The sequence below is a fragment of the Oryx dammah genome, unplaced genomic scaffold (assembly GCF_014754425.2).
Source record: "Oryx dammah isolate SB20612 unplaced genomic scaffold, SCBI_Odam_1.1 HiC_scaffold_24, whole genome shotgun sequence".
In the NCBI taxonomy this organism is placed as follows: Eukaryota; Metazoa; Chordata; class Mammalia; order Artiodactyla; family Bovidae; genus Oryx; species Oryx dammah.
The window spans coordinates 16,926,424-17,070,602 of record NW_024070208.1 but is presented as its reverse complement, the minus strand read 5'-3'; the positions used below and the strand labels follow the sequence as shown (position 1 = coordinate 17,070,602).

General features: G+C 40.6%; 1 protein-coding gene across 1 annotated transcript; it reads left to right on the top strand.

The window, feature by feature from the left end:
* Nucleotides 1–68,895: 68,895 nt before the first annotated feature.
* Nucleotides 68,896–135,135, top strand: HTR2A (5-hydroxytryptamine receptor 2A). Its single transcript, XM_040266910.1, has 4 exons — nucleotides 68,896–69,281; nucleotides 69,737–70,480; nucleotides 73,558–73,758; nucleotides 131,805–135,135. The coding sequence occupies exons 2-4, from the start codon at nucleotides 70,069–70,071 to the stop codon at nucleotides 132,602–132,604; spliced, it is 1,413 nt and encodes a 470-aa protein (XP_040122844.1). The 5' UTR covers nucleotides 68,896–69,281; nucleotides 69,737–70,068; the 3' UTR covers nucleotides 132,605–135,135.
* Nucleotides 135,136–144,179: the final 9,044 nt, after the last annotated feature.

Below are 144,179 nucleotides of genomic sequence, written 5' to 3'. Positions count from 1 at the left end.
AGGTTTTTGGTTACTGATTCAATCTCCTTACTAGTTACATGTATGGTGAGATTTTTCATTTCTTTACAATTCAGTCCTAGTAGGTTGTTTCCAGGAATGTATCCATTTCTTTTAGGTTATCTCATTTGTTGTGGTATAATTGTTTTATAGCAGTCTCACAATCCATTTTATTTCTGTGACATCCTTATATCTCCTCTTTCATTTCTGATTTGGAGTCTTTTTTTCTTGGTTAGTCTAGCTAGTGGTTTGTCAATTTATCTTTTTAATAAACCAACTCATTACTCTTTTTGTTTGTTTGTTTTTCTACTCTTTATTTCTGCTCCAATCTTTATCGTTTCTATCCTCCTGCTAAATTTGGGCTTAGCCTGTTCTTTTTCTAGTTCCCTGAGGTGTAAAGTTAGGATGCTTGCGATTTTTTCAAGTGTCCTTCATCTATATATATATATTTTTAATAAGGAACATTTTTAAAGTCTTTATTGAACTTGTTACAATATTACTTCTGCTTTACACTTTGGTTTTCTGGCCACAAGGCCTGTGGGATCTTAGCTCTCTGACCAAGGGTTGAACATGTACCCTCTGCATTGGAAGGTGAAGTCAACCACTGGACTGCCACAAAGTCTTGTCTTTTTTAATATAGGCATTTATCATTATAAAAGGAACCCAGCTTCTACTGTTTTTGCCACTTTCATATGCTTTGCTACATTGTATTTTTGTTTTCCTTTGTCTGAAGATATTTCCTAATTCGCCTGTCCATTTTTTATTTGACCCACTGGTTGTCCAAGAACTTGCTTAATTTTCACTTATCTGTGAATTTTCTCTTTTTTCTTCTCTTATTGATTGGTAGTTACATCTCAGTGTGGTAGGAAAATATACTTGGTATGATTTTAATCTTAAATTTCTTAAGACTGGTTTTTGACCTAACCTACGATCTATCCTAGAGAATATTCTGTGTGTTCTTAAGAATGTGTCATCTGTTGCTTTTGGGTGAATATTATACAGAGGTCAAAACCAGTCTTAAGAAATTTAAGATTAAAATCATACCAAGTATGTCTGTCTGGTCCATTTGGTTTATAACATTGCTCAAGTCCTCTGTTTTCTCATCTTCTGTCTGGATGTTCTTTCTTGAAAGTGAGATTTTGAATATTTTTTACTATTATGTCACTGTCTCTTTCTCCCTTTAGTCTTGCTAATATTTGCTTCTTGTATTTGGGTGCTCTAAGGTTGAGTGCTTCGGAGAAGGCAACGGCACCCCACTCCAGTACTCTTGCCTGGAAAATCCCATGGATGGAGGAGCCTGGTGGGCTGCAGTCCATGGGATCTCAAAGAGTCGGACACGACTGAGTGACTTCACTTTCACTTTTCACTTTCATACATTGGAGAAGGAAATGGCAACCCACTCCAGTGTTCATGCCTGGAGAATCCCAGGGATGAGGGAGCCTGGTGGGCTGCCGTCTATGGGGTCACACAGAGTCAGACACGACCAAAGCGATTTAGCAAGGTTGAGTGCTTACATATTTATTATACATGTTATAGCTTCCTGGTAGATTGACTATTACTATGCAAAGTACTTATTTGTCTCTTGTTACAGTTTTGACTTAAAATCTATTTCATCTGATATAATTACAACTACTTCTGCTTGCTTTTCGTTACCATTTGCATGGAAGTATGTTCCCATCATTTTACTTCCTGTTTATGTGTGTCCTTAAATCTAAAGTGATTTAGCCATGTACCCCAATATTCATAGTAGTATGATTTACAATATCCAAAATATGGAAACAACCCAAACACCCATCAAAGATTACTGGCTTAAGAAGATGTGGTGTATATGTACACAATGGAATAATAAAAAGTCATAAAAAAGAATAAAATATTGCCATTTGCAACAACATGAATGGACCTAGAGAATATCTCAGTGAAGAGAGTCAAAGACAAATACTATCACTTATATGTGGAATCTAAAATATACTACTAGTGAATCTATATACAAGACAAAAACAGACAGACATAGAAAACAAAATTATGATTATCAAAGGGGAAGGCAGGGAAAAATTAGGAGTATGGGATTAACAGATATAAATACTATATATAAAATAGATAACCAACAGGGATATACTATACAGCACAGACAGAGGAGCCTGGCAGGGCACAGTCCACGGGGTCACAAAAGACTTGGACCCAACTGAACATGCATGCAGGTACAGGGAATTATATCTTGTAAAACCTATAATGGAATGTAGTCTAAAAAAATAACTGAATCATTTTGTTGTACATCTAAAACCAGCACAATATTGTAAATCAATTATACCTCAATTAAAATAAATTACAAATTAAAAAAACAAAGTGATTTAGCATGTAGGTATTTTCTTAATTCATTCAGTCACTCTATATTTTGATTAGGGAGTTTAATTCATTTACATTTAAAGTAATTACTGATAGAGAGGTATATTATTGTCATTTTAATAATTGTTTTCTGTTTTGTATTTCTTGTGTTCCTCTTTGTCTCTCTTGCTGTATTTCCTGGTTCTTCATGGCTATTTTGTAGTGTCATGCTTTGATCCATTCTTATTTTCTTTTTTGAATCTTCCATAAATATTTTCTGTGGTTACAATAGGACTTACATAAAACATAGCTATCACAATCCATTTTGTTGATAATAAATTATCATCAGTCACATGCAAAATCATTTTTATTCTTCCCACACACTTTGTGATATTGATGTCACAATATCCAATAAGTCTCTACTCATCAGAATTAAATTTGCCTCCCATTTTAAACTTAATTATGATGAATAGAGACTTAAATCTGCCTCCCATTTTAAAGGGCTTCCCTGGTGGATTAGTGGTAAAGAATCCATCTGCAGTGAGGTAGTGCCAGAGACACAGGTTCAATCCCTGGGTCAGTAAGATCCCCTGGATGAGAATCTGCGAACCCACTCCAGTATTCTTGCCTGGAGAATCCCATGAGGACAGAGGAGCCTGATGGGCTACAGTCCATAAGGTCACAAAGAGTTGGACATGACTGAAGCAATTTAGCATGCACGCACACTCATTTTAAAGGTTATTTTCAACTTTTACAAACAAATTTAAATGTCTATTTTGTACTTCAAAACATTAAGGAAAAATGAGTTTTCATAAAACAAAATTATTCTCATCTGAAATTTAGTATGATTAGCTAAAACAAAGTAACAACTGCAATGCTGATTAGCATGATCAAAACAACAATGATACACATATTTAAACTGAAAATATACAATCACAGATGCAAATTTATAAATGTATCCACTATCTTTGATCCAATTTCTACCATGCTCACCATTCTAGCAGCTTCTCAGACAGGAGAGCATGCATCTCAAGCTTTCTCTGCTGGAAGCTTAGCAATAAGAAACTTCAGGCAGCCACATACATTTCGTTCCTCTTTTGTCTCTACTATTATACACACAGTTTGACCCCTTATTAAATGGCTTAAATAAAGTCCTGCAGTAAACAAATGCTTAATGACAAATGCAACCGTAATACTCAAAGAACAATTTGCCTACCTTCCAACTGTTCTTAAAATGAGAAGCCACAGAAGAAATGTATCAGAAAATATGTATATATATACACACAGATCAAGCCAATGAGGAGCAAGTTTTCATGCTATCTCCAATCTCTTCCCGTTAAAAGGAGATATTTCATAACATTTGCACGTGTAAAGAGTCCTGCATATTAAATACCTACATGATGCATGCATGCTAAGTTGCTTCAGCCGTGTCCAACTCTTTGCAACCCCACCAGGCTCCTCTGTTCATGGGATTCTCCAGGCAAGAATACTGGTGTGGGTTGCCGTACTCTCCTCCAGGGAATCTTCCCCAACCCAAGGTCAAATCTGCATCTCCTGCATTGGCAGGCGGGTTCTTTACCACCAGCACCACCTGGGAAGCCCTTACATACCTACAAGGTTTTTTTTTGTTTGTTTGTTTGTTTTTACTTTATAATACTGTATTGGTTTTGCCATGCATCAACATGAATCCGCCACGGGTGTACATAAGTTCCCACTCCTGAACCCCCCTCCCACCTCCCACCCCATACCATCCCTCTGGGTTATCCCAGTGCACCAGCCCCAAATATCCTGTATCCTGCATCGAACACATGCAAAAATACCAGCTAACTTGTCTAAGACCTGAATGATAAGGAGGAGTCAGGGCTGAAGTTTCTGGAGGCAAGGTTTTCAGACAGAAAGAATAATCTGGGCACATGCTTAGAGGTCGGATGAGTTTGATGTGCTTTAGGGAAGAAACCAGAGAGAGAGGCTGAAGGAATTTCACATGTGATGGGAGAACCGGAAAAGATGAGCTTAGAAATGCAGACAAGGGCCAAGTCAGGTAGGAGACATAGACCTTGGCAAGAATCTGAATTTTATTCTAAGAGATGCAGAGAGCCATTTGACAGTTTTAAGCCGGAGCATAAGAGATCTGGTAGATGTGCCAGAAGGCTCACCCCAGCTGGTGTGTGGGGAACAGCTTGTGGGCTCTCTAGATGGGGTGGGAATGGAAGCTGGTAGACTATCATAAGCATCAAGACAGGAGGTGGGGGCAGTTTAGAATAGAATGGTATAGTGGAAGCTGGGCGAGAGGGCAGATTCAAGATAGATTTTGAAGATGCTGCTGGTAAAGACATAATCAGGAGATAAAGGCAAGAGAGGTAACAAGAGTGAATCCTGGGCTTTGGGCTCTGGTGGCAGAATACCTACGTTAATAGAATATGGACAGTCTGAACAGTGAGCTTAAAAATGCAAGACAAACGTTCATAAAGATCAACTTAAAATTCTGTCCCTAAATTATTACTTTTTAACCCACTGCAAAAGTTTGAAAAGATTTGGTTTAACACAAGTGTATGTGAAAAAGGTTTTGGAGTTTCCATTGAGTCCATACTTAATAGAACCCCAGACAGCAAGCAACAGCAAGAAGAGAGAAGAAAGCCTTCTTCAGCGATCAATGCAAAGAAATAAAGGAAAACAACAGAATGAGAAAGACTAGAGATCTCTTCAAGAAAATTAGAGATACAAAGGGAACATTTCATGCAAAGATGGGCTCGATAAAGGACAGAAATGGTATGGACCTAACAGAAGCAGAAGATATTAAGAAGAGGTGGCAAGAATACACTGAAGAACTGTACAAAAAAGATCTTCACAACCCAGATAATCATGAGGGTGTGATCACTAATCTAGAGCCAGACATCTTGGAATGTGAAGTCAAGTGGGCCTTAGAAAGCATCACTACGAACAAAGCTAGTGGAGGTGATGGAATTCCAGTGGAGCTGTTTCAAATCCTGAAAGATGATGCTATGAAAGTGCTGCACTCAATATGCCAGCAAATTTGGAAAACTCAGCAGTGGCCACAGGACTGGAAAAGGTCAGTTTTCATTCCAATCCCAAAGAAAGGCAATGCCAAAGAATGCTCTAACTACCACACAATTGCACTCATCTCACATGCTAGTAAAGTAATGCTCCAAATTCTCCAAGCCAGGCTTCAGCAATACGTGAACCGTGAACTCCCTGATGTTCAAGCTGGATTTAGAAAAGGCAGAGGAACCAGAGATCAAATTGCCAACATCAGCTGGATCATGGAAAAAGCAAGAGAGTTCCAGAAACACATCTATTTCTGCTTTATTGACTATGCCAAAGCCTTTGACTGTGGAAAATATTGAAAGAGATGGGAATACCAGACCACCTGACCTGCCTCTTGAGAAATCTGTATGCAGGTCAGGAAGCAACAGTTAGAACTGGACATGGAACAACTGACTGGTTCCAAATAGGAAAAGGAGGATGGCAAGGCTGTATATTGTCACCCTGCTTATTTAACTTCTATGCAGAGTACATCATGAGAAATGCTGGACTGGAAGAAACACAAGCTGGAATCAAGATTGCCGGGAGAAATCTCAATAACCTCAGATATGCAGATGACACCACCCTTATGGCAGAAAGTAAAGAGGAGCTAAAAAGTCTCTTGATGAAAGTGAAAGAGGAAAGTGAAAAAGTTGGCTTAAAGCTCAACATTCAGAAAATGAAGATCATGGCATCTGGTCCCATCACTTCATGGCAAATAGATGGGAAACAGTAGAAACAGTGTCAGACTTTATTTTGGGGGCTCCAGAATCACTGCAGATGGTGACTGCAGCCATGAAATTAAAAGACGCTTACTCCTTGGAAGAAAAGTTATGACCAACCTAGATAGTATATTCAAGAGCAGAGACATTACTTTGCTGACTAAGGTCCCTCTAGTCAAGGCTATGGTTTTTCCTTTGGTTATGTATGGACGTGAGAGTTGGACTGTGAAGAAGGCTGAGCACCGAAGAATCGATGCTTTTGAACTGTGGTGTTGGAGAAGACTCTTGAGAGTCCCTTGGACTGCAAGGAGATCCAATCAGTCCATTGTGAAGGAGATCAACCCTGGGATTTCTTTGGAAGGAATAATGCTAAAGCTGAAACTCCAGTACTTTGGCCACCTCATGTGAAGAGTTGACTCATTGGAATGACTCTGATGCTGGGAGGGATTGGGGGCAGGAGGAGAAGGGGATGACAAAGGATGAGATGGCTGGATGGCATCACGGACTCGATGGACATGAGTCTGAGTAAACTCTGGGAGATGGTGATGAACAGGGAGGCCTGGCGTGCTGCGATTCATGGGATTGCAAAGAGTCGGACATGACTGAGCGACTGAACTGAACTGAACTGATTGAGGCCATACTTAATAGAACCCCAGACAGCAAGCAACAGAAAATATGGTTGCTACTGTACCCATATGCATGTTTTAAATACATATATGCAACACATAAACCCAGTGTTATAACTCAACATTGTATTACAGAGTTGTTTGCTATTATAAATCTTTCATAATGATCATTTTATAAACTGCATAATATTCTGTTGATTAAGCACATCAAAACTTAAATAGCCCTCTATGGAATATACAGGTTATTCCCAGTTGTTTTACGATCTATGAGTTCTCACTATCATGATGCACATAGTATTTTCAATATGGGGGCTCCTTTCCTCTGAGAAAAATCCTAGAGATAGAAGTTTTGAGTTGGGACCTGTTAATATCCAACCAGTACATATTAGTACAGCCATACTGATTGATGTTCATATTTAGTCATTCTGAAATATGTCCATGTAAGTTAGGATATAACCACTGCCCAGCACCTCCTGAGTACCCACTTTTCCCATCATTAACCCCTCCTTTGGAAGTATTTGGACATCTCCAGGATCCCAGAAGGAAAGTGTCAACACCTGGTTACACAAAGTGGCTCCAGTATTGTGCCCAGGGTCCTGACTGGTCACTGGCTATGCATCATTAGTTGTTCAATATCACGATACTCCAGGGTCACAGGTATTTAAGTTCATCATCGTCGTGGTGGAGCGTTCAGTCGTGTTCGACTCTTTGTGACCCCATGGACTGTAGCCCGCCAGGCTCCTCTGTCCTTTGGATTTCTCAGGCAAGGATACTGGAGTGGGTTGCCATTTCCTCCTCCAGGGGATCTTCCCAACTCAGGGATTGAATCCACATCTCCTCTGTGTCCTGAATTGCAGGCGGATTTTTATCACTGAGCCACCTGAGGAGCATTTAAGTTATAACATTTATATAAATTAGTCCAGCTTTAATAAGTGAACTGTAACTTTTATTGATAAATTGGTGCTATAACATTCAAGGAGGAATGAGTATTTTATCCAATTCATTCTGATTCTTCTAGACTCTTCTGGGGCTAAGACTACCTCATTAAGTTGCCCTGGGTATTCCCTAGCTCCCACCCAGTTCTCCATGTACCACATAGAGGCCTTTCTTCCTCCCTGAGACATTACAAAATAGTAGAGCCTATTTCTTTTTCTGCTATTCCTCTCCTCACCTCCACTTCAGTACATTTTGGTCTCCACAGACAGGTTTTCTTTCCTCTCTCCTGTGCAGGAAGAAGTCTATAAATATTTTTATTTGTTGATGGTACACAGTCTATATTTTTACATTTTTGATTTGTTGGTGGTACACAGTCTATATTTTTTTGTGTTTTCCTAAAGATATTAGAGCTTTAAAAGATCACAAACGCAGTATTTTCAGGGGACCAGACAGCTCTGAATTCAATAAGTTATTTTTCTCTTTCTGAAATAAGTATTTGAGGATACCTGATCTTGACAAAATAATCATTGTCTTTATTTAGTAAAAAAAAAAAAAGAAAGAAAGAAAGAAAGAAAGGAAGAAAATGCATATAAGTGACTTATGCTGAACATGCTTTTCTAAAAATGTTGAGCCAAAGCAATCAATCAGACATGGATTATTGCATGGTATGATAGTCACTACTCAGGTGGCTATTGCAATATACACCTTAAATTTAGTATACTCTAAGTCACTTTTGGAATATTTTCCACAGCTCATTTCCTTTCCTCTTAGCAGTTAGCTTTGAGAGTCACTCCTAAAGCAACATGGTGAGTATTGATATAATATCATTTAATTAGAATAATAATAGAACAGGTGGACCCAGTTCTGAATGAGTGGTGATTTAGTCCAGGGGTCCCCATCCTTTTCGGCACCAGGGACAGGTTTCGTGGAAGACAATTTTTTTCCCACGGATCAGGGTAGGAGAATGGTTTGAGGATGATTCAAGTGTATTACAACTAATGTGTACTTTATTTCTATTATCATTACATCAGCTCCACCTCAGATCGTTAGACATTAGGTCCTAGAAGTTGGGGACCCCTGATTTAATCCACAGAGAAAATACATGATGGAAATCTGAGATGCTATGAGGCGATCTTAGGAAGAATCATTTTGAAGTCTGCTAAGGAAAAGCATCCTCACAAAAGCGAGGGTAGGAAAGATATGATGCTCTTAGAAGAAAGATGGCTGCACTGGGCCAGCTCACACTCAACCCTATGTTTCCAGTTATGCATTCAGTTTAGTTGAGACAGAATTATGGTCCAGAATAAGGCTTCCTACTTTGGATTTCTTTTTTAATGACTATACCATGGCCTGCCCAGGAAGACTTCTCCTTGACAAGTTGAAATAGAAAACAAATAAAGGAAAGAAACATAATCCCAGTCCCTAAAATGAGGTATATACACGTACATACCTGAAGCAGAAAAAGAATGGCAATAGCAATCCAAGTTGACTAATAAATTTTAGAAAAGGTGATAAAAATCCATAAGAGTCATCATAACAAAAATAGTGATAAAATTGGTGGTTAAATAGAAAATAGAGTTCTTGGTGAATGTTCTGAGTTTAATCTCATAAAACATCAGCTTACTATGAAGATACCATGTGGGTTAATGCAATTTAAGTACCAGAATGATTTTTTAACTATTGGATCAAATATCATTCAATTTACAAGAAAGCAAAATAGACAGGAAAACAATAGATCCACGTCTTCTGTATATTAAAAAATCCAAGAGTTAGCAACAGCAGTGATGCTATATATTTAACAACCAGTTTTACAGAAAAGAAACTGATCTGTAGTGCTTGCCTATTTCCATGGTGTAAATATCATTGCCATGGCAGATTTCGGCCTGCTGACACAAGTCACTGATTAGATCTGGAAAAAGATGGGCACAATTGGTTCCTGCAAACTGGTACAAGCTATCTCTGGCACACCACTGACATAGAGGGCAATGGGCAATATATCATGTGAGTTCCAGTCATAAAAATAGCTTCCTTAAGTATTTATAGTCTGTGGAAACAGTACAGCTTAGTCTCTGCTGTTTATATATTTGGGTGATAAACCCTCCCCATTTACTATTGCGTGGTCATATGCACACAACAAAGTTACAGTGGTCCCCCGAGCCACAGCTTCATTTTCCAGTTTCCCAGTTACCCAGGGTCAACCACAATGGGAAAATAGTAAATGGAAAATTGCAGAAATAAATAATTCATAAGACTTCAATTGTGCACCACTCCGAGTAGCAAGATGAAACCCTGCACTGTCCTGTTCTGTCCCACCGGGGATGAGAATCATCCATTCGTCCTGCTTATCCCACCCATTAGTCACTCAGTAGCCATCTGGCTCTCAGACGGACTCTAGGTACAGCAGCTCTCGTGTTCAAGTAACAATTATTTTACTTAATCATGACCCCAGAGTCCAAGAATAGTGATGCCGGGACTCCAAGCATGCCATAGAAAAGCTATAAAAGTGCTTTCTATCAGTGAAGAGGTGAAAGTTCTAGACTTAAAAAGAATCCTGTACTGAGATTGCTAAGATCTATGGTAAGAATGAAGCTTCTGTGAAACTGTGAAAAAGGAAAAAAAAATTCAAGCTGGTTTTGCTGACACACCTCAAACTGCTAAGTTACACCTGTGATGTGTGACAAGTGCCTAGTTAAGATGGAAAATGCGTTAAATTTGTGCAAGAAGATACTTTGACAGAGATAAACACTAGATTCACATAACTTTACTATACCATATTGTTGTAATTGTTCTATTTGTAATTACTGTTATTAATCTCTTACGGTGCCTAATTTAGAAGTTAAACTTTATCACAAGTATGTACACATAGGAATAAACAGGTATATATACATATATGTCCATGGAATCCTCCAGGCAAGAATACTGGAGTGGGTTGCCATGCCCTTCTCCAGAGCATCTGCTCGACCCAGGGACTGAACCCAGGTCTCCCGCATTGCAGGCGGATTCTGGACCAGCTGAGCCATCAGGGAAGCTCTAAAACTACTTAAACGAATTTTTATAATTGTTCTATTTTATAACTAGTTACTGTTGTTAATCTCTCAATGTGCCTAATTTAGAAATTAAACTTTATCACAGGTGTGTACATATAGGAAAAAAACAAGTGTGTGTATATATATATATATATGTGTGTATACATATATACACACATGTGTGTATACACACACACACACGTGTGTGCTGTCACTTCAGTCGTGTCCAACTCTTTGTGACCCTATGGACTACAGCCTGCCAGGCTCCTATGTCCATAGGAGTCTCCGGGCAAGAACACTCGAATGGGTTGCCATGCCCTCCTCCATAAATACTCTCACTATCTGTGGTTTCAGGCATCCCCTGCGGGCATTCTTGGAATGTATCCCCTGTGGATGGGGGGAACAGTTGCATTTCAACGTACCTAGATTTACTTTTCTATACACACAATGTGCATAAGATTAGTATTCGCTCTATATTACATAAGAATACAGCAATGCATGTAACCACTTGGCACAGGGCCTAGTACATGGGTGCTGTGTGTGCTTAGTCGCTCAGTGGTATGACCCCATGGACTGTTCTGTGACCCCATGGACTGTTACCCCCCAGGCTCCTCTGTCCATGGGGATTCTCCAGGCAAGAATACTGCAGTGGGCTGCCATGCCCTCCTCCAGGGGATCTTCCCGACCCAGGGATCAAACCCAGGTCTCCCACACTGCAGGCAGATTCTCTACTGTCTGCGTCACCAGGAAAGCCCCAGGTACATAGTATAAAGGAAAAACTTACATGTTCAGCTATGGATAGAACACACCAAAACTCCTTAATATAACCAACATGTTCCTTCCCTAGCTACCTGGAAAACCACAGCCCTCAGCTTTCTTCTCTTACACTCGGTTATAGCCAATGACCAACTTTAGTTCCCTGAACAGGCTCAGCAAGTCCAGACCTTGGTTTGTGTTATCCCCTCTTCCACTTTCCTCCTGAGTAAATACTTATTCATCCTTTTGCTGCTAAGTCGTTTCAGTCGTGTCCAACTCTGTGCGACCCCATAGATGGCAGCCCACCAGGCTCTGCCATCCCTGGGATTCTCCAGCCAAGAACACTGGAGTGGGTTGCCATTTCCTTCTCCAATGCATGAAAGTGAAAAATGAAAGTGAAGTCGTTCAGTCATGTCCGACTCTTTGCGACCCCATGGACTGCAACCTACCAGGCTCCTCCGCCCATGGGATTTTCCAGGCAAGAGTACTGGAGTGGGGTGCCATTGCCTTCATCCTTTAAGTTCCTGCAAAAATCTCTGACTCCTCTGGCAATCTTTCCTTGACCACTTAGTTCCTCGATCTTTATTTTTATAATTGGAATATAACTGTTTTACAAAATGTGTTAGTTTCTGCTGTACAATGAAATAAATCAACTATGTGCATACATATACCCTCCCTCTGAAGCCTCCCTCCCACTCCCCACCCCAGCCCTCTAGGCCATCACAGAGCACTGAGCTAAACTCCCTGTGCTATACAGCCACTTCCCACTAGCTGTTTATTTTACACATGGTAACGTATACATGTCAATACTACTTGCCCAATTTGTCCCACCACTCCCTCCCCATCTAGTTTCCACATGTCCATTCCTCCTGTAAAATTGATCACTCCTTTCTCCATGCTTCTTCATCCCTTGTTCATATCTTCAACACTTATCATTTTGTATCTTAATCATTTGTTTACGTATGTGTCCACCCAATACCATAATTATTTTGTAAATGATAGTCTAGTGTCTTGACAGTAGGTTAGCATACTCCTCTTTATACCCCAAGCCCCTGATAGAGTGCTTGGCCTAGTGCCTCACATATTTTTTGATGATTTATTGAATAGAGTCCAAACAATAACTGAAGAACAAGAGAAGAAACGCAAATTGAGTTCCCTTAAGCAAAATCGCTTCTTGGCCTTTTGGCTAAGATCAAGTGGTGGCTCAGACAGAAAGCATCTGACTACAATGTGGGAGACCTGGGTTCGATCCCTGGGTCGAGAAGTTCCCTGGAGAAGGAAACGGCAACCCACTCCAGTATTGCCTAGAAAATCCCATGGACGGAGGAGCCTGGTGTCCATGGGGTCGCAAAGAGTTGGACACAACTGAGCGACTTCACTTTTTTTTTTTAACCAAAACTAGTATTTATTAGAAAATAATAAATTCAGACAGCTTGCTATATTCATTGGGGTCTAATTAGAAGACAAAAAAAAAATACCAGTAATTTGAACAAGGACAATATTAATATCAAGAATTGTTACTCATGTAATAGGTAGTTAATTACTGAAAGAAGTAAAAGAAAATGTTAAGGTATACAAGGGTAGCCACTTCAGAAAGCTGTTGCCACTATTAAGCTCAAAGAAGTGAATAGGGAACCTAGAAACTTAAAGGAGGGGTCTTCTCCCTGCAAGAGAGCGATTCTGACATTTGAGAAGGAACTGGCCGCTGTAGAAACACATAGGCACTAACCAAGGTGAAGAAACAGGCTCCAGGCTACTTGCCAGAACCATAGGCAAGCAACCCACTGAGCTCTGATCTGCTTGATGTCACAGGAGAAAAAGAGGAAACAGAAGGAAAAAGGTCCGTCTCACATTATCTTGCTGTCCTTTCCACAGCACCATCTATTGGCGGAGCTTAACATCAAGAAACTTGGTAAAGGATAAATGCAGCCATATAGCCAAAGCTATAGTTTTTCCAGTCTGCATGTATCGATGTGAGAGTTGGATCACAAAGAAGGCTGAGTGCTGAAGAATTGGTGCCTTTTAATTGTGGTGCTGGAGAAGACTCTTGAGAGTTCTTTGGACCGCAAAGTGATCAAACCAGTCCATCCTAAAGGAAATCAACCCTGAATATTCATTGGAAGGATTGGTGCTGGAGCTCCAATACTTTGGCTACTTGATGCAATGAAGCAACTCACTGGAAAAGACCCTGATGCTGGGAAACACTGAAGGCAAAAGGAGAAGAGGGAAGCAGAGGATGAGATGATCAGATAGTATCACTGACTCAAAGGACATGAATCTGAGCAAACTCTGGAAGAGAGAGAAGGACAGGGAAGACTGGTGTGCTGCAGTCCATAGGATCACAAAGAGTTGGACATGACTAAGTGACTGAACAACAAATGCCATTGACAAAGCCTATATCCACTAACAAACATTAGGACAAACAAAGAGTAGGTTTAGAGCTGAGAAGTAACTGATAGCCAGCACATTCCTGCAACTGTAATAAGTGCAACAAAAACCAAGGACCGCTGCTCAGGTGCTAGGAGCAGAGACTCAAACCATAGCATCATGCCTCTCCAGTCCCATCTTGCTCTTCTCTTAGCAAAACCCTCATTCTACCTTTCAACCACAGATGGGCTCTTTCGTGAGTCAGAGATCATGAACACCATCACCAGCCAGAACCATCCTTCCCACATCAAGACCAAAGTGGAGGCTGAGGATTAGAAAGGATCCTGAAGAATCTCTGCCACATTATAAATAAACTCTGAAGGAATTTTGAATCATGGTCCCAGACCCCTGCTGCCTTCTTTAATGAGTTTCTGTGCCCAAGAGTGTGTACAACGCCAGTGTCTTAAATAACACATGCTCATTTCTATAGGGAGGAGATAATGGGCTATAACTGTAGAAGCACACAAGGATGATAGAGAAAAAGGAAGAGTTCCCCCAAAAGAAGGTGCGGAAGACAAAATAACAAACACCTGCTTCAAATACTTCAACAGTATCATCCTATGCCTCATTTATCTCTCCTTCAGGCCATTATTTAAGATCCTGCTACAAAGCTCAGTCTGCAGATCTACTACTCAGCAAGTCAATTCTGCTTCTATACAACCTACTTGTTCACTGTGTTTGATCTCTTCTGCTTCCATTTCAGCAATGACAGAAATAGATGGCCAAGGGCTGGTGGTGGACACCATGATCAATCACCGTGGAGTGAGTCATAATGCTGCTCTCGTTTCATTGCTGCAGCTTCTTAATTCAGGGTGAAAAGAATTTGAAAGGCAAGTTAAAGTTTCATAGACAAGAGATGATATGTTTAAAATTAAAAACCTCCTTTATAGAGAACCAATCATGATTATGACCAAAGGGGTTTTTATTTAAGGAGAGGAATACTTACTTAGATAGTACCTCATTTAGTGTGTCCAATTTATTCATCTCATATATGATTTTAAAAACTTTCAAAATTGTTTTACTGAGCACTTGGACATCAGTTAGAAATGTGATTAATTAAATTCCCTTAAACAGTAATTATAGATTTAATGTGGTTGATTCCTTTGAAGATATTAAAGTATCTAAAATAGCAAATAACTGAAGTTCAGTGATTCCAAAATTTATAATACCTTAACATTAAATTTAAGCTGGTTATCAAAATGCTGAAAAAAATTATTTAACTTCGTTTCTTCTTGCTCCGTACTCTGACACATTGCTAGTGCTATTTTCAGATGCTCTTAAGAGTTTTGTTAATCTAACCAGACAAAAAGAAAAAGATCATAGCCACACAAATCAAGGTTGCAGATTCTAGTGGTTGGTTAGGAAACTCTGCCTTAGGACCTTGATCTGACTGTAATGACCACAGTGATTCAAAGAAGTGACACTGAGCATCATAAGTTGAGTCTTTTTATATAGTAAATGTTTTAAGTTTCATTTATTTTAAGTCGGTGCCTTTTCTGAAAATGATGTATTCTTCAACTTTTGGATTTCTTGGTCCCTAATCCCTTGGCCTGTCTCTATGGTATATGAATCTAGTCTATTTGCATTATTATTAAAATATATTTTTTTCTAGAATCTTTAAAATTTTAATTACTACAGCTATCTAGGGTTTAATCTCTATGAATATTTCACCTCTTGAGCTGTTAGACTCAAGAGATTAGGCTATTAGAAATTAGGCTACTTTACTAGAAATGAATTTTTGAAATTTCCATCTTCATGATCAACAAGTCTGATTAACTTTTATATTTAATTTGCTGGTTATTTCATATGATCACGGTGCTGATCACTATTTCCTTTTCTTGGTATAGCTCCTACTTTACACTGGATTCCTTTCCTCCTTACACAGAAACAAGTGTGTGTGTGTGTGTGTGTGCACACATATTAAAAATACCACACATAGTAATATTTCCACTGTGAAAAATAAAAACTTTAAAACTATCCAAATATATCTGTGCTCCTTTTATATGATAACTATTCTTTGCACACTTAACATCAACCTTTTTTACTCCGGGTGTTAGAAATTAGCATCTGTAAAAAGCCATGAATTTATAACTATTATTATTATTTGACGCAAATTTCTAAGGGTTACTGTTGCTGAGTTCTCTTAAGTAGATCTCCTCACTCTTTTACTGCCCCTTATATCTCCGAAAGCATTTTTGCTTTCTGACAAGAGAATATTCCACACATAGATTGATTTTTTTTTCCTGGCTTGAGGAGGAAATCAAACACCTCCACAGAGGACAAAATTGGATATCAAACAAAATCTGGACACTAGGGGTACAGTATAGAAATGATGATGGGCAAAAGACAAACACTATTGGACTTTTTTTTTTAATGTCTGAGCAGGAATATGTATTTATCTTAAAAGTATGACTTCAAGTTAATTTTTGCAATTTAATGTATTGTATTTTCATTCCCACCTTTCCTTATAATATGCTATTTCATCAACCACTAGGATTTGTTTCTACATTGACTTAAGATCTCAATAGTTCAAACAAACAAAAATACAAACCTCAGAAAGGATAAAAGTTTAAGATTCTGCATTGCTTATACATCCAGAGGATATTTGCATATTACAAACTAAAAGTAAAGTCATATGAGTAATTTTTTAAGCAAAGTATAACTCAGAAGTAAAGAGAATTAGGAAATAGAGTATGGTTCATGATTTTGGAAAGCAGGATTACAATATAATAGTGGGAAATCCATGTCTGTGGTTCTAGACAAAGAATTATCATTTTTCATCTTTCTACTTTGAAAAAATGTAGAGCAGTAGAGGTTGGAGGACTAACTGAAGAGAAAAACATGAAACATGTTCACAGAATAATTCAGTCAATTTCATGAGTCCATGGATAATGATGGTAGATAAATCATTCCTACTCAGATGGTAGATAAATCATTCCTACTCAAAGGAAAATTTTATGTATTTTTGTCACAAAAATATTTATTTCAAAATTGTCTATTTGTTGAAAGTAATGCCATGGATGATGATGTACTACTTCATTTTGTATTCATGAATGTAATAAAATTTCATTCAGGGAAGATGGTGGCAGTAGCAATTTAGTTTTTCTTAAATTCTTCTTAAGAAGAATAATCCTACCATTCAGAAGACTGAGATCATAGCATACAGTCCCATAACTTCACGGTGGATAGATGGGGAAACAATGGAAACAGTGAGAGACTTTATTTTGGGCGGGGGGGTCCAAAATCACTGCAGATGGTGACTGTAGCCATGAACTTAAAAGATGCTTAATCCTTGGAAGAAAGGCTATGACCAATATAGACAGCATATTAAAGAGCAGAGACATTGCTTTGCCAACAAGGGTCTGTCCAGTCAAGGCTGTGGTTTTTCCAGTGGTCATGTACAGATGTGAGAGTTGGACTATGGAGAGGGCTGAGTGCCAAAGAGTTGATGCTTTTGAACTGTGGCATTGGAGAGGACTCTTGAAGGTTCCTTGGACTACAAGGAGATCAAACCTAAAGGAGAGTCAATCCAAAAGGAAATCAGTCCTGAATATTCACTGGAGGGACTGATGCTGAAGCTGAAACTCCAATGCTTTGGCCACCTGATGCAAAGAATTGACTAATTGGAAAAGACCCTGATGCTGGGGAAGATTGAGGGCAGGAGAAGGGGATGACAGAGGATGAAATGGTTGGATGGCATCACCAACTCGATGGACATGAGTTTGAGTGAACTCTGGGAGTTGGTGGTGGACAGGGAAGCCTAGTGTGCTGCAGTCCACGGGGTTGCAAAGAGTCGGACACAACTGAGCAACTGAACTAACTAACTAAATTCTACTATATAAAGTAGGCAAGTAGACAGGAAACAAAGAGATGATCAACATCTCCAACAAACTTAGGTGGCAAAGTATTTTCATACACCCCATAGTAAGGGCTGGTATAAACAAACTTTTAGTAACTGTAAGATACACAGAGCATCTGCATCATAGGAAGCATAAGAAAGAACTGGGTATCCTCCACAGTCTAAGACTACAGTTCTAAAATAGCCAACAGAAACTCACTGGAAATTCCAGAAGGCCAATGTGAGAACAGCAGCCGGCACTGGGTGAATGTTGCATAGTCCAGGGGTGGGTGAAGGTCTGGGCCCTTGTGGTGAGTTTTGAAGAGACTGGAGCAGTCTGTGTCCCATGCACTCAAAGTCAACTGCCTAAACTCCCATACAGGACAAAGTCCAGCACTGAGCATGAAGTGCTAGGAAAAAAATCCAACTGAAAGAGGCAAGGTCAATGGAGAAGAACGAAGGAAGTGCTCATGCAGAAGCTGGACATGAGAACAGGACCAGGAGATCGCAAAGACCCACGATACTTCGTGTGGGTGCAGTCAGTTGTGTCCAACTTTTTGTAACCCCATGGACTGTAGCCCACCATGCTCCTTTGTCCATGGTGTTCTCCAGGAAAGACTACTGGAGTGGGTTGCCATTTCATTCTCCAGAGGATGTTTCTGACCCAGGGATCGAACCCACATCTCTTCATTGGCAGGTGGATTCTCTACCACTAGTGCCACCCGGGGACTTTGTAACCCTACGTAATAGAGTTACAAGGGTTAACTGTGGAGCATAAAGTTAGAGACGTTATCTTGAATGAGTCAGTTTAACAAAACTGATGTTATATAAAAATAAGCAACAGAAAAGGAGAGATCAATCTCATAGCAAGTTAATTAATGCACATATTAAGTTATTATAAGGAAAGAAAAGTAAAATGTGCCCCTGTTACAGTAAGAGATACAGATGTTGGAAAGCAAACAGGATATCTATGGAAAGATAAATATATCAAACCAACTTTGATTTTACACAGATCTAAAGGGTTTGTGGTGTTTTCCTCCAGAGAATTGGAAAAGTCCACAGGACAGACATCAGAAGCAGAGCAGCCATTCCAAGCAATGCCGATACAATCAGCCCAAGAATGAACAATATCCCTCAGTCAGCCCAAGAATGAACAGAATCTTTCAAAGCAGCTGCACATGGTGTAATTTTTATTTCTGAAATGAAGATAGCTTTATGCTTGGCACAGAGATCAGATTAACTTTGATTACAAGGAAGCTAACCTCTATAGATGGGCTTCCCAGGTGGCTCCGTGGTAAAGAATCCACCTGCCAATGCAGGAGACGCAGGTCTGATGCCTGGGTCAGAAAGATCTCCTGGAGAAGGAAATGGCAACCCATTCCAGTATTCTTGCCTGGGAAATCCAACGGAAAGAGGAGCCTGGCGGGCCACAGTCCACGGGGTCGCAAAGAGCTGGACACAACTGAGCGACCTCTATAGAGATTCCCTCAGAGAAATCGCTCACAGATTTCTTTCCAAGGAGACAGGTACCTATGAGAGTTGAACTTGAGCAAGTTTACAGTTATTTTAAGAGATCTGTGTATCTTACATGGTAGTAAGCAAATGCTTATAGGCTGAAAGAAGATGTCATCCACATAAAATGTTCTGACTGTTCAAATATAAGTAGTTGATTTTATATTTAATAAAATTCTGAGTATTTCAAAAATTACTGATCTCAGCTTTCTCTAACATTTAAGAGATGTTCATGTATGTTCAAATAAATAAGTAGATTTTCCCCTACTTTTTATGTTGAACAGTTTCAAAGCTGCAGAGCAACTGGAAGCACAGCACATAAACAGCCATCTGTCCTTCATGTAGATTCACCCATTTGTAACATTATTGGCAATATAGTTCCATTCTATCTCTCTCGCGTGTTCATCTATGACTTTTTTTTCCATTTTCCTGATATATTTGTAAGTGAATTTTAGACTTCACCTCTTCACCTCTAAATACTTTAATGTCTCCTAAGATTAAAATTAAGGAGATATCAATTCTACCCAACCACAATATGACTCTCATACTCACTGAAGAGGAGAAAGAGATGGGGAAGGAAGGGGAAGAGAGACATTGAATTTAAATTTTACCAATTCCTAAAAATATTTTAAAAGTTGGGGTTTTTCCTCTGACCCAGGATCTAAATAAGATTCAGAAAATGAATTTGGTTGTTTTTCTTTCAGTCTCTTTTAATACAGAAGTGTACTCTTTTCTTATGGCATTGAGTTTTTGCCAGAGGCCAGGCCAATGGTCTTGTAATAAAATATGTCATGTAATTAACTTGTCTGATTGATGAATCCATTGACTAGAAGATTCAGCTAATTTTTTTTTCTTTGCAAAAAATGTTACAGGGGTGCTATTGTATACTTATTTCACTAAATCAGGACACATAATAATCATTGTCTCACAATAAGGAATATTAATTTGATCACTTGGTTAAGTGAATCACAGCTTGTATTCTCCAATGCAAAGAAATATTCACTTCTGCCTCTGTAAATCGTGTTATCTAATTCCCAACAAAATATTAGCAAACTGAATGCAACAGCACATTAAAAAGAATCATTCATTATTATCAAGCATGATTTATCTCAAGATAGCTCAACATATACAAATCAATACATGTAATACACACCAACATTGACAGAACAAAGGTAAGAATCATATGATCATCTCAACTGATACAGAAAAAACATTTGGCAAAATTGAACATCCTTTCATGAAAAAAAACAATAAGCTAGGTAAGAAGGAAGTTCAGTATAGAAGGAACATTACTTAGCATCAGTTCAGTTCAGTTCAGTCACTCAGTCATATCCAACTCTTTGCGACCTCATGAATCGCAGCACGCCAGGCCTCCCTGTCCATCACCAACTCCCGGAGTTCACTCAGACTCACATCCATCGAGTCAGTGATGCCATCCAGCCGTCTCATCCTCTGTCATCCCCTTCTCCTCCTGCCCCCAATCCCTCCCAGCATCAGAGTCTTTTCCACTGAGTCAATTCTTCGCATGAGGTGGCCAAAGTACTGGAGCATAATCAAGGCCATATACAACAATGCCACAGTTCAAACAGTGTGATCAGTGGTGAAAAGTTAAAATTCTTTCCCCTAAGATCAGGTACAAGACATAGAATCCCACTTTTTGCCATTTCTATTCAATAGAGTATTGGAAATCCTACCCAGAGTAATTAGACAAGAGAAATAAAAGGCATTCACATCAGAAAGGAAAACGTAAAATTGCCTGTTTGTAGCTGATATGACTTAATATAGAGAAAACTCTAAAGACTTCATTAAAAAAAAAAAACTATTAGAATAAATCAATTCAGTAAAGTTGCAGGGTACAAAATCAACATACAAAAATCAGTTGTATTTCTATACAGTAAGAGTGAACTACCTGAATGAGAAATTAAGGAAGCAATCCCAGTTATAACAGCATTAAAAATCAATAAAACACTTGGAAATATGTTTAACCAAGGAGGTGAAATATGCGTACAACAAAAACTGTAAGACATTAATGAAAAGATTGAATAAGATACAAATAAATAGAAATAGATCCCATGTTCTTAGATTGGAAGAATTGATATTGCAAACATGTATACTACCCAAAGTGAACTACATATTTAATGTAATCCTAATCAAAATCCCAACAGCAGTCTTTACAGAAATAGAAAAAGATTACTCTAAAATTTGAAATCACAGAAGACCTTGTATTAATAAACTCAGAGCAATCCTGAGAAAGCACAAAGCTGAATCCATCACATTGCCAGATTTTAAGCCTTACTACAAAGTGATCAAAACAGTATGGTACTGGTATATAAGCAGGCACACAAGGCAGGGGAATAGAATAGAGAGCCTAGACATAAACAATACATATAAGGCAAGCAATCTTGACTCCAGCTTGTGCTTCCTCCAGCCCAGCGTTTCTCATGATGTACTCTGCATATAAGTTAAATAAGCAGGGTGACTATATAGAGGCTTGACATACTCCTTTTCCTATTTGGAACCAGTCTGTTGTTCCATGTCCAGTTCTAACTGTAGCTTCACACAGACTTCTCAGGAAGCAGTCAGGTGGTCTGGTATTCCCATCTCTTTAAGAATTTTCCACAGTTTGTTGTGATCCAATCAAAGGCTTTGGTGTAGTCAATAAAGCAGAAATACATGATTTTCTGGAACTCTCTTGCTTTTTCTATGATCCAGTGGATTTTGGCAATTTGATCTCTGTTCCTCTGCCTTTTCTAAAACCAGCTTGAACATCACATACTGTTGAGGCCTGGCTTGGAGAATTTTGAGCATTATTTTACTAGAGTGTGAGATGAGTGCAATTATATGGTAGTCTGAGCATTCTTTGGCATTGCCTTTCTTTGGGATTGGAATGAAAACTGACCTTTTCCAGTCCTGTGGCCACTGCTGAGTTTTCCAAATTTGCTGGCATATTGAGTGCAGCACTTTCACAGCATCATCTTTTAGGATTTGAAATAGCTCAACTGGAATTCCATCACCTCCACTAGCTTTGTTAGTAGTGATGTATCCTAAGGACCACTTGACTTGGCATTCCAGGATGCAAGGAGATCTAACCAGTGCATCCTAAAGGAAATCAGTCCTGAATATTCATTGGAAGGACTGATGCTGAAGCTCCAATATTTTGGCCACCTGATGCAAGAACTGACTCATTTGAAAAGACTCTGATGCTGGGAAAGAAGGCAGGGGGAGAAGGGGACGACAGAAGATGAGATGGCTGGATGGCATCACTGACTCGATGGACGTGAGTTTGAATGAACTGCGGGAGTTGGTGATGGACAGGGAGGCCTGGCGTGCTGCGATTCATGGGGTCGCAAAGAGTCGGACACAACTGAGCAACTGAACTGAACTGAATAACTAATTTTTAACAAGGGTTCCAAGACCACGCAATGAAGGAAAAGGACAGTCTCTTCAATAAATAGTCCTGGGAAAACTGGATATCCACATACAAAAGGATACAACTGGACCTTTATCTTATACCACTAACAAAAATTCAAAACAGATCATCTAAACATAAAACATAAAATTGTATAACTGCTAGAAAACATAGGGAAAAAGATTCTTGACACTGGCTTTAGCAAGGATTTCTTGGATAAGACACCAAAATCACAAGCAACAAAGACTGCAATAAGCGGAACTAAATTGAAGAGCTTCTGTGTAGCAAAGAAAACAATGAATTGAAAAGGCAACCTACAGAACGGGAGAAAATATTTACAAACCATATAGGTGATAAGGGCTTAAAATTAAAATAAATATTAATAGCTCATAACTCAATAACACATAAAGTGAATAATCCGATTAAAAAAAGGCAAAAAACCTGAAGACATTTTCCCAAAGATTACATATAAATGTCCAAGAGGTATATGCAAAGATGCTCAGCATCACTAGTCATCAGGGGAATGCACATCAAAACCAATGAGATATCTCCTCATACCTGGTAAGATGGCTTTTATCAAGAAGAGGTAAAAATTCCTGGTAAGAATGTGGAAAAAAGAGAGCCCTTGTATACTGTTGATGAGAATGGAAATTGGTTAAGCCACAGTGGAAGACAGTATCAGGTTTCCTCAAAAAGTTAAAAATTCAGCTATCATATGATCTGGTGATCCCATGCCTGAAATATACATTCAAAAGAATCGAAACCAGTAGCTGAAAGCGATACCAGCCCTCCCATATTCATTGCAGTGTTCTTCTCAATAGCCAAGGTACAAAACAATAGCCTAAGCGTCCATCCACAGATGAATAGATCAAGATGTAGTGTACATTTACATATATAATGGAATATTATCCAGCCCTGAGAAAGAAGGAAACCCTGACAGTGTGACCATGAGAATGGACTCTGAAGGCATTATGCTAAGTGACAAAAGTCAGGCAAGGAAAGACAAGTACTGTATGATCTCACTTATATAAGGAATCTAGAAAAGGTGAACTCATACACAGTAGAATTGTGGTTATCAGGGTCTGGAGGTCTGGGGGAACGTAGGAAATGTTTAAAGGTACAAACTTGAAACCAGGAAGTAAGTTCTGAAGATCTAATACACGGTATCACAACACAGGTAGTAACAATCCGGTATTACAGACTTTAGAGCTGTAATACAAACCTTAGATCCAGGAATACAAACTTTATATTTATAAATATATACATATCTTGTGGGTGCTTGTGCTCAGGTGCTTCAGTTGTGTCCAGCTCTTTGAGACTGCATGGACTGTAGCCTGCCAGGCTCCTCTGTCCATGGGATTTCCCCGACAAGAATCCTGGAGTGGGTTGCCGTGCCCTCCCGACCCAGGGATCGACCTGCATCTCAGGCAGATTCTATACCGTTGAGCCACTAGGCAAGCCCCCATAAATATATCAAACAGACACATTATATACCTTAAAATTACACAATGCTGTATGTCAGTTACATCTCAATATTTTTAAAGGTCAAAAAAAAAGTTATCTAAGGGATGATATTCCAAGACCATATGAATTTCCTGTTCCCAACAACCTTTGACCATTAGCTTAAACAACTATTGATATAATTCTGCTGGAAGTACCAAGCCAGGGGTTTTCTAACTTTATGCATTTATTTGGGCTTCCCTGATGGCTCAGTGGTAAAGAGCCTGCCTGCCAACGCAGGAGGTGTGGGTTTAATCCCAGGGTTGGGGAAGATCCCCTAGCGAAGGAAATGGCCACCCACTCTGCTATTCTTGCCTGGAAAATCTCATAGACAGAGGAGTCTGGTGGGCTACAGATCAGAGGGTCGCAACTAAACCACCACAACAACAATGCATTCACTTACTAATGATCAATAGAAATAAAAAAACTACTGTGATTTGAGAGTACAGGTCTTCAGAGAGGTTAGAAGCCACTTTGTCTAGGCAGACATGAGACATTAGGCTCAAGATTATGTAAATGTCCCACTTCCCTCACAAGCTTACCACACCACTGCACAGGACAAGTATTTTTCCTATTAGAAGCTCTGATGATTGACAGCCCTGCTGTCTGAATTATTTTCAAAGATCTCATTATTAGATTTCATAGGGATAAACATAATTTTCTTTAAAAAACTAGAACCTCTTTATTCCCAACACTTAATATTAGGATTTTTAAAAGCTGTATGAAGTAACTGAAAAAGCCGGCTTAATCTAGACTGTGAAAACACTAAGCAAATGACTCTACAACCTCTATCTCCATACATGCTGAGAGCAATGAAATTTTAATATCTGCTGCCTAATTTATCTTTATTTTAATTTCTGATATATTTAATACAAAGACTACATGAGGTCAAGTTGTTAAACTCTTGTACAAGACTGGTTACCTTATAATTTGTGATTCCCTGGATCTTTCTTGAAAATCAGCCAGAAATTGCTACAGGTATCGAAGTTAGCAGTTTGAAAACTGCATTCAAGGAGAAGAGGGACCATTTTCACTATGGAGATCCTTCAATAGGTTCTCACATAAGAGCCTGACCTACTCATATTCAATGCCAAACCAAGGTCAGCATCAGTCCTGACCCTGTGAGGTTCACAAAAGCATACGTTCAAACAGGGGTTTCATTCTTTAGAAATGTCTCCACAATGTGTATAACAAGGTTTTTGTTGTTACTGTAAAAATTTCAAGATTTACTATCAAATCTGCCTGCATGATTAGTGAGCCACTCTTTTCTAATCATGAGTCATCTCCAAGGGAGACAGATGGTAGATATTTAAAATACAGCAAGTCCAAGGTCATTATAGTCAACAGTCCATATCTACCTTCTGGATTCTGCTGTGTGATTTTTTTTTATTTTCATTGTTAATCAAATTTGAAGGATAATAATGGAGTAAATACTTGCTTGTTGAAAACATTAATTTGTAGGAATTATGAAATAAAGTAAGTAAAAGTAAATAATCCTTGAATGAAATTTAGAAATGGTTGAAATCTGGGGGTGGATCTTGAAGAAGGGCCAGCTTCTTGAGAGAGTCAACTCCTAGGCAGGTTGGTAAGAAGTCCGGGGTCCCCAAGGAGGAGAAAGGGGTCTGGGGCTCTTGAAGCAGAGATAGGGGTCTAGAATTCTCAAGGAGGAGGAAAAGACATTTTTTTTTCTCTCTACATTCCTTAGTCTTAATCACATAGAATGTTTTTTCTTTAAGCCCAGAACTGATGATTAACCAACAAACAACTCAGTTTAAACTCTGTACTAAGGATTATATAACAACAATATATCCTGCCTGAGGACAGTTTCTCCTTCCTAAAAACCTGGCTAATCCTGTTATTTTAAAATGTATATTATGGGAGTGGGTCCAGTAAAATTTCTACAACCTTGAGACATTCTTTTGATTTATTGTAATAACTAACTTAAAAAGTCTATAACTCTCTTGCTAAAGACTAGCAGGGGGGCACTCTCTGGCCCCCTCCTGATGTCTATGTCAGAAACTTTCTCTGTCCTTTTTTATACTTCAGTAAAACTCTGCTATACAAAAGCTCTTGAGTGTTCAAGCCTGGTCCCTGGTCCCGAAGCTAAATCTTCTTCTTCGGAGATCACAAATCTAACACCGTTCACCATAAGCTATCATTCTCAAACAGACAATGCTTTTTCAGAAAAGCCCTTTTTTCAGATCAAAACAAACACTCTATCCTAACAGGATCCTAATAAATTTTTAAGTAGATTTCCAAGTATGTTTCAAACAGAATTCTTCTATATAAATATCCAACTGTAACTAGCAAGTTTACAAAATACATAGAAGTTGGCTTGTTAAAAGCAAAATGCATTTGTTCTTGAAATCTATCCTTTGAGTAACTATAAATAAGTCATTCATTTAAGACTCTCCACCTAACATTCAGCTTGGATTAGCATAGTTCTTACCAGAGTTCTTACTCAGAATCATCTGGTAAGATTTCATTTAAAAAAAAAAAAATGTGATGTACCCTGACGTTCGTTGCAGCTTCACATAGCCAGGACATGGAAACAAAGAAGATGTCAACTGACAGATGAATGGATAAAGAAGCTGCAGTACATAAACAATGGAATATAACCCAACCATAAAAAGGAATGAAGTTGAGTTAGTTGTAGTGAGGTGGATGAACCTATAGACTGTTATACAGAGTGAAATAAGTCAAAAAGAGAAAAAAATATATATTGTATATTATCGCATATATATGGAATCTAGAAAAATGGCACTGATGAACCTATTTGCAGGACAGGAATAGAGATGCAGACGTAGAGAACAGACTTCTGCACATGGATGGACGGGGAGGGTGAGACAAACTGAGAAAGTAGAATTGACATAAAGACACTACCATGTGTGAAATAGCTAGCTAGTGAGAAGCTACCATATAACATAGAGAGACCAGCTTGTTGCTCTGTGACGACATAGAGGGGTGGGATGAAGGGGTGGGAGTGAGGCTCAAGAGGGAGGAGATATATATATATACACTTATGGCTGATTCACATTGTTGTACAGCAGAAACCAACACGACATTGTAAAGCAATTATCCTGCAATGAAAAATAAATTTTAAAAAGTACATGTGCTGAAACACACACCCAGGCACTCAGATTTACTGGTGATTTACTAGAGTCAGGAATATACATATTTTAAAAACTCACCCAAATGATTCTGAGATGTACTGCCATTTGGGATGAGTCAGTGGAGAGAGTAAACGTAGATAGGTTCAAGCAAATATTGCCTAACTAGTTAGACAATCTTGAGAAAGAGATTGAATATCTCTGAACATCCTTTCATCTGTATGTAACTGAGCCACACAGCCATGAAATGTCATCAAATATCATATTTCACTTTTTAAAACCATTTTTGTAACTTTTTTAATTCTAAAAATCTTTCCATATATTTAATGTTTCATTTTTATTTTTAAAAGCTATTACTAAAGTCAAAATGAGTCTTACAGTAGTAGTATCCTAGGATGAGGAAGTAAGAATTAGACCCAATGAAAATGCCCCAAAGTTGATGTTGCCACTAGCTACTGTTTCTCTCTGCTGTGCCTCAGTACCAGTCAAGAAGGGCCTTAGAACCTTAAGAAAATTCAGTCTTAAAAGTCAAGGCAGGCCATTTGAGTCCCTGAAAATATGAATCTTTGTAGGAATGACACCTAAATTAGGGTACTTAAAGTCCTTTTTTGGGCGGGGGGGGACCATCTCGGAATGTGATCTTAAAAATATGACCTTAAAAATAAAAGTACCCAGAATTCATCCTAACCAAAACTTCAAGTCTCAAATTTAAGTTCTTATACAAGTTCTGCCTCTTTATACCATCTTCAAAAGAGCCATATGTTCTTGCTTCTTTGTCTTAATTATGTCTCCTAAGATACTTTTCAGGTGGGTAGCTAACCTTCATGTGCTTGGGACCATCACATATTAATACTGTTCATCACATTCTATTGAGGAGGAAGAGCTTTCTAACAGTAACACTGGAACACCTGCAGTAGGAGCTTCTCTTCCACAATGTACCGCTAGGGGTTGTTGGATTATGACCTCTCTCAGTGTATTAGGTATCTCAAAGGAAAGTTATGACCAACCTAGATAGCATATTAAAAAGCAGAGACATTACTTTGCCAACAAATGTCCATCTAGTCAAGGCTATGGTTTTTCCAGTAGTCATGTATGGATGTGAGAGTTGGACTGTGAAGAAAGCTGAGTGCCAAAGAATTGATGCTTTTGAACTGTGGTGTTGGAGAAGACTCTTGAGAGTCCCTTGGACTGCAAGGAGATCCAACCAGTCCATTCTAAAGGAGATCAATCCTGGGTGTTCTTTGGAAGGAATGATGCTAAAGCTGAAACTCCAATACTTTGGCCACCTCATGAGAAGAGTTGACTCATTGGAAAAGACTCTGATGCTGGGAGGGATTGGGGGCAGGAGGAGAAGGGGACGACAGAAGATGAGATGGCTGGATGGCATCACGGACTCGATGGACATGAGTCTGAGTGAACTCCGGGAGATGGTGATGAACAGGGAGGCCTGGCGTGCTGCGATTCATGGGGTCGCAAAGAGTGGGATACGACTGAGTGACTGAACTGAACTGAAGTATTTTAAATCCTACCTCTCTTCCATCTCCTTTGTATGAGTACTAGTGAAGGATGTTAAGTTTTCATGAAGGACAGAATATTACAAAGTACAGGGTAAGAAGATGATTCCACAGCAGAAATTTCTTTTATTATAGAATTGAATCTCCCTCTTATATATCTATGAGAGCTTCTGCTGCTGCTGCTAAGTCGCTTCAGTCGTGTCTGACTCTGTGCATCCCCATAGAGGGCAGCCCACCAGGCTCCCCATCCCTGGGATTCTCCAGGCAAGAACACTGGAGTGGGTTACCATTTCCTTCTCCAATGCATGAAAGTGAAAAGTGAAAGTGAAGTCACTCAGTCATGTCCCACTCTTTGTGACCCCATGGACTGCAGCCCACCAGGCTCCTCCATCCATGAGATTTTCCAGGCAAGAGTACTGGAGTGGGGTTCCATTGCCTTGTCCGATGAGAGCTTCTAGTATAACAAATTTAAAAAGAGGGCAGGGCAAGATGGCATCATAGGAAGACCTTGAGCTCACCTCCTCCCATAGGGAGATTGAAACTATACCCACATATAGAACAACTTGTCCTAAAGAAGACCTGACGGCTGAACAGCTACTGAGCATCGAAGGACCATGTGTAGAGAAGACAGACATGGTATCCATGGGAAACCTAAGAGAGGGATATAGCTGAGGGGCCTGAGCAGCTGGGACATAGCAAAACAAACAGAAAAACCCACAGCAGTTTAAAGGGCACCTAGACTATGGGAAAAGAAAACTCCATTTACTAACCCTACAGCTTCTGCCAGAAGATCAAGGAACTGCTGGAGCCCTCTCCAGGGTCAAGGGCTCTGAGGAGCATCACCAAGTCCCTTCATGAGTCATCTCAGCCCACACCTTCTACCGAGTGGTTGTGGAGATTAAATGATATGCTTTCATATGAAAGTATTAAGCTATTCTTTTTACAAGAAATGCTGGTTTCTCTTATTCTTCTTTCCTTCCTTCATTTCTTCTTTCTATCCTTTCTGTTCTTATTATCAGCTCCTCACAGAGGAGAGAGTATGGAAAATTTCCTCAAATAAGAGCTGCTGAAAGTAGGGTTAGCAGAGAGGTCTATTGGACAAATCAATGAGAACCCCAGACCACAGCCTCCTATCAGCTTCCACTAGATGTGAGATTCTTAGTGGAATTTCAAGTGGAAGTCTCAGAATCTCTACAGATGCCTGCCTTGCACAAGACTGACCAGACTTTAGTCTGAAATATAAAATTGAAAACTGCATTTATCCTGGCAGATCTCCTCTTGAAATCAAGACAATACATCTCTGCCAATTCTCCTTGGTTCTTGGGATCTCAGAAAACTGTTTCTGTTCTCTTGGTGACAATAAGTGGGATAATATTCAGACCTGAGAGGCAACCCAAGTAGACCCTCATACACATTTGCTTCCACACTTGAGCATTAGTTGAGTTTCTCTGGTCCAAATGTAATTCTAATTGAGTTTGTGTTGGCCTGGGGACAATTGTGAAAGAGAATGTTTTTGATTAACCAGGACTAAGATCAACAAGCTTTGCTATGGTAAACAGCAAAAATACTGTGCTGCTATGTCTACATGAGTTAGTAGAAATGTCAGTCTTGTACTATGAAATCGACATTGAACAAAGACACAGACATTGTTAAGAAGAATGTAAGACTGCAACTTAGCCTATAACTCAAGTAGTAATTCTTTAGCACTTAAATGCCTAGTGGAGTATGATACAATAGATAGGAACATCACAGTTTTTAAGTGAATCAAAATAAAATAGCTCGTAACTCTTGAGACTTTTCAGCCATGCTAGATTTCAACATCGAAATGATAAAAGAAAACATTTTATATTTCCTATGGCTGTTCCACATTCCTACCAGTAAACATCCTCCACTCAGTAAGCCTTGAATTCATCATCTAAAACAGAGATTGGCAAGCCATGGTCCGCAGGCCAGACACCTATTTTAAAATAGAATCTTACTGGAACACAGTTGTACCATTCATTTGTGTATTGTTTACGGTTGCTTTTGTAACAGAAGAGTTGATAGGGCAACAGAAATTGTGTGACCAACAAGCCTAAAATATTTACTATGTGGCCCTGTAGGGAAAAAAAATAGTCAATCTAAATTCTAAGCAAAAGTTTCTGGCTCTGGATAAGATGAGTGAACAAACTCCTCGCTGTCTCTTCCACTGAATTCAGTTTTAAAACCTGGACAGAATATATAAGGAAACGATCAGGTGACTGCAAAGTAGTGGCAAGTGGGTTGGTGAAAAAGACTACAATTCAGAGTAGTACCAAACCAGTGGTGGGTTTGCCATTGTTTCCCCTGTATCTGGAAACCCCATCATTTGTTCCCCTATGTGGATACAGCAGTGGACATCCATTCCAACCAGGATAACTAAAGCCCCAGATTTCTGGCCAAAAGTCTGAAAAGGAGATCCCCAGAAAGCTAAAAAGTACTGAAGAGATTATAGCGGTGAACAAGCATAAAGTGACTTCACAAAGTTTATTAATCCTAGGAACACCCCTGACCTGTGTACATATGGACAAGATCTTAATCAGAAAATAAAATATTTTGAGAACTGGTCCCAGGCTCGTCACTGGCTGATGCACACATGGCGTACATTCAAATAACACTGCAAAGGCTTTGAAAGCTGAGTTGACATTAGAACTACAGTGCAATGAAGGCAATTTTAAACTTCCAAATTAAACCTGATTAGACATCCAAAAAATTTTTTTTTCAATATTCACTGTAGGATTTAACAAGATCCATAATCTCACAACTTAATAATCAAAATGTGTCAGAATTAATCCAGAATTACTGAGCATATGAAAGAACAAAAAAACCCGTCTCCACTTCACATGGGAAAGAAAACCTACAGACATCAACACCGAGATGAGATGGATATTAGATCTATCTGACAGACTTTGAGGCAGCTGTTATACAAATGCTCCAGCAAGCAAGTCTAAATACTCCTGAAACAAATGAAAAAAATAGGAAGGCTGCAAATAAACAGATAAAGAAAATCTGAAATTCCAGAACTTAAAAATACAATAAAAGAAATTTAATGGAAAGGACTAAGAGTTAAAATTCTCCTACCAGAGTCACTAGGATACATTTTTTTTTTTTCTTACAACCCATACAGACATCCCTTCACCAAAACAGTATAATTAAAAGCTCTGGGTCTCAAATTCTATAAAATTTTTCTAAAGATCCACTGTTGCCCTTCTGAACTACATTTAAAATAAGCTTCAGTTCAGTTCAGTCACTCAGTCTTATCCAACTCTTTGAGACCTCATGGACTGCAGTATGCCAACCTTCCCTGTCCATCACCAACTCCTGGACCTTAAACTCATGTCCATCAAGTTGGTGATGCCATCCAGCCATCTCATCCTCTGTCGTCCCCTTCTTCTCCTGCCTTCAATCCTTCCCAGCATCAGGGTCTTTTCAAATGAGTCAGTTCTTTGCATCATATAGCCAAAGTATTGGAGTCTCAGCTTCAACATCAGTTGAAGGACTGATTTCCTTTAGGATGGACTGGTTGGATCTCTTTGCAGTTCAAGGGACTCTCAAGAGTCTTCTCCAAACACTGCAGTTCAAAAGCATCAATCCCAAGGGCGTTCAGCTTTCTTTATAGTCCAACTCTCACATCCATACACGACCACTAGAAAAACCATAGCCTTGACTAGACGGACCTTTGTTGGAAAAGTAATGTCTCTGCTTTTTAATATGCTGTCTAGGTTGGTCATAACTTTGCTTCCAAGGAGTAAGCAGCTTTTAATTTCATGGCTGCAGTCACCATCTGCAGTGATTTTGGAGCCCAAAAAAATAAAGTCTGACACTGTTTCCCCATCTGTTTGCCATGAAGTGAGGGGACCAGATGCCATGATCTTCATTTTCTGAATGTTGAGCTTTAAGCCAATTTTTTCACTCTCCTCTTTCACTTTCATCAAGAGGCTCTTTAGTTCCTCTTCACTTTCTGCCATAAGGTTGGTATCATCTGCCTACCTGAGGTTATTGATATTTCTCCCGGAAATTTTGATTCCAGCTTGTGCTTCTTCCAGCCCAACGTTTCTCATGATGTACTCTGCATATAAGTTAAATAAGCAGGGTGACAATATACAGCCTTGATGTACTCCTTTTCCTATTTGGAACCAGTCTGTTGTTCCATGTCCAGTTCTAACTGCTGCTTCCTGACCTGCATACAGGTTTCTCAACAGGCAGGTCAGGTGGTCTGGGATTCCCATCTCTTTCAGAATTTTAAACAGTTTATTGTTATCCATACAGTCAAAAGCTTTGGCATAGTCAATAAAGCAGAAATAGATGTTTTTCTGGAACTCTCTTGCTTTTTCCATGATCCAGCAGATGTTAGCAATTTGATCTCTGGTTCCTGTGCCTTTTTTAATCCAACTTGAACATCTGGAAGTTCCTGGTTCCCGTACTGTTGAACCTTGGCTTGGAGAATTTTGAGCATTACCCTACTAGCATGTGAGATGAGTGCAATTGTGCTATAGTTTGAACATTTTCTTGGCATTGCCTTTCTCTGGGATTGGAATGAAAACTGACCTTTTCCAGTCCTGTGGCCACTGCTGAGTTTTCCAAATTTGCTGGCATATTAAGTGCAGCATTTTCACAGCATCTTTGAGGATCTGAAATAGCTCAACTGGAATTCCATCACCTCTACTAGCTTTGTTCATAGTGATGCTTCCTAAGGTCCATTTGACTTCACATTACAGGATGTCTGGCTCTATGTGAGTCATCACACCATCATGATTATCTGGGTCATGAAGATCTTTTTTGTACAGTTCTTTTGTGTATTCTTGCCACCTCTTCTTAATATCTTCTGCTTCTGTTAGGTCCATACATTTTTGTCCTTTATTGAGCCCCTCTTTGCATGAAATGTTCCCTTGGTATCTCTAATTTTCTTGAAGAGATCTCTGGTGCTGCTAAGTCACTTCAGTCATGCCCACCAGGCTCCCCTGTCCCTGGGATTCTCCAGGCAAGAACACTGGAGTGGGTTGCCATTTCCTTCTCCAATGCATGAAAAGTGAAAAGTGAAAGTGAAGTCACTCAGTCATGTCCGACACTTAGCGACCCCATGGACTGCAGCCTACCAGGCTCCTCCATCCATGGGATTTTCCAGGCAAGAGTACTGGAGATCTCTAGTCTTTCCCATTCTACTGTTTTCTATTTCTTTGCACTGATCACTGAGGAAGGCTTTCTTATCTCTCCTTGCTATTCCTTGGAACTTTGCATTGAAATGGGTATATCTTTCCTTTTCTCCTTTGTTTTTCACTTCTCTTCTTTTCACAGCTATTTGTGAGGGCTCCTCAGACAGCCATTTTGCTTTTTTGCATTTCTTTTTCTTGTGGGATGGTCTTGCTCCGTGTCTCCTATACAATGTCATGAACCTCCATCCATAGTTCATCAGGCACTCTATCAGATCTAGTCCCTTTTTTTTGTGCCAGTTAGAATGTATCAAAGACACCTGGGTTATATCAAGAAGGTAAGGAGCTAATTGGAAAGAGTTTCTATCAAAAAGAATGAATGCAATTGATTGGAAAACAGTGGACTTTTAAAAATCCATGAATTGATAATATTAATGTTAAAATAGGTAAAGGGAAAGACCAAAAAAACCTCATTTAACAACTTTGGAAGTAACTGGGTCATTAATTCTTTATTTTGAAAGTTAACACTTAGAAATTAAGAGGAAAGAATTAGTCATTCTACCTTAACTTAAATGAACTGTATTTCAGGATAACTAAGTAGTCTTGACTGATGATGGAAAGCTGTTTCTTTAATGAAAATACTCTAGGCTAAATCATGTAGGGAGGAAAAACAGATTTAGAAAATTACAATTTTATAATCCTTAAGTAAAATAATTGAGCCAAGCAACACAATCAATGGAAATAAACCATTAAATGGAGAGTTGATCAGGAGCTTAACAATGGAGGCATCAGGATTTCAGGATTAAAACAACTGGACATCACTATCTTATGTGATGCAACAGGAGCATGTAACATCCTTCCTATAAAGTATTCTTGCCAAAAATGTGGAGCCAGAACCAAATCAAGTGTCAAAAGCTAATGCTAATTTATCCAAGCAAAACAAAACAAACCAAAAAAAAACAAAACAATGAATTCAGAGAGTAGCATAAAATACACATATTACCATGCATAAAAAAGATAGCAAGTAGGAAGCTGCTACGTAGCACAGGGAGCTCAGCTCAGTGCTCTGTGATGACCTAGAGGGACAGGATAGAGGTGTAGTAGGGAGGGAGTCTCAAGAGGGAAGATAAGTGCATACTTATGGCTGATTCATGTTGTTGTATGGCAGAACACAGCCACACACAACACAATTTTATGTATGTACACAACATTGTAAAGCAATTATTTTCTAATTAAAAATAGAAAATTTAAAAAGCAAACACAAAAAACAGGAGCTAGACAAACAAATTACATGACACCACAATGAAGCAAACAAAACTATTCTAAAATTGGGAAATTCTAGAGGTTTCTGTTGACAAGTCATTGACCAGGTGTTACAACTAATCAAAATGTCATGAAAGTGAAAAATAAGGATGGGGTCAGTATAAATGAAAAGAGTCTTAGGATACATAACATCCAATGAATAGATCTTTCTTGGATTCTGACTTGAAGGAAAATTGCAAAGAGGTTTCTTTGCACCTTTGAAATGATGGTACTGCATAATATCAAGGAATTAACATTTTATTAAGACAATGGCACTGTAGTTATATTTAAATATGTCCTTTTTAGAGATGTACACTGAAGCATGAAGGTATAAAATGACTGATGTCTTATATTTGACTTCTAACACTTCAGAAATAGAAAAAAAGAAAAAGCTTTAGATAAAGCAATATGGAAAAAATTCTGATAACATACCTTGATGTTGAATATATGGAAACTCATACTAGTCACTCTACTTTTCTGCATGTTTAAATTTTTTTCTTAAAAATATTTTCACTAAAAATTGCTACTGATTAAATCTTAAAGATACTCCAAAATCTGTCAGCTAAGTTCTAAAAGCATCTCTGAAATAACAAAAGATTTGGGTGCATTTGCACCCTCATTCAAATATGTGGTTGTTCTCCCAAGGTGCATATTTTGAAGGAGCAAAAGGAGCAAAACTCTGAGCTCTAAGTTCTAATGTATTTTCTTTAAACTGCAGGCACTTTTATCTGTAACCTTAACATGTCTTATTATTCACCATAGGTAAAATCATCACACCTTTTTCAAAACATCAAAGCCCAGATCCCCCATTGATAATGGGAAAGAATATGAAGTGGAAGAGAGAACACTGACTATCTGAACCGTATGACCATCCCAAGAGATTTACCTTCTTATTACTTACAGCTGCTCCAAGGGGGCCTGCACTCCTGTTTAATATTCTGGCCTAGGTCACAACATGGGCTTTCCTGGTGGTTCAGTGGTAAAGAACACACCCCCCAATGCAGGAGAGGTAGGTTCGATTCCTCAGGAAGATCCCCTGGAGGAGGAAATGGCAACCCACCCCAGGATTCTTGCCTGAAAAACCCCACAGAAAGACAAGCCTGGTGGGCTACAGTCCACGGGATGGCAAAAGAGTCGGACACAACTTAGTGATTACAGGGAAACAACTATGTCCTAACATAGGACCCTTTTCTTACACCCTCAAGTAAAATTGAGTCGATGCTGAAACATTTACACAAGATGTTAGTTAAAAATTGGGAATAAAATGACACCAGGAGTAGCATAAAACTAGATCAGGGCTGCTCATAGAGTGGCCGTTGAACCAGCAGCATCAGTATCGCTTGGGAGTCTGTTATGAATGCAAATTCATGGCCTCCCACCCCAGACATACTGAGTCAGAATATCTGGGGATAGGGCCCAGGAATCCTTGCTTTGAGAAGTATTGATATAATTCTTTTATAAGTACAAGTTCAAGAATCACTGAACTTGATAACCTCTAGAGATTCTGATTCGGTTGGTTTATGATAATCATCCTTAAACTTGGCAGCATATTAGAATTACCTGGGGAGCTTTTAGAATTCCTTACACCCAGGACTTACAACAAACCAATTAAATCAGAACCCTGGGGTATATTCCAGACATCGGTAGCTTTTAAAACTCCCCAAAGAATTCCAATGCACAGCCCACTTGAGGACCATTGGTCTAGAATATGGCATGATCCAGACATCAGTATCTTTATAGAGCTCCAAGATGATGCTAAGTGCAGTCTGAGTTGAGAACCAATGAGTGATATAGTTTAAATTCAAGGTACATCAGTTTCAACAAGGGGTATTCTAAGTCATCTCACTATCTGCTTTCACACATCATGGGTCATTTTTTCCCCTCCATGCCAGGAATCTCCACAAGCACACCTTGATGCTGAAAAGTCCAAGGAAATAACAGTGAAGATGGTCATTCTCTCCTCCCTTTTTGTATGTGCCTTTCAAGTTCTGATGATTTGCCTTCCACAGATGTATGATGTCAGGAGTATCAACCTGATTTTGAGAGGCCCCACTTCTTACTCACTTATCCAAAAGACTTCAATAGAAATTGTATCAGAATCTGCCTCAACACAGTAACTTCAACATTTGAACATGAGACACTAACTTAAAATAGTAGCTAAAACAGTTCATGTTACCTATATATACCAAAAATAATGCAAATAAATACTTCAGTGTCCAGAAAGAGAGAAGTAATTAAAGATACACGTATACTATACATATGTGTAAGCTACTCTGTGGTTTATACTTTAACTGATAATAGAGCCTATGGGAATTAAATGCTTTAAATTTTCAAGTTTTCTGAGAGCTTTAGATTCTAAAGAATAAATCTGTCTCTTACTGATGCCATTCTGAACTACCACCAGGGCGATACCACCATATAATGAACTATACTTGAGATTTACACAGACCTTCATTTGAACCCAAATCCACCACTTACTAGATATATTGAATTAGTGATCCTGAATGAGGTATGTCCTCTGTTTGAACTTTGATTTTATGTATAAAAAGGGAATAATAATAATACCTATCTTGAAGGGCTTTTAGGAGAATCCATATATGTGATACACTAACAATTTGCTTACCATATAATTTGTGATCAACGATGAATATTTATTATTGTTTCCAGAATACCCATGTCATTTCATGCCTCCAGGATTTTGCCACACTATTTCCTCTGCCTGGAATGCCTTTCCCTTTTGTTAACCTGGTTCATTCAACTAATACATATTTTTTAATATTTACTATGTGCTGGATCTTACTAGGCACTGAGGATAATTTAATTCTTCATGTAAAGACAACCCAAATTGACAAATGCTATGAAGAAAATATATAGGATAAAATTCAAGTGGACCAAGGGGGCCTTCTAGTCTGAGGTGTCATCAAAGAGTGACAAGGTTAAAAGCATGGACTGTGGAGTCACTTCCGCCTCTGCACTTCACTAGTTGTGTGACCTTGGGCACATTACTTTAACCTCTGTGTTCTGTTTCCATAGTACTTAACATATAATGTTGGGACAATTAAATGCTGGTCAAACAGCATAATATCTGGCATATAGCAAGTACTTAAGTCTTAATCTGGTGAAAATCATCTTGCCTTTAAGTGTTATTTTTTCCTATGAAAATTTTCCTACCATTAGTGTAGCACATATAGTAGAAAGACTGTAAGTGTTGACAGAATAAATTCTACATGTACTGCAAATAAGTCAGAAGTTTACATCAAGTTATATATAATATTTCAGTTAAGTATGGAAGCATTCATTTGGCCATGTAGCTCAAGGTCTTCCTTTTAACTTCCATATAATAACTACTCATATATTCCACTGGCTTCCTCTCTATAAGAGTTTCAAAGGGAAGCTAAGTTTTAGCATAGAAAACAGATTCTTTGTTTGAGGATAGCCTTTCTAAGTTTATTTCTGAATTAATTTTGTACCTGTCCATAATATTATCTTTTAACTTATAAAGTTATATTTATCAATGCTTAATTAATTTGATTTTCTGTATATGGCTATTATTAAAATTTCTATTTTATAAAGAAATAAAATTACAGCTCAGAGGCTAAGTAACATGCCCATGTGCGTAACTGGTAAATGGCACAAACTCCCTCAAACATGTTTCCAAATTTCATGACCTTTCACCTTCTTTCATTGCAGCTATAGACCAAAAGACCCTTTCCATACTTAAACCCATCAGTTTTAGTAAATGATTACCAACGTCTGCTAAACACTCCAAAGCCTGAATCTGTCTTTATGTTCAGATGCCAATGCTCCACTACAACTAAGCGCCCATATAATTAAATTATATCTAGCAAATCAGCTTTGATATAATTATAACAAGAATAAATCTTAACATTTATATTTATTATATGCCAAGCACCAATCAAAACACTTTACAGGCATCATCTTTTAATTCTCTCAACACCTCTGTAAGGTAGCCAATGCCATTACTCTATTTCACAGATGAGTAATTTGAAGCTTAGAAAGGTTAATCTAAGCCACAGAGTTCAATTTCCACCTCACATTTATATTCAAAGCACTAATTTTTAGCTGCTTTTTTTTTTTCAGTCTTCTCAGCCTATCTGTGTTCTTGGTTATGGATATAATAGCATTTTAACATTTCCTATTCCCAGTCTTCCCTGTTGCTGGAATTGTAGTTTCCTGCTTCAAAGTTATTGTTCTTCTTTACCATAAATTGCCTGTAAGATTTTTCCACTGAAAGGGTACCAGACTGGCTTTGAGAATCTCGCTGTTGAGTTGTCAGGCCCCATTCCTAAAAATTGTGTATATCAGGGATCTGGGGGTAGGTGGCTAAGATATAATTCCTAAGCTATGCCTCTTTCTTAGCTGGTTTGGACTTAGAAGTCCATGAACTTAGCTGGACTTGGAAGTCCATGAACCAAAAATACATCCCCACTATGACTCTCAAGCAGATAAATGAAGAATACCCAGAAATTAGCTTGAATCAAGTCATGATGACCCCTGGGCACCACTTACAAGTCGAATAGAAATTGCTTAGCTATTGCAGCACCGTCATCACAACAGTTGGGGAAATGTGCTATTAGTTATTGAGTGTTCCAGAAGGTCAGTCAGACTCATGCATCACAATACAAGTTACCGTACCAGCTAAGTCTTGGATCAATTTACAGGTGGGAAATTGGGTGTAACCCAACCTCTACAAGAGCACAGATCCCTAAGAAATGGAGAATTTAAAGAAGGAGAGAGGGGAGACAAGGCAGATATGTCTTGGCAAATTCAAGATCCCCACCCTCTTCCACCTGCTGAGACAGGATTGCTTGAAGACAACTATTGCTGGGGCTAATTAGCAAGCAGACAAAGGAACCATTGGCAAGACCACACACCATTAGATAACTTTCTCAGGAAGAACATAGGCAGGAATAAATAAGACCTGAGTTATGTGTGTGCCACTGAATAGTTACTGGAGTATTCAATCTTGAAGGTAGCACAAGTTTTTGGAAATCACATAATGTTTTGTAGAACAGGGCATTAGAAGGGGCTTCCTGGTGGCTCAGTGGCAAAGAATTTGCTTGCAATACAGGCGACACAGGAGACATGGATTTGATCCCTGGGTCAGGAAGATCCCCTGGAGGAGGGCATGGCAACCCACTCCAGTATTCTTGCCTAGAAAACCCCATAGACAGAGGAGTCTGGCGGGCTATAGTCCATGGGGTTGCAAACAGTCAGACACGACTGAAGCAACTGAGCACGCAGCACACACAGGACATTAGAAGCTACACGTGGTTCTCAAATCCACAAAAGCCTCCATTTCTCTGGCAAGATAGCAAATGGCATTTAAAGGATTAGGTGGTAAAAATGTCAAACGTATTATTTAAAATAACATGAGACAAGTATCATGCAGATAAACAAACTTGGATCCCTATCTTACATCACCCACAAAAATTAACTGGGTAGATTAAAAATTTAAAGACTTGAAACTATAAAATTCCTACAAGAAAACACAGGAAAAAAATCTCCTTGATATTGGTCTTGGCAATGATGTTTTTGGATATAGTGCTAAAAAACAAACAAAAAAGACAAAGATCAACAAGAAACTTTGAAACAGAGTGAAATAAGTCAGTGAGAGAAAAACAAGTATTGAATAATATTGCTTATATGTGGAATTTAGAAATATGGTACAAATTAACTTATTTGCAAAGCAGAAACAGACACACAGATGTAGAGGAAAAATGTATGAATACCAAGGAAGGGAGTGGGGAGAGGTGGGACAAATTGGGAGATTGGGATTGACATATATACACTATTGATACTAGGCATAAACCAGATAAATAATAAGGACTTACTGTATAGCACATGGAACTGAGTGCCCTGAGGTTAACTAAATGGGAAGGAAAATCAAAAAGAGGGGATATATGATTCAGTTTGCTGTCCAGTAAAAACTAACACAACATTGTAAAGCAACTATAATAAAAATTTTAAAATACCAAAATAAGAAAGAAGCCATTCTGCTTTTCTATCTAGCACTGCCTAACACTATAACCCAAACTTGGGGGCTTAAACAAACTCTTTGTATCGACCTCATAGTTTTGTGGGTCAGGAATTTGGAGAAAGCCTGTCTGGGCAACTCTTCCGCACTGTGATAGTATCACTGTGGATCATTCTTTGGTAGTCGGCTAGCAGTGGGTAGGGATAAAAGGTCCAATATGTCTGTGTTCACATGCCTGGCACCTTAAGGTGAGGTCTCCTCACCGTCTTCAGGCATCCTCAGAGCCTCTCTGAGGGCCCTTCGGCAGGGCAGTCTGACTATGTGTTGGATTGGCCAAAAAGTTCTTTTGGGTTTTTCCATATGATTGAATAAGCTTGAATGAACGTTTGGCCAATCCAATACATGTGGCCCAGGGGCCTAAAAACGAGCATTTTAAGAGACAAATAGAAAAAATGGCCAGGCCCAGAGCTGGTATGGGGTCACTTCCCCAAACTCTATTGGTTGAGACATCACAGGCCAGCCCAGATTCAAGGAAAGTAGGCCCACCTCTCAACGGAGCCATCTTTCATCTGCTACCAAAGAAAATAAGTTTGGTCCAAGGACAAGTAGATGTTTTCCAAGGAGAAGATACTCGGCACATTTATAGAGTGCGCTACGCAGACTGCCCAATCACCCAGCTGTACACACTGATTTTTATGGAGGGGAGCTGCAGAACAGAATGATCATGAAAGAAAGTCCTCAGGGTGTTTGTAGAAAATTGAGGAGACTAACAGCTCTACTTCAAGAGAAAACATAGCCCGGGTTGAGGTAGAGTGTCTTGTCAATGTCAGACATGGAAGAGACCAGGAGCCACTTGGACCCTAAGCCTCCCTTCTGCACCACAGCCTAAGGTAGGCAGGGTACGCTCACCCCCCACGGCCACCCCGTTACCTCACACAGGTAAGGTGTCCACAACCCCAGACCTCAGGGAGAAGGGGCTGATTTTGTAGGTGTAGAATGAGTCAGAGAATGCACTTTTGTTTATACTCTTATGATCTCCCTTTTCTGTTAAGAAAACATGGGGCCATTGCTTAACAGCCAGTTACCTTGAACTTCTACTGAGAACACAGAAGCAAAGTTTGCCCCCCAAGTGGGCTTGTACACATTGTGAAAGCAAATGATAGTCATTCAGTCGTGTCTGACTATATACCCATAGACTATAGCCCACAAGGTTTCTCTGTCCGTGGACTTCTCCAGGCAAGAAGATGGAGTGGGTGGCCATGCCCTCTCCTCCAGGGGATCTTCCTGACCCAGGAATCAAACTTGGGTCTCCTGAATTGCAGGCAGACTCTTTAACATCTGAGCCACCAGGGAAACAATGAAGTACACACTGTATGAATGGAAATAAGCAGTTCCCAGTGAACAATGGAGAAAAGGAGACAAGGGTGGCAGAGGATGAGATGGTTAAAAAGCATCACCAGCTCAACGGACATGAATTTGAGAAAAACTCCTGGAGATGGTGAAGGACAGGGAAGCCCAGTGTGCTGTAGTTCATGGGGTCAAAGCGTCAAGCATGACTTAGCGACTGATCAATAATATTTAGTGACTGATCAACAAACAATGGATTTCTTCCTCATTTCGACATTATTGCCAGTCTGTCTATTCAAATACTACAGTAAAATGTTCTTGCGGATGTAGAGTTTCTTGTTCCAACTGGGAGATTTTCCTTTATATTCATGAGAATGTAACGCAGTGGGTTCCCAGGATGAAAGTGGGTTCATTCACTAAGCAGACACAGTCTGCTCTCATAGTCCTACAGACTCAATTACTTTACAGGCATCTCAGCACTACACCAAAATCCATGCACACGGCAGCCAGCATTGACAGTATCGTTTCTTTTAGAGGTGAGTGAAAATAATAATCTGAGGGAAGAAACTAAAGGAAAAAGTATATAACAGACATATTTCTCAGCTAGTTTCCTCTCTTAGTATATCCACCCCTATTCCAAGCAGAAATGGAAATCCTATATGACAACCAGAACATTGTTTTTGATTACCATTCTGATCATCTGATACCCTTGGCATTTTTTAAAATATGTTATTTGTTAACTGTATGATATAATATGAAGCAATGTTAGAACTCTGAGAGATGCAACTGACAGAAACTCAAAAGCAAATGACCTTAAGCCTAAAGAGGGAATTATTGGCTCAGGAAACCACCAACTTTAAGGGAGGATGCTTTCAAACCCAGATAGATCTGGAGGCTTGAGTGATGTTCACACTCTTTTTCTTCACCTCTGGGCTCTGCTTGTCTCCACTTCTTTTCATATATTTATCTCATTCTTTCCTACTGGAGGCTTACAGGTTATTCCTCAAAAGCAAGAGACATTCTGTTTCCTAAGATCAATATTTAAAACCTCACAAGATTAATTTCACTTTAGTCCTCTTCTATCCTATATCCTCTCATCCAGTAGTGAGAGACATAGGGGTCCCATGATCAGCCTGCCTGGGTCCTGTGACCACCCCAAGGTCAGCAGGCAGTATACAAGGTCCATCAGAATTCTGGGCTTAAGAGAGAACAGTTTCCTCACTGAAAGATGGGCACTGGGCAGTCAAAAACACATGTCCCCACCACATGATCAAGCCTGTGTTTGGTTAAACTAGAAAGCATGTGTTAAGAGATGGGGCGGGGGTGGGGGAGGAGGGAAAGAAGTAAAAAAAAAAAAAAAACTAACAGTTTACAATGCAAATAAAGGTTTTATTCATTTATTCTTTTCTATGCCACTCTAATCTGCTTTTATTTTGTTGTACTTCCATTCTATTCTATCTTATCTTAATCCCCATGTTATTCTACTTTACATAGAATGGGTTTAATGTAGCTACAACTATCTCTTCTCTCATAACACTTTCAGTGCCCTTGCTATGGAATCATTCCTTATCCTACAAGCACACTGCCAAGTTTCCATCAGAAGTGGGCCCACCTACAATTTAAGTACCCTGAAATTACCTGGATCCACCCAGATCATCCAGATAACCTCCCTATCTCAAGGTCACCAGGTTAAAGACCTTAGTTTCATCTGCAGTTTACTTCCCCTTCATCATTTAATGTATTTCCAGGTTCTAGGGTTTGGGACATGGACATGTCTAGGGGTTGTTCTTCTGCCGACCACAGACCCCAGGGCTGGCTGACCCTGGATGACTTGCCGAGATACTCTTGTGATGAGGACTTTTGCTTCTTCTTCCTTCAGTCATCTTGATTTACTTTTTAAATAAAAAAAAAATTCTTAACAACCTCAAAAAAAAAAAAAAAAGTGAGAGAGAGAAACAGCCTCCCCCTCAGCCCCTGCCAATCCCCTCCCGCTCTGCCAACTACTGCAATTTCTCAACTCCTCTTTATAGTCCCAAGCTCCTCACCCCCTGCAGAGCCCCATGCGATCTGACTGCTGCCTGTTTCTCCAACCTCACATTTCTTCCCCTCACCTCTTACTCTCTTCTCAATCTTTGTAATCAGACTTTCTTCCCACTCACATCCCAAACAGACCTCTTATCAACAAGGTCATAAAACAGTATTAATTTTGTGATTCTCAATTCCCAGTCCTCTCTGTGGTCATGCCTTACCAACATTTGGTGCTCCCTGGTCATCTTGGAAGACCTTCCTCTCTTGGACTTCACAACACTTTTCTGTCCTGGGTTTCCTTCCATCTCAGTGGCTGCTCCTCCCCACTTTCCTTTGCCAGCTAGCCCCCTGCCCCCTAGTTCTCTTACTGACTTCTCTCTGGAGCACCTTGGAGCTCAGGCATTTTCTTCTCTTCATCTCGATTTACTCCTTAGGCAATTTTCTCCCAATCCTATGACTTCAAAGATCACGTAAATGGTGAGGAATCTCAAATTTATACTCCAGTCCTAATCCCAATTCCAGGCTCATATGTGCAACTACTTAATATCTCTATTTGAGTGTCTAAGAAGAACCTTGATTTAATAAGTATTTGCTCTCCATCTCAATATATGCTTCTCCCATAATTTTTCACATATCAGCAGATGGCAACTCCATCTTAGTTACATGGGTCAAAAGCTTCAGCGTTATCCTTGACTCCTATTTTCTCTCATACCTCACTTTTACACCATCAGCAAGTCCTGGGTCTACCTTCATAATATATCCCAGTGACACCTTATCACATTCACCAACACCAGCTGGCTCAAGCCTAGACTATTGCAGCAATCTCCACCTAGACTTTCTGCTTCTACTCTTGCTTCCTTCAGTCAATTTTCTATCCAGCTCAAAGCATTCCTGTGTTCTTAGGCTTCACACTTCCTACCAGGACCTGCAGAGCCCTACATAATCTGATAGTTGCCTGTTTCTTCAACTTCATATCCCACCAATTTTCCCCTCACTCCCTTCACTCTAGCTCCACTGGACTGTCTATTGCTCCCCAAGTATCCCAAGTCAATCATACATCTAGGATATTCACATTTGCTTGGAGCCTGGTGGGCTGCCGTCTCTGGGGTCACACAGAGTCGGACACGACTGAAGTGACTTAGCAGCTCCCCTGTTAGCTCAGATGGTAAAGACTGCTTGCAATGCAGGAGACCCAGTTTCAATCCCTAGATTGAGAAGATCCCCTGGAGAAGAAAGTGGCTACCCACTCCAGAATTCTTGCCTAGAGAATTCCATGGACAGAGAAGCCTGGAGGGATGCAGTCCATGGGGGTCACAAAGAGTCGGACACCACTGAGCCATTAATACTTCCTCCCTGGAAAGCTCTTTTCCCAGTTTCCCAGAATTCTCCTGGTTATTCAACTCTTAGCTCTAATATAACCTCCTCAGAAAGATCTTTCCAAAGAATACCATCTAAAATACTCCCCACTGCTCTCTATCCTCTAACACTATTCCATTGTTTTCCTGGTCAGTCATCATTACCTGGCCCAACCTTTACATACTAGTGTGTCTATGGTGATCTACCTTCCCAGATAGAATGGAAGCTCTATAAGGGAGAACCATAAGTCCATCCTGTTCACATAAGTATAGCTCAGCATCCACCTGCAGTGCAGGAGAAACAGGCTCCATCTCTGAGTCAGGAAGATCCCCTGGAGAAGGAAATGGCAACCCACTCCAGTATTCTTGCCTGGGAAATCCCACGGACAGAGGAGCCTTGGCAGGCTACAGTCTAGAGGGTCACAAAAGAGGTGGACATGAATTGGTGACTAAACAACAATTCACATAAGTATACCCAGCACCGAGAGCACTGTCTGGATAGTGGGAGGCCATTAATAAATAGTTAACAAATGAAAATGCCAGAGGCTGTTTAAGAGAAACTGGATGGTGGGAGGGGAGGAGAGAATGAAGAGCTGTCAGGGTAACTGGAACTGGAAAGAGGTTACAGAAAACATCCTTCTTTTCAATTAGAGCATTTTTATCAGACAGATAAAATCTAATTACATTTGCAGGAATCTAACTGATTTTTAAATACTGTTCAAAAGGCACAGCAAACACTGTAGAGAATGTCAAACTCCTGACAGGAAAATGACAGTTGAAATTTGTCAGGAATATGTAATGAACATCTTCTGCCGGAGGAGGCGATGATTAATAGATTGTATTTTAGAACTAATAGGTTGCAGTGATGCATATGGAATTTGACGGTTTCTAAGATGTACAAAGATGGTTATATGGTATTTCTTCCTCATTTATTATTAAAGATTATTGATATTCATGATTTATTTATAATTTAAAGTATCTCTCTTATAATCAAAAAGAACTATTCAATACCTCATGCCTCTCCATATTGAATTTGTTCATTTATACACAGTTCTCAGACTTCCCAAGTATTGCAGAACTAAATAATTGGTATCTCTTCTCAAGCAGGGAACACATAAGGAATAAGGTAATAGTTCTTAAAAACTTTAAGAGTATATATATATATATATACACACACACACACACATATATAGATAGAGAGAAATCATCTCCCAGAATAGCAGCCTGCTTTCACTATCCCAACTGAGTAGGTAACGAGCCACAGGACTGCTGACCTCCCTAAAGATAAGCAGAACAGATGTGGACAACTGATCCCAAACGGACCATTCAGATGGTCTCTGCCTATAATCCTGAGATGGTCTTCAAAAATTCCAGCAAGAGAATTTTCACTTCCAAGAATAAAGAGTAGACATATTTTTTTTTTCCTATTCCTTCCACTAAGCATAGGTAAAACCCCTAGATGTCATATATAAAATGAACATAATGCTCTGAAAGGTAGAAAATGGGTGTCAGAATGCCAAGGGCCCATAAGACCTAACAATGCAACACACAGGTGGTGAGTTTCTGGGTTTTCTTTTGGTCTCATGTAACCCAAACCAGTGCTGGAGAGAACAGCAAGCAACCTGGAAACACCAACAGCAATAAACAAACAAGCAAAAAAAAATGCCTCAACCAGAGCCTGTCTCGAGCCAAAGGATCAGAAAAGCAATAGCCTAGGAAGACAGAAAAGCTTTAGATAATAACCACTCTACTTTGCACACCAAAAAAGTAAACTGTGGTCCCCATTTTGTAAACATAGCTGTCGTCTTTAGAAATAGGTGTTGCAGTGGTAAACGCAGGAGATGTAGGCGATAGATTCAGGTTCGAGCCATGGGTCAGATATATCCCTTGAAGTAGGAACTGGCAACCTACTCCAGTATTCTTGCCTGGAGAATCCCACAGACAGAGGAGCCTGGCGGTCTACAGAGTCACAAAGAGTCAAACACAACTTGAGCATGTACACATCACCAAAGGAACTTGATCTAGAAGGACATGGGAAATACTCTTATTACACTTAAATCCCCTACACACAAACAAGTTCTGCTCCTAGAACATTTTCCTAAGTCCAAACAAGTTAGCCTTGGTACCCAACTAACACAATCAGCTACTTAGCATGATTGATTATAATTGTAAACATGTACTTGCCCAGAGTAATTAACCTATGATATAGGTTGAGATGGTTGGATGGCATCACCAACTCAATGGACATGACTCTGAGTAAATTCTGGGAGATGGTGAAGGACTGGGAAGTCTGGTGTGCAGAAGTCCATGGGGTCACAAAGAGTTGGAGACAACTTAGCAACTAAACAATTAATCTATGATATAAGTATATAATGGCACTGAGATGTTCAATTTCAATGGGAAAATCTATTGTTTTTCCAGTAGTTGAATCAAGTTGTTTTGATTCTACCTCACTATTTATCATTAGCTCATCTTCAATAATTATAAAAATGAGAGGAGAATATTTAAGGAAAACATAATTGTTTATAGGACATATTTTTTCAAGCTGGATAGCATGAAGTGTAAGTCGCTCAGTTGTGTCCGACTCTTTGCGACCCTGTGGACTGTAGCCTGCCAGGCTCCTCTGTCCATGGGATTCTCCAGGCAAGAGTACTGGAGTGGGTTGCCATGCCCTTCTCCAGGCTGAATAGCATGAGTGGTCAACAATTTATATTACTGGGTTATGTGGAATTGTCCAATTAGCCTAAGCCTCATTGTTATGCACTTAGGCCTATGATCATTCTTATGTTCTCAATCTGCCCACAAATAAATGCAAAAGGTGATTCTAATCCTGTCTTAAAAATAAAAGAGAGAGAAATGATTTAATCTAAGACATAATCCTCTCAGAAGCATTTTTCCCAGGTTTATTTGGCAAAACCAATACAGAATTGTAAAGTAAAATTTAAAATAAAATAAAATAGCAATTACCCCTCTCTCTCATGAAATCCAGATTGACAAAACCTAGTCGCCATAACTGTTTCAGAACATGTTTGCTATACACAGCAAGGGGCACTCACACTGTTATACATTAAGCTTGATCTACTAAATATAACCAGTTTTTAACACTCTCACAGACAATAAGGGGACCACATCCGCAGTGGGTCAGTGAACTGATTGTCCATGAGTAAGGATTCTGGGATGTGCAAAGGTAAGCAGCAAAAATTACTCCATTCAAAGTGAGACTGGTGAGGTTGTATTGATGACTTTGTGTGTAAATCTAATCACATTGACCTATCTCATAGCTTGTTTTATGACAGTGAAAGGTAAGCTGGAGCCTGGAGCCTGTCATGAACTAGTCCTATTGAGAATAAAAAATTCAAACCAAAAAGCAATACAATATTTTAGAAATTAGAGACCTTGTGTTATGACACTAAAAGAAAGCAAAAGTGAAGCTGCTCAGTCGTGTCCAACTCTGCTATCCCGTGGACTGTAGCCCACCAGGCTCCTCTGTCCATGGGATTTTCCAGGCAAGAGTACTGGAGTGGGGTGCCATCTCCTTCTCCAGGGGATCTTCCCAACACACGGATTTAACCCAGGTCTTCTGCGCTGCAGGCAGACTCTTGATCGCCTGAGCCACCAGGGAAGCCCCATGTCACTAAAAGTGCTTTTTAAATGGGGAGATATGAACCAAAATTGCATTATGGTCGCACACGCTGTGAATACCAGGATGGAACTTCATCATATACTCTAATCTTAAGAGAAGTCTGGACCCCAGAAATGTTACCTTCAGGCCGTTTGACATTTTAACTCAGCAAATTATAAAACCATTATGCCTGACATTTTCTGTGAGTGGGACAAGTTTCCAACTTGCTTCTGCTCCTGTGCAAGTAAGGATTCAAATGAACAGACATTTTAATAAGATGAGCAATGCTATCTGAGTGTATCATACACAGCCTCTTCCTTTCTTACCTCATAAAAGTGCTTTGTTATGGAAGCAGATTAACAGCATAATTCTAATCCTCTCGGTCTCGTTAATTGAAGGCCCACCACCCACCAGTTACTCTACTTGGTACTCTGTGGCTGTCATCATATATAATCCTCACAAAAATCCTATGAGGTAGAAGAGGAAATGGATCCTCAGAATGATAAACCAGCCTAAGGTCACAAACCAGAATACAATACTGCTGCCAAGAAAAGTCAAACACCTCCTGAATGCTTAGGAAAAGGGAGGAGAAAGATGGTGGTGGAGGTGGTGGGTGAGCAGGAGAGGAGGTGGGTGAACAAGTGGGACTTTTATTCTTATTTTCTATATCTACTTTTTTTTTTTTTAACTGGGAAAATAGGGTTACTTTTATAATTAAACAGAAACTACTGAATTCCTTGATCTGATAAGACACTTGTACGTGTCACGCGAGTGTATGTTCCTCGATTCTTTGTCTCGTCACAACAAAGATTTGGAGTGACGGACATTAAAGCCCCCTCGGTGTGTCGCAGCTCTCAGGTCTTGGATAGACTGTGTTATAGCTCTCAGGTCTTGAATGGACCATGTTATACCTCTTAGACAAATCAGTGTTACAGCTCTATTTTATTTAGAAGATAGCAGGAAAATCCATCTTCGAGGCGTGAGGGCACGTCGATCCAAAGACACGAGGAGAAGAGTGCCCCAGCGCGTGGGAGAGAGAGAGAGAGAGAGCTGGCTTTGGCTCTTCTATTTATATGTTTATCTCTCCCTGGGCCGGTCCTATGTAAATTGGGCCAGCCAGGAGTGTTGTTTGTTTTACCTGAGGTCCTCACTCCGGTCCTCGGACCTTCTTTTGTTTCATTTTCGTGGGCTTTTCCCTTCCTTGTCTTGTAGCCACCCTCATTTTGGACTCCTTTTCCCTATTTTACCTACTAACATATGGAAACTGCAAATCCCTTAAAAGCAAACACACAGCCCACTCGAGGTAAATACTAGATAGAACTGAATAGGGTTAAAGTAATTTATTCTTCTTTCAAAACAGTGAAAGCTAAAACCAGAGAACAATTAGCAAAGTATAAGTAATGTGATTGTATAATATGTATAAAGTACCATTAGAATACAATGAATGCACAGATACCCTTGTATAAAATATAGAAAAGGTATCTAGGGAGTATTTACTATTGTTCTAACATTAGAAAATGTCAATAAGTCTCAGCTTCTGCTGCACAAGTATTTCCATGGAGTTTTTGTTTCTGCTTTAATGAAGAAAATTTGGCCCCATTCCAGATGCCCTGAATCGAAATTCCTAGGGTAGAATGCAGGTAGAAGCATTTTGAAAAATCTCCATAGATATTTGTTGAACAGACCAGTGACTGAGAATCCCTACTAAAATTGTTCCTTTAAAAAAATAACTCAGGGTCCTCCCCACCTACACCCTATAGTACTGCTGATTTTATTGGTATTTGAACTGCAAAGAAACGAACTGAAAATTAGAACTCAAATCTTTTTTTGCTCTGTGTATTTTGATGAAAATTTTTGTTTTGATGACTTTTGCTTAAGAAAATAATGTGTTTGTTGTTCATTTAAAGTGAAGGCAAGATCATGTGAATTTTTTTTCATGTATGGGTATGAAAATCTTTTTTATACTAAATATCTCAGTTGATAGACTATTAATTTTTTGTACATTTTTCCAAAACAGTTTAGTGAGCATTTATATAAATTCTCAGCAATTCTGCTCCTAAACATATGTTCAACAGAAAACACTTATTTACCAAAAAGGCATTGACTAGCCGAATAATAACAATTCATAGTACCCCAAACTAGGTACTAACCAAAACACTAGTAACAACAGAATGAGTAAGTTGTACTAGTAACAATAGGATGAGTAAGTCACACAATGACTGGCATAAATCAATCAACAGCTACAGGCAACAAGGATGAATCTCACAAAAAAGATATTGAATAAAAGTTGCCAGCAAAATAGTACATACTGTAATAATTCTACTAACATAAAATTTAATAATTGATAAAACTCATTTTGCTGTTAGAAGTGGACAGCGTGACTGAAAGGGAAAATAAAGGGGATTTCTTATATGCTGGAACTTTTCTGTTTCTCAGCCTGAGTGCTGGACACCTGGGTATGTTCATTTAAGGAAAAATGCATCCAGCTGCACACTTACAATATGTAAACTTTGATGTAATATATTATATAGCAATATAATAAAGGCAAAAGAAAACTAAAATGTCCATGGCAAAAGAAACAGCAGCCATTAGGCAGTTTAAAATTTAAAAGCCAAGATATAATAAAATCCAAAGTATATATTCAAAGAAAATATGATGCAATAGATTAAGAAAAATGGAGACATGGGTTAAGATTCCAACACCAGCACAGGCATGTGAGATTAAACCTGGACATACCTCTTGACTTCTGAGAGGCATCTGTGTCATAGACTCTTACTTCACCTCTCTTGCAGAGTTGCTCCCAGGACTATATAACATATACGTAAAGCATAGTACTTGTCACATGGTTCTATAAGCATTTATTTCTCTTCCTTGGTTTTAGAATGAGATATGACTGTAAGTTTCAAATACATCTGCTGGATGAATGGACAAAGAAGCTGTGGTACATATATATACAATGGAATATACTACTCAGCCATAAAAAGGAACGCACTTGAGTCAGTTCTGATGAGGTGGATGAACCTAGAGCCTATTATACAGAGTGAAGTAAGTCAGAAAGAGAAAAACAAGGACCATGTATTAACACATACATATGGAATCTAGAAAGATCGTACTGATAAACCTATTTGCAGGGTCGCAATGGAGACGCAGACATAGAGAAAGACTTTCGTACAAGGGCCAGTGGGAGGAAGGAGAGGGTGAAATGAATGAAGAGAGCAGCATGGAAGCGTATACACTACCATACATAAAACAGATAGCCAATGGGAATTTGCTGTGTGACTCGGAGAACCCAAACTGGGGCTCTGTAACAACCTAGAGGGGTGGGAAAGAGTGGGAGGTTGAAAGGTTCAAGAGGGAGGGAACATATGTATGCCTATGGCTGATTCATGTTGATGTACAGCAGAAATCAAACCAATATTATAAAGCAATTATCCTTCAATTAAAAATAAATTTTAAAAAGACATCTGCTGTTATTCTTAAATGCAGGAAGAGTACATAACCAGTAGTCTAACTCAACATCAGTGTGGACAAGTGTACTACAAAGATTGTCCATGCCAAGATAGAATTAGACAATTCCAGGGGATTTTTTTTAACATTCCAACATTACATGCTTTTCTAGGGTGGGAAAACAAATGGTAGGTGGTGACTAAGCTACCAGACAGACAGATATGTGTATATATTGTGCTGCCTGAAAGAATATCGGCTGTGACAGAGTTGTTAACAACCAGGAGCTGTGATGCTGATTCAGTTGAGTGTCACTGTAATAAGTGTCATTGAACATTGAAGGAAGAAGTGATGATCAAACTCCAGGAGCCAAATTCCAATGCAGCAAGGGTTAAAAGATTTTGAACTGCATGGCAATTGGCACTAGCATGTTTCCATTTAAATAAGGCAAGTCAATATCAAATTTGACAAGAGCTAGTGTATTGTTAGGCTTGATACATTGACTGGCCTCAGGAAGCATTACTATGAACAAAGCTAGTGGGGATGATGGAATTCCAGGTGAGCTATTTGAAATCCTAAAAGATGATGTCATTAAAGTGCTGCACTCAATATGCCAGCAAATTGGGAAAACTCAGCAGTGGCCAGAGCACTGGAAAAGGTCAGTTTTCATTCCAATCCCAACAGAAGGGCAAAGCCAAAGAATGTTCAAACTGGACAACTGCATTCATTTTACACACTGCTGCTGCTGCTGCTAAGTCGCTTCAGTCGTGTCCGACTCTGTGTGACCCCATAGACGGCAGCCCACCAGGCTCCCCCGTCCCTAGGATTCTCCAGCCAAGAACACTGGAGTGGGTTGCCATTTCCTTCTCCAATGCATGAAAGTGAAAAGTCAAAGTGAAGTCGCTCAGTCGTGTCCGACTCTTCGAGACCCCATGGACTGCAACCTACCAGATTCCTCCATCCATGGGATTTTCCAGGCAAGAGTACCGGAGTGGGGTGCCATTGCCTTCTCCGCATTTTACATGCTAGCAAGGTGAAAAGATCAAGCCCCAAAGCATAAGACAGAAAGAGGAAACAGCCTCATTAACCTCATATTTCTACACAGTCATACTCAACCCCAGAAGACAGGAAGCAAGTATGTACAATGCCCTCCTACAGTAGGCGAAAACATGGAAGCAACGGAAATAAATATTCACTGATGAATGAATAAAGAAAGTGTGACGTTCACATACAATGGAATATTCTTCAACTTCTAAAAAGGAGGAAATACTGCCATTTGGGACAGCATGAATGACCACTGAGGCTTCCCCAGCGGCTCAGTGGTGAAGAATCCGCCTGCAGTGTAGAAGGCGCAAGAGGCCTCTTGTTCATTCCCCGGGTCAGGAAGATCCCCTGGGGGAGGGCATGGCAACCCACTCCAGTATTCCTGCCTGAGGAATCCCATGGACAGAGGAGCCTGGCGGGCTGTAGTCCCCGGGGTCACAAGGAGTCGGATGTGACTGAAGCGACTGAGGATGCACACATGCAATGGACCAGAGGACATTGTGTTAAATGAAATGAGCCAGATCTAGAAGGACAAATGCTAGATGATACCACTTACATAAGGAATCTGAAACAGCCAAACACAGAAGAAAGTAGAATGGCATTTGGCAGGAACTCAGGAGGAGATGGTGATGGGGAGCTATTAGTTGAGGGGTAAAAAATTCAGTTATACAACGTGAATAGGTCCTAGAGTAGATCCTATTGTACTTCACAGTGCCTAGAGTTAACAACTCTGTGTTGCATACTTAAAAATTTATAAAGAGGGTAGATCTTAAGCATCCTTATCACCAGAAAAAAAAAGATAAGAGGGCAGGGGGAAATTTTGAATGTGGTAGATATGCTCATGTATATGTTTATCACTATATCTATGTCATAAACATAGATATGGCTGATGGTTTCACAGATGGGTACTGATCACCAAACTTATCAAGTTGTATATATTAAATATGTACAGCTTTTTACATGTCAATCATACCTGAAAAAGGTTATGTATCTCACTGATACAAATTCATACATACACTCACACACATGGGCTTCCATGTGTGGTACTAAGTGGTCAAGAACCTGCCTGCTAATGCAGGACACTTAAGAGACATGGGTTCGATCCCTAGGTCAGGAAGATCCCCTGGAGGAGGGCATGGAAATCCACTCCAGCATTCTTGCCTGGAGAATCCCGTGGACAGAGGAGTCTGGCGGGCTACAGTCCATGGGTCAGACATGACTGAAGCGACTTAACACACGCATATAAATACACAGATAATGTTCTCAAGGAAAGAAAATGTGACAAGAATTTTAGACTAAAGTGTAAAGATAGAGTAATGTTTTTGAACTATCAAACACTCAGGGAATACAGTTCCATGACTTGTTTTTTAAGAACCCACTAGAGAACAATCTTCAATCAACCAACAGATAACTAGACAGCAATGGCAAAAATAGATGTTGGTAAGCATTCACCCCAGCAAACTGTAGGACTAAGCCTGGAGCAGGTGTGAGGACTATGATCACAAAATGGACTTTGTTATTGGGCCCCAGAATCATTTAGAAATGATATAATTAACACAATTGGAAAAGTCAGAAAGAAGGTAAGAATGTGAAAGAAGGTAAGAAAGAAGAATAAGCATGCTGATTTTCTCTTCCCTCATAGATATTATGTAAAGCTGATAAGTAAAGGCACGTGTGTGTGCATGCTAAGTCACTGCAGTCGTGTCTGACTCTTTGCAACCCCATGGACTGTAGCCCACCAGGCTCCTCTGCCCATGGGATTCTCCAGGCAAGAATACTGGCGGGGGTTGCCATGCCCTCCCTTCAGGGGGTCTTCCCAACACAAGGATTGAGCCTGCATCTCTTACAACTCCCAGGTACACGTACACTTAGAGTAAGAAGAGCTATAAAGACCTTGTTCACAGGCACAGCTCTGCACAAGTCCTGTGTGTTACATTTTCACGGTGCATTTGTACGTGAAGTTATTTTCTCCAAATACACTACAGCCTTTGACTTTTCTTTATGGCAAATTATCTAGAGGAAAGCACTTGATCTTTGTAGAGAAATTATGTGGAATCAAGTTTCTAAAATGCAGTTAAAATGAACATTGATGGAAATGGTAAAAGCAGAGAACCTCCAACTGAGGGATAAAGATACTCCAAGGAGAAGTCAGGGTTTTAAGTGGATACGATTGTGGCTTCCAAAAACTGTTATATTTCTTAGGCCTTGAAAGTTAACACACAAATGAAAAGAAATTTTTCATAAGTAGCAATACTTCACAGACATTATATTCACAGCTACCTTCATTAGAATAATTCTGTTTTATAGTGAGTCATTTTATTAGAGCCCAATAGTGGTTCATAAAATGTGAAAATGTTCGAGCCGCCCATTTAAAGAACCCTGTGTTAGATGTGGGGAAAATATTAATAAATTGTTTGTAGAAACATAAGTTAGTATATTATTTTAGATAGGTATTTGGTGGTATCTTTGAAATTTAACATTTTCAACACTAAGACATGATTTAGCCTGTTTAACAAGATGAGAGCAGTCAAATGAATCATAGTGTATCCTTCACTAGAATTCTATTGCCTAAATTTTTTAAAGTTATACATATAATTAAAGCTTTAATATATATACATATATATCATCTAGGCTTCCCAAGGGCTCAGTGGAAGAGAATCCATCTGCCAGTGCAGGAGACACAGGAGATGGGGGTTTGGTCCCTGGATGAGGAAGATTTCCTGGAGGAGGAGATGACAACCCACTCCAGTATTCTTGCCTGGGAAATTCTATGGTAGGGGAACCTGGTGGGCTATAGTCCATAGGGTCACAAAGAGTCAGAAATGACTGAAGTGACTTATAGCATGCCTTATCCTGGAAAACACAGTCCAGAGTAACTTGGGACAGAAAATAGAGTAATTGTATCTCAGTGGAGAGCGTGGCCTTAGGAGAAGCTACGTTGCGGTAACGTTCTTTTCCATTTCAGTAGTTATGGGGCCCTTTCAGATACTTTAAAAAAGGCCCTGAGGAGTTTAACTGCCTGAATTATCAATATCAGGCGAAGAGAGGGAACAATAATTTGGCTTTAAAAAGTGACCTCATGAAGGTGAAAACTTGCCTTTTCTGCTATACTGTTATACTTCTGAGGAAGTCAATACTTTATGTTGACTCATCTAGGGCTATTGAACCCACTGGAACTGATGAACCCAGAGTACAATTCACTCATTTAATCCCATCAAAATTCAAGACTCCCTTTCTACCACATGGACACTCACCACAAAGGGGGAGCTCCAATCTGGGTCAAGACCAAGGTCACAATTAGGCCATAAGTGCTATTTAATAAAAGATACAGCCTTCATTGAAAGGAACAAAGAGGTTAAACAATCTATTCCAAGCAGTGAGCTCTGATTATTTGCTTTTTAGATCAGTGTATTTTCTCTCACAGGCTGTTTTTCTCATAGCACTAGTTTGGGAAAATTGACCCAAAGGGTTTCTGTTTCTTGGAAAGTACCTCAACCGTCCATCTCCCCACCCCCACTGCCCTATCTAGAACTTGAGTGGAACACAGAAGAACTATCCAAGAGGCTATTAGACATGGCTCTGACCCAACAATTTAACCCTCACAACCCACGTGGTTTAGTCTGGCTCACTGCGTTCCCTAGTTATGAATAAGAAGTAAATTTGCCTGGAATATTCCTTTAGCACATACCACAGACATCTAACTGGGTGGCTATGCCCACAGTTAAGACAAAATTTGGAATCCTGCTCAAATATCTTTGAGATTCAACCAACAGACATATGTGAACTTTTATGAGGGCAATTCTTTGGGACTAACAAAAGAACTGCCTCACAATACTGTCTTGTTTGTTTTTGAATTAAATGTGGTTTTTTTTGTTTTTGTTTATGTTTTTAATATAAATTTATTTATTTTAATTGGAGGCTAATTACTTTACAATATTGTATTGGTTTTGCCATACATCAACATGAATCCTCCACGGGTATACACATGTTCCCCATCCTGAACCCCGCTCCCACCTCCCTCCCCATACCATCCCTCTGGGTCATCCCAGTGCACCAGCCCCGAGCATCCTGTCTCATGCATCAAACCTGGACTGGTGATTCATTTCACATATGATATTATACATGTTTCAATGCTGTTCTCCCAAATCATCCCACCCTCGCCCTCTTCCACAGAGTCTGTAGGACTGTTCTATACATCTGTGTCTCTTTTGCTGTCTCACATACAGGGTTATCCTTACCATCTTTCTAAATTCCATATATATGCATTAGTATACTGTATTGGTGTTTTTCTTTCTGGCTTCCTTCACTCTGTATAATAGGCTCCAGTTTCATCCACCTCATTAGAACTGATTCAAATGTATTCTTTTTAATGTCTGAGTAATACTCCATTGTGTATATGTACCACAGATTTCTTATCCATTCATCTGCTGATGGACATCTAGGTTGCTTCCATGTCCTGGTTATCATAAACAGTGCTGTGATGAACATTGGGGTGCACGTGTCTCTTTCAATTCTGGTTTCCTTGGTGTGTATGCCCAGCAGTGGGATTGCTGGGTGATATGGCAGTTCTATTTCCAGTTTTTCAAGGAAATCTCCACACTGTTCTCCATAGTGGCTGTACTAGTTTGCATTCCCACCAACAGTGTAAGAGGGTTCCCTTTTCTCCACACCCTCTCCAGCATTTATTGCTTGTAGACTTTTGGATCACAGCCATTCTGACTGGCGTGAAATGGTACCTCATTGTGGTTTTGATTTGCATTTCTCTGATAATGAGTGATGTTGAGCATCTTTTCATGTGTTTGTTAGCCATCTGTATGTCGTCTTTGGAAAAATGTCTGTTTAGTTCTTTGGCCCATTTTTTGATTGGGTCGTTTATTTTTCTGGAATTGAGCTGCCGGAGTTTCTTGTATATTTTTGAGATAATTCTTTGTCAGTTGCTTCATTTGCTATTATTTTCTCCCATTCTGAAGGCTGTCTTTTCACCTTGCTTAGAGTTTCCTTTGTTGTGCAGAAGCTTTTAATTTTAATTAGGTCCCATTTGTTTATTTTTGCTTTTATTTCCAATATTCTGGGAGGTGGGTCATAGAGGATCCTGCTGTGATGTATGTCGGAGAGTGTTTTGCCTATGTCTTCCTCTAGGAGTTTTATAGTTTCTAGTCTTACATTTAGATCTTTAACCCATTTTGAGTTTATTTTTGTGTATGGTGTTAGCAAGTGTTCTAGTTTCATTCTTTTACAAGTGGTTGACCAGTTTTCCCAGCACCACTTGTTAAAGAGATTGTCTTTTCTCTATTGTATATTCTTGTCTCCTTTGTCAAAGATAAGGTGACCATAGGTGTGTGGATTTATCTCTGGGCTTTCTATTTTGTTCCTCTTGTCATTTTTTTTTTTAAAGAAAGAGGTTATCCTTTTGCTCTATAGTAAGCACCTAAGTAATAATATATTCATTTTCCCCAACTCTAGGATATGCCTGGTAGTAAAGTAGATATATCAGGAAACAAACTTACACTTTTCAGACACTGACCAACTGGAGTACTATTTCCCTCTCCAGTGAGAATGTACCAAGTGGCCGCCTTGTGACCTGAAATGTGTGCAATGTCTCTTAAAGTACCTAAGTATGACTTGGGCACTAGAGCCAATCTGATGGAATAAAAACACATAGGAAAAAAAAAGGATAAGCCAAGTATTACCTTCCACTAACAGTTGATAGTCACTGTTTTACTAGTCTGGGCAAGAAATCTTTGACAAAGGGGTCCATTCCATACAGTCCCCATGAAACAATCACTTTGCACTTATCTCTCCTGACAGGTATGGGCAGGTACAGGTCCCAGAGTGGCCACCAACTCAAGGGCTCCATTCCCCCAACCAAAAGAATCTGCCTGCAATGCAGAAGACCTGGGTTCGATCCCTTAGTTGGGAAGAGCCCCTAGAGAAGGGAACAGCTACCCACTCCAGTATTCTGGCCTGGAGAATTCCATGGACTGTGTAGTCCACAGGGTCGCAAAGAGTTGGACATGACTGAGTGACTTTCACTTTTCATTCCCCTAGCCACCATGACTGGTTCCGAGATGGGCATGTAACCCATGGAGGTCCAATCAGGGTCTGTCCTGCAGGTAATATAGGAATGTCACAAAGTTAAATCACAAATTATGTAAATTCAGAACTGCCAACAACCATCTTTCCCAGTTGCAGGAAGGAAGTCAGGTGTAGCCGAAGAGAATCAGGTCAACTGAGAGGAAAACAGATTTCAGAGACAGAAATAGTCTGCATCTTTTGGCCCCTGGATCCAGCCATGCCTGAAGTATCAGTTCCATTCCTGGACTTTTCAATTACATAAGAATCTCCTTTGATGCTTCTTTGTATTGGATTTCTTCCATTTACCAATAATAATCTTGACTAATACAACTGCCATGCTTAAAAGAGGAGCTACTTTTTTTTAACATCTCACCTTGAAGCCAGTGTATCTCAGTCATCTTCAGAATATAAGATCATTCCGGGCTCTCTTCTTATGACCTTTAATTCGTTTAAATATTTTCAAATAATTTTGTTTATAAACCTAACACATGCTTCAGAGAATTTATAAAATCCAAAGTAAACCTAAACAAGAAAAAATGACTCTAACTCTTGACCTAGATGATTACTGTGAATGCTTTCGTGCATTTCCTTTCAGTCTAGGATCATGCATACGTGTTTTTTAAAGCTGAGATCACACTCTATGGAATTTTTATCCCGCTCTTATTTGACACATGAATAACTTCCCACGTAATGAAATGCTGTTCAACTATATGACTCTTAAAGCTAAATGCTCTTTCCTTTGTCTTCTCTCCTCCCTGAAATATCTCCTTCCTTTGGCTTCTAAGACTAAGGGAAGAGAATATTTCTGTTTTTCCTCCTTCCTCACCACGCCTACACCCTAGCCTCCCTGAATGGCTCTCAGTTCAGTTCAGTCGCTCAGTCATGTCCGACTCTTTGCAACCCCATGAATCGCAGCATGCCAGACCACCCTGTCCATCACCAACTCCTGGAGTTCACTCAGATTCACATCCATAGAGTCAGTGATGCCATCCAGCCATCTCATCTTCTGTCGTCCCCTTCTCCTCCTGCCCCCAATCCCTCCCAGCATCAGAGTCTTTTCCAATGAGTCAACTCTTCACATCAGGTGGCCAAAGTACTGGAGTTTCAGCTTTAGCATCATTCCTTCCAAAGAAATCCCAGGGCTGATCTCCTTCAGAATGGATTGGTTGGATCTCCTTGCAGTCCAAGGGACTCTCAAGAGTCTTCTCCAACACCACAGTTCAAAAGCATCAATTCTTTGGTGCTCAGCCTTCTTCACAGTCCAACTCTCACATCCATACATGACCACAGGAAAAACCATAGCCTTGACTAGATAGACCTTAGTCGGCAAAGTAATGTCTCTGCTTTTGAATATGCTATCTAGGTCGGTCATAACTTTTCTTCCAAGGAGTAAGCGTCTTTTAATTTCATGGCTGCAGTCACCATCTGCAGTGATCTCACCTCTAAACATTGAGGTATCCCTGGATTCAGCTGTCCAACTGCTTCTTTGTCTGTGCATATGTTTGGAAAATCTCACCCTATCTCATGTCTTTCAACATCATCCATACACTGACAATTTCCTAATTTACACTGTATCCTTGTCTATCTGGACCCTTGTATACAGCATAGTCACTTGTTGGTCACAAGACATCTTAAGTTTAACATGTCCAAAACTGATCTGATATTCACCCAAAACTTGCTCGCCCTTGAAGCACTTCAATGAAGGGCAATTCCATCCTTCCAGCTGTCCAGATCTAAAAACCTAGTCACCTCTCTTTCTCATATGCCACATCCTGTCTATCCATCAGCAAGTACTCTTGACACTGTCATCAAAATATACACAGGATCTGACCATTTCGCACAAACCCATTACCACTACCCTAGTCCAAGCCACCATCCTCTCACGTGAAACAGACATCCTGCTTCCCTCCTACCCACTACCTAGCCCTCATCTCGTTCTGTTCCCAAAGCAGCCAGAGTGATCAATTTAAATGTATCTCAGAGCATGGCATACTCCCACCCACATCAAATGGCTTCCCATGTCACTAAAGGATGAGCCAAATCCTTTCTCCGGCCTCTGTAAGGTTCTCCCCAGAACTCCCAGCCCACTCATGCTATTCTAGCCACACTGGCCTCCTTGTTTTTTCTCACCCATCCCAGGCTTGCCCCACCACCTCAAGGTCTAAGCTTGGAGAAAAACTTGCTAAACAATCTTCACCCACTCCCCATATATCTGCCCGAATCATTCTATTTCAAGTCATTGATCAAATACAAGCTTCCCATAAAGCCTTCTCTGACCACCTGCTATTGCAAATCTACTCCAGTCCCTATCCCAGGCTTTATTTTCTTCTAACACCTATCCCTTGTAGACATTATATAACTTACTATTTATATCCTTCCACCTCACACTCTCAGGACAAAATCCACTCACCACATCGCTCTTGTATACTTTAACATTTTCAGTGAAACTGTTCTTATTTCTTATTAAGGTCAACAACTAACCTGTGTTGCCAAATTCAATGGATTCTTCAATGCTTTCATCTAAACAGCCATCTCAAAACGGTACACTTCTCAGTTGGCCTCTTTTGGGTTTTTTTGCATTTTTATTTTATATCAGAGTATAGTGAAGAGTTGGCCTTTTTCTTTTTCTTGAGACACTTTCCTCTGTTGGATTCTATGGTGTGGGACTCTCCTGCTTGTCTTACCACTTCTCAAACGGATTTTTTTATTTGCTGAATCCTTCAAACCCTTAAGGTTTAGAGTATAAAGGTTGGCATGCTTGGTCCAAGGCTTCTGTTCTTCTCTGTCATAACCTTTGCTCTTTAAAGTACTGTGATGTGGACTGAGTAATGACCCTCAAAGATGCCCATGTCTCAGTCCTCCAAACCTGTAACTACGGTACCTTAAAATGGTAAGTACAACTTCACAGGTGTGTTTAAGGCTAAGGGCCTTGAGATGGGGAGAGTAGTCCGCATTTTTCTAAGTGAGCCCAATCTAATCATACAAATCCTTAAAAGTGGAGACTCTTTCTCAGCTTCAGAGAACCAGGGAGGTATCAGCATGAGAAGAAATCCCCTTCTAGCCTCTAGCTTTAAAGATGGAAGAAGGGGCTACAGAAGCCAGGAAGCACAGATGTCCTCTAGAAACTGGAAAACAAGATTAGATCTAAGCTCCCCTAGACTCTCCAACAAAAACGCAGCCCTCTTGACTGTCCCTCTACACCTCCCTGACTGGAGTAATCCAGGGCTCATTCCTCAAACCTCTCTGCCTTCATAATCCCATTCACTCTCTGGCCGATCTCACTGAGCTTCAGACTTCAAGTACCATCAACATACCATGGACAGCCAAGCTTATACCTCAACTCTATACTTATGCTTGCCACCACCAAGAACTCCTTAAGTGAATGAATTAAGGCAGAAATACTGTCCATTTTCACAGTATTAGCTCCTCAAACTGTCTGACACAGCACTTAGTTTTTATCTGTGAAATTAATGAGTATTATTAAAACTAGACACCCATGTTGGCAAACCGAAAAGACAGACGTCAGGGTCATTAGTTCATTTCAAGCAGTGGTTTCTTTTCACACATGTCAATGGCATTCACAGAAGGCAATGCAGGACACTGCTTTCCAAGCGTGCAGTGGTCAGGGGGCCTGGCTTGTTCCAAACCTCAAAACTGGAACATCCAAAGGAAATGATGGATTGATTACACACCACTTGGGAAATCTGTGAATTTTTTTTCTCTTCTCATTCTTAGACCATGAGTAAGATTTGAGTAATAGAAATCTCAGGGGCATATTGTGAAGAAAGAACATGGAATAAATAAATTCTATGCTGCCAATTCAGAACAAAATCAGATACAACTAAGTGGAGGTTAAAGTGGCCATTGTCTTTAAAAATAAAGCATAAAAGGACAGACAAAAGAAGGAGCTAGTTAGTCTATGCTTCTTTGAATAAAATCAAGTGACTACCCCAGACATCCAGGCCATTTAAGTTTCCCAGATTGCAATCTACTAAAAAAAAAAAATCAGTATACTTGCACAGCAATATGAATGACTCTTACGGTCATACTATTAAGCAAAGTAAGACAGACACCAAATGAGCACGTACTACATGCTTCCATTTAAATGAAGGTCCAAAAAGGGTCTAAGGGAACTTACACCATGGTGGAAATGGTAGAGATCTTGATTTGAGTAACACTTACATGAATGTATATATTTATCAAAATGCATTAAACCATTTAAGATCTTAACAATTTAATGAATGCAAAATATAATGTGATTTAAACACATAGAAGTTTCCTGCAATGAGTACTCTGGGGGCTGGAAGGGGAGTGGGAAAAAATAGAAAACAAATGCCTTCACAACAGGATCTCTCAGAGCCCTTAACACACTTCTGTGCACTGCTCAGTGATAAAGAATCTGCCTGCAACGTGGGAGACCCAGGTTCGATCCCTGGGTCAGGAAGATTCCCCAGAGGAGAAAATGGCAACCCACTCCAGTATTCCTGCCTGGAGAATCCCATGGACAGAGGAGCCTTGTAGGCTACAGTCCATGGACTTGCAAAGAGTCAGACCCAACTGAAGTGACTTAGCACGTGCACTGTAAATTCCTAAGAAGAGGCTACAGGATACTGTATGTTCCAGACTCAATTGCTCAAAGAACTTCATTTTGTCTTATATATATTAACATTTATAAGGCATTAATATTTCAGAACCCAGTAACTTTAGCCTGGAAAAATTCAAACAAGGGCTATGTATACAATGTCAGTCACTGAAAACATAAAAATCAACAATTTTTAGTGAATCCCCCAGAATAAACTAGTTGCAAAATGCACACTTAGAGAAAGTCCAATTAAGTACTGGAGTACCTCTACCCAAAATAATAAATTTTATTTTTATATTAGTGACCTCCAATTCCTTCTGGCAATAATTAGAGAGTAAACCCTATCTTTACTACCTAAAGATAGTATCTATTGAAGAACTCCAAGTGAGTAGCAAGAAAGCACTCATTGATATAGACAATAATTATCTTTCTGTCTCTGTAAACCATGCAAGTCTTCCTTAAGTGGCATAAAGGTGCTGAAACGCAAGTTTAAAATTGGAAGTCTTAGGCTGGGCCCCTCAGGAACCCTTGTGTGTAGATTCACTAGGGAAAGCTCCAGACCAACAGCTGTAGGGAAGCAGGGCCAGACAGGGGGAGGACTTTAACTGTGATGCAGCCACCACAAAGGTGGAGCACTCTGGAACAGGGGAGGGATCAGCTGAGAGCTGACAGCTGCCAACACTTCCAGCAGCAGATAGAGGGAGAGCCTTAGCCCTGAAGGGGGAAATGAGTCACACACCACAGTGTCCACTACAGCAGCCGGAGCACACCCTTTTCACCAGGCCCAAAGGAGTGTCTGATCTGCAAGCAACCATCCTGACCAAGTCTAATTCTCACACTGTTAATAAACAAGCTCTGTTTAAGTACCAGGAGCCAAGGGTTGAGATTTTGCCCATATTGTTTTGTTCTTAAAAGAATTCATGAAACTGCAATAGAAACTACACATTATCTCAGATGGTTACTAATAGAATTCCCTCATAATATAAACTATACATCAAGAAACTCACTCAATTACCTTTACCATGACTGGAAGCCTTTTTCAGGTAGAATAGTGGTCTGAGAACATGAGCTTTCTTTAAGACTGATAACACATCATTCAGTAACAAGATTTAGCATCAAAAAGCTTTAGAGTCACTTTCCAACACTAAAGTGTTTCTTTTTTTAATATATCATATTCTCCTTTGCCTTTCTTTTCATTTGTGATTTTCAAAGTGATTCAATTTTATACTTTAATTTTTTTAATTGATATATAATTGATTTACAATGTTGTGTTAGTTTCTGGTATACAGCAAAGTGATTCAGTTATATATATATACACATATGCAGACATATACATATGCTGCTGCTAAGTCTCTTCAGTTCTATCCGACTCTGTGCGACCCCATAGATGGCAGCCCACCAGGCTCCCCCGTCCCTGGGATTCTCCAGGCAATAACACTGGAGTGGGTTGCCATTTCCTTCTCCAATACATGAAAGTGAAAAATAAAATTGAAGTCGCTCAGTCGTGTCCAACCCTCAGCAACCCCATGGACTGCAGCCTTCCAGGCTCCTCCATCCATGGGATCTTTGAGACAAGAGTAACATATACATATATACATATAATATATACGTATATATGTATGTAAATATACATTCTTTTTCATATTATTTTCCATCGTGGTTTATTAGGATATTAAATATAGTTCCTTATGCTACACAGTAGGACCTTGTTGCTTCCTTTGCCTTTTATAAATAAAATTAATTTAGTATCCCGTTGGATAAAACAATGAAAAAGGAGTTAGAATTTTCTCCCTGAATCAGTTCATTTATTCCTTAATAATAATGCATCTACCAAGGACATCCCATTAGGGGACGTTATGTTTGGTACTGAAGGTACAGAGATGAATAAGAAGTTCACTGTCTAATAAAGACAGACATACATGTAAACAAGTGACTATAAATCATTCATTCGTTCCACAAACACATCTAAGCACCAACTATATATACCATGAATAATAAAAACATAGTCTTTGCCCTTCTAGCACTTGCATGCAATGTGAGACGCGTTCAAATAGAAGGTGCTATAGTCTGCCTCCATGCAGAAAGAATGCCATAGAAAGCTTTGTAACAGGAAGCCAAACAACAGTAGTAACAACAGCAACTAACCTTTACTGAGGGTGTAAAATGTTCCAGGCAAATACATGAATCTTAACTCTCAAATCAATCCTCGGAGGTAGATATTATTATTACATCCTATTTACAGATTGAGGAAGTCACAGCACAGAGAGGTTAGTAGTTTCACCCACATCACACAGGTGGTAACAGTTGGCCTGGGATTCAGAGGACATAACATTGGAACTGAGCCTTGAAAGCTGAGTAGCAGTCTGCGAAATGGACACAAAAGTGGTGGGGGAAGTATTCCAGACACAGTGAACTAGAGTAAAAATGCTTTAAAATCATCAGAAATTGACAAATTCATCTGCATGTAGGCCGCTGGTGGGAGGTGAACAAAAGTCCCAGCCTGAAAAGTGGGAGCAGTGGGGGATGGGCACAGACAGGAGCCACGTGCCCCAGGAAGACTGAAGGAATGTTGGCACAAAGTGCCACATTTAGTAATATCAGTAAGAATATTAATAAGAATTAAAGTGGCTAACATTCTTCCAGAGCAGCCAGACGTAGGCTAAATATTTCTACTCCTTACCACATTTTAGTTTTACTACAATCAAATGAAGCAACTTGACTGTCTGGGGTTCCACTCCTTGTGAGTAACAGAGCTGTGGCTCAAACCTGGGGAACTCTGATTCAAAAGCCCGTGCTCTCTCCGCAGCTGGCTCTATAATACGTGGCAATCACCCCCCACCCCACCCCATCCCTACAAGGAAAGCAGAGGAGTCAGGGGAAGACGGGGAGGGCAGAGAGGGGTGGATTCCTGCTCCAGCCCAGGAGACAAAGAAAGTGAAAGTGTTCATCGCTCAGTCCTGTCTGACTGGGTCTGAGACCCCATGGACTGTGGCCTGCCAGGCTCCGCTGTCCATGGGATTCTCCAGGCAAGAATACTGGAGTGGGTTGCCATTTCCTTCTCCAGGGACTCTTCCCCACCCAAGTATCGAACCCCAGTCTCCCGCATTGCAGGCCGACTCTTTACTGTCTGAGCCACCAGGGAAGCCCAGGAGAAGATAATACATCCTTTAATCAAACAAGTGAGGGTTGTAGGCTGGAGATGAGATCTGAGAAATGTGTACACAGAGGTGGCCCTGGAGACTTCTTAATATCAGGCAGTGAAAAGGAGGGAAGAGATGTGGAAAATAGCCAGCTGTCTGAGAGAGGGTGATTCTTTAACCCAGTGGAAGGATGGGAATAAGCAGGAAGAGGTGGGGGCAGAAAGGGATGGGGGAAATAAAGATGCTCAGGCCACCATCTCCCAGGCTAGAGATGAAAGGGCCTGCTGGGCAAGGAAATATCTGAGGCAAACCCACCGTGAAGGCGCAGATTGGCCAAAAACATGTTGAAGGAATGAGAGAGGCAGTGTATTTGGCTAGGGAAAACGTAAAGAATAAAAAGATGAACAGAAACCTAGAAAACCTCAACGATTCAGGAAAGAATCCATTTTCCCATATACCTACACAGAGATTCCTGACATATCTGCCTTATTTAAAAATCTGAGAAGGGGCTTTCTTACAAGTAAAGGTGACTGTTCTTAGTGTTATCTCTGGAAAAACTTATTCTCTTCCCCGTGTGAGGTATTGGATTACTTCTAGGGGGTATATTTCTGCTGAAGACAATAAGCTAGTTGAATGGTGTGTTTAAAAATTTGAAGGAAAAAAAAAATAGTACTAATAGCTTCTCAGCGTCGTTACCAAAAATCTGCTAGCCATTCTGAGCCCAAATCGCGGACGAATCCCACTTCAGGAATAAGCTCTCTGCCTGGAAGCACCAGCGCTCCGAGGAAATACCATTCTTTGCCTTTATTTACATTCCCTCTTCACCCTTCACCCTAAACAATATCACAGTGGGGCTTACCTGCCTTAGGAATCTGTACCAAAGGCGATTTCTCCCGTTACTCTCTTTAAAAATTAAAAAAAAAAAAAGGAAAACTTCCCACTGTTAATATGTAGCAAATGAAAAAAAAAAAAACAAAACAGCCCTCTGGTCCGCCCTCCCTGACTGTTGCTACCTTGCAGTTTATGACATAAACAGAGGGAGGGCTGCCGGAGTGAACCAGGCGGCGGTGGGGAGCAAGTCCCTCGCCGGGGACGCGGGAGTCCCTGGCGTGGGCGGCTCTGCCCACTGGAAGCCCGCGACGTGGTCCGCGCGGCTGGGGACCATGTCTCCTCGCGCCCGGGCCCGGCGAGCCCCGCGGGAGGGAGGGAGCACCCAGCCGGGCGGGGGCAGAGGGAACCGCCGCGGATCTGGCAACGCTGGCCCTGGCTCGACTCTCCCAGACAGTTTTGAAGTCAGCAAAACAGAAATCGAATTACTACGATGCTGGCAGTGGCCGCTCGGGGAGAAGGGGCTCTCTCTGCCGGCTTGATCGCCAGGAGAGATGCAGCGAGTCACTGATGAGCCGAGCGCGTCTCCCGGGCGGACCCTGAGGACCCGTGTAAGTTGCCGCGCTCTCCGGCTTGCTGTGTTTTACGCTTGTGTCATTTTCTTTCTGGCTTGAAAGGCTGCTTGGCCGCCATGGAATTGTTTCGATGAGAATTCCCAGTGTGGAAAGTTGTCTGCTGATCCTTAAGACTTTTTTTTTTTTTTTCCTTTGATTAACTAAACCACAGAATACAAACTGAAATTCCTGAAGGCAGCCGGGGCAATGCAGCCCAAGACTGACAACTATAACCCAAAGTACCACTATACTTACTATGGGATTAACCCTGGATGTGTTTTTAATAGCCTGCCATACTGTAGGCTGCCTGCAGCCCCACTGTTTGGGATCGAATGCTATTTTAATGCTGCTGTGGCTAAACTAGTATGATCAGTGTAACTAATGGAATGAGATAGAGCTAAATGACAGTCCTGGTAGTTAACAAAACTTTTCTTTTTTTTTTTTTTGGCCAGGATCATATTTTTCTCCCTGACTCCTCAAAACTCAGCAACCTCTCTCTTAAAAGTTTATGCTGCTTTTTTGATCTTGCTTTGGAGAGAAAAAAAAGAAAAGAAACTAGACAGAGGATTCTACTGAAATTGTGAAGGAAAGCACTACAAAGAAGCCACCACAGTTCTTTATCTTCTATTGTAATAATGGAAGTAGAAAAGCCAACCGATGGAGCCCAGCACATACGCCAGCCTCATTGTGACAGAGCTTGGGGACATAAAGCTGAATGGTGACCAGAGCCTGTAACCGGTAAGGTTTTTCTTACACTTCATCTGCTACAAGTTCCAGCTTAGAAATGGATATTCTCTGTGAAGAAAACACTTCTTTGAGCTCAACTACGAACTCCTTCATGCAATTACATGCTGACACAAGGCTCTACAATACTGACTTTAACTCCGGAGAAGGTAACACTTCGGATGCATTTAACTGGACCGTGGACTCAGAAAATCGAACCAACCTTTCCTGTGAGGGCTGTCTCTCACCACCCTGCTTCTCCTTACTTCATCTCCAGGAAAAGAACTGGTCTGCTCTGTTGACAGCGGTAGTGATTATACTAACCATTGCCGGAAACATACTCGTCATCATGGCAGTGTCCCTAGAGAAAAAGCTGCAGAATGCCACCAACTATTTCCTGATGTCACTCGCCATAGCTGATATGCTGCTGGGTTTCCTGGTCATGCCCGTGTCCATGTTAACCATCCTCTATGGTGAGTGGCATTAGCTTCCTAGCTGTACCCACATGGGTAACAAAACGCGTGCATGTCATTAGCAGATGAGTCTGGGCTCAGGGGACCAACTAAGCGTAAGGCTTTGTTTATGGAGGAGGGGCTACCACGTTATACTACTTAAATTTTAAAATGAGATCCCATTTTAAAAGATCAGACAAACTGTATGCTGTGATCATTGGCGAGTTTTGTGCTTTGAAACATATACAGTTTACACAGGGAGAGAAAGCATTGTGCTTAAAAGCACGTACATTTTATGTAGAATTATAAAGGTCCCAAGACAGTCCTAAAGCAATAGCATCTGTCATATCTGAATCCACTTGGTTTTCAAGCCTTTATATTCCCAACCAAATATCCCAGCCTTCAAGACAGGCCAGTTTGATCTGGGTCACACTGCTTTCAGCACTTCTAATGGAGTGGTAAAACCTTCCCAGTTCCCTTGGAATATTTACAGAGAGAACATTAGTGGTGCAGTGGGTTTAATGTTAAAATATGCAGCGTCTCCATTGGAATAAATGACTTACACCAGTTTTAATTGTTCCCTGCCTGAAGCAGCATTAATTTGGAGGTGTGCCTTTGAATTCTACCCCTCAGCTCTTTAAAAATGCATATGCATAAACTCCTCCCGAATTGTTTGGAGGAGGGTGGGAAACACATGGGGAGAGATTTATCTTGCTTCTTCTCAGTGGAGTTTGAAAGAGTCAAACCTCTCAGCAAATCAGCAAACACTGGGACGACTTCAGCGGGAAGCACAATGTGATATTCTTTCCAAATTAGGAGTAATATAGCCAGCTTTCTCCGTTTAAAAGTGGAAGAGGAGAGGAGAATATTGAGACTGCTGACACAGGCACACCAGCCGGTCACCCAGAGCTAGAAACAGGTTATGGGCATTTTTAGAAGGGATTTTTCTGGCTATGTCTTAAGAGCTAAAATATGTGTATCAATCCATCCCCAAGGAGTATGGAGGAGGAAGGAGGTGAGCAAGGGAGCGTGGGCGTCAGGTTTGCACAGGGTCCACAGCGCTCCTTGCAAGGCCAGCCCCCGCTTGACAACTCAAAATGTCACACCAGGATGATCTGATTAAATTCGCTTGTCATTTCCCAGACATCCGGGAGAGGTCCCCGCTTCCTAAAACCCTGCCACGTGGAAGGCAAACTCCAGGAGTGGGAGATGACTCCCAGAGGGCCCATCCGGGAACCCAAGTCCCGGTGGGAGGCGGGGAGCGGTAGGTACCCCAGGGCGGCGAGTGGGGCTGGCAGATGTCAGCCAGTAGCAAGTCGAGTCCAGCTGGGCACCGCCAGCTCGGGGTGCAATGGCGCCCCCTGGTGGCCGAGGCTCTGTGCGCAGTTGATTCCCGTAGAGAGATGCGCCTCTCCCTTGGTCGGTCCCCAGGACTCCACAGAAATGCCCCCTTCTTATCCCCACCACGGAAACCCAGACTACGGTCCGCTGCCTCCTTGCAGAGAAAACTCCTCCCACGGTCAGCATCAGTTCCGACCAGGCAGCGAGTGGCTTCCTCCCAGGCACTGGGCTCTCCTTGGAGCTCAAGCTCTCTGCATGTAGCATGAAAGGCGCCAAGTCAGACTTGTCTCCTGCACTTTAACTTTTCTAAACATCAGTGGTGGCGTCTTGGTACAGATGGTTTGTGAATAGAGACTTTGTTCAGCTTTGTGGGTCCAGAGCGTGGGGAAAGATGGTTTTCATAATTTTCCTTCTTAACATGTGTGCAGATCTAACACCACGGCTTAGATTGTCATCAAAACTAATGAAGGTTCCTATAACTGTTTGATCTCCCTCTAAAACAGAGACTGTGTGTCCCTCAGACATACCCTATCTTTTTAATATAGCAGGTGACTTCCTGCCCTGCATCTCACAGTGGATCCTTGTGGTAGCTTTAAGTTAATTTAATGCTGAGGTCCAACTTCCACCCACCCTCCTGGATATCAGGACACCCAGAAAAGCTGTTCAACTGATTCTAATGTGCACCCCCGGGTGAGAACCACTGCCCCAGGCAGTGGTTGCCCAAGTGTGGTTCCTGGACAGGTGGCATCCATACCAGCTGGGAAATTGTTAGAAATGCAATTCTTCCTGCTTCAGTGCACATGCATAGAATCAGAACACCTGGAGGCGGCCTCCAGTGGCTCATTTTAAGAAACCACCTCGGAGATTCGGAGGCTCCTTCAAGTTTAAGCATCACTTCCCTGAAACAGTTCTCAGAAGAATACCATCCTTTTCTTCACCACTGTCTTCATCCCTCCTGCCCCACCTCCCATCCCTCCAGTTTGAGTTTAATCCCCAAATTATTAGGGAAGCTTCATTTTCATGAAGGCATATACCCAGTCTGTGGAGAAGGGCATGGCAACCCATTCCAGTATTCTTGCCTGGAGAATCCCAGGGAGAGAAGGGCCTGGTGGGCTATAGTCCATGGGGTCTCACAGAGCCGGACATGACTGAAGAAACTTAGCATGCACACATGCCCAGTCTGGATTTTTAAACATTTCTTCATTCACACCAATAGCGTTTTTGGCAGACTGCTAAATGCCATCATGCGCAAGACTGAGCAATTGTAATAATGGCTAAGAGATGGTCTAACCTCAGGAAACCTACAGTCTGAAAAAAAGTAAGTCAATAAGTAAGTAGCTAATAGGATTCTTTGACCAGGCTCCCCTGTCCATGGAATTCCCCAGGGTTCTTTGATAGAGGAACCCAAAGTACATCACAATTCCCAACCTAAGTCATTAAAAGCAAAAAGAGAAGTAGATATTGTTAGGTAGAGGAGACAGAACGAGAGAATCCCTGAAGAGATACACCCTGAGTTTACAACACACCAGCATGATTCCAGCTATAAGTTTTCAAATCTTGCGTTCAACCAGGACAGTCTTACTCTACTTCAGTACAGTTGATTGACATCAGGCTGCTCTGAAGTACTGAAAATATCTCATGTTGCCCTTTGCTGTTAACCGTGCCTTTTCCCAGGATGAAAACTATTCAAGCAGGGTAAATTTCATGTGCCAGAGAAGCTCAAGGTCACTCGCTAATGCTAACCTTCTGCATCGCAGGGTACCGGTGGCCTCTGCCCAGCAAGCTCTGCGCTGTTTGGATTTACCTGGATGTGCTCTTCTCCACGGCCTCCATCATGCATCTCTGTGCCATTTCCCTGGACCGCTATGTTGCCATTCAGAACCCCATCCACCACAGCCGGTTCAACTCCAGAACTAAGGCGTTTCTGAAAATAATTGCTGTTTGGACGATATCAGTGGGTAAGTGGAACAGTATTTCAGACTCTCACTTCAAATGACAGTTCATGCCTTCTAAGTAGACTTCTGTTGTGGGTTTTTGTTTGTTTCTGCGCTGAACCCTGACATCCTCAATTAATTGTTCTATTTGCTGCAAGATATGTTATAGCATAGTAATTCTCAGCTTTGCTTTAGGAAAGAAAAATCTGTTAATGTCACAGGCAGACAACATAAATTTGTATTGTTTTGCACAAGTAAGAATATACATGTACACCAACAGACTCAAAACAGAATAACTGCTATGTGTGTGTTCAGCACTAAGTCGTGTCCAGCTCTTTGGCGACCCCATGGACTGTAGCCTGTCAGGACCTTCTGTCCGTGTGATTTCCCAGGCAAGGATAATGGAGTGATTTGCTGTTTTCTTCTCCAAGGAGATCTTCCCAGCCCAGGTATTGAACCGACATCTCCTGCATCACAGGTGGATTCTTTACCACTGAGTCACCAGGGCAACAACTGTGCTATAGCCATCTTCAAACACTTTTCGCATCTTACACTTTCAAATTCACAAAATTCAAGTGCCTGAATTTCTAAATTTTGAGTTTCCCACAGACCTCAGTGTTTATAATCACTGGACTTGTGGTCAGTGTAAGAAAACAGAGCCCAATACTGGAGAATGCACAGTTTCTGGGGGTAGAGAAAGGTGCCAGGCACCATAACTCAGAGGGAGAGGTAAGGACTACGGATGGTGGCAGGACTTAGTCAAAGAGAACCCAGCACCTCTGTAAGCTTCCTCATCCTGTTCTGATACAACATGCCAGAGGATTTCAACCCCCTTCACTTAGGCTGATTACACACCTTCACCTGTCGCCAGTATTGATTTTCTGTCAGACGCCTAATAGTCAGAAAATCCCAGGTAGTGGAAGCCAGAGGCGGCTCCCAGGCAGCTAAGTGAATTGCACCCGTCACCTCAGCCGGCTCGGTTCATAACCAAAGATTCCCTGGGAGTCTTTTTTTTTTTTAAGTTTTAAAGTTGCCAAGTGGAAACCACAATCCCACCAAGGCCACGTGGCTGCCAGTGTCTGCTTACAAGAGAAAATTATGGGATTTGTTGGCAGGCTTGCCATCAAGGACTCGTGGGAGTCTACTCACAGTTTTGTAATGATAAAAAATGCAAATGAATTATTGTTGAGTCACTCAGTCCTGTCCAGCTCTTTGCGGTCCCATGACTATAGCCCACCAGGCTCAAGACATTTCCCAGGCAAGAATACTGGAGTGGTTGTCATCTCCTTCTCCAGGCGATCGTCCCAATCCAGGGATCAAATCCAAGTCTCTTGTGTCTCCTACTTTGGCAGGCGGATTCTTTACCACAGGGATAGTAAGCACAATAATAGGATAGCCTGTGTTTTTCAGGCCCTATGGTTTGCCTTGCTGTTAAATACATCATCTGCAGAGTAGGTAACTCCGTTCTATGGATGAGGAAATGGGTTCAAAACGTAAACTGGCCAAAGCTAGTGAATAGCCAAGATTGTGCTCGATTATGATAGGAACTTACTTAATTGACTTAAGGGATCACCCCTGGTGGTTCAGACAGTAAGGAATCTGCCTGCAGTGAAGGAGACTCAGGAGACCGGGGTTTGATCCCTGGGTTGGGCAGATCCCCGGCAGGAGGGCCTGGCAGCCGATTCTTGCCTGGAAAATCCCATGGACGGAGGAGCCTGGCGGGCTACAGTCCATGGAGTCACAACAAGTCGGACATGCCTGAGCAACAAACATCATGGGAACACTAACAAGCTGCACCCGTATGATCTCAGCATTTTTAGAAGCCCTAGCTGTTTTCCATTTTAAACTTCCCAATACAGTCGGAAGCAGACAGAGTGGGAGACCTTATTTTGTATTTATCTGAAGGACTGAGGAAACAGGGCAGAGAGAGGGTGTGGCTTACTGGGTCGCCCCTCCAACTGTGTCAGGGCTAGGGCTCTAAGCTTCCGGCACCAAACCCTGCTGTCCCTGCTGAACTTGGTAAATTCTTTCCTGAGAAAACAGATGTTGCTCCCAAAATATGCTTGCAGTTTCTGGGCCTGTGCAATCTTGAACTCATCCTACTAGGATCAAGAGAATGAAAGATTGTTGGTACTCAATCCCAGCTGCATGTAAAAGCCCTGGAGAGCTACTGATTTCACCGGTCCGTGTGTGTGTAAGTGTGTACTCAGTCACTCAATCATGTCCAACTATATGCGACCCTATGGGCTTATGGCCCACCAGGCCCCTCTGCCTGTGGGATTTCCCAGGCAAGAATACTGCAGGGGGTTGCCATTTCCTCCTCCAGGGGATCTTCCTTAACCAAGAATCAAAGCTGTATCTCTTGCATCTTCTGCACTGGCAGGTGGATTCTTTACCATGGGTCACGGGGGAAGCCCTAGTAATATAACGGCTATTTCTGCACAGCAACCAGAGACACAGGAGTGTTCAGAGCACCTTACAGGGGAATAAATTGCAGACAAAGAAGTTGCACAGGATGACATAGCTCATAACCAGGAGTCACCCCAGGGCAATTCTATTTGAAAGCCAACACTCTTACTACTGCCCAAAACACAGTCTGCTTCCTGCTCCTTCCAGCCATCACCCCAGGAGTCAGGCAGGCTGGAATGAGTTGTGAAGGAGACAGTCAGGAGCCATCATTCATCCATTTGGCCAAACTTTTATTGCATAGCTACTATGTCCTTGGATGCGTGTTTTGTGGTCCCTGACCATGTGGTCAGAGAAGGCACATACAAGAAACCCTGAGGTTACCTAGGCTCTGTACCAGAAATCTGTGAGAGGTATGGCTGAGGAGTTGATAAAGGTTTTAAAAAAAAAAAAAAAAAAGTCAGTCCTAGTGAAGGTGTGCACACACTAAATTGTGTCTGTCTCTTTGCGACCCCATGGACTGTAGCCTACTGGGCTCCTCTGTGCATGGAATTTTAATGTAGCATAAATATTCTCCTGAATTATTTTTTAATGTTTCCATTGATTTTTGTTGTTGCACATTTAAATCCTTAGGCTGGAAATTTTGTGTATGGTCTAATGTGCTTTCTTCTACCAATTATTAAAGACTTTTCAGCATCTACTGATATCAGTTTTTCCCCTTCATTCAATTTATCGATGCATTTAGTTTTCTTTCAGATTTGAATATCAAACTGCTCTTGCTTGCCTGGAATATGTTCATAAATGAAGTTGGATTTGTATAATTTGATTAGTTGGTTTGTTATTCTTACAAGGTTTCTTTTGGCAGCTTTATTAAAATTTGGGAGATTTCTTTTTTTTCCTTAAGGTCTTGAGATATTTAAGTAGGAATGTACTTTAAAGGCTATATAGAATTTAATTCTAAATCTTTCCCATCCTGGTGGCTTTTAAAATGGTATCTTTAACTATATCACAAACCTCTTTAAACATTTTTATCTACATTTTCTACCTTGTTTGGGGTTATTAGCTAAGTGCAACGTTTGTCTTTTGTATTGATTCATTATCATTAAATGCAATGCTTCTTGTTTGAAAGTCTGCTTCATTTGAAATTAGCATAACTATGCCAGGTTTTATTCTAGGGTCTTATTTTCTAGATATATTCTATTCCATCCTGTTACTGCCAAACTCCTTTTTGACTTCATATAAATATTAAGTACATCGCTTGTCAGAAGCATATGGAGTTTGGCTTTTATTTAGTCTTTTAATTGGACTGTTTTATTTGTATTTAATGTAACCCACATATATTTGGATTTAAATTTACCACCTTGATTTTCTTATTTCCCATTTTTCCTATGTTCCAGATGCTTTCCATTTTTGCCTTCTTTTGCACTAATCAAGAATTGTCAATTTATTATTCCCCTTTATAGAACTGTTAGTTATCTCAGTCTCCTAAATCCTTTTAGTGATTATAACATTTTCCCCCTAAAAAAGGCTAATACAACTACTTTATCACTTCTTAAATGATTCAAAAACCTGAGCATATTTGAGTCAGTTTACCCCATCCTTTGTATTGGTTTTGCTATTTTCTATTTATCTTTTTTAAAACCTGTAAGTCATCATAACTGTTCTGTTCACTTACTATTGGTTTTTCACATAGCGACCCTTTCTGTTGCTATTTATTGCTTCTGTCACTTCCGTGATTCTGCCTACATTGATAGTCCTAATTCCTGAAGAATTTCTTTCAGAATATCACATAGGTTTATAGCTTTATTGTTTTTATAACAAACATTTTTATTTCACCTTCATTTTAAGCATATTTTTGTTCAGTATAGAATTCAAATTTGGGAGTTATATTTTTTCAGCAAGTTATGGATGATGTTCTAAAGTTCTAGTTTATATTGTTTCTTAGTAAGAACTTTGCTGTCAGACTTGTTTATAATCTGCCACCTCTTACCACCCTTTGCAGCTATAGGATTTTTTTATCTTTGTATTTTAACAATTTTACTAGGATGCACCTCAGTGTGGGTTAGTTTTGCTCTTATCCTATGTGGTGTTTATACTGATTCTTAAATTTGTAGCTCAATGCCTTTTGTCAGTTTGGGAGAAATCTTGGTCATTACCTTTTCAAATATTCCTTCTGCTCCATTCTCTCTCCTGTCCACTAACTTCTTAGACTCCAATTTCTCATATGATAGAACTTTCACTCATCTTTGTGATTCTTAAGGGGCTTTCCAGGTGGCTCAGTGGTAAAGAGTCCTGCAATACAGGAGACACAAGACACATGGGTTAGATCTCTGAGTTGGGGAGATCCCCCAGAGGAGGAAATGGCAACCCACTCCAGTATTCTTCCCTGGAAAATTCCCTGGGCAGAAGAACCTGGCGGGCTACAGTCCATGGGGCCGCAAAGAGTTGGACACAACTGAGCACACACACATGACTCTTAAACGCTTTTCTACATTTTTCACTTCTCAATTCTTTAGTGTGGATCATTTTACTGACTTTTCTTCTCCTGGGTTGTGAATCCCCTCACCAGCTATTCCTAATTGGCTGTTAAGCCTATGTTTGTATTCTTAATTTGGTACTAGCATGTGTGCTTTTTTTTTTTTTATTTTTTTTTTAAGTTTTTCTTTTTTTTTTTAAATTTTTATTTTTACTATATTTTTCTTTACAATACTGTATTGGTTTTGCCATACATTGACATGAATCCACCACGGGTGTACATGAGTTCCCAATCCTGAACCCCCCTCCCACCTCCCACCCCGTATCATCTCTCTGGATTATCCCCATGCACCAGCCCCAAGCATCCTATATCCTGTATCAAACATAGACTGGTGATTCGTTTCTTACATGATAGTATACATGTTTCAATGCCATTCTCCCTAATCATCCCACCCTCTCCCTCTCCCTCAGAGTCCAAAAGTCCGTTTTATACATCTGTGTCTCTTTTGCTGTCTCACATACAGGGTTATCCTTACCATCTTTCTAAATTCCACATATATGTGTTAGTATACTGTATTGGTGTTTTTCTTTCTGGCTTACTTCACTCTGTATAATCGGCTCCAGTTTCATCCATCTCATTAGAACTGACTCAAATGTATTCTTTTTAATGGCTGAGTAATACTCCATTGTGTATATGTACCACAGCTTTCTTATCTATTCATCTGCTGATGGACATCTAGGTTGTTTCCATGTCCTGGCTATTATAAACAGTGCTGCAGTGAACATTGGGGTACACGTGTCTCTTTCGATTCTGGTTTCCTTGGTGTGTATGCCCAGCAGTGGGATTGCTGGGTCATAAGGCAGGTGTGTTTAGAATTCCCACTTGATTCCTTTTTGTAGATTCTAGTATGTAGGTGGCGCTAGTGGTTAAACAAAAACAAAAAAACCCCACCTGCCTGCCAATGCAGGAGATTCGAGAGATGTGTGCTCAATCCCTGGGTCAGGAAGATGCCCTGGAGAAGGAAATGGCAACCCACTCCAGTATTCTTGCCTGGAGAATTCCACGGACAGAGGCGCCTGGTGGACTACAATCCATGGGGTCGCAAAGAGTCAGCCATGACAGCGCGCACACGCACGCACGCACGCACGCGCACGCAAGTACTCTGGAATAACTCTGTGTTTTCATCTGTTTTCTTAAATATTAATCACAGGTATCTGGGTATCTGAGTAACCTGGGAATTTCTATTTTCTAGAGTCTTCTTCTATTAGGTTCTGTCAGCTGCTAAGCCTGGTAATTTTATTAAATATAGACACTGGAATAAAAATATGTGGATACTGTGTTGATGTCATTCTTCAGAGAGGGGTCCATTAACTTTAGCAGTTGCTACTGCTACTGCTGCTAAGTCGCTTCAGTCGTGTCCGACTCTGTGCGACCCCGTAGACGGCAGCCCACCAGACTCACCAGTCCCTGGGATTCTCCAAGCAAGAACACTGGAGTGGGTTGCCATTTCCCTCTCCAATGCATAAAAGTGAAAATTGAAAGTTAAGTCGCTCAGTTATGTCCGACTCTTAGCAACTCCATGGACTGCAGCCCACCAGGCTCCTCCATCCACGGGATTTTTCAGGCGAGAGTACTGGAGTGGGGTGCCATTGCCTTCTCCAACTTTAGCAGTTAGGTCTCCTAAATCCAGCCAGGTTTAGGATGAGTTTTTGTGAGCACTGGTCTATTTTCATTTTACCCTTATGCCTAGGATATATTCCTTCTCGACCTCAGATGAACATGACTTCAGTCTCCATTTTCAAGAGCTCGCAACTCTAGTTTTTGTCTCCTTGGCACCATAAGGCTGCTGCTAACCCTTTTGGTTTTTACTGGAGTATAAGTGACTTACAATATTGTGTTAGTTTCTGCTGTACAGCAAAGTGAAATGGTTATACATATATCCACTCTTTGAGATTCTTTTCCCGTATAGGCCGTTACAGCGTATGAATAGAGTTCCCTGTGCTATATAGCAATAGGTCCTTATTGGTTATCTGTTTTATATCAAGTAGTGTGTATATGTCTTTACCTCTCAATCTGTCCTTCTAACAAGTTGGTAAATGCCTTAAAGGGAAAGGAGGCTCATACCATTACATTCACTTTTTTTCTCTTCCTTTCACTCCAGATCATAACCCCTGAAATCCTGGCTACTTTGACAGCCCTAACTCCCAATTTTTGACTGCCCAACCCCACCCAAGACAAAGATTGAGGCCTTGAATTTTGCTTTATTTGACACTAGTATGCTGTATCTCCTTCTTGTTTGAGTCTTTCCAATATATCTTTTCTCACCCCTTCATTTTTAATATCTTTGTTCTTTTATATACTTATTTTCACAGATAACTTACAGATGGACTTTTTAAAATAAAATCTGATACTCTGCCTTTTGATAATGAAATTCAATCTGCCTACATTTACTGTGACAACTGACATAGTTGCTTTTATTCCTCCCATTTTACATTCATCATGTACCTTTCTTTGTAATAGTTAATATTCTTCCTTATTTCATATGTTTGCTGACTTGCACAATGTTTTGTTTCTTTCACCCCATCCCAGTTAGTTTGAATTTCTTCTTGGCTTTTCCATTCCTTTTTTGATTATAAAAGCTGAATCGTGTCCAACTCTTTGCAGCCCCATGGACAGTAGCCCACCAGGCTCCTCTGCCTGTGGAATTTTCCAGGCAAGAATGCTGGAGTGGGTTGCCATTTCCTCTTCCAGGGGATCTTCCCAACCCAGGGATCGAACCTGCATTTCTTGCATCTGTTTCTTGCATTGGCAGGCAGATTCTTTACCACTAGTACCACTTGTAGTCTTATCCCAAACAATCATTATACTGACATTTCTATTACTATTAATATATGTAAAATAAATAGTAACCCCACTAAATTGTTTTATTTCCTCATACATCCTGAGTCCCAATCATAGATTTTTCTGTTATTTATTTATTTTAATTGGAGGCTAATTACTTTACAATATTGTGGTGGTTTTTGCCATACATTGACATGAAACTAATGGCACAATAGATCCTTTTTAAGCAAGTCAAAAAATGAAGAAACTATAAAGATCAATATAGACATAGCTTAATACATGAGAAATAGTACATTGTATATGGCTAAAATCAACATCCACAAAGTCAAAAGCAAACTTTCAATGTCTGGATAACAGACCAAAGAGCCACCCACATTTTGATTTTAAAAAAAAATGAAAAGACAAGCAATTGAACAGGGTAAAAATAAACTATATGAACAGGCAATTCACAGAAACCTAAGTTAAAATGGACAAAGCTCATGAAAAACACTCAGCCTTTTTAACAGTTATGGAAATATAGTTTAAAACAATAAAGCAATATCACTTTTTACCCATCTGACTGGCAAAATTAAAATGAGTGAAAACACCCACTGCAGTTTTGGATATGGTGCCCTGTGTACCCATATTCAGTTTGTGTGAATATAAGTTGTTTGTTCTAGAACAATCTAGCAAAAGTTATTAAAATTTGGCCTACCAGCCTCACTTGAGAGGATCTGTTCTACAGGAAAACAAAAGTACATGTAAGAATCTATGATAATTTGAGGGAATAGCAGAAAAGCTAGGTCATGGTTGAATATATTATTTTAAATTATGGAATATTCTGCAGCTCTTAAAAATCTTGAGTTGGGGTTATTGGAGATTCAACTAGAGGAATGTCTGTGAAGTTAAGTGCAGAAAGCAGTAACAGTGCATGCAGATGTTTACATATCATTAATAGCACTGAGAAACTATTAAAGGACTTCACACTTGCCAAAAAGGTAAAATTAGGAAGAATGGCAGGATTATTATATTTTCCCTCACATATTTCTGTACAATTTTTCACACAAATATAATGATAAAGTGTTTTAGATCAGGGGTCCCCAACCTCCTGACATTCTGAGGGGGAGCTGATGTAATAATAATAGAAATAAAATGCACAGTAAATGTGATGTGCTTGATCATCCCCAAACCATCCCTCCCCAAGTCCGTGGAAAAACTGGCTTTCACAAAACTGATCCCTGGTGCCAAAAGGGTTGGGGACCCCTGATCTATAGGTCCACGAATGAAACCCTTACACCTGCGTCATAGGAGAGAGGGCTCTGTGAGAGGTGGTGGTGGTGTTTAGTTGCTAAGTCGTGTCCGACTCTTTGCAACCCCATGGACTGTAGCCTGCCAGGCTCCTCTGTCCATGGGATTTCCTAGGCAAGAACACTGGAGTAGGTTGCCACCTCTTTCCTTTCTTCATTTCCCAGGCAAGAAGACTGAAATAGGATGCCATTTCCTATGCTGACCCTCAAAGTTTTGCAGGGATCTAACAGATGGCAAGCTTGGTAACCACATCAGAGATGACTCAGGTTCTCTTGCTCTAGGTATCTCTGAGATTGGCTGCTTCTCCCCAGCTCCTTACAGTGACCAGCTTGGTCAGTTTACTTTTGCCAAGGCCTCTATCTAACTCTGAGGAACAATGAACATAATTACAAATTGATTCCATTTTCTATGTGTAAGTTTCTCTGAGTAAAGAAGTGATGACAGTCAAGATTGAAGCATTAGATTAAGAATGATCCTGAGCTTCTCTGAATTTCATTTTGCCTTTATAAACACAATTCCCTTGATCAGAGGGAACCATGACTTCAACTACAATATATAAAATGAGCAAACCTCTTCCTCATGATGATTGCCTTGCTAATGCTGTATGAGAAAAGAAAATAGATGCTGTTTATTCCCTGACTGTCTTTAGCAGGTAAAAGTATATATCAGATAGAAAATGTGAAAATGACTATTTTCACATTGTCATATCCTGACAAGCAAGCAAAGACACCAACTTAATTTTTCTTCTTGCGCTTATTTCATTTTAGAATTGTATTTGCAGCTCATGAGTAATTTTGAAGTATCGCGAGTGTAAATAAGATTTTTTTTCCTCCCTCAAGGCTAAGCATGACCTTGTATTTTATGCACTATTACTTTTATAATAGAAGAGACAAGCTGTGTCAATTTATTCAATCCTTCGCCTTCACAAACTGGGACACCACACACAGGATTCTAGACTAAACGTTTAGGTCAGTGGATCTAACCTCATGCCTTAAGGCAGGCCAAAACTTCCCTTCCTAGACAATGTAGATGAATGAAGCAGCTCTGAGGGACAATGAAAAGGCTACATCTCATTACAATTTTAATTTGTATTTATCTGATTAGATAGTATTTGAGCATCTTTTTATGTTTTGAGCAAATTTATATTAAGTCTGCTGTGGTTGGCTGCCTGTAGTTTTGGCTGTAGAACTTGGTGGTTATGAGCAAAAAGTCTGGAGCCAACTATCTGTGTCCCCTGTAAGCTGTGTAACCTTGGGCAAGTTACTCAGCCTCTCTGCACCTTCGGGTCCTGGTGAGTAAATGACAATAACAGTACCTACATTGTGAGGTTGCTCTAACAATTGAATAAATACAGCATTTGTCTCATGTTAAAAGCTTACAACATCCTTTGAACTCCTTTCTGTAAGGTTCTTGGACTTTTCCTAACAGAAAATAAGAGAATTAGCTATTTGTCCATGTTTTCAAAGTTTATCTATATATTCCCAATAGGTTGTCACTTGCCATTACTTACGGTGGTCTTTTTCCCTCACATACTTATATATATGATTTTATTTATAGATGTTCTTTTCTCCTTTATGGCTTCTGAATTTTGAAGTGTTACTAAAATTGCTTTTCCCACTACAAAGTTATAAGAGGAATTATTCCATATTGTCTTCCATTATTTCTATGGCTTCTTTGATCCATTTAGAATTTAACCTGTGGCTTAATTTTATTATTTCTATACTGCTTTTTATACCAGCTACTTATTGTACCACTTATTTGCCCTTTGATATGCCACCTTTATCATATACTCAGTTCTCCTATATGTATATTTGGGTTTATTTCTGAACTTTGTGTTCTGTTGACCAGTCTGTTCATTCACTTACAGCATACTTTTAATTGTTGAGATGAAATATGGCCTTTATTATCTCTTAAAACTAATATTCCCTCATTGCTCTTTTTCAGAGTTTTCCTGGCTAAAACTTTCGCTTGCTTTTTTGAGCCTGAGTTTTTATTAGAAATCAACTTCTATCTAGTTCCAGAAAAGAAAATTTTATTAGAGCTGCATACAATTTTGTAAATCAATTTTCTGGACCTTTTTGCTGGCACATCTGTATACTTCTGGTCTTATTTAGTATGTGTGTGTAAACAGCCTCAAATTCCATTTGGAATTAGGTGAAAGTACCTACAGGTAACTACCAAAAATTTTAGCACTTAGGTTTTAAAAAATTACATGTGTATTTAGGTCCAAGAGGAATGATAGTGAAATATGTATATTGAGTTTTCCTATCATACCATATCTTCTGGGGGTGGGGAAAGGCTTGGAAAAATACAAAATAAATCAGCAGAATAAAATAGGCTCAAAACCAGATGGTGTTCTGTTGCCCTTCTTAGTGGGGTACATCCCTAGCTCTACTGTCAGAAACAGATGTACCTGGGGACCCCACTTGGGGTTCTCTTCTCAGACCTTATAGGTTTATGCCCAAGCCCCTTGCTGCCAGGAGTCAGCCTAGGAACTGGGTTTCAGAGACTCATCACACAACGAGGACAGGAAGGACTTGGGTTATCTGCTCTCTCCCACTGCGTAGAGATCACGTTGTAGTTGAGCATCTACCGAGACACTAGGCTGGCCAAGAAGTTCATTCGAGATTTTCCACACCATGTGAACCCGAATGAACTTTTTGGCCAACCCAATACAAACCGAAACTGCTGAAGAGTTCGTCTAACTTGCCTTTCCCTCAGTTTCCTCTATCTTCTGATTTCTCTCCTGGGTGCAGTAAGGTCGCCTCCCCTCTTTTCACCCCTGCCACAATGCATTAGCACATCAGAGATCCACAAAGAAGCTCTGGGCACTGCCCCAGCCTGCAGGTGAGTGGGTTGGTGTCCAGGAGCAGCGATGCTCACAGCCCAGAGGGGCTGCCATCCTTCCTTAGGGTGCTACAGCACCAGAGAGCTGCCAAGGAGCCCGCCACACTGTCCCTGCCCTGAAACAAAGCCTCTGCAGGGCCACCTCACTGTCCACCTCCTTCTCTTGACCCCCGAGTGAAGCACCCTTTTCCCTTTCCAGACACAGGTGCGAGAATTCAATGACATCACCCCCAGCGGACCACCTCATCTCGTACTTCTCATAGACTTCATCCAAATTGATCCTTCCCTTTGGGGTCAACAGGTAGGAATCTTCACTAAGTCAGGATCAATAGCAGATCACCCGATCAATTTGGAATGTCACATCACAAAAAGACTGGGCTCTTAGAAGACATGTCCTTGGTTGTCCTTTAGAACACTGCCCTCCATGGATAAGAGGAGATGTAATGGCCCGAGTAGTTTAGAGCCTGCCAGAGTGACAGCCAACTTCTCTATGCATGGCAGATTCTAGCCGTAGCCATGGGACTATGTACTGAATAAAACAGCATTCGGTAGCATGCCTTCACAACCACTGGAAACTGGTGGGGAAAATTCAGAAATGATCCAGTGAAAAAGAAACACTTTTATCCTTTATGGACTTGACCTTCATTGTAGACTGAATTTCTTGGCTTTTTGCTCATCATTGTTCTAAAGTGGAAGAGTTACAGGAGTGGGGCACAGGATTGGGACTTTTATAGCTTCTGGGCACTTACAGCAGAGAACTAGCATCCATAGATTGCCCCCTCCTGCCCTTGGGCTGCATCAGGAATTTGCAAGCTATGGAAGCATCTGCTGTCTCTGAATCTATCATTTCCTTTTGGGCCAGCAGGTAGGAAATCTTCACTAAATCAGGAAGGGTAACAGATCATCTGATCAATTTGTTATCCCTCTCACCCTTTGTGCCCTGGTACTTCTTCTTCGGTGGCCTGACAAAACCCCAGCCCTGGACACCCAGCCTTTACTGTTGCTGGAGAAAATTACGCACTGTGAATCAGGCACCACCCACCCGTGGTCTCCATGCCTGCCTGGACTCTCATTGTTTTCAATCTTTTGGCTTATCTTTAGTGGATGTATTCAAATCTTTTTCCTATTAAAGTCTTATAAACCCTGGGTACCATGCTCTGAGCAGATGATCTTATTCCCTTTCAACCTAAGAAGGGGCCATCAAGTGCAATTCCTTTACTCCCACTTTCTAATTCCACTTTCAGTTGTCAGTTTCCAAACGGACATCCCCAGAATAGCCAAGTTATTCCACACTTTGTCTCTGCGTCCTATCCCTGCCACCAGAACCTCTGACTTCTCCCCATCTGCCTCTCTCTGAATCAGTTTCCCCTAAAGGTTCTGCTCACTTGCTCCACTTTGTCACCTCTCGCTTACACCCACACGCACCATCCGGCTTTGACCTCTCTCCTTTGTACTGTTCTTCAAGGTCACCTAATTTGCAATCCAATCCGAAAGTCTGTTTCTATTTTAATAACATACTCAAGTAACACATGAATGCATCCTCAATGTGAGAAAGTCAAACAGCTCTGACTATAGAATGAAGTTGTCCTTCACCCCTCCTGCCTCTCCAGACCAGCACCCACAGGCACTGTGCTGACCTTGAACCTCACTGTGATTGCTCAGTGCAGAGCATGAGCAGGAGAGGAGGGAGTACCACCAGGCAAAACTCCCCGAGTCCCCTCCCACTGGTATATCCTCTGACTCCGCTTGCATTTCCAGCTGTACCCTCCAGACCCTGTTGACCTCTGCTGCAATTTCTTTGTTTCAGCCCTTTTTTCAGCTGCTTCTCCTCTCTAAACCAAGTCCCATCTGCTGTCTGTCTTTCAGAGATGCCTCCATCATTTGTGAAATACTAGTAAGATGATATTTTCATGGGTCATTATAGTTTATTCTGATCAATCTGTTTTATCTTTTTTTAATCATTAAATGGAATTTTAGGAGGCAATATAGACACATGGACATGTGAGCTTAGATAATATCTTGATCCAAGTTTTATTTCCATATAGATAGACCATTCTTTAGCTACAATCCTTTCATGCATTTAGCTGTGTATTGACATCTCTTCAAAACTGTCTCTTTCTTCAGAATCTTCCCCTCCCTCTCTGATCTGTTGCTTGTACAGTCTCCTTTTTCTCTTATCCCGTATATGGTAGTGTTCTCTCTAGATCTATTCTCCACCTTCTCATTTTTTTATTCTCCTTGCTTTGCTGGGTCCCTTCCTTTTCCATAGATTCACCTATTACCAGAACACTGAGGAACTAACAAATCTATATTCTAGCCCAAAGTGCTCCCCAGAACTTCAGACTCTGGCATCCAACTATGTGATGAGGACTTCTAGCCAGAAATCCCACAAGAGCCTCAGTGTTACCAGATCAAAAGCTGTGCTGTCTGCCGTCCCTCCTCCTAAAACCTCTAGTTCAGAATTTGGCATTAATATCTACTCGATTACTAGATACCCAAAAGTCCTCCATATCTAAGCAATTGGCTACTCTCTTGGCTTTGACTTGCTAGTCGTTTCATATGTCAGCTTCTTCTTTCATTCAGCCCTGCCATCTGTCCTGTTCACGGGGTTTTGAGTTTGTTTGGTGTGGTTTTTTGGGAGGCTGTCATTCTCCACCTTGTCACCAAAGTCACCCTGTGAAATAAAGGTTTAACTAAATCACTCTCCTGTTGGAAACCCTTCAGTTTGCTTGTTCCCAAAGGAATGCCTTTGCTGCCTGTAGATTATAGATCCTTACATGAGAAACACAAAGCCCCGTAAGTCTGGTCGCTCCCACACCTCTATTTCACCTCCTACCATACTTTGCCTCACATTTTATTCTCCAGCTACAATAAATTGCCCATAATTCCCGTGTCATTTCACCTTCATCTTTGCCTCTTCTGCTGCAAATGCCTTCTCACCTCCTCACCTGGCTAATTTCTACTTTTTGGTTGGTATCGCCTCCTCTGGGAAGCCTTTTTCATTTCTCCTTCTCTCCAAGGATTACGTATTTGCCTTGCTTTGATTCTTCCACAACTTTTAATGTCGTATCTTTTCACAAATTTTAATCATCTGTTTATTCCCTTGCTAGATGATGAGTTACCAAAGAAAACAAGAAATGAAAATATATATACTTAATCTTCAGCCCAAGTTACATAATAGACAATGCCTTTCCATGCTTGCACGCAAAAATTAATTTCTAGAGTCAGACTGAAGGTACCTTTAAGAAATTTAGTGTATGCTTGATTTCAAAAACCTATTTTCAACCTGTTTTTAGATTGCTTTCCCCATACTTTATGAAGGCCTAACATTTATACCCAAATAAACTGCTACTTTTATTTTTCTACTTAATACCTCCCATGCTGTGGTTATTATAAAGGCCTAATTAATAGGGTCTGTAAGAAAGTTGTTGAATCTTTTCCCCCACCAGTTGATGGACTTTGGTTTGAGCTTTTGTGGCCTGTTTGGAAAGTGTGGGACAATTCTCCTTTGAAGCCAGGTTCTCTCCTGTCAGAATCAACATAGCATCTCAGTGTAGTTTTTCATTGGCTGCTTTTTTAAAATAGTAACAAGAAGGTAAGTAATATATCTCTCGGGGGCCTCAAGGATGTCTCAGGCAGAATCTCATCATTGCAGCTGAACATCACTGGAGTCTTCACATTCTGCAGTCCAAACACCACCTTTGCAAGTTCATATTTTGCCTTCCTTTACCCCAGAATTATGCCACTCTGGGGAAGCTGACTAACATGAGTCCAGTTCAAATACACTGACTTATTTGATACATCGGTAATATACACCCATCTTCCTGGACCCATTCACCTGCTTGGGATTCTCCTTCCTGGCTGGGCAAGCCTCTCAAATGGCCATACAAAATAGCAATGTGAAGTAAGGGAGGGTCCACAGTGGGCCAGAGGCAGGATAAGCATGTAAGCAAAATAGTGAGGCCTGAACAAACCTACAATCACCTAGCAAAGGGCCTGACGCATACAGTTTCAAGTCTTTTTGTTTGTTTGTTGTGAATCAAAATATAAGCACATAAAGGGCTTATAGTCTAATGGAGCAAGGACTGTAACAGAAAACAGAACTGCCATTATAACAAAAATGCAAAGAACTCCACAGCATTTGAAGACGAGAGAATGTTGTATAAAAATAGAAATTTGAGTTGAACTTTGAAGAAGGGAGGAATGTTGGGAAAATGGAGAATGAGACAGAACTCTCCAGAAAGAGAATAACGCAGAAGACAGACATGATATTGCTTGACAAACAAAAGGACTGAGATCTATGAGTGTAGACAACCTTTAAAGGATATTTTTACAATGAACACTGATGAATTGCCCTTTCCCACTCTAGGGATTGTTGTTCTTTAGTCTCTTAAGTCATGTCCGACTCTTTTCTGACCCCGGGGACTGTAGCTTGCCTGGCTCCTCTGTCCATGAAATTCTCCAGGCAAGAATACTGGAGTGGGTTGCCACTTCTTTCTCCAGGGATCTTCCACATCTGGGGATCAAACCCATGTCTCCTGCACTGGCAGGGGATTTTTTACCACTGACCACTAGAGAAGCCCCCCGCCTCCAGGGTTGTCTGTCTTTAAATAAGCCAGACCCGTCATCTTGAATCAGAGCAGCTTTCCCCTGGACAGCACTGAAAGAAAGCTGAAGGTTTCTTAGCTCTCAGCCTCTTTCAATATTTCATCTCAGTCATCCAAATATTTCATTATACATTAATGTTGAGCTCTAAGATTAGCACTTGCTGGCCTTAGTCATGTTACAGGTGCTGGCTGAGAGGTACCTTGGACCCTCGGATAAACAGGGATATATGTTTTTATTGGAAACATTTACAAGCCTTTCTTCTAGAGAGTTGCTTCTGGGAAGACTTCTGCAGGTGAAGGGTTTCATCATTTTATTATAATCCTTCTTGGATTTCATTCTAGAAGGTGGCACTTTCTGATAGTCCCCTGCATTTTGCTCTCTTGCTTAATGAGAGGGAATGGCTTTTGTTTTGGCCACAGAATCAGGAAGCATGAAGAATTCTGGCACTCTAAAATGTCCCCCTAAACTTAGTTTCTAATATGTCCTCATATTTCTCATTTTTTAATGAAGGCTGAAATCAAGAATTAGGACTGCTTGCTATGGTGGGGTATAGAGGTGGATAGAAACTTCGTGCTCAATTTCTATTAGAGTGTGCCCGTAAGAACCTTTATGATAAGTTGTTGTCTTAGCTTTTTAAAACATTTTCCAAAACGAATTACTTTCTCTCCCACATCTCCCTATTTTCTATGGAATGGCTTCTTTCTCATATTCCTATTCCTTTTTAACTCCCAGATGAACCGTTGTAAAGGTTTGATGGGTGACTTTGTTTACAGGCTGTCCTCGAATGGTTAAAACATGACCAAGTTAATGCCCACTGTGTATTATATTCAAAGAAACTATCCAGTTTCTATATTTTACATAGAAATTTGGCAACCACCCAGCTGATACAGAAACCAAAATCTGTCTATTCAGGGGTGTTCTTTTTTTTTTCTCTAATACAGCAATTAGCCTACCTGTTGGGTAAGGGCTGTTGCTTATTAAACTTTTGCTTCATTCCTTGAAAGACATTCAAACCTGTCTGGAGGAAATCTGATCTCCATTGATTGTCTCTGTTTGGCACACTGGTTATTGTGTCTATGCCTGTTTTAGGCCCTGGCTTCTGAGTCCCTGGTAGATAGATGCCCATGGTGTACCACAAACCATGTACCTCTGTTGTGTCTACTTAAAGACAAAAAAGAGATGCTTATTATGTTTCCCAGCTACCAACTCTGCAACACCTTCTTATATAGGACTCTGCCAGCATTCTGTTGCGGCTCCAGGCTATTCAGGCATCGTTGTTTTTGATGCAAATTGAGCCATCAAGCTTTGGATGGTTGATATCAAAAACCCCAACCCTGCCCTTCTATCAGTGTGTTTAACAGATAGTTTCCCCAGGTACTAAAGGCAAGGTTGTATTCCTGTTGGTTTTGTCTCCTAAAGCCATCTATCGGACCCATATAAGATGGGAAAAAAAAAAGTCTGTGGATTTAACCTCATATAGGAGCTCATCTATACTTGTTGATTGAATAAATAAAATGAATGATTGAGAAAAAAAGGAGAGAAAGAGGGGAAAAGGAGAGGATAGGAAAATAAATGGGGGAAGAGAAACAGGGTTTCCTAGAAGCCTTTGTTGTTTTCCTGATAGCAAGTCATCTTTAACATGTTCACCTAAGCCTGTTTTGCATATGGGGCCTCACCTGGCAAAGGATAACACATGAAAATTTACAAGAACATCTCCATAGTAGCTTCTCTAGTATTTTCGCTTAACGTCCGTTTCCATAGAAACGGATTTGGCAAGGCTAGTCACAGAAGCTAAGAATGAAACACATATACCAGGAGAATTTCATGTTCTAACTTCAAGCAAAAGCTGAAAGTCACACGTTTGTCTTTCCTATAACTTGAGGCTTTAAACTCAGGAGAGAGCCTTATTAATTTGAGAAATAGTTTCATTAATGATGTTTTCATTTTTGACTATTTATGTATCTCATAAAAGTGAAGGCCCCTATAGGACCAGTGTTCCTAGGAGATGTCCTCCAGGGAGTGGAGAGCTCTGGATTCCAGGTATGGCATTCAGAATGAACACCCCACCGACCACCCTTTTTTCAATGAATGGTCTTAACCAGAACTTGCTCATCTGCCTGTTTTCTTCACATCTGGCTAAGCCATTTATAAGAGTGTTAGAAAAAAACTGAATGAAATACTCAAAGATGGAGACTAAACAGTGAAATGGTTCTCTAAGCATCCATCATAACCATGTTATGTTTCTGAAACAAGATGAAAGACACAAAAAGAATGACCCATAACAGGAAAATAATGAACCGTTTTATCCTTGGATGAGAACCCATTTCTGTGAAGGATGGCTTTTCTATAAGGCAGCAATGGAATTGAGTTAGAGTCATAAGAAAGTACATATTCTCAGGGTCACTCCCAGATAATCTGATTTAGTAGATAATAAGAAGCAGCCCAAGGATTGGTGTCCACTAACAGGCACCTTAGTGCCTTACTCCTTGGAAGAAAAGTTATGACCAACCTAGACAGCATATTAAAAAGCAGAGACATTACTTTGCCAACAAAGGTCTGTCTAATCAAGGCTATGGTTCTTCCAGTAGTCATGTATGGATGTGAGAATTGGACTGTGAAGAAGGCTGAGCGCCGAAGAACTGATGCTTTTGAATTATGGTTTTGGAAAAGACATTTGAGAGTCCCTTGGACTGCAAGGAGATCCAACCAGTCCATCCTAAAGGAAATCAGTCCTGAATATTCATTGGAAAGACAGATGTTGAAGCTGAAACTCCAATACTTTGGCCACCTGATGCAAAGAGCTGACTCATTTGAAAAGACCCTAATGCTGGGAAAGATTGAAGGCAGGAGGAGAAGGGGATGACAGAAGATGAGATGGTTGGATGGCATCACCGACTCAATAGGCATGAGTTTGAGTAAACTCCAGGAGTTGGTGATGGACAGGGAGGCCTGGTGTGCTGCGGTCCATGGGGTCGCAGAGAGTCAGACATGACTGAGTGACTGAACTGAAGAGGAACCGCCTGAACTATCAGTTTAGAACTGGGATAGATTTTTTTTAATGTATATTCTCATGGAGTGCCTCACATGCACTTTAAGATTTCAGACATATGCATTTTATGTACATTTGTTTCCAAGGAACCAATGGTAAATAGTGGTACACAGAGCTGCCGACCCATGCATGCTGGGTTTTGAACCTTGCACACACATGGTCCATACTGTCTTTGATTCATCCATCACTAGCATAGTAGGCACTTGATACATGCTGGCAAAGCTGGCCATGGAAGAGCCCATTCCAATTTCCTCAAGCCAGGGGTGCTGGCCTTGATTCTTCATAATCTATTATCTTGGATTTAAAATCTAAAGTTAAGAGTAGTTTTCATTCCAAGTTGGTCAAAGTCACAGGAACTGTCTCACACCTCAAAAAGCACCATGATACTTTAAAGCTATTGACGAGGAAACAATTGAAGATACAACTGAAGTAATTTCCCTGGAGTTCTTTTGAAATCATAAGACTTATCTGGGATTTGTCTAGAATTAAATTACATTTTGATAATCCTTTCCGGCTCTATAATTCCATTTTCTACTGTTAGATTTCAATACCTAAAATTGTCAGCAAGCCACTGAACAAAGAGGCTTTTGTTCTGGCTCCAAGCGATTCTACGCAACCTTCAGAATTATGCTCAGAACAAGTTAGGTGTCAAGATTCAGAGAAAGACACTGAAACCTCTGACTGGCCTCACCAAGACAGGTGGTGTTATCTGCAACTCTTGTCCATTTACCTAACTGGAGAGTCTATTAACGCTCTGTTTTGAAGTAGAGTTGGATTTTGGTGAATAAACTAAATCACAGACTATATCAACAGAGTAATGCTAAAATTTCTATTTTCAGAATGATTTGCTTTTCTTTTTCCATAATGGTTGAATGCAGAGTAGACTATGGATTATTTAGTAACCCAGTAACCAACCAGTCCATTCTAAAGGAGATCAGCCCTGGGATTTCTTTGGAAGGAATGATGCTAAAGCTAAAACTCCAGTACTTTGGCCACCTCATGTGAAGAGTTGACTCATTGGAAAAGACTCTGATGCTGGGAGGATTGGGGGCAGGAGGAGAAGGGGACTACAGAGGATGAGATGGCTGGATGGCATCACGGACTCGATGGATGTGAGTTTGAGTGAACTCCTGGAGTTGGTGATGGACAGGGAGGCCTGGCGTGCTGCAATTCGTAGGGTCACAAAGAGTCGGACATGACTGACTGACTGAACTGAACTGAAGCAACTCAGGAGCTTGAATAAGGCCAGGAGAGGACTGATGGACCAGAAGAGGTTCTCTTTCAATCTACCGTCAAGTAGAACTGAGTAAATAGTAGTCATGAAAGCAGATAGGATTTTGTGATTGATTTCCTTTTTGTTTTTCAGGTCAAAATGGACCTGTCTAGTTTATGGGATTTTAACCAATTTCTCACAAGATATGAAATATGAATCAGGTTGCATTTATAGTTCTTTTTCTACATTAAGCTTTTTCTACGTTAAGCTTCTAGCATGCAGAAAAGTCCAATTGCTGGTAAAGTGAAATAATTCTCACAGTGTAAAATACACTGCAAGTTAGAGGAGAGAAAGGATGATGGGTTTGATTAGCATAATATTAATAGCAGTAATCTAACAAGTTTTTAATGGGCTTCCCTGGTGGCTCAATGGTAAAGAACCTACCTGCAAATGCAGGAGATGTGGATTCGATCCCTGGGTCAGAAAGATCCCCTGGAGAAGGAAATGGGAACCCACTCCAGTATTCTTGCCTGGAGAATCCCATGGACAGAGCAAACCGGTGGGCTACAGTCCATAGGGTCACAAGAGAGTCAGATATGACTTAGTAACAAAACAACATTTTGAAGCTACATCTTCCAGCACTGAGCTCCTCTGGTTATAATACAGTGTCATGCACAGTTCAGCACAAGATATGAGAAGAGTATGAAGACTCAGGCAACCTGGGCTACTGTCCAACTTTGACTTTTGTCAGAATATAGGCAGTGTATATTTCCTCACTTGTAAAATGAGTTTTGACTCCTGAATTCCTATTTAGTCATGTCAAAGGATCCTTGAAGTCTTGGCATTAAATGAGAGTATTCAGTGAGATCCCAAGCAATGTTTAATTGGAATTTAACTTGCTGCTGCTGCTGCTAAGTCACTTCAGTCACGTCCGACTCTGTGCTACCCCATAGACGGCAGCCCATCAGGCTCCCGCGAACCTGGGATTCTCCAGGCAAGAACACTGGAGTGGCTTGCCATTTCCTTCTCCAGTGCATGAAAGTGGAAAGTGAAAGTGAAGTTGCTCAGTCGTGTCCGACTCTACGCGACCCCATGGACTGCAGCCTACCAGTCTCCTCCATCCATGGGATTTTCCAGGCAAGAGTACTGGAGTGGGGTGCCATTGTTACCTCACCTTTTAACCACTGGTTTAACTCTGGTCATTAATTTTGGCCCAATTTACATTTAAGTCTTCAGATTAAAATTGAATATAATTGATACAGCTCCAGGATAAGGGGATCTAGTTCAAACCAACATTACTTTGCACGATATCTAATTACTAGAGATGCAAAGTATTGAGCCCACCAATATATTTCACTTTCCCTTTAATCAAAAAAAAAACAAAGCAAAAGCATTAGAAATATTTTATTCCTAGAACTTTTTGTTTTGACTCCCACATAAAATGTATTTTAGCAAAGATAATATTACACATACTATATACTACATTCTGACATTTCACATAATGTTGTATTAACGTATTTTTATTTTTCCATATAGGCTTCAAAATTAAGATTTTAATGTCTACAACTTATTCCCTCATGTTGCTGTTTTAAAATCTATCAGCCATTTCCCCAATTCTGTTTCTAGTTTTGACTGATAAAGTAGTGTATTCAAAACAGTGGTTTGGCATATAGTATATCTTATTCCATCCCTACATTAGTCTGTCCTTTTACTTCCACTTGCCTATAAATTACCTCAGATATACTTCCTTTGGTCCCAATAAATTTACTTTTTCAGGTTGAACAAGCCTTTGACCCATTTAGAAGTTAAATTTAAAAGTCAAAAATAAAAGTCATGTACATTTAAACAAATTATGGTTAACAAATTTGCCATTTTAAAAATATAATTTAGGAGTGTTATATTCATAATCTCATGCAACCGTTACCATTATTTATTTCTCGACTTATCCCCGCAAACAGAGACCCTGAGTGTTGAGTAATTATTCACCATTCCCTCCTGCTCCAGCCCCTGGTAACCTTCAATCTATTTTGTCTATGATTTATATGAAATATCTAGAATGGATAAGTGAAATTTTATTTATCCTTTTTTGTCTGGCTGATTTCACTTAGCATCTTTTCAAGCTTCATCTATATTATAGCACGTATCAGAACTTGATTCTTTTTTATAGCTGAAGAGTCATTACATATACATTTTGTTTGATTTATGTGTTAGACAGTTGGGCTGTTTCCATCTTTCAGGTTTTGTGAATAATGCTATAATGAACATTGGCATACAGAGATCTGTTTGAGTACCATTTACTGCGGAGTATAATTGCTGGGTCATATGACAATTTTATGTTTAGCTCTTTGAGGGACTGCCAAATGGTTTTCCACAGTAACTATGCCACTTTACATTCCCACCAGTAATGTACAAGGATTCCAGTTTCTCTGCATCATTACCAACGCTTATTTTTTGCTTATAATAGCCTTCTTCATAGTTGTAAAGTGTTATCTCATTGTGGCTTTGATCTGCATTTCCCTAATGACAAGTGTTAATTCACATACTGACCTTTGCATATCTTTGAAGAAATTGAAGAAATTCGAGTCTTTTGTCCATTTTAATTAGAATGTTTGAGTTTTAGGGGTGTTTTATACACCCTGGTTATTAAACCTTTGTCAAATACAGTTTGCAAATATTTTTTCGCATTCTATGGGTTGTCTCTTTACTTTCTTGATAGTGTTCTTTGATGCATGGGATTTTGATGAAGTCCAGTTTTTTTCTTCAGTTGCTTGTGCTTTTGGTATCATCACTATCCTCTTAGTCTCGTCTCTATTTTTACTCCTTCACATTCCTTTAAGTGACTTTATCACCACAAGTATTACTGTCAAATAGTAAACCAATAGTTATCTGAGGGTAAAAAGTAAAGACTTATAAAAAGTTATTTTCCTGTAATTTCTAAAGATATTTTAAAACAAGTATTGAAACTTCTGTGTAGCAATATAAATAGCTGATAATTTTTCCACCTTTTAAATGGCAATCTTCCAGTTGTTAGTGAATATAGATGTGGTTTATAAGTCCTTTTGGATACTTCAATGATGAATAGCCATCCTAGACTACCTTGGGGAAGTGCTTGAAGATAAATACTGAAAATTCTGTGTAATGGATAAAATAGAAACCCAGCCAAATATAGGCTCTTTAAGGTATTCTCCCTGTGAGCAGATTCTTTCAAAGAACTAAGTATAGTAATTACACATCTTTAAAGATGTGATTTCCTCATTTAAAAGGAAAAAATTCCAATGATATTTTAGGGAAATGCTAGTCTGCAATTCGAGTAGAAGTGTGTTTTCAGTCATGAAAACAGTCAAGTGTTTTCACTTGACTTTGTGTGTTTTTAGTCAATTCCTCCAAATACATCTTCTGAATAGCGCTGTTCGTAGCAATGCCTTCACCCTCAAAGACTTTGTACAAACATTAAATCTCAATCCCAAGCTGTCTGAGTTTTGGCTTCCATTTCATCTTCAGACTCCTTTTCTAGCTGCGCAGACCCTTCAGTAATTCCATTCAGCATGCCTCTCTGACCCAGCTCTGGCAGCTTTGCACATTCAGGAATGCTGAGCTTTCAGATAATTCAAGTATTATGTACTCCCTGAAGTCTGACTTCCTTAGGGAAAAGACATCCCCATAACTTTACAGAGATAGAAAGAAAAGATATTTGAATATGGAAACAGAATGTCCACTGATGACGTAAAATTGTGAATTTAACAGACTAACTAGATTCCCAGCTGCCTAAGGGAACCAACTGCTTAAGAACTGACCATCTGTTTGCAGCAGTGCCAAGACAATTGATGAACTATCTTTTTTGTTTCTTACTTTTTCTGGATATTTTTTACTTCAGGCAGGACAAAGTTAAAATTTAGACTTTAGGAAACTCAATTTGTGTATAAGCTTTATCATCAGTTCTTACGTCCCCTTAACTATTCCATTGTTCTACCAAAATCACTAATTCATTGAGAAATTACATGTGATGCCTAAAGGGTGCATCTTAAGATTTTACTTTCCTTGCAAGGTATCAGGCACAGGTTTACCTGCCAGAGTTTCACAGATGCTGGCAGATGGCATGAGAGTTTTGGACCAGAGGTTCCTGGCAATAATAGGCAGAGTATCATCATTTTCTTGAGCTGGTTTCCTGAGCCTTGTTTCACACAGGGCAATGGAACCACATAACAACCACACACTGTACACTACATTATGAGTAAGAAATCTGCGTGTAACAAACCCAAATCCTTTATGATAAGCAGTAAGCAACCTTCCCTTTGTTTCAGATGGATACACTATCTCTATCATCCAAGGCTGCTCACTATTCAAACATCCTTGATAAGATATTCTGGAGGAAGAGCAGCTCAAAGTTCCATGGAGAATTGCCTGCAAAATTTTATAATACACTGTATACACATTTGTATACATAATGTTACATCATAATGTTGATGTAAATCCATAAGTGGTAGATTGCAGAATAAGACACATTCAAATTGAAGATGGCCCCTTCCCTGAGACTGGCAATTTGTTAAGATTTAGTGGTTAGCCTTCACTTTCCAGGATGAAGGTCACCTGTAACCAGCTTGTAGTTATTTTAGATGCAAGATATCTGCTAGCTAACTTTGTCCACTACATGCCTAGCACAGAGTAAGCATTTTAAGAGTAGCTGTTGTCATTGTTATTAGTTCCAGGCAAGGGTCAAGAGCTAGTTTTTAGTTTCCTGTTTTCCTGTGTTTAGACTCAATTTGGAAAGTTCTTCCTAAGATAGGTACATGTTCTATTGCCTCTTAAGCCTTTGCTCAAATGCTTGTTTCTTGCAAGACCTACCCTGATCTCCCCAGAGAGGTTATCCCATTCTTTCTTATCCATTCATTTTACCCAGCTTTCTCTCCCCACCACCTTATTTTATTGCCTTTTTAATGCATTTACTTATGTTTTATCTTCACCCAGAATGTATGCTCCATGAGGGTAGGGGTTGTAGTCTAATTCACTGATGAATCTCCAACCCCACACACTGTACCTAGCCCATAGCTGGTATTCAGTTGTTCAATCGCTCAGTCACGTCCAATTCTGGGTGACCCCAAGGACAGCAGCACCCCAAGCTCCCCTGCCCTTCACTATCTCCCAGGGTTTGCTCAGACTCATGTCCATTGAGTCAGTGATGCCATCCAACCATCTCATCCTCTGTCATCCCCTTCTCCTCCTGCCCTCAATCTTTCCCAGCAACCAGGTATTTTCCAATGAGCCAGCTCTTCGCATCAGATGGCCTAAGTATTGGAGCTTTGGCATCAGTCTTTCCAATGAATAATCAGAGTTGATTTCCTTTAGGATTGACTGGTTTGATCTCCTTGCTGTCCAAGGGATTCTTGAGAGTCTTCTCTTAAGTACCTAGTCTGGGTTTCATAACTAACAAGGCTGTACCATGCTTAGTCACTCTTTGTCCAACTCTTTGCAACCCCACGGACTATAGCCTGCCAGACTTCTCTGTCCATGGAATTCTCCAGGCAAGAATACTGGAGTGGGTTGCCATGCCCTCCTCACTAACAAGGCAGGACTTGTCAGATGCATGTCTTCTGATCTGACGCTCATGCCTACTGCTGCTATGCAACACTTTCTTTCCTCAGCCTCACCCTACGCTAAGACCTCTAGGCAGGTCCAGGATAGCTCTAAGAGCTGAGAGACCTCAGAAAAAGGAGGGAGGCAGAGAAGGAGAACGGTGAGGCCAAGCTAAGGCTGAAGGACTGGTAAGCAGATCAGGGAGTGGATCACCTGATCCCACTGTATCTACAGGAGCCGGCCTCCTGGGTTAAGAACCCAGATGCTGAGCCCTGGAAATGGGAACTGTCAGAAGTCTAATCTCTCCAAGTCAGGACTGCCTGTAGTAATCGACACTTTATAGAGAATTTTAATCTACAAAGCAATTTATAAAACTCTCACAAATGAATCCTCTTAGGAGTTCCAGCATGTGGGCAAGATAAAGATAGCAGAACTTAATAATGAAGTGTAGACAGCATCAAGGTCTCATGAGATGGCTAGAGGAAGCCTGGGAAAGCTTATCCCCTTCTGAGCATCCACATGTTCCCATTGCTGCTAACATCTTTCAACTGGTCTATGCCTCCTCCAGTCGGTGAGAAATGCCGATCAGCATTCCATGTTGCAGATTTATCCCCTCCCCCTCCTGCATCAGTACAGGTATGTGTGTGAATATATAAATATACTCTAAGTAAATGACCCCAAAATACTGGGTTCACCAAAAAGTTCATTCGAGTTTTTCATTACATTTTACAGTAAAACTTGAACCAATTTTTTGGCCAACTCCAAAAAATTTTGCCTGGAATCCAGTAATTCTGAGTTATCTATAAAATAGCCACTAGACTCATCTATTGCTATTTTAAGGCCCTATGTCCCTTGATGGCATTTCAAAGGGGTGGCTCCCTTTGAAATGGGACATTCCAAAGGGACATTCCCTTAAAGACATTCCTAGTTGTAAGGCTTGCAAGAGGCTTTGTAAAAGATTTAAAGCTCAGAGTCAGAGAAAGAATTTACAGCTGTACAAAAGAAAATGCTTTAAGAGAAGGAAAGGGAATGTCTTTCCCCTTATTTTTAATAAGGAGAATTTATCCTTTTGATTTTGATATGTATTTGCCCTTAAAGTCTATACAAGCAATATACTGACTCAAAGTTGTATAGCTATTCATAATGTGCCCTTACTTGACTGTCGGGAAAATGTCATCATTAAAGAACTTAAATTACAGAGTTTTTAAAAGAAATGTTTACTTTCAAATGCACACGGTAAAATAGGGTTATACCAAAGAGAATCAATTCAGAGGTCCTTAATATTTTATTTGAGGAATGAATTGAAAAGTTGTATAAATTAGAGATTTTAAGTCATTTATACAGAGATGACCAAGTGCTTAGAGGCATTCTAAACATTAATATTTCCACCAGTAGCTTGTTTTCTTTGTGGATCAAATGTCATTTTATAAGTAGTGTCAGTATTTTTCTACATAGTCCAAGATAGGGCTTTCAAATACAGAAAGTAGTATAATTAGCCAAGCAAAGAACTTAATTTTCCTTGACTGTGTTACCTTACTATAGGTCTTTGCCTCCTTTTTGTGCTATTGAAGATGTTACATGTAACAATCATATGCTCTCAACTTCTGTTATAACTTAGGAAAACTAACACCCTCTACTGCTTTATTAAAAAGCTGGTTTCAATACTTGGTAAGATTCATCCTCAAGGAAGGGTCACACCATCATTTACTTGGAGGAAAATTCCAGCTGTTATTCATGTACTCTGTAGTTTATTCTCATAAAGTACCTTCATGTTAATCAAGTGGTCAAAAATTGTCAAAATTTTTATACTCATTAATCTGTGCACCTATTAACCCAGTTAATTTGTAGATAAACACTTGAATGCTCAAACCACTGCAAGTTTGATGCTTTATTCAACAAAATTCTGAGATAGGAGTTGTGTAAATAAAGATCTTTAATAACTTTTCAATGGCTTCCCATCACCCTTTGGATGACTTTGAAATACTTTCTTTAGGTTTAAATGCTTAAACGTGTCCTTCTGCCCTCGGGGACCTGCCCATTTCTCCACCCTCACTTCATCCCACTTGTTCTGTGTCTCCCTTAGGGTCTGCCTGCTCTTTCCCCAACTAACAGGCTCTTTGACTTCAGGGCTGAAATACCACCCATCCTTCACTTCAATTCCTACTCTTTCTGCCAGTCTTGGCTCCAAATTTTGTAAAGTCATGTACTTTACCACTGAAGTTCTCACCAATTAGAGCAAGTTCTTAGAGTTATCTGACCCAACAGATGTTTTGTTTTAGGAAGGCTTCCTTTGCTAGAAGTCACTAACAACAGTGACAGACTTTATTTTGGGGGGGGGAGGGGCTCCAAAATCACTGCAGATGGTCACTGAAGCCATGAAATTAACACTTGCTCCTCGGAAGAAAAGTTATGACCAACCTAGATAGCATATTAAAAAGCAGAGATACTACTTTGCCAACAAAGGTCTGTCTAGTCAAAGCTATGGTTTTTCCAGTAGTCACATATGGATGTGAGAGTTGGACCATAAGGAAAGCTGAGTGCAGAAGAATTGATGCTTTTGAACTGTGGTGTTGGAGAAGACTCTTGAGAGTCCTTGGACTGCAAGGAGATCCAACCAGTCCATCCTAAAGGAAATCAGTTCTGAATATTCATTGAAAGGACAGATGCTAAAGCTGAAACTCCAATACTTTGGCCAACTGATGCAAAAAACTGACTCATTGGAAAATACCCTGATGCTGGGAAAGATTTAAGGCAGAAGGAGAAAGGGGTGATAGAAGATGAGATGGCTGGATGGCATCACCAACTCAATGGGCATGAGTTTGGGCAAGCTCCAGGAGTTGGTGATGGACAGGGAAGCCTGGCATGCTGCAGTCCATGGGGTCACAAAGAGTTGGACACAACTGAGCAACTGAACTCAACTCATTAGAAAAGACCCTGATGCTAAGACTGAGGGCAAGATCAGAAGGGGGCGACAGAGGATGAGATGGTTGAATAGCATCACCAACTCAATGGACGTGAGCTTGAGCAAACTCCAGGAGATAGTGAACAACAGGGAAGCCTGGTGTGCTGCAGTCCACTGGGGTCACAGAGTCAGATAAGACTGAGCGACTGAACAGCAACAACTGCAAGAAAATCTATTGTTTTCTTCTAAAGGAAGTTGCCCCTACATGTATCCAGTATTCCTTATCTTGGGCTCTTTGGCCCTATATAAAGGCACATGACAATCTGACTTCAATTAGGTCATAGTGATCCAGGAAGTTTTGGCAACACAGATTAAACCAGAGAAGGAGCCTTCTATTCAGAATTGTAGGAGGGCACTAACAGGCTTTTCCACTGCTAAAAAGTAGCACTTGGAGAAGGAAAAACAGTAATTTCCCCAAAATAATTCATTCCACCTGCTTCAGCACCCATAGGACTTCTATTTGTGATAAAGTGTTAGTTGATAAGAGCTAATAGGTTCTAAGTTATCAGCCCTTTCAGAAATGGGTGCATTTTAAGTAGAGAGTGCCAGAAAGATCGAGATGCTCAACAGATACAAAGAAAATCTAGGGAAAATCTAGGGAAAGTAGGAAAATCTAGGGAAAGTAGGAAAGAATTTGAGACCTTCCTTCCCAATGTCTCCCAAACTGTATCGCAAGAGCAAGTTTACTCCTTGGCCCAAAGCTGACAGGGGAGCCCCAAGGATTAGTGAAAGGAGCTGTGTGGATATTTGTTGCTGGGTCATGTGTCTGGAGGTAAAGAAAATTTAATAATGGTTTTGGGGACAAGGGAAGGACATTTATCACAGTCTAGAAGTGTGTCAAGAGAGAAGGAAGCTGCTTAGAAGAAAAAAATAAAATCCTATATTTTGAGAGCCCAAGCTCCAAGTTTCAAAAACTGCGAACACTCAATCGGATTTCATCCTATTCTCTTTTTCTTGCTTCTCAGCCTTTCTCCTCCATTTCACTCTGAACCTGGTTGCTTTCTTCATTTTCTCATCTCGGTTCAGTTTCCTACCAGCTGTTAGGAAATAACTAGGACCTTTTAAAAGGATAAATTCTTTTTTCCTCCTGCTTAGTTTCCCATTTCTGCCTACCACAAAAACATCTGGGGAGTCTAATTTTAAGTAATCAACCTTTTCAACATGGTGATTAAAAGATATATATCTGAATTTGCATTCATTTGTAGAAATGCTTCCTGGGAGCCATTCATTTTTCATCAAGCTCCCTGTGGTTTTCACTACTTCCTGCCATCCCCAGGTGGTCAACCTGCCTGAGTAAGCCGCTCTATTTCACCCCCATCTCTTGCTCAGCAAATGTGAAACCATTAGCAAATGTTAATAATAGTAACCCATCAGACTTCATTATTTCAGTAATGGAATCTGTCAAGCTCAGCCACTGAGAGCTGTTAATGACCACTTTGTTGACAAACAGGGGGTAACTAAAACAATATTCATTTTAAGCAAATAAAATATGTTCTGATTAAGAATTCATTCTCCCCAGTTGGAATCCAATTAAGCCAGCTTCTGCTGGAGAAAGGCTCACTCAGATCTCTCCACTTAAGAGTATGGTCACAGAAACAATATAGTTTTGAGTGGGACTTCTTTCAATAAGTCTTTTCCTCTTTAGAAGCAAAGAGCTTTCCTTCATCCAAAAGAAAAATAAAAGATTGTTTGGCAATCCTTCTTTGCCCCACCTCAGGCCCCAGCACACAAACGCACACCCACAGATCTTCCCGCCACTTTTCCATAATTGACCCCATGTGCTTGTGTGCTAATTCGCTTCAGTCCTATCCAGCTTTTTGTGACCGTATGGACTGTAGCCCACCAGGCTCCTCTGTCCCTAGGACTCTAGGCGAGAATACTGGAGTGGGTTGCCGTGCCATCCTCCAGGGGATCCTCCCAAACCAGGGATCAAACCCGAGTCTCTTACATCTCCTGCCTTGGCAGATGGGTTCTTTACCGCCTACGCCACCTGGGAAGCCCAGTTAACACCATGGTTTTAATTTGTTCATGTTTCCATTGAGGATCTCTTTTCTGTGTAGGGAGGGCTACACTGTGTAGCATGTGGGGTCTTAGTTCACCTACCAGGGATCAAACCCTCACCCCTGCATTGGAAATGCAGAGTGGTAACCACTGGACCACCAGGCAAGTCTTCAAATCTCTTAATTAGTATGGAGGTTTCCATGTATATAACAGAGCAACATAGACCTCCAATTAGAAATCCAGACAGGGGAACAGTCAAAATCCTCACTACTCTTCATGACACAGACACCAACCAAGTACCCTATAGTACAGTGAGAGACAAATATGTAAACAAAATATAATCTGAAGCAGATAAAAGGGCTATGAATGAATGGGACATAGTACCAATATCACAATAGTAATAATGGTACCCATTTAGAGAAGATGTTCAGAAAAGACTTTGAGCATTTTTATTTCAACTGGAACTTGGAAAATAAGTAGCCACATAGTAATATCTTGAGGCTTTGGACAAGTTATTAAAAACTTTGTTGCAGAGGTTTGTGTGTGATTATTTGGGAGAGAAAAATGCCTGCAAATGGTAAGTTATAGTAATATTTTCTTTTTGCCCTTATGTTGAGTACTGCTGTCTCCTTGGAGAAAAGTAGTTTTTCAGAGTGAAATAATTCCTGATCCTTAATATTGATAAAAAAAGGATAATATGACATCACTACAAGTTCTTTACTGCAGATAAAAGTTATAAATGTTTCTTGTAGTGAACAAAAATCCCAGTCTTTTAATAATTCATGAGTTCAGTAGAATGAAAACCCAAGGGTTAAGGTCCATCTGCCCTGCTTTTCTCAGTAGTTACTTTTTCCCATCACCCGTCTAGCTTATGAAGTGGCCAGGTCAGATCCCTGAACATCATTCTTGCCATTGTCCTTGCCTCCCAGAGTCCATAGCTGGGACTTTCGTCACTTTGGTATCGCCTGATTTCATTCCTGTTTTCTCCATCCCCTCTGCCTTGGCATTCATTCAGGACTTTACCTTTGACAGGAATAGTGCTATGTTATCTAAAGTGGTCCAGCTTATTCCCAGTTCCAGTTCACGCTTGTGTTAGTGCCGAATCTAATTTGTAAAGCACAGATATAACCGGGTCTCTCCCCTGCCTAGAATCTGATTGGCTCCTTCCTGGTTCATCGTGCATCAGGTGTGACATGGAAAGCCCATCAAGAATTATTTCTTGGGACTTGCCTGGTGGTCCAAGAGTTCAGACTTCACCTTCCAATGCAGGGGGTGCGGGTTTAATACTGGATTGGGGAGCTAAGATCCCATGTGTCTCAGGGCCAAGAAAACATAAAACAGCAGCAGCATTGTAACAAATTTAGTAAAGACTTTAAAAATAGTCTGCATCCCAAAAAAATATTTTTAAAAAGAATTATTTCCTGCCTTTCTACTCCATCTCAACCCCTCTGTGTTACCTGCAACTCCTCATTGTGTTCTGATCTCTTTCACTAAGATGCTCCCCCTGTCTGGGGCATCTTCCACCTCTTTATTATGATCGCTGCTCTTCATCCTTCAAGGCTCAACTCAGTACCCCCTTCTTCCTAAGATCCTCCCTGACAACTGAGGTGCTGGTCCTGGAGGAATCCTTAGCACCTTCCTTGTCCAGACTCCTGCCTGGTAACCAAGCAGTTCCTCTTGGTTGTGCTCTATCTCCAAGTCATTGCATCCAAAATTGACATTACTTTCTCCCTAAAACTTGTTCTTTTCTAGTTCACATTCCATGAGGGGTAGGGACCACCCCACAGAGCTAAAAACCTTCAGTCTTCATTTTTCTTTCTGTCCTCACATCCACACCTAGTCACTATGATCTACCGATTCTTTTAATGTTTTATTAATCCCCCACTTTCTTTGGCTCCACAGCTGTCACTTCTCACCTTGTGTTCGACACCAGCCTCTTTACTGGACTTCTTCAGTTCAGTCGCTCAGTCGTGTCTTACTCTTTGTGACCCCATGGACTGCAGCACGCCAGGCCTCCCTGTTCACCACCAACTCCCAGATTTGACTCAGACTCATGTCCATTGAGTTGGTGATGCCATACTGGGCTAGTTCCCTTCTAATCCATTTTCCACACTGCCAGACCTTTCATCCCATCATTTCCATTCTCTGCCTTAAGTCATTTAATGGCTGTGCGTCACCCTCAGGATAAAGTTAAAACTTCTCCAGATGGCTCACAGGGCCCTTCAAGACGGACTCTTGCATACCTTTTCAGGCTCATCTCTCCCTGCGGGATCCTCACCTCATATTGAATTACTTTCACTCCTTATTACATGCTGTGCTTTCCTATCTCTAGGAAATGTATTCAGTTTGTCTGGATAAAGCCTTCTTTTTGAGGTCTCAAGTGTTTGGTCACTTTCTGCAGAAAGCTTTCTTGATCTGATCCCCAAATCGAAGTGTTTCTCTGTGCTCCCTGTTGTACCCCCAAACTGCTGCCACCATAGAATTTCTTACCATTGTTAGTAATTCTTCCTACTGAACTGTAAACTCATAGCAGGGACTGCTTCGGCCAAGGGGGTATCCTTGGGGCTCAGCATCATGCCTGACACTTAGGAGATATTTGAAAAGTATTTTCTGCATAAATGATAAGTCATTAAATAATGGTAGCCCCTTTAACCTAAGTTACAAGCCTTTTCATAAGAAACCCTGATCCCAGGATGTAAATACTGGGTTGACAAAAAAATTCGTTTGGGTTTTTCCATGCCGTCTTGTGAAAAACCCAAACAACTTTTTGACCAACCCAATACTTTGTGAGTGCTTCCATAAGAACCACTGTACAAGCCCCATTCACTCTAATACTTTGTGCTAAGAGTTGAAGAGGTTCTACTAGAGGAAGGCAAGCTGATCTTACCTTTTTACCAATTATAAGGTATTTATAAGACCTGTAGGAGAAGGCAATGGCACCCCACTCCAGTGTTCTTGCCTGGAGAATCCCAGGGACAGGGGAGCCTGGTGGGCTGCAATCTATGGGGTCACACAGAGTCGGACATGACTGAAGCGACTTAGCAGCAGCAGCATAAGACTGTATTCACCCTAAACCTAACCCGAGCCACAAGGGAAGCCCAGAAGTATTGGAGTGGGTAGCTTATCCCTTCTCCAGTGGATCTTCCCAACCCAGGAATCAGATTTTTTACCAACTGAGCTCTATCAGGGAAGCCCCTGTATTCACATAAAAGATCGATATTCCATAAGGTTGAAAGATAGCCAAGCCCCACATCCATTTAGAAGACTCATTTCTATTCAGAACCCTGCAATTTTTACCTTCAGTTTCATAGGTTCATAGTGAATGAAGTAACATTCTTACATGTTTACTTCCTATCTGTCTTTGTTGGGAAAAAGAGAGGTTAATAAGGTTTATTAAGAGTTCACTGGAAAGATAAATGCAAGCATTAGGTACAACTTTATTTCACGTCCTTTCTAAATCACATATTAGGTTGATTAGAAAGCCATGAGGGATTACTGTTTTATTTTAATGAGAGATTTTTATAGAGAAGAACAATTCAAATTGAGTACTTTTACAAGGAGGTTAAGAATCATATTGGTAGGACACAAATGCCTGAATTTTGTTCTTAACCCATTATTCAGAACACTATCATTTTTCCAAGAGAAATTTATAACCAGAGATGAAGCAGGACAAAAGATTGCTTTGTTCTACACTCTTTCACCCTAAAATCCAGTCTCTTATCTTGAACGTCAAGAAATATACCAGCAAGGAACAAGTTGTAAGAATAAGACAATGGTGACTAGAAGAAAGACCATTATTCCCCAGAGCCCAGGGTTGTTTAAGACTTTTGGTGACTTATTTTTAGAGACTCCATCCACATAATCTTAAAATGTAAGTTTTGTTCATTGTGGCATGGCATATTAATGTAGCTAGGTAGCCAGCTCAGCACTGATAGTTAGAGATTGCATTGCATAGACACTAGATGTTCATTTTGAAAAGGTTACATATTTGAAATTTGGATCCTTTTTTCCAGGTCTTATAATTTTCATAGGCCCTTCAGAACACTAAAAAGTCTCCAACTTCAGACCTTTTTAGGGAAAGCAAACTTTGCATTTCTGTCCCCAGGTACAGTTTGTCTGTCTATATGGAATAGAGAGCAACCAATATCATAGGGAAAAAACAAAGAAAAAGGTGGTCAGGATACCCCCAGTAGGGAGCCCCTTCCCATTCCAGACAAGGGAGAGACAACCCTCCATACCACCCTAATGAGGTTTATTTAGGGGTCTCACACACACACACAAGAAGAATGTTCTATGTTGGATCATGTGACATTGACCTTTCCGAAGATCAAAGATGGCCAAACAGCAACATTTTCAGGCTTCACCCTAACAATTCAATGAGTGTCCTTGAACCTAACCGATCCAAGCATCACTTCTCCCAGGAGGGAGAGTGAGGGTAAAGGGGTATATAACTTTTCTAGGCTGCCATACCAAAGTGCCACAAACCAGTGACTTAAATATATTTGTTTCACAGTTCTGGAGGCTAGCAGTCCAAAATAAAGGCCTGGGCAGGACTGGTTCCTTTTGAATGCCGTTGGGGAGAGTCTGTTCCATGCCTCTCCCTCAGCTTCTGGTGGTTTGCTGATAATCCCATTTATTCTTTGTTTTGGTATATGCACCACCCAATCTTTACCTTAATCTTCATATACTGTCATCCCTGTGTCTGTCTGTCTCTGCATCCTAACTTCCCCTCTCCATAAGGTCAGACATACAGGATTAGACATAGGGCTTATTCTAATGACCTTCTTTGAACTTGATCATCAAGGAAGTCTATTTTCAAATAAGGTCATGTTCACAAATACTGAGAATTAGGACTTCAACTTATTTCCCAGCAACACTCTTTAATTCATAACCTTAAAACAGGGGCAGGTGGCAGCAGGGTTGGGGGGTGTGTGGCATGGGGGCAGGGAGGCAGAAGGTAATCTGCAATCACTTGACCAGAGGCCCTCATCTGTTTTTCCCTTGAGCATTATCTAATGTTAATTTTATGGTTACATACCTGAACCTAGGAGTCTCTGCTGACTTCTCTTATTAGTGACATATACCATAAAATCCCCGGACAAAGCCTAGATAGAGCTGAAGTAGGGCCAGACCTGGAATAGTGATATTTTATTCTAATAGAGGTTCAAAAAAAAAAAGAAAGAAAAACCACCACTATTGGAAGTCCTAACAATAAAAGTCAACTCTAGCAGTGTCTGCCTCGAGCCAGTACAAGCCTGAAATAAGCTAAATAGCTTATTTCTATTTTGCTTCTAAATAGTTCCGCAAGTTCTATTATGTGCCTTCTTGTAAGCTAACAAAAAAGTCTAATTAACTAAATTCTAACAAAATCTAATAAGCAATCCTAACAAAAGGGAACACTAAAGGTATGACTCACAGCCACCAAGAAACACCTAAGCCATTTGCAACACCACCTCCTCGAGGATTCTCCTGTTCTCAGCGCATTGATCCCCCTTTACACATTAGTTAATGTTTCTGTCCTCTTCACACCACAGGAGTTCAAGTTCAGCTAACATCTGTGGGCATCTCCTGAAAGTTGACACTGCAGGGGAGGGTGGGTCTTTCCACTTCATCTCATTAAATCCTCACAACTCTGAGGGACAAGCCCCAGGGCTTCCCTGGGGGCTCAGTGGTAAAGAAGCCACCTGCCAGTGCAGGAGACATGGGTTCCATCTGGCCAGGAAGACCCCACATACTGCAGGGCAGCTAAGCCCATGCACCCCAACTGCTGAAACCCATGAGCCCTAGAACCTGAGCTCCGCAACGAGAGAAGCCGCCGCAGTGAGAAGTCCGCATGCTGCAACTAGCGAGCAGCCCCCTCTCACCTTTGCTGCAACTAGAGAAACGTCCAGGCAGCAGTGAAGACTCGGCACAGCGAAAATAAATTTAAAAAAAAAAAAAGAATCGGATCCCAGACTTGTCACTGTGTCCGGAGTCCTGAGATACCACCACCACCCACCCACCCCCCAATCTGATAGGAAAATGCACGTGGTGCTGATGACCACAACCCGTCTAGCTTAGTCTCTCAGGCTGGCTCCCCTTTATTCGTCCAGGTGTAAAAGTCAAGAAGAGCCTCAGGGTGCTGTTACAAAAGCAGACCCTTTGGAACTGGAGACTATCTCTTCCCAGCCTAGCAGAAGAAGGTTATTAATGACTCTGAGGACTAGCATAAAAGCTACGGCAAACCTCTAGGAAAACCGGTTATCAGGTCCACACATGGGAGACACATGATCTAGAGAGGAAAGCAGTGAGAGTCACAGACGTGGTGGAGGGCCCCCTTAGGTTCTCCCCACCACCCTTGGCAGAGGCTGCTTCCCTGGTGACCAGGCAAAGCAAAGAAACCGCAACCTCCGCCGGCACCTTCTCCAGCCAGTGGGCTTGTTCAGGCCAGCCAGGGCGGGGGCTGCAGAGCCTGGCCTCCACAGCACATGAGAATCACCTGTGGGGTTTTAAAATCTTCTGTCCCAGGCCTCACCTAGGGCTCAAAGTCAGACCGTGGGCTCGGCCCAGGTGTTAGTATCTTAAAGCTCTGAGATGTTTTTAACGTGCCCCAAGGTCAAGAACACTGAACGAGAGCATGAGGGAAGCAGGGGAGCGGTCAGCTGGTCCCTGAGCTCTCTCTCCTCCTGCTCCTCCCAGCCCGAGGGCCAGGGGAGGGTGAGCTACATCGGCAGCCCACGCAGGTGCTCATAGAGGCATCCAGGCAGGTTATGGACAAACAGGAACTTTGGGCACACATTTTAATGCTAGAGATTGTCTGCACTAAAGTCCTTCCTTCCCAAACAAAATCACCAGGAGGCATATGGGCTAGGGCGTGAGCTGCGTAACCCCTTCTCCTGGTGTCTCCATAAGCTGCGGCACAAACTCAAACAAAAGATACTTCGGCCTGTGAGAAGCAATTCAATAAAGGGAATGCGTCCCCCAACCTTTACTCAATAATTCAGAGATAACACAGCATACAAAGGAACAACAGCAACCACGCATGGACATGGGCAAAAAAAAAAAAAAAAAAAAGCGGTAACATAAGAATCCTCAAGAACTTTATAAAAAAATAAAAAAGCCTTACACTGTTATGAGAAAATAATAAGACAACTAGTTAAAAAGATATGTAACGTGTTCATATTGGAATAATTTGACATCGTTAATAGCACAACTTAAGATACTAGTTTTCCCCTAAATTAAACCCACACTTTCAATTGAAAGATCAAAAGGATTGGAGGAACTTGACAAAGTTGTTGTCACTGTTGGTGGGAGAACAAAATCCATCACACCCATGGCTTGTCTGAGGAAGAGGCAGGACCAAGGACGGAAGGCACTGCTTCCCAACCCCAGCCTCCCACCTGTTTATTTCCCCCACATGACCACAGCTGTGAATGGCACTTTCATTGCATAAATAAAGGTGAAAAGCAACGCCGCTTTTCATATTCTAGAATAGTTTGCTTCCTCACAAGAGTTTAAAAATTAACACAGGAGCCTAGATGAGCAGCAAAACTCATGAAGTTTTGAAGGATTCATCAGGTGAATCCCACTCCAAACGCACAAAAGCAATGCCATTAAAATAGTGAGGACAGGGAGGGCTGTGCACAAGCCAAGGCTGTGTCCATGACCTGGAGAGCTCCCCCCACCCACTGACCGTCTCCCCAGATGTGCCGAGTACAGCAATACCCAAGTATCTGAGCAGGAACCGCTCCAAGCAATCCTTTTCTGGGGCTGCAGTAACAATCGTCACCACTGCGCAACAGTTTGGTCCGATTTTTTAAGAAACACATGAACATATTACTTCCAGTTTCAGGTAGAAGTCTAAAATAGGCTTTATTGGACGGTAAGGCATCAGTAGGGCCACATTCCTTCAGGGAGCTGAGGGACAAAGTATCACCTCACCCCTTCCAGCTTCTAGAGGCCAATGGCTGCTTTCTTCAAAGACCTGGTCGCTCTGATCTGACCCTCCTCCTCCTCTCTCTTCCACTTTAAAGGCTCCTGTGATTACAGTGAGCCCACCTGAATGAACCGGGATTCTTGCCCTGGCTGAAGGTCAGCTGACTGGCATCCTTAATGCTCACCTGCAACCTTAACTCCCTTTCGCTGTGAAACAGTGTATTCAGGTTCCAGAAGTTAGATGTGAGTATTTCAGGGCATCATTATTCTGTCCCCCAGAAAATGTTTCAGTGCAAAACTTTAGTGGGCTGGAATTAGTTAAACCATGTCTCTGCTACTGACACAACGTTTAGAAAAGCAGTGAGTATATAATCAAGAAGTTCACGGTTTACTTGGCCATATCCACCACTACTCAACATGCCCAAAAGGTTGTTAAAAGGAGGGTCTCTCTCCCCTTTAGTCTAAAACCATCCTATCCTTAAAAACTAAGTGGAAAAGTAAAACTGAAAGTCACTCAGTCTTGTTCGACTCTCTACTACCCCATGGAATTCTCCAGGCCAGAATACTAGAATGGGTAGCCTTTCCCTTCTCCAGGGAATCTTCCTTACCCAGGAATCAAACCGAGGTCTCCTGCATCACAGGCGGATTCTTTACCAACTGAGCTATCAGGGAAGTCCAAAATTAAGAGGACAACTGAGGAATTTTTCAGAAGTCCCTGTTTCCATGGTATGGAAGTTATCTATATGAGAGTGTTCTTCTGGGCTGACTTATTCTAAGAAGAGTTTCAATTTTAACATGTAACTGGCAAATTAACTTCTTGGACCATAAAGACAGCTTAGTGCCAAAGAACTGATGCTTTCAAACTGTGGTGTGGATTCTTGAGAATCCCTTCGACAGCAAGGAGATCAAACCAGTCAATCCTAAAGGAAATCAACCCCCGAATATTCACTAGAAGGACTGATGCTGAAGCTGAAGCTCCAATACTTTGGTTACCTGATGCAAAGAGCTGATTCATTGGAAAAGACCCTGATGCTGGGAATGATTGAAGGCAGGAGGAGAAGGGGGCGACAGAGGATGAGATGGTTGGATGGCATCTTCAACACAAAGGACATGAGATTGAGCAAACTTTGGGAGATAGTGAAGGATAAGGAATGGAGAAGGCAAAGGCACCCCACTCTAGTACTCTTGCCTGGAAAATCCCATGGATGGAGGAGCCTGGTAGGCTGCAGTCCATGGGGTCATGAAGAGTCAGACACGACTGAGCGACTTCACTTTCACTTCTCACTTTCATGCATTGGAGAAGGAAGTGGCAAGCCACTCCAGTGTTCTTGCCTGGAGAATGCCAGGGACGGGGGAGCCTGGTGGGATGCCGTCTCTGGGGTTGCACAGAGTCGGACACGACTGAAGCGACTTAGCAGCAGCAGAAGGATAGAGAAGCCTGGCATGTTGTAGTCCACGGGGTTGCAAAGAGTTGGACACAACTTAGCTATTGAACAACAACATAACTTTGTAGAAGTTAGAATAAATGAAATCTTACTGAGTAGCAATTTTATTATCACTCACTGAAAATACAGTCTGGGAGAAATCAAAACCCAAGTTCTTCATCTCAGGCTTCCTTAAACCGGATGGGAAGTTTAGAGGTCTTGGCCAACCAGTGCGTGCACGCGTGTTCAGTCACTTCAGTCATGTCTAACTCTTTGTGACGCTGTGGATCATAGCCCACCAGGCTACTCTGTCCTTGGGATTTCCCAGGCAAGAATACTGAAGTGGATTGTCATTTCCTCCTCCAGGGGATCTTCTCTGATGAGTTTTTGATAAAAGAGTGGGAAGCTACCAAGCTCTACAAACCTAGCAGTTCAAGGAGAGAGTGGCTAAGACAGGAGGGAAATACAGAAAGGTAGCTTAAGTTAGAAAAGGGGGTCACTGGTTGGTGAGTTTCCATGTCCCCCTCCTCCAGGGACACTGTCAGAACAAGAGTTTACCTATCTTTGTGGCTATTGCATTGATCTGTGTCCAAGGGGAGTGTGTCTGCCACCCATGCTGAGAAAGACCCTGCTTGATCACAGGACTTAACCAAATTAAAATGTGTTTGAGCCTTTTGGTAGAAACAATGTCCGTTTATCAGTACAGGGACAGTGACCCCCAAGAACATGGCAAGATGAGAAACCTATAAGAGATGTGAGTAAAGAAGAATCCACTTAAAAACACTTTTTTTTTTTTTTCCCACCAACAGGAGATGCAGTTTATTTACACCAGCAGCTATGGGGGCAGGGCGAATACACAATGCAAAAAAAAAAAACAAACAACTTTTTAAAGCTCCAAACCAATGCCAAGCTAATTGAATAATGAAAAATTGGTCTAGCGTACAGATGTTTTGTTTGGCTTGCACAATGGGTTTTTTTCTTAATTGAACCTGATTGTCCTTAGACACTGTTCAGCTTACCAAGCACTACTCTGCCATCCTCTTTTACTCCAACACAGAACTCAGTTATATGACTACACCAGTGCCCTATGCATTCAAGTTCACACCTATTAGCATGTAATTTCCCGATTGATCTACGTATTAAATATTTGAGCATGTGCTGACTGCAGGGATGACAAAGAAAGAGGCCAATCACAGGAAGGAAGAGGAAAGTAGCAAAAGGCCGAGAATTGCAGCACTGTCACCTTTGAAAAAGGCATTTCCCTGCCCCTAGCCCAGTGACAACACCTGCAAATCGCAGCCTAGCTAGGTCCGGTGAGACGGGTATCTGGCATAGTCATAGCTGGCCATGTCTTCCAACAAACCTTTCTGAATTTGGAGAAATTCCCAAGAGGCAGAGCTCAAATTCCCAGCCTTCCTTGCTGGTCAGACATTGGCTCATGGCCGAGGTTCCTCCAAAGAGCAGCGTTTGGCAAAACTGTGATATGGAAAAGAGCAAAGTGAAAAAAAAACAGAATGTCTTTGCCAGCATGGAGGCAGCTGAGGCGTCAGGCTCCCAGTGGCAGCAGAACTGAGTCCCTGGTAGAGACGTGACATTGATGGAGCAGGAAGCTCTGATACTCAGTGGACAAGGAAAACAGAAGTTTCCTCATCATACCAGGCAGCTCTGCAATGAAACTTTGGTGGTTTCAGAGCCACAGCAGAGATTTTCCCATAGAATGAAGGACTCTGCACATTAAGAAAGGCTGTTGAACATTTTTCTCTGTTATTTCTGTCTGCTAGACAGAATAAGACTTAACAAGCTAAGACCTAATATTTACTGCCAACAGTAGAGCAATTCTCATTTATAGTCCTCATGAGAATTCTTTAATGGGGATACTATTAAATAATCCCCCATTTTATGGGAGAAAAAGCTCAGATGGATTAAGTGGTTTGCTTAAGGTCACAGGGGATCCAAACTTGAGTTTTCTGAGTCGAAGCTGGTGGCTTTTTCTTCTCCATCGGTGGTTTTCAGTGTGGATTCCAGGGATCTCTGGGACACTTTCAGGAAGTCTAGCAAGCTAATACTATTATCATCACCAACATCATCATCGTCATCAACACTGTTATCATCATATCCAAAGGAAACGAGATCACTGTCCTGAAGAGATGTCTGTACCCGCCCCAATATTGTTTGCAGCATTAGTCACAATAGCCAAGATGTGGAAACACCTAAGGGTCCACAGATGAATGGATAAGAAAATGCGATGAGTACAGATATAGCGGGAATATTGCTCAGCCATTAAAAAGGATGAAATCCTGCCTTCTGTGACAACATGAATGGACCTTGAAGGCATTATGCTAAGTGAATGTCTGGCAGAGAAAGACAAATACTGTATGATCCCACTTGTATGTAGAATCTTAAAAATTGAACTTTTACAAACAGATCAGAATAATGGTTGCCAGGGGCTGAGGGTTGGGAGAAATGAGAATTCAAACTTCCAGTTATAAGATGAATAAGTTCTGGGGATCTAAGGTACAGCATGGTGACTGTAGCTAACAATACCATATTGTATATTTGAAAGTTACTAAGAGCACAGCCCTTTAGTGTTCTCACTGTACCAACAACAGAATGGTAATTTTATGAGATAAAGGATGTGTTAACCAACCTTATTGTGGTAAATATTTTGCAAAGTGTATGTGTATCAAACCATCACATTATATACCTTAAACTTACACAGTGGTATATGTCATATATCTTGATAAAGTTGGGGGAAATAAGGTGTCACTTTCTCTTTTCCCTTTCATTGTTTTATAAGGGTGCAGTGGAATTTTCCAGAGGATATGTGGCATGTGATGTAACAGGCTGAAGAAGCATGTGTGAGAATCCAGCTGTCTTCTATTAAGTCAGACATAAAAGAAATTTCCGAAACTGCAAAACAGAGCCATTCTTCTCATTGTTTCATTCTGGAAAACATAATTATTTTTCATAAAAATGTTATTTATGTTAATATGTAATGGGTTATTAGTTTTGTTTTAAAATGGATTGGTAAATTATTATTGTAAGTGTTCTCAGCTTTCTTTTCTAACACAAGTATTTATAGATATAACCCACAGAAACAAAAACTCTTTGGAGTCCCTGATAATTTTTCAATGTGTGAAAGAGTCTTGAGCCCGAAATACTTGCGAACTGCCATCCTGCATTGTTGTTGTTAAGTAGCAAAGTGGTGTCTGACTCTTTTGTGACCTCACGAACTGTAGCCCACCAGACTCCTCTGTCCATGGGCTTTTCCAGGCAAGAATATTGGAGGGGGTTGCCATTTCCTTCTCCAGGGAATCTTCCCGACCCAGGGATCGAACTTGCATTTCCTGTGTTGGCAGGCGGATTCTTTACCACTGGTCTACCTGGGAAGCCCGCCATCCTGCATTATACCTGCCTTAAAAAAATATCAAGATTTACCTTAACTGCATTTTAACAATTTGATGCCAGGGCTACACCTAGATTTTCTGCTTATACCTCTGTATGCTCTTCCTCCCTAGTCTTGATTTGGATTGATGAGTTCATGAATGACAGGTAAAAGTCTTGAATCGTAGTGATTATAGACTTAAGCACCTTCTTCCTGTCAGTTCCTAAGGTACCTAGTTCTCTGTATGTTCAATTAATATTTGATCACTGGATGAATGACTAAAATAGGTTGCTATTACGGAGAGAGGAACGGCTTCTTGTCGCTGACAGGCACGTGCCCTTGCTCCTGAGTTCACAGTTGCATGCCAAACACAGTCGCATGCACTCAGCCCTGCCCAGTGCACCCTGGCAGCTGTACTACAGCCCTGTATGTTCAGCAATAGGATACCTGCCCCTCTATCTTTGGACTTGACCCCTGTCCAGAGTCTGTTCACCCACAAAACCCAGCTTAACCACATAGTCTCCTACACAACTCTTTCCCAGAGACACTAACCCACAATGACCGTCACATTCTGACATCGCATAGGAGGGTTTATCCACATCACCTGCTTCTCCTCTTGGTCTCATTCTATCCTACACTGCTATCTTCTTATTTATTTAATTTTATTTTAAAAAATTTTTATTTTAATTGGATTATAGCCAAATAACCTCAAGTATTCTTGCCTGGAAAATTCCACGGACAGAGGAGCCTGGCAGGCTACGGTTCATGGAGTTGTAGAGTTGGACACAGCTGAGTGCATACACATAGCCAAATAACAATATTGTGATAGTTTCAAGTGGATAGCAAAGGAACTCAGTCATACAGATACATGTATCCATTCTCACCCAAACACCCCTCCCATCCCGGCTGCCACATAACATTGAGTAGAGTTCAGGGTGCCATACTGTAGGACTTGGTGGGTTATCCATTTTAAATATTGCACTGCTGTCTTTCTAAAGGCTTCCTGAATAGCTCAGTTGGCAAAGAATCCGCCTGCAATGTGGGAGACCCCAGTTCAATTCCTGGGTCAGGAAGATCCGCTGGAGAAAGGATAGGTCACCCACCCCAGTATTCTTGGGCTTCCCCTGTGGCTCAGTCGGTAAAGAATCCACCTGCAATGCGGGAGACCTGGGTTTGATCCCTGGGTTGGGAAGATCCCCTGGAGAAGGGAAAGGTCTCTCTCATCCAGGCTGCCACATAACACTGAGTAGAGTTCCCTGTGCTATACAGTAGGACTTTGTGGGTTATCCATTTTAAATATTGCACTGCTGTCTTTCTAAATCACCTGTGTCTATTTTGTTTTCCCCGCAAGATCTTAGGCTTCACAAAGGTTCTCAAAGGTCTACTGTGGTATACTCAGAGTATAATGAGTCAAGCTTGGCATACTCAAGCATAATGTCAAGGACATTATAATAACTGCTATCTTAAAACTTTACAAGATAATTCAGACAGAGGACCTTGTTTTCTCACCAAGGCCCTATAGGTAAGTTAGGGAAGGCCTCTTTCTCTTATCTCCACCTTACAGAGAGAGGCGTCACAATTAAGCAGTCTAAGGTCACCCAGCTAGTGACTGACAGTCGGGATGCAATCCTGTGTCTTATGATGCCTTGTTCTGTGTTTTCCGCACCGTCTTGTGCTCTAGTTTCCTCATATGTACCTGTGTAATTTACCTGAAGGAGAACTTTGATAAAAACAACAACCCTAGATCTAGGTTATGAATCAGAACAGACAGGAATACACCCAAGTCTCCTGATTCTCCCGCGGACACTGCATTTCACAGCGTCTTTTCCCTGTGATCATAGCCGTTCAGATGGTCAGCTCACGTGCTGGTTAATCCTCTATGTAGTTTTCTCAGAAGGTATACAAGTTAAGGATCCCATAATTATCTGATTTCCCTCTCTCTGCCCTAGGTGGCTAACTGCTAAGCTCATTTATTGTGTTTTTCTGGCAAAAAAATGAAGGATAACATTATGAAATAATCCAGTAAATTCAAGTTATGTCTATAAGAATTATTATTATAATTTACCTTTGCAATTCCTCATCTTTTCTCCTCTTTCCACTCATTCATTCGATCAGCCCCACAAGCATCTGCCCAGACTCAAGTATGAGCAATGCTGCATTGGCTGCTGGAGGAACCTGCAATACGTAAAATAATCGATGTCACATAACCAATGATCATAATGAGATTATCATCTCATGGTTGAAATGGCAATTCTAGAGAAAAATTCTAAGGCATTAGAAGGGTGGGTGAGCTCAATATTAATGATTTATGGAGGTGATGAAGGTCTATAGCAATGCAGGAGATGCAGAGACCTGGGTCCGATCCCTGGGATGGGAAGATCCCCTGGAGGAGGGCACAGCAGCCCACTCCAGTGTTCTTGCCTGGAGAATCCCATGGACAGAGGAGCCTGGCGGGCTACAGGCCACGGGATAGCAAAGATTCAGACACAGCTGAAGCAACTGAGCAGGCACACTCACATAAAGGTCTATAAAGGGAAAAGGCTCTTATTTTAGAGAAAATCCATTAGGGGAAGGCTTCATACCAGGGGTGTCTTAAAAGAATGATGTCATGAAATATGTCTTAAAAGAAATGTAGACTATGGTCTGGGAACATGATCTCCATCTATAGCCCCCAGATCACCCCCAAGTCATCATACAGTCAAAGTAAAAACAAATGTAGCCACAAGACAAGTTGCCTTGCTCCACACACCTAGCCAGCTGCCACCCCAGGTCCTTGCTACAGAGAAATTCTGGAGCCCCCCAGGAGCTGGCAGAGCATTTCAGGGAAGAGAGTGGCATTGGAACTGATCTGGGGCAAAATGGAGAAGTAAGAGTGTACCTTCCAGATTCTGCGTACAGAGCATCTTCCTTCCCCTGAGGTGCTCAAGGCTTTTACGAACAAACGATCGTGCTTTAGATACCACATTCCTCTCTGCCCTGCATCCCCAGATATTCTCAGTATTTCTCTCCTACAATGTGCTTCTTTCCAAGGCCTGTGCCCTCAGGAGTCTCCTGCTATGCACTTCTGTGTTTCCACGAGTTGAGCTAGGATTACTAGGTAACCCTCCGAGGTACTGCAGGTACACAGAATGGGACCCCTTGTTCCAGCAGCAGGACACCGCCATGCCCCAACCACACCACTGGAAGAAGACACAGGTGGGAGCAGGCAGATCTACTAGCTGAAGAGTCAGTTCAGTTCAGTTCATTTCAGTCGCTCAGTCGTGTCTGACTCTTTGTGACCCCACGAATCACAGCATGCCAGGCCTCCCTGTCCGTCACCAACTCCCAGAGTTCACCCAAACTCACGTGCATCAAGTGGGTGATGCCATCCAGCCATCTCATCCTCTGTCGTCCCCTTCTCCTCCTGCCCTCAATCCTTCCCAGCATCAGAGTCTTTTCCAATGAGTCAACTCTTCGCATGAGGCGGCCAAAGTATTGGAGTTTCAGCTTCAGCATCAGTACTTCCAATGAACACCTAGGACTGGTCTCCTTTAGAATGGACTGGTTGGATCTCTTTGCAATCCAAGGACTCGCAAGAGTCTTCTCCAGCACCAGAGTTCAAAAGCATTAATTCTTCGGTGCTCAGCTTTCTTCACAGTCCAACCCTCACATCCATACATGACTACTGGAAAAACCATAGCCTTGATTAGACGGACCTTTGTTGGCAAAGTAATATCTCTGCTTTTTAATATGCTATCTAGGTTGCTCATAACTTTTCTTCCAAGGAGTAAGCATCTTTTAATTTCATGGCTGCAATCACCATCTGCAGTGATTTTGGAGCCCCCAAAAATAAAGTCTGACACTGTTTCCCCATCTATTTCCCATCAAGTGATGGGACCAGATGCCATGATCTTAGTTTTCTGAATGTTGAGCTTTAAGCCAACTTTTTGACTCTCCTCTTTCACTTCCATCAAGAGGCTTTTTAGTTCCTCTTCACTTTCTGCCATAAGGGTGGTGACATCTGCATATCTGAGGTTATTGATATTTCTTCCGGCAATCTTGATTCCAGCTTGTGCTTCTTCCAGCCCAGCGTTTCTCATGATGTTCTCTGCATAGAAGTTAAATAAGCAGGGTGACAACATACAGCCTTGACATACTCCTTTTCCTATTTGGAACCAGTCTGTTGTTCCATGTCCAGTTCTAACTGTTGCTTCCTGACTTGCATACAGGTTTCTTAAAAGGCTGGTCAGGCGGTCTGGTATTCTCTCTCTTTCAGAATTTTCCACAGTTTATTGTGATCCACACAGTCAAAGGCTTTGGCATAGTCAATCAAGTAGAAATAGATGTTTTTCTGGAACTCTCTTGCTTTTTCAAGCCACATGTAATACCCTCCTGAACAGTTCAAGATATGACATAAAGAAGACAGAGAACACCACATGTCTGTATCAGAATCAAGAAAGGTGAATAATGAGATTAAGACCAGATCACAGAGATCTTATAGAGTGGACTCAAGCATTAGGGACACTGTTTCTACACACGCCTTCTAAGCCCAGAGGCCCTGAAATGAATTGTCACATGTGAAATTCATTCTTCAGGCTTTCAGAAGGAATCACCCCAAAACTCTATCCCTTTTTAAACACATGGAAGAAAAGATATAGTTCTTCGAAGATATATGTTGGGCAGAGATGAAATTTTGTAAATAAATCTTTGCTCTTGAGCACATGGCTAAATATACGGTCTAGAAAAGGACACTTTTCCGTTGATGGATAGTGTGATGTCCACTTATTATCAATATAGATGACAAGTTGAATGAAAGAATTTGAAAAGTTTCTCTGTTGTATTCCAACAAGAAAATGAGACTCTGATCATTTTTTTTTTAATTCCATCATATCATTCAGATTCTATCTGGGCTTCATGACATATGGTCAGGTGAAGAAGGTGGTGGATAGACACTGATCCGCCTGGGATGAGGCCCCTGGATGGACTTCCAGGTGTCCTGTCCATGGCTGAAAACACACCTTCAACAAGTCAGAATGCAGTCTCTCAACCTTTCAGTGCAAGATGGTCACATTAAAAGCACAACTGATGAGGGTGGGGGGTAAATCAAGAGTTTGGGATTAACATATATACACTATTATATAGAACAGATCATCAATAAGGACCCACTGTATAGCACAGGGACCCTACTCCATATTCTGTAATAACCTACACAGGAAAAGAATCTGAAAATGAATGGACATATGTGTAACTAAAGCACTTTAGCTGTATACTTAGTTACTATGTTGTGGCTGTTTAGTTGCCCAGTTGTGTCTGACTCTTTGCAACCAGATGAACTGTAGCCCCACCAGGCTCCTCTGTCCATGGGATTTCTTCCCAGTAAGAATACTGGAGTGGGTTGCCATTTCCAGCTCCAGGGGATTTCCCAACCCAGGGATCAAACCCGCGTCTCTTGCATTGGCAGGAAGATACTTGACCACTGAACCACCTGGGAAGCCCTAAATCAACTTACACCAACATAAAATAAAAAGTAAATTTAAAAAAGCACAACTTCTGGGCTACAAACACAACGGAAAAGGAATGCGGGTCAGAAGAGCAGGAGGTCACCTTTCTAGGAAGCAAGGACAGGGAACCAAGGGCACCAGCTTGGGTGGTGAGTGCACAGCTAGATGGACCGCAGGCAGACTTGGAGCATTCCTTCCAAGAATCAAATATGGACTGGGGCAGAATACAAGCTTGAAAGGCTTTTCGGACATTTAGTCGTAATAGTTAAAGAATTGCAACAAAGACTTGGGGCTTAACATAATAACCTCACTCAACACTCTTCTCCCCCAGTTAACTACTACTCTCCATCAATTCTCTACGTTGCCTTGCTGTTTGCAGCAGGAAGTTGGCCTGAGTCGGTTGGAAAATTAATAGATTTATTTAATGAAGGCAAAGGGCAGAATTGTTAAATTTTACTTGATTTGGTTTTATTTCACAATCCACACTTTTTACTGCACTTTTAATCCTGTACATCATGGGTTCTTGACACCCGGTTGTAGATTAAGATCAGCTAGGTGTTCTTTTGTTTTAATAATAATATCCCGGCAGGACCTGAGCATTAGTATTGTTCAAAGTACCAGCGTCAGAACTTCTGGGAATGGAGCCCAGGCAATGAAATTTTCAAAAGCTCCCCGGGTAATATTAATATGCACGCAAGGTGGAGAATAACTGCAATATAAAAAGAAACTAGGTGTTGATTATAAGGATTTCAGTTTTAAAATGTCTGGCCTCAAAGATAATGTCTCATTAGAGAAAGTTTCGACTTTGAGAGTAAAGAATGAGAAAGAAAGCATCAAGGTACAGAGGATCATTGGGGATTGTGTGTGTATGTATTCTGTAGGTAGGGCACTGATATAATTCAGGGGTTATTAACAGCCTGGGAGCAAGAACTTTTCTGATAATCTGATGAAGGCTCTATCTTCTCTAAAACAATGTACATATACATTAAGTCTGCAAATTTTAGGGCTATCACCGTGTTCCTACAACCAATGTTAAGGACCTCTGATAAAGTATAGACTGTTACAACTACCATAAAAGGAACAAATAAGCAGGTAAAAAAAAATCAACCATAAGAACTGAAAAGCCTAAGACTGGGTCTTGATTTTGCCCCTAAATTGATGTGTGATTCTAAACAAATGGCCTAAGCTTGCTAAACCTCAGTTTTTCTATAAAGTGAAATGTTTATCTGCCTATAGGGCAGTGTGGATAACATTTTTACAATTTTGTAAAAATAAAATCAATTCAAAGTGAATGAATAACTGTAAAACTACTTTGAAAAGCTACACTTTATTAATAGAGATATGCAGGGGGCTTCCCTGCTGGCTCTGGACTTCCCTGGTGGCTCAGACGGTAAAGCGTCTGTCTACAACGCGGGAGACCTGGGTTCGATCCCTGGGTCGGGAAGATCCCCTGGAGAAGGAAATGGCAATCCACTCCAGTACTATTGCCTAGAAAACCCCATGGACAGAGGAGCCTGGTAGGCTACAGTCCATGGGGTCGTAGTGTCGGACACGACTGAGCGACTTCACTTTCACTTTCTCTGGTGGCTCAGTGGTAAGGAATCTGCCTGCCAATGCAGGAGACATGGGTTCGATCCCTGACCTGTGAGGATCCCACGTGCTGTGGAGCAACTAAGCCCACATGCCCCAACCATTGAACCTGTGCTCTCAAGCCCGGGAGCCACAATTCCTGAGTCCATGTGCTGCAACCACCGAGGCCTGGGAGCCTCAGAGCCTGCGCTCCACCGATGGCAAGAGAAGCCACCGCAGTGTACTCGCATACTGCAGCTAGAGAGCAGCCCCTGCACGTTGCGACTAGAGAAAGCAGCAGTTAAGACCAAGCACAGCCAAAAATAAATAAATAAATAAGATTATTTAGGGAAAAACAGAGAAATTCAGAATTTATCTAAGAAGAAACATACAATTTCCTGGGTAACTGACATGCATATCTGACTTTCCCTGTTATGTACAGCTGCCTCGTTAGCAGACCATTGATTAATAAGGAATTCAGCAACTCTTGAGCAGACTCAGAGCTATATTAGAAGCTCTGTACTAGAAGGATGGTAAGTCCCAGCCCCAGTTGGCCTATATATTCAACCTATTTCTCCCTACGGTATGATGAGTAGTCTGCAGTTACCATGCGTGGTGCTTTCTCTCAAACGGCTAGTAAATCCATTCCTATTACTTAAAAAAAAAAAAAAGAACTCATGTATTAAAATGCAAAGAAAGAGTAGTAGTTTCAGGAGAAAGAAACCTATGAAGCAAAATTTGGTCTTTGAGGTCCTGGGGATTCCCACTGGCTCCCTATCAGAGAATCTCTGCTTCTTCTTTCACAAAGAAACACTGTCTCAGAAATACCTTCAGTCCCAAGATATTAAAGTGTAAAAATCTAGGACTGAGAATAAAGTTTGCTTTTCACAGTCAGTGCTGCAGAGTTAAGGCCATTCACCCTGACTGTGGTAAGATGTTAACCAGAGGGGCAAACTTTATATGCAAATTCTAAACAGGGTTACCCTAAAAGAAAGATTACCAACCGAAGCCTTCATGTTCCTGGGTGTCTAAGGTTCCTATTCACTTCACTGTCTTAGTCTTAATAAAAAGAAATCAGCAATGCACACGGAGGATCTGATACTGATACTGAATTTCATTTGCTGTTTTCCACTCCTCAGAAAAATATATTAAAATGCAGAGTAGCTCGCAATACTGTCTGTCTGTTCATAAAGGAAAATGCTTTATGTGCAGAAATTTCAAGTGAGAGGAGATCTCAGGTCTTCAAAAGCAGCTATTATCAAACAAAGCAACCAGAAAATTAAAGCACTGTAGATGGCTCCGACCACAGTCTCGGCTGTCTGCCAGCATCTCCGTCCCTCCTGGTAGGAGCGTTTTTGAATTGCTTATTGTGTCCACAAAGTCTCTCTGAGTGTTCTGCTTCTTTGACGTAAAATTCCTCCCCCTCTTTTACAGACTATTATTTAACTGTATAGTTAGTTTCTCCCTAAACCCCTGTTTACCACCTACTTGGAGTGAGGCACTGAAAAGAACGGTGTATGAGAGCATTCAAGGTGTTTCTGTTACATGTAAAGAGGAATGGCCATTAAAGACCCAAGCACTTCATTCTGTCCCTCCTAACCAAGGTCCCCCAAGTCAGGGACCTACCTGTGCCTCTTGCTCCACCCACTTTACAGTAGCTCTTCACCCCAGACCTAATGGAGGACTCTCGGCTTCTGTGATCATTCCTCTCCCTCCCTGACCACAAAAGTTGGGCCATTCTGGACGGGTGTGTATATGAGAGAGAGAGAGAGAGAGAGAAAACGTCTTCTCCCCAAACAAGGACACACATTTGAATTCCAAATGATTGAAAATGATTGACGAATTTGGTCTCTTAAGCAATCCTATATTCTGGTTAATTGAGAACTGCCACTTATATAAATTACCAGGTCACAAACAAATAGGGCAAGAGGCTCTCAAGGTGGTAACTTCCTCTGTATTAATCAGGAAAATGCACAGCTAAGAGTTGAATAACAAAAATCATACACTTTTTTTGGATGGTTGGTATTTTGTTTCTGTGTATCATGACAAATCATAATGGCTGTAATTCATCACATTAGAGAAGCAATCAACAGTTCTAGCTGGACAAAATTAAAATTGATTGAGACCCTTCGTCACCCTGGCAGAAGATAATAATTACATCATTATTTATTAACTATAGAGCCAATAGCCAAAAGTCTTTAATTTCTTTTGATTTAAGATCTATTATACATTAAAGTGGGCTTCCCTGGTAGCTCAGTTGGTAAAGAATCCACCTGCAATGCAGAAGACCCTGGTTCGATTCCTGGGTCAGGAAGATCTGCTGGAAAAGGGATAGGTTACCCTCTCCAGTAGTCTTGGGCTTCCCTGGTGGCTCAGCTAGTAAAGAATCCGCCTGCAATGCTGGAGACCTGGGTTCAACCCCTGGGTTGGGGAGATCCTCTGGAGAAGGGAAAGGCTACCCACTCCAGTATACTAGCCTGGAGAATTCCATGGACTGTATGGTGCAACAGGTCACAAAGAGTCGGACACTACTGAGCAGCTTTCACTTTTTCATACATTAATGTCCAGAATATACAAGCAAAGCAAAATATGCCAAAATTAGGGAAAAATCAAGTGAATGTATTTAATCTGAATAATCCTGGGAAAAGGCTGCTCTTGTGTTTACATCCCATTGGCAGAACGTCTACTCTGCACTGAACACTGTTCTAGGTACTCTGCCTCTTTGGATCCTCACCACATCCATGGAAGCATGTCAGTTGCATCCATTCTAAGTAGTGAACAACTACACTAACAAAGATCATGTAGATTAACACAGGAAACACCTTCTATAGATAGTGCAAACCCCTAGAAAAACAAAACAGTCTTCTTAGAAACCACATCTCAACTTGCAGGGGAGCAATGGAGACACAGACATAGAGAACAGATTTGTGGGCACAGTGAGGGAAAGAGGGTGGCACGAACTGAGAGAGTAGCGTGGAAACACATACATTAGCACGCGTAAAATAGGCTGCCAGCAGGGACTTGCTGTACGACACAGAGAGCTCAACCCGGTGCTGTGATGATCTAGAGGGGTGGGATGGGGTGGGAGGTGGGACGGAGGTTCAGGAAGGAGGGGACATATGTATACCTATGGCTGATACACGTTGACGTGTGGTAGAGACCAACACAATATTGTAAAGCAATTATCCTCCAATTAAAAATAAGTATTTTTTTAACTACCCCTACTATGTGGGGTAGTTAACGTGACTCTCACATGATCAGTGCTGGACCGGAGGAATCAGACTTTATATCCTGATTCATATGAACCAGATGGATGATTGTGCACAGAGTTCCTGTGACGGTGTAGTAAGCCTAAATGATGTTTTATTTCAATTTGGTCCTCTGAGTCTTCAAAACCTTGACATCGTATTATTCCTTTGCCTATGGTTTTCCATGATTTTACTTTTTTGTAATGTTAATACTACTTATGCTTAGATGTGTATTTTCAGCAAAATTGTTAACTGTAAATTATATATTTTCCTTTGAATCTTTGTAGGATACATTTTGAGTTTTTAAGGTATATTTTGGTTGTTATTAAATCATTGTCAAAAGCACTACCAAACTGTCAAACCAATTTGTACTTAAAAAAATCCCAACAAAAAATAAAAAACACAGAAAAACCAAAAAAATAAAAAATAAAAATAAGTATTTTTTTCTAAAAAAGAGTCTTTTGAAGGATAAGCAAAACTGGTATGTATCCAAAGTCTCAGAGGATGTTCCTATTGGAACCACATTTCTTTCATCTCTTCTTGGCCCACAGCATGTTCCCAGAAACAGGCCAGGTACAGAGAGGAATGAAGGAAATGGAGAGTCATCAAGCACACCGAGTGTCCTTAAGAGTAGTTCTGATGTCATTTATCTCCACCTTCCAAGAATCCTGGGATGGCCTTACACAGACAAGTGACAGATACTGTCAGTTCAGCCTGTGACCATAATGGCCAATGTCACTGAGGAAGATTTGCGTCCAGCATTACAATAACTCAAGCAGATGTACCCTCCTTGCAAGGATGGCCAGTGTGAGGTGACATAAGGTTAGGACAGTCCGATCCCTGGTTGGATGGAGATGAGCTCAATGGAAGTTTTCCGTGGATAGCAAGAGTCAAGCAAGCAGTAGCTCCTGGCATGGGAATGAAACTGTTGTTGGCTGGTTTGTGACCACTTTCAGTTCAGTTCAGTTCAGTCACTCAGTCGTGTCCGACTCTTACTTACCCCATGAACCACAGCACACCAGCCCTCCCTGTCCATCATCAACTCCCAGAGTCCACCCAAACCCATTTCCATTGAGTCGGTGATGCCATCCAACCAGCTCATCCTCTGTCATCCCCTTCTCCTCCTGCCCTCAATCTTTCCCAGCATCCAGGTCTTTTCAAATGAGTCAACACTTCACATCAGGTGGCCAAAGTATTGGAGTTTCAGCTTCAAAATCAGTCCTACCAATGAATATTCAGGACTGATCTCCTTTAGGATGGACTGGTTGGATCTCCTTGCAGTCCAAGGGACTCTCAAGAGTCTTCTCCAACACCACAGTTCAAAAGCATCAGTTCTTCGGCACTCAGCTTTCTTTATAGTCCAACTCTCACATCCATACATGACTACTGGAAAAACCATAGCCTTGACTAGATGGACCTAGTTGGATTAGAGGCCAACTGTTGCCTTTATTCCCTCTGCGCCTTCCTCTGCCTGAGCCTAACAACTCTAAAAGTTCCCCAAATTTGAGTGAAAAGGCAACTTGACCATGGACTCAAATTCCCATATATTTGGCTCATTCTGTCCCCAAATCTTATATGTGTCAATAAGAAAAGCCCATGGCTGCTAATTTGTTTGTTGACAAAGTAATGTCTCTGCTTTTTAATATGCTGTCTAGGTTGGTCATAACTTTCCTTCCAAGGAGTAAGCGTCTTTTAACTTATTAGACTCTAAATGGTGGTCAGCAGCAAGGACCAGGGCACCCCCTGTTATACAGTTCTGAAGGAGCTGAAAACATGGGCAGGAGATAGAAACTTTTTGCTGACTTTCTCCGGGGTGCTGCTGTGGTTTCTACCCTTCACGAAGGAAGCAACCTTAAACTAAGTTATAAAGAGCATTTGAGGACTTCCCTGGTGGAGCAGTAGATGGGAATTTGCCTGCCAAAGCCAGTGACACGGGCTCCATCCCTGGTCCGGGAAGATTCCACATATGCAGAGCAAGTAAGCCCATGCACCACAACTACCGAGCTGGCGCTCCAGGGTCCATGAGCCGCAACCACTACAGCCCACTCACCTAGAGCCTGTGCTCCACAATAAGGGGAGCCCTGAAATGAGAAGCCTGTGCACCATGACAGACATTAGCCCCCACTCGCTGCAACTAGAGACAGCCCACGCAGAGCAACGAAGATGCGGCACAGCCAAAAATAAAGCAACTAGAAAAAAAGAATATTTGATTCTTTCTGCATCATCCTGATTCTTCCTTGATGACAAACACATGATTTCCTGGCCTGACCATTCCCAGACCAGTAAAGGAAGACATTCCCACTTCCCCAAAACTGAACAGTGATGGTGGTGGCCACCTGGCCGTGACATCATGGAAGAGAAACTAGCATGATTAGAGGCCAACTGTTGCCTTTATTCCCTCTGCAACTTCCTCTGCCTGAGCCTAACAACTCTAAAAGTTCCCCAAATTTGAGTGAAAAGGCAACTTGACCGTGGACTCAAATTCCCATATATTTGGCTCATCCTATCCCCAAAACTTATATGTGTCAATAAGAAAAGCCTGTGGCTGCTAATTTGTTTGTAATCCACCCTTCTGAATGCTTTACTTACAAAATTATTATAAAAAATATATAATAACTTTTATGGGACATTAGGAATGTGGATACCAACTCTGTATTTAATAATATTAGAAAAATATTAAATTTCTATGTAGGAATGGGAATGGTATCATGATAATATCAGGATTTTTAAGAGTGCATGGCTTTATAAACACACACTAAAATATTTACAGATTGAATGATAGGGTGTCTTGGATTTGTTTCAAAATAACATGGGAGGGTTGCAGCAGGTGGGGATATGGGTGAAACAAGATTGGCCTCCAACTGATCATTGTTGAAACTGGGTGATAGGCTCATTGTGCTGGATTTTGTGTTGTGGTGTTTGTATATGTCAGAAGTTTTCCATAATAAAAATCTTTTTTTAAAAAAAGAATCAAAACAGGTTAAAGTTACTTTAAATTCACATTAGAAAATCATATTTTTCAAAAATCATTAAAAATAGATGCAGTTTTATGATTTAACATTAAATGAGATTTAAAGCTATACATAAAATATTGCCTGCTATATATATATATATATATATATATATATATATATATATATATTTACATATGTGTGTAAATGGAAAACTAAAACTATGGAAAAAGCAGATTATGGGTGCCCCTGACTGGCAAGAATACATGTTATTATTCATACCTTGTTACTTTTTTTTTTTCGTTTTCCTAATTTTCTGGAAAGAAATACATTAAGTTTTTAATTTTATGAAGTTATTTGTATAAATCATGCTCGTGATGCATAAAGTAAAAAACAGAGTTATAGAATTGTACATGAAATAGAATCTGAATTTGTTTTTAAATGTGTGTGCACGGTGTGTGTATGTGTATCTTTTTTTTTTCTTAGTCTGTTTCTTCTTCAGTTAATATCTTTGTCTCAGTCTGTTTCTTCTTCAATCAATAAGTATAATGTTATAATCAGAAAAACATAGTATAAGAAAAGTTAATTTACTGCTATTTCTTTATAAGTAAAGGATTGTCTATGTAGGACAATATAAATATAAGGAATTATATAATGTATACTTAATGAAACAGATAAGTAAGTCCAGGGGAATTTTAATTCTCTTGAAAGTATATGTTAAGCTTTTAAACAACGCTGATATAAAATTGTTCTGACAGCCACCATTATGCAGTAATGCTCTTGCCTTCATATACTCACTTCCTTAATAAATCGTGGCTCATTTTCCGTCCATCTCCAGGTATATCCATGCCAATACCAGTCTTTGGGCTCCAGGACGATTCCAAAGTCTTTAAGAAAGGGAGTTGCTTACTGGCGGATGAGAACTTTGTCCTGATTGGCTCTTTCGTGGCCTTTTTCATTCCCTTAACCATCATGGTGATCACCTACTTTCTCACCATCAAGTCGCTCCAGAAAGAAGCCACTTTGTGTGTGAGTGATCCTGGAACACGGACCAAATTAGCTTCTTTCAGCTTCCTGCCTCAGAGCTCCCTGTCTTCGGAAAAGCTCTTCCAGCGGTCCATCCACAGGGAGCCGTGCTCCCACGGCAGGAGAACTATGCAGTCCATCAGCAACGAGCAGAAGGCTTGCAAGGTGCTGGGCATCGTCTTCTTCCTGTTTGTGGTGATGTGGTGCCCCTTCTTCATCACCAACATAATGGCTGTCATCTGCAAAGAGTCCTGCAACAGGGATGTCATCGAAGCCCTGCTCAACGTGTTCGTTTGGATCGGTTACCTCTCCTCAGCAGTCAACCCACTGGTGTATACACTGTTCAATAAGACCTATAGGTCGGCCTTTTCCAGGTATATTCAGTGTCAGTACAAGGAAAATAAAAAACCATTGCAGTTAATTTTAGTGAACACTATCCCGGCCTTGGCCTACAAGTCCAGTCAACTCCAAATGGGACCGAAAAAGAATTCGAAGAAAGATGGCAAGACGACAGATAATGACTGCACTATGGTTGCTCTAGGAAAAGAGCATTCTGAAGATGCCCCTGCAGACAGTAGCAACACAGTGAACGAAAAGGTTAGCTGTGTCTGATGGGCTGGTTGCCTTAGCAACCGTGGAGGGCAACACGGAGTCCGTTTTCCCTCTCTGGGAGGGGAAAAACACTGCGAGACTGGAGAAAATTAGGCCAGTCTAGCGGAACCAACTGTAATATCTATATGCCTCATTTTATTCTGTCAATGAAAAGCAGGGTTCAATGCCACAAAACGTGCACTTCAAAAATATTCTGACAGCATTTCAGCTGTGAGCTTTAGGATATTATTTTTAACATTGTAAATGATGTGTCTTTAAAGTAATTAGCTTTTATTGTATAATTACAATGAGGCCATAAATAAATCTAAATTATCTTCTATTTTCAAGTGGAAACCTCGCTGCTATTTTGTCAATTGATGGCATGAGTTGGGTACCTTTTGCTGTAAATAAAAATAGCTCTAAACAGTGAAATATTGGTTACATATAATGGCCTCTTACATAAAGAAAAATTCTCCGTAAAACTTGCCATGATACATATTTTGAATGACAACAACAGAAAGACACTAAGGACAGTGTTATGAAATCTGTATTGCTATGATACTTAAAAGAAACACTTGACAACTTTTTCATTCCTGCTTTTTCATAGATGCCATTTTGAAATATTCACAGAGCTGCTGGCATTTGCTGCACTTCAAGTTAATTCTTCTCAGAAGTGAACAAGATTTTAAATGTTATTTAGTGACTATTGCTGCTTTCTCTTCTACTACTTGGGCTTTATTCTGAATTTCCAATGTGGTGTGGTTTAGTGTTTGCTCTACTAGGTAAACCTATCAAAAGGATAATCAAACATTACAGATACATTTCTAGAAATTGCTTCTCCTAAACAGCACAGTAGGAGTGTTTGGTTTCTTGCCCTTTAATGATTGCCTTGTGCATGCGCTCCTCTGAGCAGTGAAGCAGTATTGATGTAACTGTCAGGACTGAGGAACAAACTCAGGTTTTTGGGCTACTGACTGCAGTAGAGTCTTGTTCAGTTGCCCAGTCCTGTCTGACTCTTTGTGACTCCATGGACTGCAGCATGCCAGACCATGGAGTCTTGGGACAACTCTGTAAAATGCAGTGATCCTCCTGTTGGCATCCATTAGGTAAATCAATGCTTTCAGATCAATGTATGGTATTTACTAAAACTGCTCAGTTTTGGATTCACAATGGGTGATTGAGGGTACACTACGTGTGAAAAAAATGCCCTAGGTATAAAGTTAAAAAATAATTAAAACAAGATCTTTGCCTTTAAAGAAAAATAACCTAATTACAATGGTTCTTATCAAAAATAGTAATTAACAGACATTTAGAGAACCAGTTCAATTTATTTCCTTCTCATCTGGCTCAGAAACAGGTTTGTTTCCACTCTGAGGATCATCTTGTCAGTTTCCTGACCGTTTTCCCATGAATACCCACCAAATGAGGGAGAAAATACCACTGAAGGTCAAAATCTGCAAATTAATTTAGGAATATGCACTTCAACCTTGACCCCAACTCTGACTACCAAATACTGAGCGAAATTTTTGTTCCACTTTCCTAAATACAAGCTCATTTATTACTCACTGATGCTGGACTCTCTGCCCCTAAAAAAGTGGTAACGTAATATTTTGTAGGAAAGTTTGCTTAAGAGACAGAGATGAACAGCAGTTAATTCACCTTGATGTTACATTACTCTAAGTTAAACTGTACTTTCTTATTGGAACAGATGTTAGATATGTTATTACAATACTGAAACCTCTGTATGAGTCAAAAATAGTTCTCTGCTCTATGACATTTGCAGAAAAACTCTATTTGAAACCTAAAGAATGTGGGAAATACCATTGTGTAATTTGGAAATGCATTTAGGGCTGTCCTATTAATAATTATGTCCTTTTAAGTACATTGAAAGGTGTCTTTTTCAAAGCCAGAATTTATGGTAAGCTGCTAATATCTAGGCTCCATTTGAACTGAACTATTTTAATGATTATACCATACTAACTGATACAAAGGTTAAAAAGTCTCTGCTCTAATGTATTTTGCCTTAGTTTATAACTCTGCACATCTTATTATATAGTAAAGACTACAGATTCTACACCCATATACTCAATCTTGGTCAGAATGAACATAAATACTGCCTGGTATGTCTTTTGACTACATATATACTACAAATGTGTCTGTTTTTCTCTCCATAATTATCTCTTCAAGTGTATATAGACAAACATGTATCTGTATACTTGTACAGACATGTTCCCATGCACTTTATTCAATATTTATATATTTATATGGAGGAAAGCAAGAGTCATTACTGAAAACATTTAGTATATACACATGTGTGCATGTTTGTATGATGTCAATTTAAATGTGAATTTCATGTTCTAACGTTTCTATGATCTTCCATTGCTGTCAAAGCAGATTAAAATGTAACAGAGGTGTCAGCTCTTTAAATAAACTGGAAGTTGACCTAATTTTGTGGGAAGACTAACACAATTCTATGAGGGTGATGAAAGCAATGTTCCTTTTACATACTTGATTGATCCTAAATAAAATGGTAATTTGGGGTTCTTTGTTAAGTCTGGGGACTTTCAGATTACTAAGTTTTGTGGGTGTTTTTGTTTTGTTTTGTTTTTGGCCCCATCACACAGCTTGCAGGATCTTAGCTCCCAGAATAGAAATTGGACCCACGCCCTTGGCAGCGAAAGCACAGGAATCCTAACCATTGGACCACCAGACAATTCCCACTAAGGCTTTTTAACATACCTCTTACTCCAGTGAAACAGTCCTTGACTTATTTATGGATCTGTGATTAAAAGACTCATTCCTAGTCAATATTAAAGTAGAGTAACCAATCTTATTTTACTGTAAGTTGAATGGTAGATTGTTCCACATTTAAAGAAAAGAATTAAGTGTCATAGTTAGAGAAACCTGTTTAAAACATGCTTAATCTACTTGGGCACAGCACCATCTCATGGTCATTTTTTAAAGTGCTACCATAGAAAAATTGAACTAAGTTATTGTTACTGCTTTTGCAAACGGTGCTTTCTCCACTTGTGCATCAGTGAAACATATTTATAAAGTGCTAAATTATTCTGTGCCATATGGAACACATAGAGTGAAGATTATTTTATGTTATGATTTTAATCAAGGCTAAATCGATTTTGAGAAAGAATAAATAATTGTAAATAAAGTATACTCAAAAATAAAGGCAGTTTTGTGAGTCTATCGTTGTATCTGCTAAAGAGTTGCCTGAAATCTCCCAAGTGATCAGGCTGGGAGCTCCAGGTACCATCCAGGTATTTTGAGAGTACAAAGCCTGTGCCTCTGGAGCTCAGTCACAAGAGCTAGGACCCTCCCGGTTGAGTTAGATTTATGGTGACAGTCCAGTTTCTAATTATCTGTAGCAGACAAATGCTCCATGTTTCATCACCATATCTGGTCCCACCTGTGGGTACACCTGCCTGTGAGTACACATATACAGGTGTACCCAAAGACACTCATCGGTACATACACACACACACACACATTTTCACACAAGCTAGTTTCAAGAATTATTTAAAGTAGAGATGGAATATCATTGAAGAAACAGGAAAGTTGCTCTGATTCATCATTTCACCTCTGAATGTAAGGGAAACGGAAATAGGGATAACAAGGAACTTTTCCAGGTATTTCCAGCTCCATGTATTGAGAACCTGTCTTGTGCCAGGCAGTAAGTTGTTTGGCTTTGCTTGCTTCACCTGATGGAATCATCACAAGCCTACAGGTATGTATTATTATTCCGTCTTTTTCACAGATGGAGAAACTGAGATTCAGAGAGGTTAGTAACATGCCTTGAGGTCACACAGTTGGCAACAAAAGTGATGAGTGCAAGCCTGGGTCATCTGACCCTGAAGCAGAAAATCTGTCCCTGCTCCATTTGGTGTAGGAGAAGGAACACTGGACTTAGAACCAAAAGATGCGAGTTCCCATCTCAGCTCTCTATGCACTGATTATTTGAACCTGGACAGGTCATTCCCTGTGCCTCGATTTCATTGTCTCTAAAATGGAACTACTAGTACTTGTCTTGGCTAACTAACCACATTGCTTAAATGAGGTCATGGCTATGGCTCTGCTTGATAACCTATGAAACACTATATAAACGTTGTAGATGTGTTGTTATTAAAAAGAAAAAAAAGCCTCTATACATTATTAGCCAACAGAGCAAATTCTAGACAAAACTAGGGGCCAAGCAACATTATTATTCAACAGCTTCTACTAGCCTTTCTCTGAATGCTTCTCATTTTTTGACAACGATTTGTTTCTGTTTTGTTCTTACCACAGTGGAGAATTCCCTTCACCGGTTTTCTTCTATTTACATCAAAACTTAATTTATGTTATGCACCATTCCCTCTAGTTTCTCCTCTTTTCTGGAGCGCTAGTAAATAATACTAACAAGTAATTCGGGCTTCGCAGGTGGCTCGGTGGTTAAGGAATCCACCTGCCAGTGCAGGAGATGCGGGTTTGATCCCTACAGTCCATGGGGTTGCAAAGAGTCAGACATGACTGAGCAGCTAAACAACAACAAATAAGCAACTCAAGCTGATAACTCACTGTCTCACAGATCCCTCCAGCTGCCCACCCTGAGGATAAACCAAAGGCAACAATTTTAAACACCAGAAAGACGAGGCAGGAAGAAATCTGAGGGCAAGAAACATCCTCCCGGTATCACTCAAATGATCCACGGAAAAACAGGTGCCTTTAGACACTTCATAACTTATATAAAGTTTTATAACTTAATGCTGAGCTTTAATCCACAGTAACAATGGTGATTTTGAAAGAAACATCTGTGACTTTAACGATGTCATTCTAAACTGAGGACAGTGTAATATTACTAAGCTTTCTCTTAATGGCTATTTTCCCCAGTTGTTGAAAACAATTGACACAATGTGAGAGTTGTATGTTAAGTTTTACTTGAGGCAAAATGAGGACTGCAGCCCAGGGTATGACATTTCAGACAGACGTGAGAAACTGCTCCAAGGAGGTGAGGGGAAGAGTTAGGATGTAGAGGAGTTTTGCAACAAAGGGTAGGTAACCAGGAACATCAAAAAATTACTGTTAAATAAAGAAAGCAGATATGTCGAGTTAAGGAATTTAGCGCTTTTCTATGTACTGGAAGATGCAAGAGTCTGGGCTTACTGAAATCCTTCCTTTGGTACACACCTCAGCTATCTGGGGGCCAGTATCCTGTGTTTTCACGGCTGAAATTTGCTCAGGGCTCAACATAGGGAGTGGCTTCAGTCTGATGGCTGCTAGATGGCTTGTATTCTTTCCTTCCGGAGTTTCCTCAGGGCTCACCAGCACACGGTGGAAGGCTGCAATCACAGATGAGGATGACACCCTTGCTTATTGACATGGCAGGAAAGACTCCTTTTCTCACAGCAAATATGCAGTAGAACAGAACTTCTTTGTTAATTTTTGTCATTTTTTAAATGGTAAATTTTATCATTTTGCAGGCAGTTTGCAGAAACAAATAGCTTCCCCATTTTCCCATAGTGGCATTCCCATTAGTCTTGGTTCTGTCATTTGTTTTTGATATTTAACACCAGATGGTCACCTGAGCCAACAATGTTATTGGGAGTTTTCACATCCAGTTGGAGCCTCAGGATTTGCTGTGATTCCACTGGAGCAGAAGACTGAGACAGAAAACCTACATCTGCTGCTAGTGTCTGACCTTGGTCTTAGCTGAAGCCTCTTTTCCCTCAAGTGTATAATGAATACTTGGAATCATTGATCTTTGCAGAGTCTAAGGCTATGCTTCTCTGAGTGCTAGGGAGTCCAGTCAAGGCTTTGATGAACCAAGGCATAACTTCCTGTGCAAGGAATATCCTGGAACCCACAATTCACACATTTTCTTAAATTCTTTAGATTAATTTCAAATAAAAGACAGCCTTAACTTTTATATGGGGATCTTCTGAGAAAAATCAAGTTGTCAATGATTTCAGGCGTTTCTAAGATATGAGACCAAGAGTCTGATATCAATAGGAAGGATTTCTGCTCTGGCATTTTTCTCAAAGTCAGCCCCTCTTTAGTAGTTACTATCTGTTTCAAGGCATCAAGTTGCTCTTTTAAACAGCCCCCAGGCTCCCTTAAAAACAAATGTTCCCACTATTCAAGTCCTTGAAGGGTTGAAATTTCAAAGGCCAAACAGATGTAGAATGCACAATGCAAAGAAAGCTCTCTTTTTTAAAAGCTGGATTTTTGTTGAAAATGATCCAAGGTCATTTAAGTTTTTATTTATAATTAAGATTATGAGGTCTTAAAAATGTGCTTATTCTGGCTTCTAGAGAAGAGTACGATTTGTACTTCCCATCTTACACTGATTTCAGATATTGAAAGGCAATAATATGCTATTATTCAGATGATCTTGTCTTAGTTGAGGTGACCCAAGTGCAGAGCTGAGACAAGGACTGGGGTGCAAGTTGTGTGTGTGGGAAACGATGCCAGGAAACAGAAAGAAGGAAGATGTAAAAGTCTAATGAAGGGTATGGCATCAAGGAAACCATAGACAATTAGGACCCAGTTCCACCAGCAGTAGGAGACAACTTGGAACTCTGCAATGCAGGCAACTGAGATCAAAGGTGAGCCAAAGACACCTGGTCAAGATCTTACCCAAGTATTTTATTCAGCTGGTAATTAATCATGGTCCGCTTCCCTGGTGGCTCAGCTGGTAAAGAATCCGCCTATAAAGTGGGAGACCTGGGTTCGAGCCCTGGGTTGGGAAGATCCCCTGGATAAGGGAAAGGCTACCCACTCTAGTATTCTGGCCTGGAGTATTCCTTGGACTATATAGTCCATGGGGTTGCAAAGAGTCAGATATGACTGAGCAACTTTCACTTTCAAAAATCATTCTGCTTCCTCAATAGAAAATGGTATATTATAGTCAATAACAATTTTTAAATAAAGATATCTTCATACTACATGATCACATCTAAATTTATTCCTGAGACCCTCCAACCAGCATGCATGTTTCATACAGAATCGATCTCAGAACCACGCTGCAGATAATTCTTTTCTACTCTGCCAAGACATTTATGGACAGTCATTATCATTCCTACAGGAGCTTAGAAGACCTGAAAAAAAAAGCACTCTACAGAATGGATATGTAAAAGAGAAATTCTTTGTATAAGTTCTATTTGTTCAGCCCAATTTTTTTGTATGAGTTCTATTTATTTAGCCTAAGTGATCAATCTAAAGTATTGAAATGGAAAGAACAGAAAGTAACACAGTCAATATATTTAAGAGCTAGAGGAGCCTAGACACCATGCAGTTCAGGCTATTTATTAGCAGAAGTGGTGATGAAGAGTCAGAAAATTTAAATAAATTATCCAAGGTCACCTGCCCTAGTAGCATCCAAGTCAGCTATGGGATTCAGGCCTCCTAATCTCTACTTTTCTCCTTATATGAACAATAGATCTAAGAAGGGTCCATTGATTTATGGACTATGTGCCTTATTTGGTCATACCACTAAATATATACTTAAATCAAGTTCAGATACCAGTGTTGCAACCTCACTTACTCTCTCAACAGGTTTATTAGTGAGGTCTACTATGTGCATGTTATACCTAAGTATAACTAAGGCATCACTAAGCATAAGACTAGGAATGGAATTCCTTTTTAAAAAAATAATAGAAATAAGATGTTTCAAGAGGAATTATCCTGTCTTCTTTATAAAATTTATGTTGATTTTGTGGAACTTACTTTGTCAAAAATTGGCCTAAATAACATGTGGATAACTTCACACAGCTACCCAGGGATGCCTCTCGTGAGACTGCATTTGACAGAGGTCCCCTGAAGCAATGCCACCACCATTGGCAAAAGTGTGAAGAACAGCATTTGGAAATTAGTTTTAAAGGGGAAAAAATTAAAATCAGATAAAATGTTCAATATCACCATCTGCAGTTTCCACTACTAAAATCTACATTAGAAGATTCATGGTTCACAATAGAGTATATAAAAAAAAGACTATCCCAAAAATGGGAATCGAGTCAACATAGAAAAGCAAATGAAGAAGAATTTCTTTTTAAATAAAAGGAACAAAATTTAAAACAATGATAAAAATTAAAACTAATTTGCTCAGCATGCACACATTTAATACTTTGAATTTGCCTCTTTGACCTCTAAAATGAGACATATCTACAAGTATTTAATTTCTAAAAATGAGATGATGGTGTTTTTTTTTTTCTAAATTAGCAGGAAAACAGAAAATAGTTATTCATGAATTATTTGAGTATGACACATTTAGGAAAACTAAACATTTTCAAGACCGAAGAGAAAGAAGAGTGATTTGCATGAAAATATATGTTATACTTAGCCTTCAAGTATAATCACCAGAGGACTCAACTATGGTTAATTCATCCCTGCAATTGTCTGAAGTAGAAAGTGGAAGCTATTATTCACAGTTGGTCCTCTGCCCATTCACCAGATACATCAGACCGAGTCCAGAACCCCATTAAGACCACTCAAAAGGAGTTCAAATCATAATCGTGATGCAAATAGCAAGTTACTTCAATTTATATTAAGTATATAAATAAAATATTGAAGCTATGGGTGTACTTATCTAATTTTCTTTAAGAAATTTGTTTTAATGACTTTGAAAGACAAACTATTTTCCCCACCCATGGTGGATTCATGTCAATGTATGGCAAAACCAATACAGAATTGTAAAGTAAAATAAAAAAGAAAGAAAGAAAAAAATAAATAAAAATGTTCATGTAATCAAGGTAAAAAAATAAAATTAAAAAAAAAAGAAAAAAAAAGAGAAGAGTACTTTTTATTTAAATTTAGTAACAGCTTCTCTTGCTCATGGCTTTGACCAGTCATACTTGGTTCTAAGAATTCAGATAAAGTACAACTACCCACTTATAGGTAGATAGGTAGGTGTGTCTATAAATGATAAATTAGCAATGTTTGACATTTGGGGAAAAACAATGAAATTAAACCCAGAACTTTCACCCAACCTTCCTTACTATAGGTGAGAAAAGCAGAAAGAAGATACAGATGTAAATACTTATTTACATTCTGACAACCATCTATTTATCTCATCATAAACAATGAGGAAACTGAATCTGAGAGGGAAATTAGCTCAATTTCACCAAACTAAGGAGCAGAATTCAAGAGCAGATCTGTATGACTTAAGTTTGTACTGTTTCCTGTTTCTACTATGCCGAAGATCAGAAAATATTTTCAGTAAAGAGTCAGTCAGTCAGTTCAGTTCAGTCGCTCAGTCTTTGCGACCCCATGAATTGCAGCACACCAGGCCTCCCTGTCCATCACCAACTCCCAGAGTTCACCCAAACTCATGTACATCGAGTCGGTGATGCCATCCAGCCATCTCATCCTGTGTCGTCCCCTTCTCCTCCTGCCCCCAATCCCTCCCAGCATCAGAGTCTTTTCCAATGAGTCAACTCTTCACATGAGGTGGCCAAAGTACTGGAGCTTCAGCCTCAGCATCAGTCCTTCCAAAGAACACCCGGGGCTGATCTCCTTCAGAATGGACTGGTTGGATCTCCTTGCAGTTCAAAGGACTCGCAAGAGTCTTCTCCAACACCACAGTTCAAAAGCATCAATTCTTCGGTGCTCAGCTTTCTTCACAATCCAACTCTCACATCCATACATGACCACCGGAAAAACCATAGCCTTGACTAGACAGACCTTTGTTGGCAAAGTAATGTCTCTGCTTTTGAATATGCTATCTAGGTTGGTCATAACTTTCCTTCCAAGGAGTAAGCATCTTTTAATTTCATGGCTGCAGTCACCATCTGCAGTGATTTTGGAGCCCCCAAAAATAAAGTCTGACACTGTTTCCACTGTTTCCCCATCTATTTCCCCATGAAGTGATGGGACCAGATGCCATGATCTTCGTTTTCTGAATGTTGAGCCTTAAGCCAACTTTTTGACTCTCCTCTTTCACTTCCATCAAGAGGCTTTTTAGTTCCTCTTCACTTTCTGCCATAAAGGTGGTGTCATCTGCATATCTGAGGTTATTGATATTTCTCCTGGCAATCTTGATTCCAGCTTGTATTTCTTCTAGTCCAGCATTTCTCATGATGTACTCTGCATAGAAGTTAAATGAGCAGGGTGACAATATACAGCTTCAACATACTTCTTTTTCTATTTGGAACCAGTCTGTTGTTCCATGTCCAGTTCTAACTGTTGCTTCCTGACCATCATATAGGTTTCTCAAGAGGCAGGTCAGGTGGTCTGGTATTCCCATCTCTTTCAGAATTTTCCACAGTTTATTGTGATCCACACAGTCAAAGGCTTTGGCATAGTCAATAAAGCAGAAATAGGTGTTCTTCTGGAACTCTCTTGCTTTTTCGAGGATCCAGCAGATGTTGGCAATTTGATCTCTGGTTCCTCTGCCTTTTCTAAAACCAGCTTGAACATCTGGAAGTTCATGCTTCACATATTGCTGAAGCCTGGCTTGGAGAATTTTGAGCATTACTTTACTAGCGTGTGAGATGAGTGCAATTGTGTGGTAGTTTGAGCATTCTTTGGCATTGCCTTTCTTTGAAACTGGAATGAAAACTGACCTTTCCCAGTCCTGTGGCCACTGCTGAGTTTTCCAAATTTGCTGGCATACTGAGTGTAGCACTTTCACAGCATCATCTTCCAGGATTTGAAATAGCTTCACTGGAATTCTATCACCTCCACTAGCTTTGCTTGTAGTGATGCTTTCTAAGCCCACTTGACTTCACATTCCAGGAAGTCTGGCTCTAGGTAAGTGATCACACCATCGTGATTATCTCGGTCATGAAGATCTTTTTTGTATAGTTCTTCTGGGTATTCTTGCCACCTCTTCTTAATATTTTCTGCTTCTGTTAGGTCCATACCATTTCTGTCCTTTATTGAGCCCATCTTTGCATGAAATGTTCCCTTGGTATCTTGAATTTTCTTGAAGAGATCTCTAGTCTTTCCCATTCTGTTGTTTTCTTCTATTTCTTTGCATTGATCACTGAGGAAGGCTTTCTTATCTCTCCTTGCTATTCTTTGGAACTCTGCATTCAGATGCTTATATCTTTCCTTTTCTCCTTTGCTTTTCGCTTTCTTCTTTTCAAATAGCATATATTTTAGATTGTGTAGGCCATATAAACTGTCATAGCCGTTCAACTCTGCTGTTGTAATGTGAAAGCAGCCACAGACAATAAGCAAACGAGAGGATGAGGCAGTCTTCCAGAAAGACTGTATTTACAGAAACAGGGTGTGGTCCAGACAAACCCCATTGGCCATGGTTAGCCAATCTCTGAATTACACCATTCAAGAACAATAAAAGCAATTACATCTAATACCGTGGGCTTTCATGCTGGCTCAATGATAAAGAATCCACCTGCCTAGGCAGGAGTTGTGGGATCAATCCCTGAGTCAGGAAGATCCCCTGGAGAAGAAAATGGCAACTCACTCCCGATTCTTGCCTGGGAAATCCTGTGGACAGAGGAGCCTGGCTATAGTCCATGGGGTTGCAAGAGTTCGACATGACTTAGCAAATTAACAACAACAGCAACACAGACTACAAACTTCATAACTATGTATTTGAGCCCTAATTGAAAGCCAAGTATTGTGTTAGGTCTTTAATATATCATTT

What these genes read in the sequence shown, in the direction of transcription:
- HTR2A (XM_040266910.1), top strand. Translation starts at nt 70,069, where the DNA reads ATGGATATTCTCTGTGAAGAAAACACTTCTTTGAGCTCAACTACGAAC. An exon ending in CATGTTAACCATCCTCTATG is followed by an intron (nt 70,481 to 73,557) that starts GTGAGTGGCATT and finishes TCTGCATCGCAG; the next exon opens with GGTACCGGTGGCCTCTGCCC. An exon ending in TGTTTGGACGATATCAGTGG is followed by an intron (nt 73,759 to 131,804) that starts GTAAGTGGAACA and finishes GTCCATCTCCAG; the next exon opens with GTATATCCATGCCAATACCA.